Below are 144,179 nucleotides of genomic sequence, written 5' to 3'. Positions count from 1 at the left end.
CTGCACGTTCTTAGCTAAGTTTGAAAAAATGAACACCGCGGTAATATAATGATAAGTATTTTCTCGATGCTTCAGTGTCAGTGCTGTGTTGTTAGTGTGTAGGTACTTTTCCCCCCTCGTGTTTGTTTATTCTGTTCCTTCTGCTGCGAGTAAAGAACAGCCTATATTTTGAGGCTGCTCAGATGAGCCGATCTCACTGTCCCTTGTGTCCTTTATTTCACACAGCCCACTGCACATGCTCTGCAGTCTGCCGACCTCTTGACCCGCCTGTCACTGTGATGGCCTCTGTTATCTGGAAGTAGTTATTTCATATAGATGGTCTCCTGCACTGCTGGTCTTTTATTGAAAATAATCATTAGAAAAATTACCTTAGAAGGAGTTTGAGCAATAAACCTCAGAGCAATATTTTACCCAAGATCTGGTGTTTTATATTTACCATACACCCTAATTAATTATTTTATAGTCTACGAAGCAGATTGAAATCCCTAACCATTGCCAATGACTCATAAAGAAATTAGCTTTTATTTGTGTATCTATACCAGACTGAGCACTTTCCAGCTATTTCAAATTCAACTGATGTTATGAGCTCATGTACAAAATCACTACAGAAGGTTCTTACTGACTTAGTGTGCAGGGTTTTTATACCACAGCTAATACTTGAGATCTACCCTATATATTAACATGCATTTTTGCATCTACCAAAGTAATTAAAAAAGAAAGAAACAAACTAAAAATATTTGATTGTGCAACATTTTAGAATTCAGGCTTTTTGCCTGCCTCAATATCAGGATGCCAGTGCTGTTGTTTAATCAAAGCTACTTTCAGCTACTCCCTTGCCAAAAGAGGTGCTCCAACAGGTAGCGCTGCACGTTTGATATGGCAGAGGTTTATACTGAATGCCCTTCCTGGTGCAACCCCAAAGGGGATTTGTGTCTCTAGGGGCGGGGGCGGCTCATTTTGCCTTAAGAACCACCTTAATCCTTCACAGCAGGGATTCAACAAGTTGTTGGAAACATTTTGATCCATATTGACAAGACAGCCTCGCACAGTTGGTGCAGATTTATTGGCTGCACATCCATGATGCAAGTTTCTTATTCCGACACATTGGACTGAGATGCTCTGTTGGACTGAAATCCAGTGACTGTTTAAGTACAGCGAACTCGTCATGAAACTAAAAAGTTTTAGAAACCAGTTTGATATTACTTCAGGTTTGTGACATTGTGTGTTGTGACATGGTGCTGTTTGATTATCCTGTATAGCTTCAGTGTGGAGCAACATAAAATAGCAATAATACCTGTATTGTAGTCATGTTTGCAACATTTTAGGAAATACAGACATTCCTTCTAGTCGTGGGTTTTAAATTGTAGCAAATATTACTGTGAAATGTAGTACAGACATGTAAGTTTACATTTAATTGTGGTTATTGCACATAAACTACTGCACGTTTCCATGTAATCGTCGCACTTCTTGAAGTTTGATTTAAAGGGTTATTAATATGAAATTACATAGAAAACAGTAGTTTTGCATTTTGTAACCATACGCCCAGAATATTTATACTGTTACCTTCAAACAAAGACTAATGATGTGTCTAGCATTATAGTAAGGCAGTGGTTAATTATAATATGTTAAACATCAACTAGCATTACTTTATTATTATGAGGTTTCTCATAAATGCACAGATGTTAGCATTTTTATTGCTAACATGTTATCACAATGTTACCAAAATATGGCTTTACTGTTACTAATGTGTTTTGGCTCATATTTCTGTTTCCACATTGTTACTCACAATGTCTGACAGTTTACTACACAGTTACATAAACTCAAGTGTAATATTAGCTATAATAATGTTTGGATTTAACTTTGGTAATTAAGTGAAAATAACTTGTTATTGCCATGTTATTATCTTCTCTGTGCTACAAGAAGACAGAATGTTTCAGGGAGCTGCTGGTATAGCTATATTTCATTTTGACTTAGTTGCAAAAGGCTGCCATTCAAATTAGACAATTCATATATTATATTGCTATTTAACTTGGGAAGCTAGCAAACACTGAGGGTAAGCCATTTTCATCAGTAAAAAATGCTGTGATATTTTTTTCCCAGTTTTTATTTGGTAATAAAATAACTAACCGCACGGGTACTTGTACTAACAGCCCATGCAAGGAATCTGTCATCCAGTTTTGGTGAGTGAAATGCTAATATTCTAGTACGTTTTCTTACCACAAATTAGTAGATATCAGTATTTGTGTTGTATGGTGGGCCTGACTGTGAAACTACTTGCTTATTGGCTAATGACTAGTTAATCATAGGTCATTAGCCAATTGGCGCATCACAAATAATCCTACATTTTGAAACATAGTATGACCGAGATTAATGAAACAGACTTTGTCTTTATGACCAAAAATGACTGATTGAAACCCTAACTCAGTAGGAAAGTGCTTACAGGGGTCAAATCAGAGTTTTCCCACTGACTTCTAGAGAAGTGGAACCAAAGGTATCTCCATCTAGTGGTCTCCAGTTACACTGCAGGTACTTCTGCACTGGCTTCATTTTTCTGACCCAGAAGCTACATCTACATTTTATACTCTCTATAGATTGTCTATGGATTCAACTTCAAGCAAGAACTAATACTTCTCATCCCCAAAAAGTTTGGACTGACCAAAATGGTAAGATCACACTGGCTATATGGATTTTATATACAATCTAATCAATATTTTCATTATCAAAAATATATCCATCCAACCATCCGTCCATTCATTTTCTTCCACTTAGAAAATTAAGCACAAATTAAACTGCTACAGTCCTAAAATGAGAAATAAATGAAACATATTGAAATCCCCAGAGGATAAGGGAAAATTTGATCACTGTCAAAATGATCAGGTTACAACTACATGCATGGAAAATGTACTGTTGATACTTGACGTCTTTCCCGGATTGAATTTTTACGTTACTGTAAAATGGTAAAATGTCATGTAAAGCAAATATACTGTAATTGTGTGCATGTGTGTTTGCATGCTGGTTATTAAAATCTTCTGTGGGGAGGGGGAGGGTGGGGTGGGGGCACTAATACTAAGTAAATCAATCAACTTCCAAAGTCTTCCAAGGCTTTTTAATGGCTGTCCCTCTTTGCCTGTCTCCTTCAGTGTGTCTATCGCAGATGCATTCAGCAGAGATTTTCAATTTATTTCTAATCAAGCTTTATCTAATATTCTCCCGACAGGCAATTAAAAATTCAAACTACCCTGAAAAGCCATTGCTCACTTTTCATTCTCTCCCTCTGTTCATTTAAGGATGTTATTTCATTAAAAGCTCTTGTTGATGAGTTTGAGGTAATTTGCAAGCACATTTGATTACCATGCTCTGCATTGCCATTGCCTTGTTCTATATGTAATGGTGATTTTTGTGTATGTCTGGACGTGCATGGATGTAATAAAACATTTTATATCATCTTACTAAACACTTGCAGCGCATAGGAGCTTAAATAATCTGTGCATCACTTCGAAATATGTACAATGTGAAAACATTACCGACTTCCTGCATAAGACCTTTTATTTGTCAGCAGTATTGCTCTGAGAAGGTATATCACTACCCTGCCTTGTGCACTACTTCACCAGGTTTATGGCCAACCATGCACAAACCGAATCCTCTTCCCACAAGATAGAGCTTTGAAATGGCAGCAAATAATTGCAAAGGGTGAATTTGTCATTACGAATCATAATGAGATTCTCCTGGTGAGAGGCTTTGTTTGGTCGGGTGAAAAGCCGCTCTGTTTTAAAGCCTCATAAACAAAATGCCACATTGTGCTTTTCTCCTCCTAAAGGATCAGCTGCACACTCTTTTATTCTATACATCATTCCCAGTTGTTTATTTAGAAAAATAATTGTCCTTGTTTATTGTCTAAAATTATGTGACTGCAATTAAATTAGCAATCATTCCGGTTTGGTTGGTTTGGATTTGTCTGAAGTAATAATTTGATGGTAGACTCAGTTAAACCTCTGGATTTACCCAAGATGGCACTCTTAATCTCTGCTTTGTTTTGTTTTTTTGTCCCTTGATTTAATTGGTTATGTGATGGATGGATAGATAGATAGATAGATAGATAGATAGATAGATAGATAGATAGATAGATAGATAGATAGATAGATAGATAGATAGATAGATAGATAGATATCTGTTTCAATACGACTGAGAATAACTGAGAGATGACTCTTGGAACAAGTAGTGTGATGTCTGTGATAAATTCTCCGTGGGTGACAGTGAGGGGAGGAGGACATTGAATATTTGGGTGATGTTCCCATCAATTCAGGGTGTATCGGTTCATATAAGAATAATGTATTAATATTTGTTTATAAAAGATAGATGACTTTGATTTTCATGCAGTGCTCCATTCAGCTGTGATGTTGATGGGTACCAGGGACATGAAGTGCCTACAGCTAATGTGAGATAAATGCCTAGAAGGGCCTTGATCAGTATGTGCTGGAGGTGCTTGAAAGAAGAAGGGGGGAAAAAAGAACACATGGAAAACAAACCACCCTTGAGTGTTGCACGCTCTTCGCCTATTTAGGGCAGCCATGTCCAGCAGTAGATTTGAATATGCATGACTATCCCAGCTACCCTTGCAGCACAAGTCCGTGTCTAGGCACCAGCCTCTTTTCAGAGACAGAATACGCATGCATCTCATTTAAATGTGTTACAGGCCCTGTCATACACAATAAATACAATATTTATTGGGTAAACAATGGTGAAATAACCCAAAAGTACAACAAATGACAAGATGCTACTCTAAGCACAGTTGAGGATGACTGCCATTAATGATAATGTGATATTCTAAGAGATGTTAGCCACATAACGATTAAATAAATACTCTGACATTTCAGTGGAAAGTTTATATGTAAGAATAATAGTGGTCTTATATTGGAATAGTATTTATGAAGCTACAAAACTCAACAGGTTATCTCATGTGAAGCTATAGCTTGCCATTCTTTCAACATACAATAAAAAACATCACAATAACTTTAATATAAAATGACTTTGCTCAGACGTGTCATAGCAATAAAGGTTTTGCCAGCCCTGCCAGTTTTGCACTGTGATCATTTCTGGTTTATTAAGGTCATGCCTTGATGAGTATGTCAGCATAGCAATTGACCCAACTCCCACTTGAGCGCTAAGCGATGATGCCTCTGCATGCAAGCGATGAGCTGATTTGAACGAAGCCAAGCCTGCACCTCGGAGCTACAGTGCTTCTGCAGAGAGTCTGACTCCATTCCAAGCAACAAGTACTCGTGTAATATACTTCTTGTAAGCTGGGGAGCAGGAGACCTCCAGTTTACATCTTGGAGACTTGGTGCCACCATAGTGGATGTGAAGCTATCTCGCTTGCTCCCTGTGCTAGACTGGCTAATTAAATACTAAGGAAGGAATAAAATCTTAATGAGAAACACAAGCTTGCTGTGGTGTTTGGCACTGACCAGCTCCCTCTTATTAGGTGTACTTGCCCATATGTGCTTGGGTGAAGTGCCCATTAGAGCCTTCCCTAATGGATCTTCATCCGTGGCACTGAGATGCTAGTGGAATGTACATTTCGGCAATTTCCAAACTTGGCATACGAGCAGGTCTCGTTATGAAATTTCTTAGCCACAATAAATATTTTATGCAAATTAAAATTAAATTCTTTGCTTAGTTTAGGCAATTTCTCTTGTAAGTAGTGTATCTGTGAAGGAGATTACAACATTTGCTGGTTTGTTTATAATTTAATTTTTTATGTTGTGGCTGGCGGTGGGGAAAGACAGAACACCTGTGAGTGTTTATAATGTCCCATCTCCCTCACAGCTGCTCCTTTTCAAAACACCTCACTGGTGCAATAATTTCATAAAATTTCATGATTTACCATCTGGTAGACTGAGCTATAAGCACATGCAATAAGCATTTGTATGGCGCCGGTCCCAGAAAGGTACAATAACTGTATATTTTAACTTAATGGCTTTTCGGGGCATGCAAATTTCCACAGAGCAGATTGCAGAGATGCTACAATGTAAGTCTGGTCCCGTCTGTCTGCTTCTGTCTCTCCCTCCCGCTCTCCTCCACAATCCCTCCTATACAGTAGGCTACACGATCCCCCTATCAAGTGCTATAAAACATCCACACGCAGCAGCCCTCTATTGCCTCTGCCTTTGACTGTGAAGCAGCCCATGTCAAAATCTAGATATCAAACTCGGGAGAATGAGAGACACAGTAGGAGGTACAAGCAGATTATTTTCCTTTTAGCATCTAATGTCTGTGCATTTGGGTAATTAAAATGATTACTACAACAATTACACCAAGTAATTAGAAACTAATTACACTGGCATTTTTTGTGATTACAGGAGCAGATGAAAATAGTGTTCAAAATTAAATTCATTGCATATTCATGGAAATGAAATTAAATAGTGTTGGGTGGATGAGATAATAGAAGCTCGGAGAATGGTTTTCTAAGGGCTTTGGAGAACTCTCTGTGCCTAATGCTCTGAACAGGCAGTTTAAATCAGTGATAATCTTTTAATGGCCTTAAAAGAAGTTCATATTTAGAGTACTGTCAAACGCACCGAGGGCTGTGATGTTTTTACTTCTTTACTTTTTTCCCTCCCCCTCTTCCTCTTTGGCTCTGGGAATGATTAAACCTTTCAGATGTACAGCACAATAGAAAACATTTAATCATGATCTTCTCAAATGAAGGAAGAAGCAAGACCCTTTATGGCTCCTTTATGTTGCTTCATGCACAATGATTAAATTAAATATCCACTCCTGAATTCATTTTTTTTCTCTCTTTGCACCATCTTCTTTCGCTGCGAGCTTCTTTTCTTTCTCTCTCTCTCCCCCTCCTACCTCCCATCTATCGACAATAGTCAGGGCTTTAGCTGCTGCCATGATCATGTAATGAGATTCTTCAGATTAAATAGATTTCCTGTTAAACTTGGGGCTTGGTAGATAGGGTGTCAGGAATGAATGGTTATTAACATTTAAATATATCACAGAATAAGAGAGAGCAGGATAGGAGTGAGTGAGAGGAGGGTGGAGGGAGAGAAAGAGAGACAGAGAGGGATGTGGGGGGAAAAAAACAACAATATGAATTTTTCATTGTTATCGAGTATGGATTTTCCTCCGCACCAGATTTCTGTAGGACCTGATGAAACCAAAGTAATTAGAGAGACACAAGCAGGGCACCTAACAGCCATTACAGCAACGAGACCTCATTGTTTATGGAGTAAAGCCAATACAGCTTCACTGGTTAGAAAAGTGGAAAAAAAAAGCCCATTCTTGTTTTTCCTGATCTCCTGTGTCAGCGCTGTAGAGTATTGCACAATATTACCAAGTGAAATGTCTCTGACTGGCCTTCCCGTGAAGGGACCTGTGATGAAATTGATGGTCTTGTGATTTATCTTGTCGTGCCGCTTTTTTTTTTTTTCCTATTTCAATATTCCTCAAAGACGGGATGAACCTGTAAAAGTTAGCCATTGCACTTGAGTTTCAAAGGGCGACAATGATGGACAATGACAGCATTTGTCTTTTTTAATACCTTAGCGGATCGCTAGTAGATGTTATTACAGCTATACGGAGCATGGGTAAAATTGAGCGGCGCCACAGAGGTCGCAGGTCATTATGCGTTAATCACAAGTGGTACTGTGGTGGCTGACTAAGTGAGAGAATGCTGAAGATTGAGTAGTGCTGGCAATATGTTCCTTGACAACAGTTAAAAAAAAGAAAAAAAAGAAAAGCATACTCCTTTATATTCACTCGACTTACCAAGAGATGAAAAATTATGAGCAGCGGATGTGAGGATCAGAATGTATTTTTTTGAGTTTGGATGGTTGTTTATTATCCTTTTCCCAGTGTAGCTGTGTCTTTTTGATTAGTTGTAAGTATTTAGTGCTTAGATTAATTATCGCCACAGCGTTTTAACACTCATGCCTCCCATTTCGGTGAAATGAAAGCACTTTTATTCAAAAATTGTGGCAACAATTAATAGAAATCTTTAATTCTGCCCATTGATAAGGTTTAAAGGACCACACTGATGCTATCTACAGTACTGTGTCTTTGTATTTTTGTTTTTCAAATGAAATATCGGCTTTAGCCCATTTCCCAATCTGTCATCTTCACACAGCCCCTTGTGAAATATTCTCACAGATGGTACAAAATGCTATGCTTATACAATATTTCTATCCTAAAGGACAGATTTTTCCATAAGCCGGGCACATCAACGACAGGACAGGTGTGCTATTTACATAACACTGTGACTTGTCACCAAGCAGCCTCTGTAAGTAAATGTCACATATCCACTTTCACTTGAAGTCAAGTCCCAACTGACATCCATCAAAATTTAGTTTGGTCCAGGGTGTGCCTGCTACCACTGACACTTCATGCTTAGTAATTAGCAGGTTCGGTCTTTGATCCAGGGTGGTCGAAATTAAATGTTTTCTCTCATCTGTCATCGCCTGGATCTCTTGAATCCATTTTAGCTATGCGGCGAGAGAGGGAGACAGAATACAGTGCAGAGCCGAAGCCCTGCTGAATGTGTGAAAGTAACACTAACAGTTGGAAAATCAGGCTTTTCGTCTGACCCAGTGTGTTGTAAAAACGCAGAGCTGGTAACCCTTCCCTGGTAACATCCAGATAAGACAATACATAATTGTTCTTCCTAGCAAACAAAGACATATGGTGAGGGTTGTATAAAATAAGAAATATATATATGTTATGTCAGTGACAGTATGTAAATATTACCTGCTTTGTTTTGGGACTTAACTTACTGGTAGGTGAATACTAACTGGGGATGTGTGGGTATCATCAACATCATTTCTTTGTTGGAAAGCATAGAAATCCTAGTTACAGTAGGGTGTCTCTTAAAGGTAATGCATTGTTTTCTGTAACAGATATTTGATTTTCTGGGGTGTATTCATGGTTCCTGTGTGTTTTGTAAGATTTCTGTGTTAGGTTTTTGCCAGTGTCCACTTTGCTTTTTCAATGTTTCTCGATTGTTTTGTGTTTTATATCCGCAATTCCTCTTTTTGGTTACTTGCTGTTTTAGTCTAAACTTACTAATCTTGTGTGTCTTTGTGTCGTCCCTTTTTGCTTGTCCGTCGCTGGTTTCCCACCGATGTCCTGTTTTCCAGCTAGTTTTCTGTGTATTTATAGTTTTGTCTCTCCTGCTTTATTTATTGGTTTATCTTTGTTCCCAGCCTCTAGTCACCCAACTGTAGTTTCTCCTCTTACCCTGCTTATCTCCTTTCATTTCTATGCAGTTCTCTAACTTTTGGTTATGCTCTTTTTTTTTTAATTCACTTATTGTATTTTCCTTAATTGGATTATTTTCTGGTGGGTTTCATTGAAACTCACTTTTACTTCTTACCAGCATGTGGGTTTAAATCTTTTAATAAATACACATAACAGAGATCACTTTAAAATTAATGTTTTGTTATTTTTATTATTATTTTTAGATCTTTTTATAGTATAATATTGTATATGGATGGAGGATTATTCCCCTTTGAAATATTTGTACTGAATCCTGAGGTAAGAAAATCTGATATTTAGACAAAACTAACATGAGCAATGGCACTAAACCTAAACCACATATTAATTATTTTGTAGGCATCAATATTTCTTGTTTAAGTTTTCTGATGGGAGTCATAGCGACAAAGCTGCAGAATTAAGCCATTTTTGTTGTTCTGAGCTATGTACTGTTGTCAGAAACTCTTGAATTATCAAACAAACAAGACAAGAGGGCTGGCTTGCTTTCCCTGGAGTTCACCGGACTACAAGTCATCCTTCATGCTGGACCAGCCTGACTCTGTGAATGTGGAAGCAGGTGTGGTGGCAGGACAGTGGAAATCCCCTCTCCGGCTTTGCCTTCACCGTTGCCCACTTGTTAATGACTGGGCTGTGGGAAGCTAGTCCTTTGTGTATGCTGTTATAAAGCACTCAAAGCCTCCAGGATGGCAGCAAGCTCACTCCTTGGCCCCGAGGCACTCTGTGGAGAATAAGACACACCTCATGCTTTGTTTTCCTGCTCCATGGGATCCCACACCAGAGGAAAGCCAGACTATAAAAGGAGCAGTGTCTCAGTTCCTTTCCACAAATGTGTACCTCTGTTTACATCTTAAAGGTAAAGAAACTTATTTCTCTATGCACTAACACGAAATGAATAAAGGACAAAAAAGTTACTTAAAACTTTAAAATTAATTCTTTGTTCCTTCTTTCTGTATCTTTAGATTGGTCCTAACAAGAAACAATATTACAATAGATCTGTAGCTTGTTAAGGTTTTTCACAGAAATCCAAGAAAGGCAGGGACTATGGACTGCAGTCTCATCATGCACACAATAAACATTCTTTTTAACATCTGTCCATCAATCTATATATCTGTTTGTGCTGCTTATCCAGGTCTGGGTCGCAGGCTAAGCATACCAGACCTCCCTCTCCCAGCAACCTCCTAGCTATTCTGGTGCGACAGGCAGTCCCAACCAGCCGAAAAACATAATCTCTCCAGCGTATTCTGGGTCTCTCCCAGGGTCTCCACCCAGCAGTAGTAACCCAAAACATCTTACTTACAAATGCCACGATACCAACACGTTAACAGTCAGCATCAATACCAACAGGATTACATGATTCTGGATACCCAATAAAGAAAAAAAAAGATGAACCCATGTACTTTAAACATAAATTATTTATTAAAAAGGTCTTTTAAATTACTGTCTTGTGACCATTTATATAAAATATTAGCATTATATTCTGTTGACAGGATGTTAGAAGGGTTGCTGATTATCTTACAGCTTTACTATGAGGTATAACATTGTCATAGCACATTAGCTTAAGCATTTGTTTATTATTAGCCATTGCAAATATTTTAGCCTATGAAACATACCTGATTTCACAACAATGCCAGCTAACGTTACGTGTTTCAGGATAGCAATCCAAAGTAATCTCTTACTGCCTTTTTGGTAGTAATAAAAATAAAATTTAAAAAATAAGTAAGTTTTCTGAATTTTGGTTTTAAAAAAAACATCGTAAGTATTGGTTTGGTTGGAATTCATACCTACAGTAGGATCACTGGGAGGCATTTTTTAAGCTGGTGGAACTCCTCATCCTACTCCAAGGTAAGATGTTTCCAGCTCCTATGGCGTCAAATTGCTTATCCAGCATCGTGTAACTCTACTGTTATTGGTACAGACTACTAAATTCCTGGTATGTTGAGATTCCCACTCCTTGGTAAGATGGGTACTCTTGGCATCCGTACTTAGGAGAGGCGCAGGAGGCATCTTAAATGCTCAAGCTACCTCAACCATTGAACTCCCCACCCATATCTCAGGGAGAACCCAGACGCCCTCTGGAGGAAGCACATTTATGCTACTTGATGGCTGATGGCCATAGGACGACAGAGCGATCACTAAATCAACAGCTAAGTTCTATCTAAGTTCTATCTTAACATTAAGCAAATATTTTTATCTTTGGGAAATATCTGCATCAAATAATGATGTAAAAACTTAATATGAAGCTACTACTAGCAACCATCTATGCTAGCATAGCACGGAAACGACAAACAGTTAGCTTGTCTCAAATCCAACTATCAGCACTGTTAAAGAAAATAAAGTTCTATTTTGTCTGATTACACACAAAAAAAATGGGCAAAACAATCTGTTTAAGGCGCACTATGCTGCTGTATGCATCACTACATTAAACTGTAGTTTATACATTAAACTACATTATTGTAATTGTAGGTGACTACTGGACAGAAACCAGATGCTGAAGACATAAAGCAACTTAGTTTTGCATACAAACTGAAAATAAGAAACGCCAGCTAAGTTTTTGCCTGTCTAAAGGGAAGCTTGTTACTTGCTTATTAGCACTGTTTGCTCACTGGGGGGGATGTGAACAAGTTATTATATTTGGAAAACTTGTCTTTAGATATCATCGCTCGCCAATACAAAAGAAGTCAAATTAGAGCTAGGCTTGGAACCCAATAACAAAAATGTACAATATAATGCTCACTGATGTTTACATTGTTTGGCACAGATTCATATAAAGTGTGATATCATAGGATTTTCAATCAGTATGTCCCTTTCGAGCGTTCTCATTTTTTGCAGATCAATAGCAGCTTCTGTTCAACTTCAGCTCTGCCTTGCTTTGAAACCCTCCTGTTTTTCCATCATATGCAATCATTCCAGAGTTTATTCAATTTATATTTAGGCTCTCAGAATTACAGCCATACATTCATTTGACATTGTTATCAATATTTATCACATTTAGTGTGCAAACGTACAGGATTTCACTGGTCAGTTACAGAGACAATAAGACTGCAGACCTAGAACTCATAATATTTTGGTTCCAATTACTATTGATTTTACAATTGGTTTGCAGCAGGATGTTGTTTTATTACTAATATATTTAATGTGCAAATCAATATGAACACTTGCTCGGCTCATTCTTAGGAAGGATATACAATCAAAGATACGGACTTCAAACAGCTGCGGACACTTTCTGATCCTTCCAGCAAACGACTGCAGCAGACAGTTAGATGCTGTTGCATTGAGTAAAAATACAAGCGTTTAACCGTTGGCTTATATATTAAAGGAAAAAAAACCACTTCAGCAAACCATTAACCTCACACTATACACAAAGAAGGTAAAAGGTTGGTAGGTTGTCACATTTTTAAAAGCATTGTGACTCTATTGGCTCGGAGCAGGGGCTAACAGAGAGCCAGCGGTGGGGTTTATCTCAACAAAAGACCGTCAAATGTAAGTGCAATTACTGCCAGAAGCAATAAAACAGGCTCTGCATTCCAGAACCACAGCGAGAGGGCACCTAGGATCCTGAGAGCTCCCCCCGGCCTTCCCGTGTGGGCCTCAGATTGAGTGATGATAGCACACCATGATGGAGTAAGGCATAGAGAACCAGACCGTGTGGAGTACATTTATAATTTGTAATTGATAATGTAATAAAGGCTGCAAATAGGCTCAGAGTGTAGTTTCGCCGTTTGCAGCGACTGGCAACATGGGTTCATTCTGCCAAAATTACTAGCATTTCTCTCTCTATTTCACTGCTTTCTGTCAGTTCGCTCTTTATCACAGACCACGTCTACCTCTTTTTTCGCTCCGCGGACTGTGTGACATGGAATTGACATGTAGGTTCGCAGGCAACATGATGCTATTGAGCTGTGATGTAAAGGTAGCTACCAGGCTTCCTAAATACATCCATGCTAGAGTGGGCATGGAGCAGGGGGAGCAGGCAGGCAGGCCTCACCGCTGGGTTTAGCTCAGCTGTAGGCCTGTTAGATCAAATGAACCGCTCCATGCTTCTACACCAGCAAGGTCAGGCTGGGGATCTGTAGTGGATGAGGTCATGTGACCGTGTGGGATTTGAGGCTGCTGAGATGGAAGTCAACATTTATGAAAGCTGACAATGATTAACCACGTAGGGATGTTTTCACATAAAACTGAAAATATGGACTTTCAAAGGGTCCACGGGAGTGACACAACGCAGGGCGCTGTTATGTAATTGGAGGCGTTGGGATAAGATGCCTGGGACATATAAATGATCGTCAGAAAAAGAGCAGCTGGGTGAGTGAGTGGCATACATGCCTGTGGACTCTTCAGAGGCTGCTTGCTACTTGACAGTGTGTCTCACTAAACTGTTGAGGGTGGGGGTGCTGTTTGCAGGGCTCTAAAGTGAGACGGAGGTGCACACTGGTCAAAATGAAGGTAAAGTGGTAGCTTTGGCTGCACTCCTTCCCTAATGCCCTACGGCACCTCCACCATTAGCATTCCCCACTGCGACTTGAGTTCATAAGACTAATGGAGTTGCTACCTGGGGACATTAATTGTGCGTGACACCACTTGGGGGCTTTTGTGCACTCACACTAATATCACTGCGCCTGCCTGACAAAGCGCCCGAAAAGATTACAAACAAACCCCAAATAACTGCCAGTGTTTTGTTGCCGTTTGACAGGAGAGTATGTGTGAGTTTGGTACGTGTGTGTACGTGCGGCGGGTCTGGGGGGTCGAGGAGGCTCGGGTTCAGCTGCAGGATTGCCGTACGACCTGAGGAGTCAAGCGATACGCGTCTCACCCCGGTGTATGGATGACTTCATCACTGCAGGACGACTCCCAGCGACAGTGTTTCGCCTCACGTCAAATTTTTGACACGTGCATGACATCATCCAATAAAAATGCAGTCCCGGTCCCCAAGAGTATCCTCAATCCACAGGGCACAACAGGCTGGGCTGTAATGGAGGAGATGTGAGAGGATGTTCTTCTCCGCCTGTAAAAGTTAAAGCATATAAATGTACACCGAGCTATCACTTCATTAATGCGATCCATTATAGCAGTGCTGTAATAAATCCTACTGCACCGCTGCAAAGCGACAAAGGTAAAGGTAATAGCCATGCTCAATTTTGGTTGACGCGGCGTAAAGACATGTTTTGCTTTTGGCATTTGTTTGGTGTTTTTTCTGTAGTTTTAGAGGCATTGAAAGGTCACAACTTTGTCCATCTCTGTTTACACCGAGAACAAAGCATTTAAAAACCCAACTGCTACAATGATCACATTAGATCACACAATTCTATTGTCATTGAGTGTCTACATGTAAAACTGAAATGTTGCAGATTTGCAGTGTTCAGGACAGATTTTTTGGATTTTCTTTAAAACACAGGGAACAACAGGCCATGTGTTAACCCTGCGACAGACTGGAGACATGTCCAGGGTGTACCTGGCCTCTTGCCCTAAGACAGCTGGGATAGGCTGTATGACCGTGAAAAAGGATGAGTGGAAGAGAATGGATGGATGGATGGCTTTAAAAACACTGGATATGAACAAGATGTAATTTCTATATATGCAGAAAGACTGACAGGTCTTATGACTGCATTGCAAACACTCAGATGGTTAAAAGTCGGCTACATTAGCTCTTTTTCCTCCAAGAATGCAGTTCTGCTGCGTCTTTATTTAATATTGTAATTTATGTATTTTTTCAAATCTAAAACTATTGAACTCTCAGTGTTGGATACAGTTGTTGAGTTTATGACACTTTGTTGTACTGTAAATCTAACTTCTGATAAATCCAGTGTTGCCACGTCGCAGTTTGGTGTTTTTCTGTAGTTGGTTTGGGACTAAAAGGCAAACTAAAGGCAGCTGAAACTGAACAAACTCATGGCACATAAAAACAGAGTAGCAGGAAGTATTTACATGTAAGGCAGTATTGGAAATGACTGTAATGCTGTTTATTAATTCATCTTTACATATAGAAAAGCATGAATACAGCTGTCTGTAATCATCGGTTATCAAAGCTAAAGCATAGAGGAGTTTAAAACACGATAATCTTTACCTGACTTGCAGTGATTTTTGAAACAAACATGAAGCAAGAGATCTGAAGACTCCAAGTTATTAAGATATTCTTTCTCAGAAGTGTGACACATTCGTCGAATTGATTGTGAAGAAAGGGGTAAAGGGTGGTGGCCTCTCTCCAGAGAGTCAAACCAATTTACACTTCTATAATTACATTTGTATTTACACTAAGACAGTGAAAGTTTGATTTGTCGTTTCAGATCTATTTTCCTCACTGTCCGTTGTCTTCATAGAAAGCTGGAAAATCATTATCCGCTTTTGTCATAGCATGTACTAGCCAGCTACGATAAAGCAAGAGTCATGTAATGAATGTCAAAGCTATTTCCATCAGATATTGTGAAATATGGGTTCAGAAGACCCATTCAAAGAGATAATATGATAATTTGATTTCTCAGATAGGCTGAACGGAAATGCCGTGTCTGGACATTTTGAAAAGCAGAATCCATTACTTGTTCTTAATTCACCCTGGCATAAATTAAAGGATTTCTGCAGGCCATTAACTCATCCATTAATACCCGGGGTCAAGATTATTGAAGCCCAGGTTAAGGCAATATGAAGGGCTATTTCTTGGAGATGTGTCACACAATGATTACAGTAGGGTTTTGAATTCTCTGCCATTAATTGTAAAATTATCCCCTCCTTTTGCTCCAGATAAACAGCAGGGAAAAAGATAATAGTCACACGGGTAGATAATCCTGTTGCAAAAAATTAATTTCCATTTCATTTGTTTTGTTATGTTTCAGGCAATTTCAGGGCAGCGGTTGATTGTTTCGGAGGATATGAAGTGTAAGAACAGGGGAAACTACTGAAAGGAGGTGTAAAATGAGGTTTGTGTCAGCACAAAATTGAAACCCGCTGAGCTATTTTTAATTTGGAGTGTTGGAGTGTATGATGAAGGTGGCCACAAACGCAGGGGAGTATGAACAGACAAAACCGGGGTGCGTGTGCGCAAATTGCCGTCCCGCATGTCACCACAGACATAATATATACTCGTCCTAATTTGTTTCACGTGTCCCTGCAGTGAAATGCAATAGTGACACAGTGTGCCTCTTACTCCAGTTTACCAAGAGTGGGTTTTTTTTTTTACTTCTTCTGTTCATTCCAGTCCGTATAGCGAGCAGAGCTCTGTAGGAATAAGCTCTGTGCTCAGGTGTTCTGCAGCTCTCTACCAGTTTGGGACCTGTGTAAAAGAAGATGAAATTAAGGCAAATAAAAATCATATTAAAGAATATTACAGCCTAACAGCCATTAGTCTACAGCTTCCTGTCAGCTTTTGATGGATTCCTCACTTAGTTCAATGAGTGGTCTAATGACATTGATAAAATCACTTGCAAACAAAAAGAAAGCCAGAGCGTTCATCTAATGCACATATGACGCCACGAACAAATTCACTTAAGACGTTTGCAGTTGTTTATGCTTTTTGAGTTTTTTTAATGCATTATTTACATGTGAAGAGATTATATTGCAAACAACCCCCACAGAAGTAGAAATCTTGCGCATTAAAGCAGCTTATATTTCCCCACTAACTCCCAGGGTCTTGAGCCACACTCTGACATACTAAGGGGAATTAATTTTACAAGCAGGGGAGTTCCTCCTTATTGCTTCCTGCTAGTGCTAAGGCGTCTGGCTTCAAAAGTGATCCTGACATACACATGCACAATAGATGAGCTGTACGGATGCTCACAGCCCAGGAATACAAAGGCGGACCGGCAGCCAGTAGAGTCGAGTGGACTGGAAATACTTCAGTATTCACTGACCTCTTTGCTATTTCATCCTCTCTAAACTATTTTTCTAGTTTGGGGAAAACACTTTCTATCACTGTCAGGTTGGGCGAGGATAAAAACTCTCTACTAGCGGATTAGCTGTCTGCTTGCTCTTGCCGCCGTACCGCAGCAATAAAACACAGGCTTGCACAGCTCCCTTACCTTTAGTTTGAAAGCTGAAATGGGAATTGGATTTATTTTGTTTCATAATTTTAGCAGACAGTGACTCCCACTGTGATAGAATATCAAATTGTGACCAAGCGCGCCGTACGGATTTACAGTGGTAGTTTAACAAAAAAATGATTGTCCAAAAGTAGGGAAAAGCTCGTAACCTCGCCTCCCTTTTCCAGTAGACACATTATCCATGTGACGTGAACCTTGTTTGTCTTAAATAGTTGAAACGCGCAAACACGATGGCACATTTCACCGCACCCTGCACTGTGACAGTGTAAAAAGATATGAAACCATTCAATCTATTTAATTAAGACAGCTTAGTAGTGGCACCCAGTTGCAGGGTGTTTAAGCTAATTACAGTATTAATTACAACATTAATTAAATGACATAATTGCCTTTCAAAACAATGACTCCTGTATCCCCGGTAAGGTAAAGGGTTAATTTACTGTAGAAGCAGGCATGCATTATTTACATGCTTGGTTGAATAATACATTTAAGAAGTGGGCTTATAAATTTACTGGCACAAAGAAAAGCAAAGCTTAGCAGCTAAGCAAGGCTGATTTAAATATCTGTCTTAAATGAATATTTCTTTGAGTTATGGTCACACCACAGAGGGGTAAATCTCTTCAGCTGGTATCTGTGGAGACTCACGGGAATAAACTTCACTGTGTAAAGAAATCAAATGTGTAATTTCATTATTCGCAGCACTGTATGCAGATGTTGTATGATAAATTTAAATATTTGCAAATGTAAACACAGATATAACTTCTGTCAGTTTTCTCAATGCGTTCAGATCCATATCTGGATTCTCTGTCAAGAATTTCCGCCCAGCAAATCGCAGCAATGGTGTGTAATAGACTTTAACATGAAAGCTATTTATGCATTTTATATTTGGGATTTTACGTATAATAGAGAGTGGGTGTTTTTTACATATATGTCATTGAAAAAAAAGCAGGAGCAAGCTTTACAAAGAAGAAATAAACACATAGACACAACAGAATAAGGAGTAAAAGGTAGAGCTGTGAAGGTACCATGCTGAGCCAAAAACACTTTCAATTTCCATGAAGCAGACATATGAAGAAAAAAAATTACATCTCAGTCTGACGAGTGACTAATCAAGGCAAGCGAAATGGTGCTGCAATAAATTACTCCACTGTGAAATAAACCACACAAACAGACTGATGATAATAAATGTAAATTATTTCTGGGGAGAAATTTTCCTGGTACATGAGTAATATGAACCATCAGGAAGGAGTCTTCCTTAACATTAATTACAGAAAATGACAAGTGAGCTGACAAGTAGGAAGGCTCATTATCTGAAAACATATTCACAACTTCGCAATTTGCACAAGATGGACTCCAGCTAAATTAATCTCCTTTCTTTGCATGAGCCCCTTCTAATTTTCATGTTATTAACAGGTTTGCAGTATCACTCAGTGCTTGTCACCCTAATCAGGTTTTTCGGCGTGTTCGGGAAACCGTGGTGTCATTTGAAAAGGATCAGGCCTCATAATGTGCTCTCCATCACGAGTCTGAATCTACAAGGTTGCTTTTAATAAGGTTCCTTAATCATTTCTCCTTTTTTGCTCAACTTTTGGCCTGGTTGGCTTCTATTATCACTCTTTTCGTGGAGAGGCGCCATTAAAAGAAGAGCTGGCTTATCTGAGAACAAGAAGCACGGAAAAGAAATTCGTCGGGTCATTACGTGATAGACATTTCAGGTGACCTTTCAAAACCAACACGTACATGTGATCGCACAATGTTTTCTTTTCTTTTTTTTTATTGTAATGACGCTAAGCTAATTTAAATGTTTAGTAAAAGTGCAATTTTAAAAGATGCAACAGCGACTGGGATAATTATTTAAAATGAGAAGCTGGAAACCAAAAACATGTTTTTAGATTTGCAAAAAAAAAAAATAGACCAAAATCATGAGCAGTTTGTTTTTACTGAATATTCCTTTGCAGTACTTATCAGCTGTTTAAAAAAAGATCTTAGGGCGAAACAAAGTACTTTAATAATTGAAAGCAAAAATATTATCAAGGAAAACAACATATACAGCTGTCATTGGGAAATCCTGATTAGAAATGATGTTTGTACATTACTGATTTCCTAAAACAACTGTATGTGTTTGTTTTTCTATCTCCTTACTTAACGCGTATGACTATATGATGTGTAGCTTGATTACATACTAGCTCACTCTCAAGTGCCAAAACCTAACCATAAAATCACTGAAGTTTGTTCAAACTATCACTGCCAGTAACTACATTTTCCAGGAATCAGTGTTTCCATCACGCAAGAGAGCTAAAATTGTCACTCAGTTTCTAGTCTGCTAGTCTTGTATACATAGTTACTGATGAGTGGTAGATAAAAAGGGAAAAAGACTTTGAATATCAAAAACATGGAACAGTTGCTTAAACCTGTCCATACATACATACATGTACGGATGTACTGTCAGTGATTATCTTTTAAAGATGAAACATAGCTAGAAAAACTAATTAATAGGCTGTTAAAAATAACACTAACAAGCATAGGAAGTCAGTCTATAGATATTCTGCTAATTGGCATGTGACCTCATGTGACCCGGCGTTTAGTGTGTGCAGCCCTTCTTCGTCAACTGGTATTTTCTCTCTTCCTATATTGAAGTTGTCTGGATGTTGAAAATCTGTGTAGAGAGAAGTGATTTATGTATTTATGCAAAGCTGTTACAATAAGTGAAATCCACCAGTAATACAGCTGCTGTTCACCACAAAGTAGAAACATGCAAATAGCATTAATGATGATGCTGCAGGTGAGCTTTACTAAATATATTGCATAGTGATTGTGCTGCCTCCTCAAACAAGATGCAGTGTCAGTGAATTCGCTGTTAGCATTTGTATTATGAAGCGAAATCTACGTTAAAATTGTTTCTGCTATTGATATGTTCCAATCATCCATTGTTTCAAAATCAATCCTATTAATAAATCAATCAATCCGATTCTAACACTGCTTATCCATCTAATGTCATTACACACGGCACACCAGCAACTGTAACGGTAAGTCATTTAAGTAATGGTGCGACTCTTGTCTTGTTTGAATGAATAAATCAAAGCAAATGTAAGGCGTTTGCATGATCTGAAAATTCGCTGTGTTACACACCCGGTTTAATTCACAGGTAACCTCATGATAGCTGAAGCAGAAATGCAACATGTCATGCAAAATTAGTTCAGAGAGAATAAGTTTCAGAGGGAAGCAAAATGTTATGAGGGAGTCCATAATGGCAGAGGCAGCTTTATCTGTGCTGCTCTCTCTCACACACACACTCTAATTACATTTCACAGATTGTACAACAATAGCTGCTGGTAACCTTTAGTGGATGGGCTTTTCAATAATGCAAAGTACACATTTTCATATCTATTTTTCCCACTGTGCTTCCCATTTATTAATTTGCTGAACACAATAAAACAAAGACTCAACGTAATGTGCTCCTTTGCTCGAAAGGCACCCAACAAGATAAAAACACAAAGCCATCTCTCCATAATGAAGAATGGGCTTGCATGCAAACCAGCAGGATAATGTCTTATGTTTCCAATTTAGAAGGCCATTTGGCTAGTAACCACAAAATAGGACCTTTTGTTTCTCAAACTTTTTTTTTTGTGCGCGTTTAACCATTCAAAATAATTTATAGCCATGCCACAATTTAAATTGTAACCCCAAAATAAAACACTGCATTATTCGCAGATAACACTGGAGCAGAAATCTGAAAACAAATAGCAGCTCTTGCAAATGTACAGTAACATGCATTGCTAATTATTTGCTGACATGTTCCTGGAGAGTTAAAGAGATGACTGTGTTTAACCAAACATTTACCGAAGGCAGAGTTGCCCTGGATACAAAGTTTTATGTTATGAATGAATAGAAAATAAATTATTTCCATGAAGGTACAAGTGAAAATGTTACATGCCGGTAGACACAACTTTTATTGTTGTTCTAGAAAGCTAACAGTCAGGTTGGAATAGGCAAATATATAAGGCAAAGCCCCAACAATATTCGGAGGAAACCCCAACAATCAGACGATCCTATATGAGGAAGTACTGGGCAAGAGTGGGAAGGAAAAACTCCCTTTTAACAGGAAAAAAACCTCTAAAAGAAAGAGGCTCCTGGAAGGAACTACTCTAACTGAGCACTCAAAAGGCTTCATCCACCCCAAACACATTCACACAAGCCCTTTGTTGAACATTTACACACTCACTCACTCACACGTCACCAACGGATGCATCAGGGGCCGAATCACTGAAGAAGCATCCTTCTCCCAGCCTTGGAAAACCAACCAGCTCTACCTCCTGAGCCGCAGTCAGGTCATTTGCTACAAGCAACTATGAAAGAAGGGGGGGAAAAGAAAAAGGCAAGGATAAGGATAGAGGACAGAACACACACTATGGGAGAAAAGTGTGTGTGTTGACTCCAGTCAAAAAGCTAATACATTCAGATGAAAGGTGTGGTAATAAAAACATTAAAAAAAATCCAAAAAAATGTTTTCTATAATTGAAAGATCTTCTGCCTCCAGACCCACTCTTCTTCTCCTCCATCTAGATATTTTATTTCAGAAACTGTCATTTACTTGCGTCAGATATAAGACGATCAGTTATCATAGTTCACGTAGGAAAAAAATAAATAAATAGCTGTACCTAAGGATTAATGCAAACAATCATTCAGCTGGCGTGCGGTTACATTTATAAATCTCTCTGAAGAAAAACTGTTTTGTGGCCCTTGATCTACCAGTTTGCCTCATAACACAAATAACATGTTCCTTTGATCCAAATCAACTATGGCAGCTGCTACAAGGGATTTTTAATTGAATGATTATTGTATTAAATAGTTGCTTTTAATGGAGCGTGCACCTCTGCAATTATTTCCGCTTTAAGAAGCTGAACCCTGGGCAGGTTTTTACTGCCACGGGCGCTTGGTTTGCTTCCAAATGAGTGGTCACTGTTGGTGTGGAGTCAGCCTTTCACCTGCAAAAGAAACATACAGAAGACCAGACTAATAAGCCTGAGAAATGTAACCCTCTATGGCAAACCATATTTTTGGTGATTACACTGTACCTTAATTAGATTTTTTCCTTTATTTACTTATTTTGTAACCCAAAACACCTCAGTGTTCAGTAAAATAATGAGCAGCAGAGGGTTTGACCTTTGACCTGGGGGTGGAGCAATCCTATCTGGTGCCAAATCTGCATAAGACGCAGTGGTAGCTACAGCTAATACTAATATTATATTTGTGCCCATTTAAATTGAAAAAAGCATATTTTAAAAAAATATGTGCATGTTCAAGAAAAAAAAAGTATTTTTAGTTGTTTAAAGAAAAATTCAGATTGAATTTGTTTACTAAAACAGCCTTTCTTGGTTTGTTGCCTCAGGGCAACATTGTGCAGTTAGATCGTGGTGCTACGTGGTAAGCAGTGGTTCTAAATTCTGGTCCTTGGGACTGCATGTTTTAAGATTTTAGATGTTTTCCCACTCCAAAACACCTGATTCAAATGATCAATCTGTTATCAGCCAGTTGCAGCACATAATACCGAGTTGGTCTTTTGAGTCAGGTGTGCTGGAGCAGGGATTGGGATCACTTTTTGAGAGCATTTAGTGATGGAATAGTAAGCAATCAAATCATTCACTAAAATGAGCATTTTATGGGAGGAAAGGATTTGATTGGCCAGTTAGAGTCATAAGGTAACTCCCTTAGTAAAGGCAGTGAACTGGATGAGAGTGACAGGAAGTAAGAGAGGATCCCAGAATCTGGTCTGAGGAACAGTTAGAAGATCAGGGCTCAGTTAAGGGCTGTAGATATGTGATGTGTGTGGATAAGCAATAGTGTGTGCATTGAAATGAGGATGATGATGTGTGTGTGTGTGTGTGTGTGTGTGTGTGTGTGTGGGTGAGTGGGGGGGGTTGGGGTTTTCGGGAGCTTGGAGAGGACTTTATGAAGAGAGATGTAAGGTACCAGGATGTAATGGTATTCGAAAAGTCATAAAGTGTCTGAAAGTATTTAGACACTTTCAGACACATACAAACAAACCCATGCAACATGCATGGTATTGCACATAACCTGTGCATCAGCACAGGCACAGACACACAAAAAACACCCAGTTATTTGTGATTTGTCACAAATAATAGCAGGTAATTAATACATTTGATATAAATCATCTATTGATTGAAAGGTTGGTGGTTTGATCCCTAGCTGCTCCTGTCTGTATCCCAAAGTATCCTTGGGCAAGATACTGAACCCTAGTTGCTCCCAATGCATTCATCAGAGTGTGAATGCCTGTGTGAATGTTAGAAAGGAAGCACTTACATGTAGAAAAGGTGCTTGTATGAATGTGTGTGTGTGGGTGAGGCATGGATGAGACATGTTGTAGAAACACTTTGAGTGCTCAAGTAGAAAAGCGCTACAGAAAAGGCTGTTCATTTACCAGTTATGTAGTTGCTTGAAACACTTACATGAAAATCACTTTGATGTTTGTTAAAATAAAAATGAACATTTTTGAATGAATTAGTTGTTTTTCTCATAAATTTACAAAATGAGTATATACAAAAAACTGTGACACTGTAGTACACTTATTGCTCATTGTTCCATTGAGGTAAGGAGGGGGGGCACTAATTTATTGATTCATATATAAAGAAGAAGCCCCCACCCCCCATAAAGTAGGGTGAAACATTTCTTTCTCTGAAAAGCAAAAATTCATGCCATAGAGGGTTAACTAAATATTTAAAAATACACGTCTTGTGTAAACACAGCACAAATCCTTGGCTGTGACTTGAACCTGGCAGCAAGAGATTCACAGCACAGAAGGCCCTTTGAAGTTATGTGACTGCTTTGCAAGTATAAAAAAAGAAGTCTAATAACTACTAATAGAACAAATCTGAATAACTTCCTTAATCCTGTGATATTTTTCTCTGATAGGATCAATATTTGCCAGAACAATTCCCTTATCTACACAGTGTGATGAAATATTGAATGTAAGAAAGAGGTGATAATGTTAGTCATAGTCTTCTTCTAAAGCCAAGCACGATCCCAGATTATGGGATCATTTATGAAAGATTCTGCTGTTGTCTGCGAAGATATTTTCCCTGACATCAGAAAGATGGAAAGCCCACATGATCAAACATAGGAAAAATACACTACTGCAAATGCATTAAAGGAGGGTTCGGTGCTAAATTCTCTTCATTTTGACTGCTAGACTGAGAAATATAAAAACCCGTTTCAAATGTTTCAATTCCTCAATATGAGAAAAACAACAATTGCTGCAACATCTCAATCAAAGAAAGGCGCCGTTGAATGAAATTATAAAGTAAGAAAGCTTTTGTATATTATATGCACAATAAATCAGATTGTATAAAAGTCATTCATGTTATGTTGTCACGTTTTTCGGGATAAAATGCTTTAACTTGAGCTCTAATCCAACAGCTGATACATTTCTCTGTGAAAATGTCCTGGCAATTTTCTTGGCATTTCGCTGCTGCCAAATCATGTGAGTGCTAAAGACATGTAAGTAACACATTGTAGAGAAGTAACAACTACCGTGGACAATGCATTCATGACTAGATGTGCATCTAGTGCTTGAAAAGATAATGTCATAAGAACATAACGCATACCCCACTCATGATAGGTGGTTTTTGTATTTGTTTGCAGTTTGCATTCAGTAACTAATGTTTTTCCACTTAGTTTTCACAACTGCTTAAAAAGGAAAATATCTGAGCGTACATCAAATATTCCAACACATAGTTTGCCAATTTTAAAATACAGTTTTATTAAATAAATGAATGCAAAAATGTTGTTGTTTTGGAAAGTCTCCTTTTTGTTGTTTTTACTTCCGCCACACTGAAGTCATTAAAACCACAGCCGCAAGTTAAACACAAGGGACTTGTGCAAATCGATGAGTTTTGGGTTGACTCCATTACCCAGTCTTTATACTGAGTTAAGCTAGAATTAACTGTCTGACAAGGATTTTTCTAAAAACTACCTACCCTGCTGTATTGGTATGCCACTGAAGCCCTTTTCCGCCACTGAAAAAAAAGCATCCATAACTCGAAATTTTGAGTTATTTTCTCAAAATCTCGACTTATTAACTCAAAATTTTGAGAAAAGTAACTCGAAATTTTGACTTATTAACTTAAAATTTTGAGAAAAGTAACTGTATTCAGTAATCTAGGTGAATGACGTCATTTCCTTGTTACCCGGAAGCTGAAGCCCTTAGCTACAAATGCTACAGCTAAGCTACCAGTATTACAGCCAGTCATGAATGCACAAATTGCTGAGTATTTTCAGCGTGGCTTCACAAATGATGAAATCTCTGCGTTATTAGTTGAATCACATGACGTTACTATCAGCAAACATACTCTCGAAAGCCCCAATTTGTTGCGATCCGGTTTTGAGTGCACATTCCTCTGCGCCATATCCTTCCGGGTAACAAGAAAATGACGTCATTCACGTAGATTACTGATTGGCAGAGCTTACTCGAAATTTCAACTTATTAACAAGAAATTTTGAGAAAAATAACTGGAAACTTCGAAAAAGATAACTCGAATTTTCGAGTTATGGATACTTTTTTTTTTGTGTGGCGGAAACGGGCTTCCATGGTATGTAGCTCCATCACAGCCATCATACCCTCCAAATGCAGCGATGTAAACTCTTTCATAGTAGGCTAATTTTTTCTATATGATTTGTTAGCTTAGCAGAGACAGACTTATATATGAAGACATACATGGAAATCTGACAGTGGTGGAGAGAGGCTCATCTGTGAGAGGAAATCATTTGGAAACTACATGGATTCATTTGATCACAAAAGCATACAAACCACATAAATGCTAAAAAAATAGTCTGTTTACATTTTCATAATTATGGTCCTAGTATTTAAATCTCGTGTTCAAAGTGGCTGCTGGCTGTGTCTGTGGCCAGTGAAGTAGGAGCAACATTAAGTACAGACAATATTATTTCCTACCAAGTATCTTTAGGTCACACAGGACCCATTTCACATTTCACTGTCTTTGATTTAATAATGCACCCATACTCTGGAAAATGAGGAACACGAGTGATCGCTTTCTTACTTTTCTCTGAAGTTAGCTTGTCATCGCTCTCTCCTCTCTTTAACAGCCATACCCAAACTTAAGTCCACCCTATTCCCACAGTCACTCTAAAATCCATCACCACACATCTCTGTCAACTCCGGAGAGACACGGAGTCGGGTGCACTGAGTTGTCCGTGCTCACCCAAGCACCAGTGGACCTCCGATGGGGAAATGCTTGGCTGCAGAGGAACCTGCACGAAATTAAATTCTTCACTTGGCTGACTGGGGTGACTCGTCCTGGTCTGCCGGCCTGTTCCTTCATTATTCCTGGGCTGATAACTGACTGAACGGGATGTCTTGTCTGTTTAATGCCAGCTCAGCTGCTTCATGGGAGGAACGGGCTTGTCACTCTCCGCTATAACACACTGTATTACCATCTCCACTTCATTTATTTGGCTCAGATTTTGTACACCCGTCAAGCCACCCAAGCACCCACCCCCGCCCCCCTCTACCCCAAAAGACACTTGCAATTCTCCACTGCTCAACCTTCTGCATCTTTTAGGAAACTATTCAAAATAACCTGTCTAAAATTTTCATTAAAATGTCATTTAGATGTCAGCCCGATGACTTGGATTTGAAACAATAAAGGTGACTTTAATTGTAGTTCGTCATACCCCCATCTACTTCTCAATGAGCAGCGCTGGTCGGCAGATTCTTCTTACTATGTGCCTTTTATTAGTGGTTAAAAACACTATCTTTTAAGGATTAAAGCACAAAAACAAAGTAATAAAATTTACCCACTGACCGCAGCAAATACCCTATAAGCACACAGTTTGCTGACGCAGGGCCAGACAGGAAGCTTTGCTCCCCTGCATTTATGAGCATTGAGTTAAAGGTTTCTGCATGAGGGTACCGCATGATTGAATGTTGCGATATGGAAACACGGGCAGGCAGCCGCTGTCAAAGACACGGCTCGCACTTGACCCACCAACACTCAGCGCCTGGCCCCCACCACTTTAAGTCTGTAGAAATGGCTTTTCTCGGGTAGCTTTGTGGCATTTGCAGAATTAAAATGAATATATCCTTTCCTAATGCACTGGTATGCAGTATACTAATCATAATTCATAGCCTTAATGTAGGCTTTTAAGTGCACATGCTAGTGTTGAGCCTTTAGTGCTCATAAAGGCAAATCAATGGCAAATGCTATTGTCTTATTGGCACACAGTTGCTCAACATAGAGAATCAAACATAAGCTTGCTTTGGAGCAAAAGCATCTCAGAGAAGAGAGTAATGAGAGTTGGGAAAAAAAGGAGAAACCACTATTTGGAAGTCATTAAACATCCACCGCCCACTCTTTTTGTGTAACCTCAAAGCCAATACCATTGTGGGACAAAATGCTTTCAAATGTGACAATTGATTGCTTTTTGGGTTAGTTGTTGGTTGATTTCATAATTGGTATAATTTTTCACAAGTACATGAGTGTCATGTCATGATAGGCTTTACAATCCTGGTAATGCAATGGCCCGTAGTTCAACCTTAAGATCAATAATGTATTAAAAACCTAGAGCTTATTGAAATAATAGAAGGGTTTTCGCCAGGGAAGAAAGGCAAGGAAAGAAAAATGCACCAAAGAGAAGTGTTTGATTCCGAGCCAGGCCTTCATTGTGAAGTGCATTGTTTTTATGCCAGTGATTTTACTCCAAGAAATAAAGGGACAGAGAAAGTCTTAGTGATGTGAAAACTCTGGGCTCGGTGGTATTGATGCAGAGGACAATGTGCATAAAGCAGCACTTGATATTTCAGAGCCCAGAAGAACTGTAAAACCAAAACTGTGAACACAAACTGTTCATTTTTTCTTATTTGGATAGCAGTCGGTGTGTTGATGAAGTAAACGATCCCAGACCATTTTGCCTACACAGGTCATTATTTGCAGTACCTCATCAGTGTATAACATTTGGCAATCTGTGGTTCCCTGCTGCTATCTCTCTCTGTTGGATCTCCCTGTTTTGACAGTGTTTGAGAGAAGAACACTCTGTGAGGTGTCAGGTGAAGACTATATGTGACAGATTTGGAGGGGAAATCAAGAGAAGACAAACAGGCAGCTAAATGCCTGGGAAATATCTCAGCGCTCAGACAGAAGGCGATAAGTGCTGTTGACGTGGACATGACAAGCTAGCAACAGTAAACCTCAGGACACGCAGTCCCACCGGAGCCCTGGGAGTGGACACAGATCTCCATGACTGAATGCTGAATGTGCTTAACGGAAGAAAATTAACAAGAAGTGGGAAGCCCCCATAACCACACACACACACACACACACACACACACACACACACACACATGCATCCAACTTCAAGCGCCTCTACCTTTCTACTGTAAGCTCTTTGATATTTCCCTGTTTCTCACTGACAGTCAGCTTTGGTTTTGATCAAAGTTTGATTTCTTGGGACATATTTGATACATACTATGAAAGCAACACAAGCCCACATAGAGGTACAATGTATCTAAACTTTAACTGTTGCACAGCGGTATGCCGAACAGGGCAATGACAGGAATACATCGCTTTCCCACACTTGCAGCAAATAAAAAGGTAAAACCATGCATTAGAAATCATACAATGTGTAAAGTTTCTTCATACTGGTGTTGATTTCTTTTCAAACTGGTTGTGGCGGCTCGGTGTCAGTGTGTGAGACTGACAGAGGAAAGGGAATACTGCGCTTTCATTTCGACTGCATCAGAAAACCTCGCTTTTCTGTCCTAAACACTGAGCAGCTCAGTACAGAATCTGTATCATGTAAAGGAAATTAAAATAAATCTATTTAGCAGATCAAATTAATATAAAAGAGACAATTTTTTTTCTTCTAATTTTGAAAAGCAACCAATTTACTTAAATTGTGTACAGTCAGGCGTTATTAGTTGTAAGTATTTATATATATTTTGTCTTTTCATTGGATTTTATTTTGTACTTCTACTTATTATACTAACTTTTGCTACATGGAGCTGAAATACAAAATTCTAATGCTCTGCACATTTAAAAATGTAAGTGTGTTTCCTGTCAACATGGCTAAATTAGAATAGAATAGAATAGAATAGAATAGAATAGCTCTTTATTGTCATTGTCACAAAAACAATGAAGGGCAGTTTGGCATCTCTCCGTGTGTGAAGTACACAATAGCATAAGTAGTTACACAATAACACAGACAAATTTACATTTACATTACAAGAAATTGCATGTCTTTTTGTGTGTTTTGTTTTTCAAATTACTTTAATCCTAAATTGAAGAAACCTCTGCATTGAGGTTTTACACCCCTGAAAGCACAAATGGTTCAGCAGTACTTTGTGTCAACTTAAAGGACTGGTGTTGTTATAAAAACTCTGAAAATAGTCTGAGAACTCAAAGTGAAGCAACCATAATGCTTACGTCATCGTATCAACAGCCCAGAGCACTTATCTGGGCTTACTTATTATCAAAGTAAAAGAGCAGATTCCTTTCTGTGAGTTTAACCTATCACAAAGTACTAAAAAATACTCAATGCATGTACTTATTGTATGGCAGGTGATATCTTGTGCAATTGTTGTTGAACTTCAAGGATAGATATTCTAAATCATTTTAGGATATATATTTGTGTAGCATTGAATTGCTTCATATTCAATACTTGTTTTATAAAAACAAGGTAACAGTACAAATAATTAAAAGTAACTAGTGAATCTAACTTGGGCAAATGTGGTGCATTATCTTCTCCTTCAATGCAATGTGATAAAAAATAAAAATTGTAAACTGCCACATATGGTCGTGAAAGCAATATCTGTATATGACATGTTGCTATTAATAAGTATGGTAAGATTTGACACAATAAACCAAAGACAGTAAACAATAGACACAACCTGTCTAAAACAAGCTAACATGTTACACAGGTAGGGGAAATGAAACGTGTTCTTTATCAATGTCCTCATAATTACAATTATAATTTAATGCTAAAGCCACATGAAGGTCACAGGGTTTTATGGCAATAACTGTGCATTATTTTTACACCAAATAAATAGAAATCTATGAAGTTGAAAGCATGATCATAAAGTTCATCACTAAAGTACAGGAAACATGCAACAGTTCCAAAGTAGATGCAATTAAAATCAAGAACAGCAGCAGAGAAATCTGTAAAGAAAAGAGACAAGATGACACTTTCTGACAGTTGGAGCAGAGGCCTGGTATCCAAATGAATTTAAAAAAAATACCGACAAACACCAACACTAATGTGACTACTTTAATTAGTGCTGTTATTTAAGATGCAGTTAATTAATATGGCTTATTTTTTAGCATAGCTCGAAAGTGAGCTAGCGAGCTAGCCAGCGAGATAGATGGAATCAAAACACTTAGCTAAACATGCTAAGCCTCTGTGCTAGGAGAAGGCTGCTCCTTTAACAATAGTAAAAAGGAAACATTCCTTATAATGATTAAAGTCAGGGGTACCTGGGATATTTTTCTCCCCTTTTTTCCCAACTTCAGTCCTCCCACTGGAATGCTTGTGCCACTGTCTGAGATAAAGGAACTGCTGTATGGGTAAGGTTAGACCTAACCTGCTTATTTTGTCAGCATTCTAGTGCCTTTTCAATAACACCAACATCACACAGCATCCACCTGAGATGACACTAGTCCAACCAAATGTATAATGCCTAAAAACTGATGCATGTCCTGGTTTGAAACGTCTGGCCAGAATTGCATCGTGAATCAAAATTGGGGTAAAACACTTGAATTACAGAGCACAACTGTGATGTTTTCCCTCCTGGACTGCCAGATCATGAATATATATTGCATTATGAAGATGTGATGACATTTAGAGCAATCACATTTAACCCTCTTCTCTTGTGCCTCTGTTTCTCCTCTCTCCACTAATGCATTTTGCAGCAAGGAATGCATCTTAAAAGATTCAGGGAGAAATGTCAGCCAAAGCAGACACTGCTTGAGAGCTGGGGTCATTTCAGACTGGTTTTCTGAATTCTGGAGAGCACACACACACGCACACACACAGATACACACACAAGGGTGCTCTATCCTTCACTATCTCACCATCCTCACCCACCCTTTCGGGGTTTTTTTTCCTATTTCACTCTGCCTCAGCCCCCTTCTCCTCTAAATATTTCTGTTGGTTTACCCTTGCCCGTGTGGCTGTGTTGGACGTAGCAGAAACGCACTACCACGAGAGAGAGGCTTGACCAGTTGGGCGCTGTCTCCCACCTCATTACCAGATGCAAATGAAACGGGTACACATGTTTAATATTTAGTGGCAGCAGAAATGTCAGGCTGGCACAAGATGGAATTAAACAGCACTGTCAGCGCAAGTGAACTCAAGGCTTTCTCAGCTATTTCACTTCATATTGAGTTACTGTCACAATTTATTTCACAGCGGTGGGACGACTAGTGTGAAAATGTTCTGTGATGCCTTTAAGGATGGAAGGGGAATCAAGGAAGAAGTGTGAAGGGTATTGTTCTGATGAGGCTTTGTATTTATTTCTAAGCTCTGTGACAAAGCTTTTTTGTCTTAACAAAGCACTACTATTCTTCAAGATTTTATTTCTCCCCCTTCCTTTCTTTTAGATTATCATGATGGCGTTTCCGTTTCATTGGATAATATTTAGATTCAACACAAAAGTAAGAGCCGGCAAACTCACAGTGTTGTTAAGTAAAGTATGCACACTGGACTGCTGAGCCGCAGACCTCCCAAGAGGGGAGAGTGCGGTTTAACAAATCCTGATGATCTATAATCATATCAAATATGTCATCCGGGCTACGCCATTAATTTGTGGAGGACTTAAAGCAATCTGGCTTTGACTTCTAACACAGAAGTCACATATAGAGAAAACTATCATATGTTCAAGAACAGCGGTCGAATGTGATGTCTACAAAATGACGTCCGATTGGATTTTGCGCTGCTGTCACCACACGCAGTTGCATATTATCAGACTCGGGGCTAAAGCAAGTTAATGTTCATTCTAATCAGCATGGCAGATAACACAGGGACCCATAGGGACCTAATTAAAGATACTGTACATGAGACGTTTATCTTTGCAGCACTGGCAAAAGTCCACGCATCAATTTATTCTGCAAAAAAGAGGCACAAGCCAGATTGCAGTATATGTTTAATTGTTATTGAATGTATAGCAAGAAATTTGGAATCTGAATTTTGTCTCATTAACAGGGCTTTGCGGGAGATGAGCAGGATGATGGCACGTTTAGATTAAAGAGAAAGAGGGACCTTGGAAAAAGAGCAAAAAGTTGTATTTTTAATTAATTAAAGCATTACCGAGCTATATTGTATGACTGAATGGGAAATGAGAAAGTTTTGCTGTGGACAGGCAGTCAATGAACTCCCACTGCCTTCTAAAAAAAAAGAAAAAAAGAGAAAAAATAGAAGCGTTTCATTATTCCAAGGTGAAGGCTTTAAAACAGCATTTTAAATGTTACCCCGCTGTTCAAGATCATGAAAACCTTTAATTTCATGCAAATGAACAGCAAGGAGCATGGAGCTTAATGTAAACGAATGCTTCTTTTGTACTGTTGTAGAAGTGAGCTGGAGAGAGAGAGAGGCCAGGAAGAAAATTCCCAAGGATTCTTTAATTGCTATCTGAAATTATGTAAATCCCTCTGCTAGGCTGAGTGCAATTATCCAGCGCCTCTCGCTGCCAGCTTTACTAATGTCTAACAAAATATCGGTGGCTGACATTTAGACGTGGTAATGCAAATGAGATTTAATTTTTCTTCCAAGACAAAGGGCAGTGGAAAGATCACACCATTTTATACAATAAAGGCTGGAAAAAAAAGTAGGGTTTGCAAGATGACAAAAAATGTTGATCAAGAAATGAGCCAAGCATTGAAGACCATTTTATATTTCGTAGCGCCAAATAAGATTATTCTTTATATTCTGGACTATTAATCTATTTCTGTTGCCACGGCGAGGTATGCTGCGAGCAGCAGACATTTATTTAGGCGCGGAATTAATTGCAGCTTGTGCCTCATTTTTAGTAATGATATGGGAAACCCTCCCAACTCCCAATTGTTAGAACACGTTCCTGCCATGGCTGTGATGTTGGACTGTTTGGGTCACGTTTTTCCATTTATCTCCCCAGGTACAAAGATGGATGTAGGCCAGGCACTGCAGCCTGGTGAGACTCCCCTGTGTGTAGCTCAGAACACCTGTCCCGCTGTGTCTTGGCACCTCCAGTCTTTACCAGGCCAAGGAGAAGCACCATGTCTTCCCCCAAGCCACCGTCTCCCGGGACCCAAAAGGAGCAAGTCGAGGTGGAACTTAGGGACCAGTGTTTACTGGGAGATCTGCCACCCAAACCTGCATTTCTTAACCAGAAATCAAATTACAAGCTGCTGACATGGAAGAAAACTGGCTATTAATATTTTAGTATGGATACTGTGTGCAAGATACCCCCAGCTGTGAGCACTCTCAGATGAAGGTGGGGAAAAAATACAACATTGTGATACACCAACAAGTACCTGTCTAGTGTGCTTCTACTGCACCAGCATATGATAACAAAGCTACTACTGAATGTTGTGGCAAAAAAATAAGCAGATTAATGATGCACACTTGTAGTTTTTGCAGGTAGTGTCTTGTGATGCTGCTATGGGAGAAGCCTCAGTTGTAATAAAACATGATAATATGAAGGTTTGCTCCTTTATGGGTTAAAAAACACTCATTCCTCAAGCCAAATAGGGGGGCTACAGTAAAGATTAGCTGTTTTTCTTAGCTTGTGAAAAGTTTTAGAGGCACATGGATCTCGCAGGATAGCAATTTAAGCTGCTAACTAACATGGTAAAAGCATTTTTTTCTCAAAATCATTTCAATTTAATACAAAATTTTTGTTTTTGCATCTTTTAATGCTAAGAATCTACTTTATAGAGTACTGAAAAATGTGTCAAACTTTGACATACAGATATTCTGATTTGCTAAATTGCTTTTAAATGGGCTGTTATCATCGGTCTGCGCCATATAGGGAACAAATCATCGCAGGTCACAAGAAATAGGCTTTGAAAATTCACCACACGGGACCTTTATTTTGTTTTGGAGATGGCCTGTCCCACAGAAAGCTTCATCGCGCATGCTAATGTCCTCTCTGGATCTGCAACTACTGCTAATGTGCTGCATTTGTAGGTATTTACTATTGTATCTAACCCCCACTGCACCTCTATCACCCTCCTTCTCCTGCTCATCTCTAGGTTTCTAACCTCCATCTTCCCTGCCCCTCCACCACCCGTACATCCATCAGAGCGCTGTCATGGTAGAGGGGCTTCGATGCTCCTTCCTGATGCGGCCATCAAGGCCCTCCATCTAACACAAGCCGACACATCATAATAACAGTAAGAGGCCTTTCCTGTCCAGTGTCATGCTTGGAGAGATTAGTTCCCCTCCACAAAACCCAGGTAATTTGCTTTTGCTGAAACACATTTGTAGATCGTATTCTTTCAGGTTAACTAGTTCATGAGAAGAGATGAGACACTTGCTGCACAGTATTTGCTCCTTTATGCCATTACTCCTCTCTCACAGTCGCTTTAAGTACAAACCAAACAGCTTTGTGCTTTATAGTTTGAGTAGTTGAGTGCATGGATTCAGTCCTTCAGCAGTTAAAGGATTGTTTCTCTTTATTTTGGATACACACATATTGCACTCGAATGTTTAACTACATAGAAATGCAATCAATTTTATTAGAGAAGATTTCAATTTTAGTGTAGAGAAGGAGACCACACAGGCACAAATTTACAACGTTTTTTTGTTTTTGTTCCTTTTTACAAATGTCTTTATTTTCTTCTGACACAGATAAGTTAGAATATGTCACCGGCTTCATATAAATCCTTCTGAGGCTCTGATGTAAAGGCTGTCAGATAACAATTTTAGTCTGAGCTTTTAAAGAAATATATATATACTTTCAACAGAAGTTTACTTTGAATATATTCCGTGACTAGGTCTTTTGAGCAAGACTTAATTTCCTCGGTTCTAATGTCTCTTTCATTCTTTATTAATCACTTGCACTAAATCCTCGCTGTGTATGAATGGGCTGTGCTCTGTGTCTTCTCACATTTGCTGCATGATCATATTTCATAAACACTGCATTTGAATTTTTATGTACAGAGTATGCAATATCCATGATAAACTGAATATGTAAATAGGTAACCTTTATTTATGAGTCCCTGCCAGAGTCGTACTCTTAAGTATTACTTTGGATGATAAGATGGATAGACAAAAATGTTAGTTAGGGGAATTCTTGTGTGGCCGTGGAATGATTGATAATTAACAGGTTAATCTATACAGGCTGGAGGTTATATTTCAACCTGCTTTCAGATATATATATTTAAATGTAGAATAAAATAAATCATGTGGGGTTTTTAAAAAAATTCAAATCACTGGCAAAAATACAACTTTTAATTATTCCTTTAAAAAGAGACAAAAAAGATGTGTTTTTATGCTGCTTACTTACTTCTATTAGGATGTATAACACTGCTGTACTGAGCCGAGAATATCTACTAATTTATTTGAATGAATTACCCGGGGAAGTACCTAAAACTAGTCTGGTCTGTATCTTTTAGTCACACATTTAATCCCAATGCTACATTCCATTACATTTCCAGGCTGTAAGTGCCTTGGAATTACCCATCACATCCTGAAGGATTCCTTTTTGTTATTGTTTAGAGAGTGGTTAGCATGCCGAGGATGCTCCAAATGCGATTTTACATCCACTTATGGAAATCCATTGTTCCTTGAACATTTCCACATACAAACCAATATATGCTTTTCTGAGAGGTCTAAGACCTCAATTACATCAAAGGCAGTTTGTCCTGCTGCTGGGCTGCCTGTTAAAGGGCTTAAACAACTGTGTCAATGCTACCCCCTTGTGACCGCACTGCAGCAGAAGAATTTCTTCGCAGCAGCCTTTCAGTGCAAGAAATATGGTTGAATTCAACAAAACAGGAATGCAATGAAAAAGCAATATTTTTACTCTGTATCAAATATCTTGAAGGACTTTGGCTCTAAAATGCAAATAGTTTCTGCAACAATGCAACATTTTTGCCCATTGTCGTGCACGGGTAATTCTATCTAACACACTTATGTTACAATAGAGCCTGTGCGTGTGCCTTGTTTTGAAGGGCAATTGTCTGACATCTTCATCGCTGTTTGAACTGTGAAGCAGTGAATAATAAAGATTAAAAGAAAGTGTGAGAGGTGTTATTTGCACAATAGGAATTGAAATGTGTCATCGCATCACCCGTTGCATTTGTAGCTCCTAGATCTCTTTCATTAAAACCAAAGACGTCTAGAAAGTTGCTATGATGACGTGCAGACAGATGTGCATGTCAGAGCCATGAGAGGGAATATTTTGGAGGGCACTCCTCCCGCTATCCTAGCCCCGAGAAGAGAAAAGCATGCAGTCTTTTATTGTATGGACTTGAAAAGAAATAATTAGACACAGAGATATATAATTCTGCAAAGCTGCATGGCTCACTTGTCACATGTGGCAGAGAGAAAAAGGGGCTGAATTCTCTGAAGTGCAGTTTGCCATAGGCCGCCACTTTTATTTTCTCAAGTTTGCGCTACCTTCAAAGACACTGCGTGGGATGAGGAAGTTAGAGCGCCCGGGCTTTTTTATTCTTTGTTATCGTAAGAGAGTATTGAGAAATAGGAAAGAGGAAGGATTTTTACAAATATTAGTATTTCATCTAAAAAATGAAGCACATTACAAAGCAGCATTTAATTAAAACATATTGTTCAACAAATATATTACAGAACTATGTGCTATAACAGATGTATAGTGTTTAATAGTTTGAATAATCACTAAGCAATGCCACACCAGCATGTTTTAAATTTGTATTATTCTCTCTCTGTATAATTATGGTGTATGGTTTAAATTACCAAACAAGATTCTGATTGAAACACTGTAAAGGAAACAGAGATGACATTTTTCATCAACTTCACAGAAAAGTCAGAGGAAGTAGATCATCAATCAGAGTGGATGTGCCAATACTAATAAGCATAGCCTACTGAGAGAGCAGTGATTTCAACACAGGCCAGGGAACAAGACGAATAAGACATACAATTGGATTTTTTATGTTATATTTTCACACTTTCATATTATTAAGTAAAGCAAGGTTCACATTTTTTTTAATCTACTAAATTTAAATGAAAGCTTATAATGTTGCTACGAAACTACAAAGCAAAAGAGATGCTTTGCCTATAATTCACTGTGAAACATGAGGCCATATTAGAGGGGGCTGCACTGTGCTGACATCCCACACAGCCCCGAGGTTAGGCCGTGTCAATCACAGGACATGTGATTGCAGGAGTCCCCGCCTGCCCTCTCATCGACACCTCCCATCGACTTTCCTTCATGCAGATCAGTGAGCCTAAACCATTTCATTCAGGGTGACCCACCGTCTCCCTCCACGCTGGACAGGTTGATTTGTGCCTTGCTGGCAGGCTTCAGCAGAGCTATGACTTTTATCCACTTAAGTATGTATATTTTACCTGACTGTATGGTTCCATCTCTCATTAATAGTCAGTGCACACCAGGAAGCGTGGCTCCTAGCAACGTGTACAGTATGCATGCAACCAAACAATGTTCACTTTCAAAGAAGAGAAATAGTGTTTGATTTTTTTCCTTCCCCCTGACCTTAGGTCTGTGTGTGTAAACATGTGACCTAATATCATGCTACCGCGCTGTTATTTATGTCATATAATCATTTCAACTCCCTCAGGATGCAGTCGGCACACAAACATGACCAAAATACATATTTAGATTTATTTGTCTGCAACTGTCCAATAAAACATATCCTTTGCATTTCCATCTCTGGGCTTTAGTCCCAGTGGGAGTTGCTGGCTGAGAAATGTTGTGCTTTCAAGCTTCAGGGAACAGCAATGTGAGCAATGTTCAGGGCGGGGGAATAAAAAAAAAAAAAAAAAGTGGTACGCTGCCTAAGTGTTGTACTATAAAGAGAGAAGAAGTAGGTTTTCACATTCCAAAAGCCTCCAAGGGTTTTAGCTCTGCAGTGGAATGTGGGTGCAATCATCATACTCATCTCAGGAGAGACCAGACTATAGCAGGCTCCCAACCACTCACTCAGTCTCTTTGTCTCATTTTCCTTTTATTTCCAAGTCTCCGTCCTTTTACTTTGACCGTCTCTTAATGCTCACTAAAACCGTCCATGTTTTCTGTCAAGGCGAAGTATTTTGAAATACCCAAACGAGCCTCGGTTATGTCGCTGTCGTTCACGGAAATAAAATGTACAACTGCGTAATGAAACAAGTCGATTATAAAAGCGGAATGAAATATTTTATGATGTGCTTATGAAGAAGAAAGGAATGTCTTGATGAAAGCTGTGCCCTTCGGTGCGCTGCGGATTTCATCCTCATGCCATCCACACATGTTTTAGGGTGTTTGTGGGAGGAGAGGCATCCCCTCTGTGACCAGAGTCATAAATGAATTACTATAAAAAGGGTTACTCAAGGGCTAGATGGCTTTTGCGTAATTGTGCTGTGGTGAAACGGGGTAAGGGTCTTTCCATAAAATTTCAATAAATTGTACATTTTCTCAATGACTTGTTGCCCCAGCGAGCGGCGCATTGAGAACACTAGACTTGAAGAAGTGGACTGCAAATGCCGGCATAGGCAGTGTTATATTGAAATGTGAACTGTTAAAAGGGTAGCAATATGCTTTTTTTCCCCCCTGTAACGAACGTATTTAGGCTTATTTAAATTGTCATTGGAGGTCATGTGTGACATCTGTGTAAAAATTGACTGCTAAGTGCACCTCATATTCACAGAACATTATAGGGCTAAATGAAATTCATGACCAAGGCTGCCGTTCTCCCTTGAGTAAATCTAAACCCCTTCTCATTGGATATGCCTTTAAATGCAATGCCAAGTTAACTATGTTACAATATAATACACTTGTAGCTTACATGCTCTCATTTACCTCAGGAAACTAAACCAAAGCAGTTGGCTTTAATCATTCTGGTGCTAACACGTGTAACACCCCTGTTCTTGTATATAACAGTACATGTTTTGGGACTAAAGCAACAACCAAAGATAAAATAGAAAAACAGTAAATTAACAGGCTGGATTCTGTGGGTGTGGCTTAATCGGATGTGCCTGACATCATCCTTAGCAGTTCATGGGACCCCAGAAATATTAAGGATGCTGGTTAAGGAAATAGGTTTGCAGGCACTTTGAAGTTGTACGTGTGTCACGTTAAATCACAATTGCGGTCATTTTCAAACTAACTGTTATTAAAACGTTCAGTCCTACCTCTTGGCTGACAGCCGCTCACTGAGTATCTGGAATATTGGTTTCTCACACTTTCCGTAATTAGCAATGATCAAGAGGAATTATAAACAGCAGTTAACATCATTGTACTCCTCAATGACCTTGATAGATGGTCAATTATAGTGATCAGGTCACGGCGTTTATTGGATTTAAAGTGGCAGTGATGGGCCCTTTTGGCCTAGCATGGGTAATTATCACATTTATGCATGATTTAAGACGACAGTGTATAACAAGAAAGGCTTGACTTAAATTTAATCATTTTCTTATTTATGCATTTATGCAAAAGTTGACAATGGGCGGCCGTGAGTGGGAAGACCCCGGACTTAGATTAGTGGGAGACCCACACAAAATATAGACACCGAGCTGGGTGTGACATATTTGATGTGTAATGTATTGCTTCCACATGGGCGCGTTAGTTTCTTCCTTGTATTTTCTTGAACATTATACATATATATATATATGTATATATATATATATATATTTATGAATGTGTTGTAATTCACTTTAATACATCAAAACTTTATTTTTAAATTGCACCTAAACTTGCTTGCTTTGCATTTTATTGGTACTTCCACAGGCAGCTGTGTTTCTGAAAAAACAAACCCAAAATAAAACAAACTGCTCAGAGTAAAACATCTCATGGTCAATAGTCTTTAGCTGTGCTAGCAGTGGGAATCTGCCAATAGAGGGAGGATGCTATATACCGATCACAGCTGTCAATAAATTTTTTCTTCTTCCCCATCATCCATTATTCTGTTCCTGTTGCACTCAAAAACAGGCATCTCGCCTAGCAAGACAGCTTTTTGTATCTAGACACCTGAATATGATCAACGGAAAATCTGCTGCTCAGCTCCTCTGGTAACGCAGGGAATACATCAGTGCCTTGTTTATTTACTTTTCCACATGCCAGAAAAGGTCAGAGTCAGAGTATTATACTGCACGGCCAAAGCAGAACTCAACAAAAGCCCGGCAATGAAAACAATATCATCCATATTTTAAACAGCTGGCACCAAACAGAGGGAGTCTTACACTAGGGTGCCAATTATTCTAGTTCTCAGGGTTTTGCAGCAAACCACAGTAGCCCAGGTGTACTTCTCAAATAAAACCATCATTCTTTTATACTTTTTGAAAAATTGCCGATATGTAACCGAACGTGAGCGCTCGGTATCATTTACATTTTAATCATATGGCGCTAACTAATACTTTACACTAAGGAGGGAATTTTCTGGAGTTTAAATGCAGATGCTTTTCAGACAGCAAGCGCGGTTGTTTTTCGTAGTCTGGGTTTGTTTTCTCTCCGTGGACTTATTAAAGTCAGTGCAGCACAGTCTGTGTTCTATAATCCTGATGTATTATTAATCATTTCTTCCCGTGCAACTCCAAAAACTTCCCTTTTTGATTTTTCCACGTGAAAGTGCACTGAATTTGAAACAGAGCCAAGTCCAGGGTGACAGGATGCTTTATTTTCTTTCTGTTACAGAATGTATAAGTAAGTAAATACAATGGCAGCATTGTTCTGGAAATAGTTTTTTGGCACAGGATGGCTTGTCCATGTACAGAACGTGCATGGAGCACGATGCTTTGAGCAGCTGCTATTCAAAGTTCACCACTATTGTCATGCAAAAGAGCAGTGTGTGACGGCCGAGAAAGGATTCCAGAGCTTATCCCACTCATATCAGGATTTCCCAGCATTATATTAGACTGCCATGTAAACAGCAATTTGCATCCTGTTTTTACTTTTTTATCATTGATTCAGTGCATGAATGAAGCAAAAAGTCATTATTTTTACAGCACTCTCAAGAAAAAATTTAGGAATTTAGTTTATTCAGTTTCCTCAAAACAAATAAAAAACTGAAATTTTACTTGATATTAATGATGTTCTTGATCTTCTTCTATCATATCTGGTGATCAGTAGTCCCAACATACGTAAGTCTCCAACAACAATGTGAAAGTCACATATACCCCCTTGCCATCATCGCAGGTGCTCGTGGCATTTTTTTCTACCTTTTTTGCCTCGCTTGGGTAAGATGATAATCCAAGCCTAGTCCACTGACAGACTGCAACATGATTCACTTGGACAGTGACTGACTGCACATCCAATTTGTTTCAACTCCAGAGCAGCAGCTTATTATCTGAAATGCATGAGATGTCTGTGCATGAGAGGCGTGATCAGCTGGGGCATGCGCCGGGGCTGCTGGGAAAGTAATCAATAAGGGATTGTCTCTTGTAGTTTAGGCCGACACATTATGACAGAGCTGAAAATTAAACAGGCAGATATTAATAATAATGGAAATCAGAAGCTCATGGGTGAGAATGGGGGGAGGGGTGAAACTCAAAATACTGTATGGATCGTGTTTGGTAGAGGGTGCTTGGGCTTAGAGCTCTGAGTTGCTGTTTTTTTTTCTGAAAATATGTGAAATGTAAGAGAGAAGGCAACAGTAATGGCATGGTGCATGCATCTCGAAAGTCATCTTACATAAGCAGTGCTACTGACACTTTCAATCTTAACGCTTCTTTTTTAACCTATTAGAAACATTTCAATTACCACAGTTATCTTAACAGTTTACATCTGTGCTTATTTTATGGTGTTTCAAGTGAACCTGAGGGAAATGTTTAAAGCTTATGTAAGTTTGGCATATACAGTACTGTGCAAAAGTCTTGAGCCACTTTATATTTTACTCAGAAAATGGGAAACAGGTGCAACATGTACAAACATACATTTAAATACAGAATACAAGACAAAAAATGTTTTTTTTGAACAATTCTAATGAACTTTAACATCAATATTTGATATGCCCATCTTTGTTTTTCATCACAGCCCGAAGTCTCTGACGCAAGCTTTCTTGTAAATTCTTTTCGTAGTCTTCAGGATTGTGTTCCATTGTGCTTTTTTCTATCCAGGTCTGGTTTGTGTGTGCGTGTTTAAGATCATTGTCATGCTAAAAACAGAAGCCATTGCCAGTCAGATCTGACCTGGTCAGATGACCTGGTATAAGCTAGTACTAGAGGCTGAGAGTACTATCTACATTCATAATTCCATGAATGTTGACAAGATCCACAACACCATTGCTTAAAGTGAGCCGCCCCTACTGTTTAACAGGTGGCAGTGTTTAACACTCACTGTTAAACATCTTTCCTGAACTCCATACTTATGATGATTTAGCAAAAGTTTACAATTTGACCTGTTGCCACTGATTTTGAGTCCAGTTCTTGTGTAATTTGGGATACCAAAGCCTCCCCCTGTCACTCTTCCTTCAGAATGGCTTCATCACAGCCACACATCCATTGACAGCATTTCTGATGAACAGTAGATGACTCAGCTAAAGGGCCTTTGCTGGATTTTTCTCAGGGACATGATCTTCCCACATTGTTCATCTGCAGTAGATATATTTTTTCCCACCACTTCTTCTTTTGTCATCCACTTGTCCAGATTCCTCCAACTTTTTAAGGACACACTGTACACCATTCTGAGACATGCCAAGTTTTCAACTAATAGATCTTTGGGATTCACCTTGTTGGTGCAAAAACACTATTTTACGCCTGTCAAACTGTGTTATCTTTGGCATTTTTCATAAATCCACTTAACGAAATGGGAGCAAATTATGTGTTTTGTGACAGGCTGCTACTAACAAAGTGCCTAAAGATACAATTTAAACATTTCTTCTTTGTTAAGTTGTATATTATCTGTAGACACAACACCGGCTCGTCTTGAGTTGGATTTTTAAAAGTGTTTTATGGCCAAACAAACAAAACAAAAACATTTCTCTGAAAATTGCACGGTACTATAATTGATCCATAGAACTAAGTTGAGATTGATGCTCACAGCAAGCAACAGCTAACATTACTCAAGAGAATACATTGAATGACAGAGTCTGAATCCCCTTCATGCACAAGGTCTTATTTCATATAAATCTTGTCTACTCCATGTACAGTTTTACTGAAGAAAAAATGGATATGACACAGATAATGAGCATGCAGATGTGATTAAAAACTTTGATTATTGAAACGACAAAACAAAAAAGTACCTCACTGCATGATGTAAAAGGGGTCATGGGCAATAAACACACAAATAAACTGAGGCATATAAAGAGAGATTCCCCTGCCTTGTCAATTAGGCATGGCAATCTATTTCTATTGTTTAAGCAACAAACGTGCCATCCTGGATGGGGGAGGGGTTGGGGGGGCGGGGGGTTAACAAACAGCATTACAGGCCATTACAGATGCAGTGTCATTGATTATTTATACCCTTATAAAATGCCTGGCTCCCTAGTGGACCAGACTTGCTTGGCTAGCTTTGATAAAATGTTCCCTCTAAATCACCAGACCAGGGCAAACAACACATTCAAATACATAAGAGAGTTGAGCGACAAAGTCCTGCGTGTGTAATAGATATGAAGATCACTGTATAGAGAACAGGAAATATTGTGAGAGCTAAAGCCTACTACATCTTATTAAACTAATAACTCTTTGTGGGTTTTGTTCTCCAGCTCTTGTCTGTTATATGTGTGATTTGTTTAATTTTAGATCGCATAACCTCTCTCTTGTTGAAAAAAATACACAAAGGACAGTAGATCACATTCCTTCTGGAGATTTGGTGACACTGGATGTTTTGCATTAGTTAGCAGTGGAACAGATGGCTGCTGCTGGCTGAGCTCACGAGGAAGTCAGCACTTTTTTGAACTTTCATGTTGTAGGTGTCTGCATTGGAGCAGGACCTTCTTCAACCAGTCACCTCACCATGGGAATAGTCCCTCTAAGATATTAATGGTCGCCCTTGCAGAGACGACCACCTCAGCACAAAGCCCACCGGGATGCAGCATCGCAAATGGCACACCTTGCAAAGCCACGCTCCTTAATGACACCAGTCTGACATTGTGGAGCCTTCAGAAAGTAACTGGATAACATATATCAACCTCCTACACGACTAAATCACCTATGTAGCAATTTGACACAATGTCCTCTAAGTAGTTGCTGTTAGTGGCCGTATTCAGACACTCATGAATATCCTTTAATCGCAAAGGTTAAAGGTCAAAATGCCAGATGTCCTACAGCACGGCGCACAGGAAAACATGCAAGAAATACACAACAGGCTCATAGTGACAAACATGTGCCAAATGAATTGCAAACAGGTAAAGTAAGTCCATATTGGACACACTTCCCAGAGCATGGAAAGTATGAAAGAGAGGACAACATCTTGTATCATCTATCTTCCTTAAATGCTGAAGCCGTGACAAAGTGGATAGAGAAATTATGATAAATGATAAGACACATTTAGTCAATATCTGTAATTCTCTTTCTTCACTCTGCTTTGTTTTTATCCTCACATAGTGTCGTTAGAAAGACACCTCTTCATTCAAATTGCACTTTGAAGGCCAGATTGTGATCAAATTGAAATGGACACACGTGTTAATATCAATATCGCCATCTAGGAGATAGATTGTTGAGGGCTCTTTTTGTGAATTTATATCTTATTTACACTGCGAGGGAGATGCAAACTGTAATGTAGGGCTTTGTCGTCAAGAGCAAAGCAGAAAATCTCTCCCTCGCCGTTCAATTCAAGTACAGGAAACTACGTCGCACCCATTAGCCATTTCTGAAACAATCACTGGAGCTCTAATCAACCATGGAAAATCTTGGTCAAATAAAATCATACCTGCTCTTCAACCAGTCATTAACTAAATCTACCATATAATGTGTGGTGCACTGTACATGAGTGCAGCATATTCATGGAAACCTAAATGGACATAGACATTTAGACATATGACAAAAGGTTTGACGCGTATTACATGATTTTATGTGGTTATGTGATGTGAGGAAATGGTAACCACAGAGCTGACCTGCATCAACCTGTTTATATTTATATGATTTCTAGAAGTAGAACTACTTTATATCACATATAACACATGGACTGATATAATGGCCAGTGAACCTCTGAGCATCCAAGTTGGTCTCAGTGTAGCTGCTACTACCAGCAAAGGCTGGAGACACTGAATCTATAAAAAAATAGTTTTGCAGTATATATGGATTCTCCTCTTGCGTTGAGAGATGTGCATCAGCAGTTTGTGTGGTGTGTGGTGGCTGTGCTGTGTTTGTACTGGGTCAGTGCAGCTGCAGCGTCATGTGTGATGCTAGGCTCCACTTTGGCTTGCATGATGCAGATTGCACATAACGCACATATACGGTCATAACTTGACACAGGTTGTAAGGCACTGGCCTTTTGGCTTGCACATTTCTGCTGCACATCCTCAACCCTCCTCTTTTCAAATATCTAGTTTCTTTTGTGACAACAGAGGTTTTTGTCACCAACTAGGTCAGTTTTGAGTTGGTGTGTGTCAGGCGGCGGTTTCTATCTTGCATAATTTTATCAGGGGTGGGCATCCAGAACACTTTGTAACACAACTGAGCTGGCCTAAGAACAACGTCTTTGGTATCTGGGTGTCATCCGTTCTAATCACATGTCCATCTCAGCAAAACTGGGCTTTCATAGTCATCCCCTCAGCGCCGGTGATCCCACATCTTGCAAGCACTTCAATGTTTGGAATCTTATCCTGCCATTTGATCTTACACAATGATCTCAGGGAGCATAGATGAAAGGCTTCTGGCTGTTTTATGTGTCTTTGATAAAGGGTCCAAGTCTCACAGACATAAAGGAGAGATGGCAGAACTACTGCTTCATATATATTGCAATATGCCAATTCTGATGTATTGAGAATCAAAGCCAAAGTGTTGAATCCAAAAACGATTGGAGCCTCCAGTGCATATAGTAAAAAATCAGTCATTGTGCAGTTATTTACAGAGGCCTACAGATTCTTAAACAGTCATGTTGCCAAGATCAACATTTTTTCATGGTTATAAACAAAAAGGTTAGATGTACTGATAAGTCCCTAGAAGAGTTCCTCTCTCATGGAGGGGACTGGTAGCCAGAGAAGTTTATGAAGGATGGGAGTATTATCGTGATGGTGCCACATTGTCATTATCCTAATGACAGTGTGGCACTGCTCTGAATACACCGGAATTTCTAAACTCTTGGCAGGAGTCGCAAAACCAAGTATTGCAGCAGTAAAGCCATGCCCATTTACCTCAGAAAAACTTCAACCGTTATATTTGCATTTTTTAAACAGAATTTGGATCAGAAGACTAAATACGTATGTGGTTTTAAATTTTGTGCTGGAGACACAGATACAGCGAAAGCTTTAACATGTCATACTAGAAAAAAACACAGATCTATCAATAACAACACTAGTAATTTTTTAATGAAATGTTACTTTGCACATATTAGCTTGCCAGTAAAAACGGTTTTCAGTACCTGTAATTTCACAGCTTAGTGACCACTCTGCTGGTTGTCCTGTGTAGCCTATGGCCAAGAGTGCTTAATGCTGGCAATAAACTGAGTGGGATATGCATCAGTATGAACAGCCGAGGGAACTGAGAGCATGACAGGAAGATGAGTGAAAAGTACCATGCAACACAACGTGACATTCCCTCTGAGGTGAAAGACGTGACAGTAGCTCATAATGTATGATGTCTTGTTAAGCTACACACAACCTACGCGCACATCCACCTAACGCAACTATTCAAAAATTCATAAATAATTTCAATTTCTACAGAAGATACCTGAGGAACATCTAATTATGTAGCTGAGAAATGAATGAAGGGTGTAGTAATGGGGTGGACTGCGATGCACTGAAACACCTTGTTACAAACTGGATGGTTTCCTGCATTATATCAGTCAAACTGCTGCAGGGATGCGCGACAGCACCGGGTACCTGACTGTCCAAGGTGCCTAGCCTCGCTGCGTGCTTACACAAAGTGAGAGAATCAGAAGGAAAAGGACAACGGCGGGGCTGAGAGCAAAGGACGAGGGGATCGTACTGCCCAAAAAATATTTGCAGACTGGATACTGAACACCGTTGTTGAGGTTACTATTTATCTCATGCCAGCCAAGTTGGCACGCACATCTGGCGCTGGGTACTTAGTGCAATTATTTATGATTTCCTCCAAGATTTAAAAGCTCTTCGCCCGGCCTTGTAATGCAGTAACTGATTGCACTGCTAATGTAATTAAGGGGAGATTATGATGTCCACGTGGCACACCAGATGGTGGCATTCACAGCGATGGGGGAAGGCACAACTGGCACACCACTGCACAAGGGCAGTGAGGCGCAGTCAGTCGGAGCAGTCCAGACTCCCCACCAGACGGAGGAAAGTGTATGTGTGTGCGTGCGTGTGTGTGTGCGTTTGTGTGTATGTATGCGTGCATGCATTAGTGGTCTGCATGCACAGATGCATGTGCGTGTATGGGTGCATTTAATGATAAGTTGAGCAATAAAGTGTAAGCTGATAGAGATAAGCAAATGTAATATACTACAGAAGCAATTACTTACAGTAGGACGGTCACATAAGATACATGCACAGGTATAAATACACAAATGAAACGTAGAGGCCATATATGAAACAACCACTGGTTGATTTTGGAAGTTGTGTACAACCCCATCTCCAAAAAAGTTGGAAAATGTGTAAGATGTAAATTACAGAATCTAACGATGTGTGAATTATTTAAACTCTTAAGCACGTGTAATTGAAAAAAAAGTGTTTCCGTCTTGAAATATATATACTGCACGCTCATTTAAAACCTGATCCCAGCACCACGATTTAAAAAAGGAAACGTGGTATGTTAAGCTATTCTACCTTTCTATGATCGTAGTTTGCCAAATGCTGCAGGTTGGCCCGTTTGACTCTTTTATCGATGTATTTGGTTGTAACACCTGCAGAATATAGTTTGGTATTATCTTTGCTGAAAAACATTCCTGAAGAAGACGTTATCTAAATCATAACATATGTATATATTGTTCAGCATTAATGATGCCTACACAGCTGTGTGCACTAATGCACAGCTATGCTGTCATAAATGCTGGCTTTTTAACGGTATAACAATCATTTCCTGAAATAATTTCAGCCAGACAGGACAGCGCGCTACTGTATTTTGCCTAATTCCATCTTAAATGAGCTCATGATGCAGACTTAACTTGCATTTATGGGTTAAGTGTTAAACTCTGCTTGCTCTGGTCTGTCGAGCTGGTGCACTGATTTCCACAACAGAACCGTATCAGGTGGAGCTGGAGGTGGCAGAGTTGAAGATGTTGAAATTTTCATTGGACGTAACCAGGAGGGACAGGATTAGAAATTATTACAGTGAGACAGTTCAGGTTGAGCGGTTTGGAGACAAAGTTAGAGGGGCAAAGCTGAGATGGTTTGGACATTTAAGACAAGCAGTGCAACTCTTAGACAAAGGACATTAGAGATGGAGCTCCCAGGCAGGAGGAAAAGAGAAGGTCTATGGATTTAGTGAGAGAAGACATGCAGAAGGCGTGTCTGACATGAGGAGGATACAAGAAGATAGGGTGAGATGAAGACAGCAGATCCCTAAAGAGGAAGATGAAGGAGACTGAATAAGAGCCTGAGGATCATTGCAATTTAACATTGGTTTTTAGCTTTGCCCCTGAAGTACAAGGATATCTCTGGATTCTCTGATTCTTATAATGATATTAGATTCTTAATATCATTAACATTACGATAATGTTAGATTTAATCTTTTTCAATTTTCCTTGGACTAATGCTATTCCTAAATTGTTGGAATACTTGAAACAGTTGTTAAGAGTGGCGAACCCCTCCCTGTCTTTACTTGTGGAAGACTCAGCCTCTCTGTTTATACCCAGTCACGTTACAGTTAATTAACCTAATTTGCAGTGAAAGGTTCACCAGATGTTTGTTCTAGGATTAGATAACTTTTATGTGCTGTTAAAAAACAAAACATGTGGCAGATATTGATTTCAAACTAAAAGAGTTTCGATATTAAACTTATTAAATATGCTTTCTTTGTATTATTTGAGTTAAGATTTGAAAGGATTTCCAAATGAATGCCTTCTGTTTTTACTGAGATACAGCAAACTTTGTCGGAAATAGCGTCGCGTTATCAAGCAGCATTTTAAGAAGTCTCCTCTTTTTATGGATGATTTGTTTTAAACTGCAAACATGAAGAATTAGTGAGTGAATCTGACAGTTCATACATTTTCAACTTGTGCAATTCAGTGCTTTGGCCAAGAAAACAGATGGCATAAATGGAAAATTAAATCACATTTGGAGAAGCCATCATGTTTCGGGAGGTTTTTTTCCAGCCAGGGCAGCAATGAGACTCGACCAAACTGACCTTTAATTAGAGAGAAGCATGATATCATGGAGCCATGCGAGGCTGTATTCTATGGGGACGCTCAGGGTAGGCTTCCTAAAGCTTGTTATTATAAGCTATTCAGGATGTGTAGAAAATCAAGGAGGAGGGGGTTGTTATGAGACCTGCAGATTTCTACATAGCCCATAATGGGCTCATGCGGGTGACGGGGACGTTGGGGCGCAGTAGATTTCCCAAGTTGAGATAGGATATTATTACTCTCGGGGTGGCAACACAGAAATCTCCATCTCTGGTCCCTAGTCTAGTGTCAGCAAATTACTGAACACAGTGAATGACCTTTACACGTGGAAAAGAAAACCTTTGCTGGTTTTTTTTTTTCCTTTAATCATTCAGGTGCAAAGTTATTCACCAAGGTATAATTTTAGTTCAGGGGCTCTTCTTTCATCCACTGATTACCACTCACGACTACAAGATTGTTACTAGAATGTGTGTGTGTGTGCGTGTGTGTGATATTTTGCTCATGATAAGATGATCCAGTATTTATGGGGTCAACTTTAAAGTGAGATGTGTCATAAAGTATACATGAAACAAAGCGTGAACAGAGAAATCACAGTTTTAATGAACCTTTTCAAAATGCCAGCTGTAATGCTATGCGTCCTACACTGGCTGCTCCCCCACAGAAATCTGCCACAGCCATCATTCATCTTACCCCACTACCCTCAGCATGCAATGTGCCACACATTAAAACACTGTAAAAGCTGATGGTTTTCACAGTTAGCATGTGTTGCTGCTATCTCCAGACTCTCAATGAGTGTTTCATCACCTATTCCATAATTAGACCATTACTTTAGCAGGTGCACCTCTTCGCAGCTGGAGCATGTGTTGTTGTTTTGGTTTTTTTCCCCCTCTCCATCTACTCTTTTCTCCCCACCAACACCTGAGATTTTATTTTATCAACTTCAGCACCACCGCAAATCTCTGCCCAAAATGAGCGCGTTTCAGTAGGTTGTCAACACCTTGATGTGATAGCATGTGCTGGTGCGTGTGAGGTGGGTGGCGGTGATGATACGGGGTGTTACAGGGGCTTACAAAGTAGGAAAATCTTCTTCCACTGTGTAAATTTCCTCACCGGAATTAATTGCAGCTCCAATTGACATACAATGAGCCACAGTGATCAGTGCTGTGCTGTATGACGTGAAGAACATTGTTTGCAGCATGTTAGGATCTTTACACTTATTTTATTCTGTCAGCCACAGGCTATGCAAGACAAACTATTCTCTCCCATCATTACAAACTCAAATGATGACTTAAAGGAGTAAAATCAGATAATCAGATATATTTGGAGGATCATGAAAGATGTTTTGCGAATTATTACAGTTGTCATCGCACTGAAACAAAATGTAAAAGGCAGACATTTTATTTTCTGTAGGTCTTTTATGTTCATTAAATGTTAATATACTGGATAGTGAGACGATCGACATCAGAAAAGATTTTAAAAAAGGGCTATAAAGGCAAGCGGTAATATTCTTATCTTAAACCCAGGCATGGTTTCTGCATCCTTGGTTAAAATCAACCACAAGAATGGAGGTGTTAAAATGTTTTTTTGTTACATGGGGTGTCACTTTCCTCTGAAAGTCACCCCCTCTTCATAAATTTCAGAAGGAAAACCGATCGCCAATAAATACATCTCACTGCGTGTGACATTCGGCCAGCATATGGCACCATGTCACAGAGCAGGGCAACAAGTCTTTGATTTGAATACAGTACATTAGGATAATAGTCGCAGAATGAAATAATTTATTTGATTGGTATGGTGGGGGCAGAAATAATAAACTCGATGATGGGAAAGCATCTGTCGCCTGCTGGTGTTTTGGACAGTCTACAAAGAGGCTTTCAAGTTTTGCACTCAGAGACATGCACATCCTAATGCTACAGCTAAGTCAATACACTGGGCTTGGTCTTACTTTCATCTGATTACAGAAACGACATGTGACGATTAGAGAGACAACCAACTGCCAGGAGGCGTGACCTGTAGATATATCCATGTAATGATAGCCATGTAGGGAAGCACAACCTTAATTTAGTTACAACAGCTAAATTGGATCACGTAGGTTATTGCTAAAAAATACACCCTGGCATTGCAGGCCTTGAAATTCTTTGCATACTTTGTTCTTAATGTAAGTTTTGTTTTTTTTAAACAACTGATATCTAAGCCGTTTGTTGAATAAAATGTCGCATTTTGTTATTTTTTTTTTATCGTTTAATTTATTTATCTATAAATAAAACAATAAATCACAGAAAAAAAATATTCTTGGAAGACATCACCCAAATATTGGACTGTAGTTAATAATTTCTTCCCTTGAACACCAGGAAGTATTTCCTTCCTACATGTTGGTGTGTAAAGTCCAAAGTTCACAAAGTGGTTTTAGCAGGTAAAAAAAGGACTCTGGGTTTAGCTTTTGTGTCAGCTCACCGTTGAGTTTGTGGTGGGTTTCAAGTCTCCAGGTAATTTGTAAGACTGCTATATTGCAGGCGTTAGCGTTTTATAACACAAGATGCATGTTGGACGTTAACTAGAGCTGTGTTTGCGTCACACCACTCTCGGTAAAGCAGTTGTAACTGGGCACTTGTAAATAAGCGCTTTCGAGATGGATACAGGATAAAGCTAAAACTCTTTAAACCCTAGAAAAACCAGTAAGTATGTTAGCTAAACCTGCGAACATTTTGCATATTGCTAACCTGTCAGGTCACAGGTGACAATCTTCAATAATTCTTATGTTAAGAACCATATTTAGAAACATTATGCTCGTAAAATTAAGACGCTAATGCGGTTTATGCTGTATCTGACAGTCATAATTTTACGAGCATAATGTTTCTAAATATGGTTCTTAACATAAGAATTATTGAAGATTGTCACCTGTGACCTGACAGGTTAGCAATATGCAAAATGTTCGAAGGTACACGTTTAAATAATTTGTAAGATTACAATAAAAATAATAATAATACAGTTTTATCACCTTGTCTACATTCGGGTGTGTCTCTTGAATAATAATAATTCTCCATATAACTTAAAACGACAAAGTGGCTCTTCAGTACTATTTAAGACTATATACTATCTTGGATTTCATGGTGATTTTTGTCTTTGGAAATGAAATAGCTTGCAATGGTTTCTCTTTTTTTAAATTAATCTGCCTGGATAAGTTCTCCAGGCCTTGTTTTTGTGCCGGAAAAACAAAGCTCATTTTAAACAAATGAATGTTACAAAGAGATTCTTCAATCTATTAGCTAATTTGCTATCCTGTTTCATTTGAATAAGTACAGCTATCTAGCATTTGTTAAAGAGACAGCTGTTTTCTGGAGTAAAACCCCTAATTTGATCAGCTTAATTGCAATAGATTTTCTAAATATCAAGATTGAATGCAGCAACTTTGTCAGTTAGTACAAGAATGTTTTAAACCTAATCTAATAAAATTGCGCAAGGGAACCTTTTGTAAAGCCACTTACCCTGTAAGAGGCTTGCATACCCATTAGGAAAAAATTCCCTTAGACAGGAATAGATAGCAATTGATTGGGACTTCCTTGAAAATATGTGATCACTCCCCCTAATTTGTGATTTGGTGAAGTCATTGGGTAGTCTCCAAATGCTGTTTTGTCACTGGTCTCACTTGTCATTTGATCCTGGATTAGGCGGACACTTTTTCTTCTAGATCCTAATAAGCCTCATCAAGAAGTCAATATTGTGGCCATTTTAGCCAAGAAATTCTGTGTGCATCCTCTGTGTAATGACTGCCAGAGGTGAAACACACACACACACACACACACACACACACACACACACGCATATATATATATGTGTGTGTTTGTGTTTCACCTCTGCAGAAAGAACTGTTGATACCAATTGTACCAATTGTAATGATACTCTTCTGCTTTTCTAACAGAGCTTCGACATGTCTGAAGTCAGCAGCCAGCTTCCCATAGATCCCATCACTGCAGTTGGAGTAGTGTCTTCACCCAGCAAGGCCCCTGATGGCTACTATGTTGTGAGTACAAACATCCTGAGCATAGGTTTTATATATAAAAGACTGGCGTACACCATGAAATCACCATTTGCATTCTGGAGGTTCAGTGTTAGCATTTTGCCTGCCACCATGATGTAAACAATACATGGATGAGAGGGTGGATTGTTATCAGCTTATGCCGGCAAGCCTGGTTATTAAGCTGTATCCATAGTTTTCAGGTGTCCAGATATTCGGTAATTAGTTCTAAGTAAAGAAGTCATTCACCAAAAACGGGCTACTTTTATGGCTGTTCATATAATGTGGGTGGGTGGCTGGGACACCTAAATTTGTGAACATAATAACTCGAGAGCAAGGTGACTCATATTTCACATTTCATTACATTGACCTCAAGGTCAAAATATCCCATTTGTAATTTTTTTGAACTATAGGCACCTGCATGTGCGTTTGCTAAAACAGGCTGAGAGCAAGTCTGCACTTTATTTTATTTCTTTTAAAAATCACAGGTTCAGTAAAAAAGCACTTTTTTGCCCTGATGATGCATTTAACATTTTAAAGTGTTTTTGTGATAGGACCAGAATCCAAATTGTTAATCAGTGATTGTTGTCATAATTGGAGATCTAATAAGATTTATTTTGCTTTCTGTACTGGGTTGTACATGTAACAGTTGAAAATGATTGTGTAGCATAATGCACACCCAGGCTGTTGGCACCCTTTCAAGGTGTTTTTGTAAGATCTGCTAGATGACTTATTCATAAAGTTTACTTTGATGATTAGACGGATTGCCATCGTTGGTTCCCACCAGTGTTGTAGACACACCAGAGGCAAAGGCTTAATGATGTTTGGTTGATCCCCATATAATTTAACTTTGTCCTCATGTTTTCTTTATATTCAAGTCTCACAGCGTCTTCACCATTAACAGAAATGTGAAGTAGTGCAGGGTGGGCTGCTTAATTAGATTTTTTTTGGTGTAACTTAGTTTAAAGGGTAAAAAAAGAGAAGATAGTGCACAAGTTTATCAAAGCACAAAACAAGCTCAAGGGCAGATCTCTCTTCCTCTTCCCTTGTTCCTATTCAAGCTTCTTTTGTTTTCATTAGGCCCCCAAAGCCTCCCTCTTCCCCCAGTTTTTATCTCTTCCTGCTCCACCCAACACACTCAGCTTGTTCCTATCGAGCAGATGACGGTGGGTTGGCATCAGAAAGGAGCCATCGGCACGGAAACTACGTACACACCACACAGTAACAAACACAGGGAAATCAGATTTCATTCTCTACCCGTCCACTGCACCATTACTCTGTGTGTGCAAACACTGTGTATGTTCCAGAGGGTGGAAGACGAGAAGTGCAAAATTAAAAACTAATATTTTTAAAATAAATATAAATCTGATTTCACTCTGTTTTTGCAGAAAATACTGTTACTGCATGAAAACATGCTAGTAGAACTAACTGACCAAAGTTAGTTAGCTGCCACTTTAGTTTTAAATGGTAATGTTAGCATCTGAGCTACTTTGGGCTGCTCCCTTGTGACAAAGGGTCACCATAGTGGGTAATTCTGCATGTTGGATTTGGCAGGCTTTTATACCAGATGCCTTTCCTGTCTTTAATGACCTTTTGCTTACCAAGCAAATGTGTAAATTGCTACACTTGGAGCCATAGCTTAATGCTATTGATCTGTTGCAAGGGTATCATAAAACCTAATCACGATGTGTATGCTCCAATCAGCCTCAGCTGCACTTTGTGTTGAAATGGTCAGCTACCAGAATGAACTAAGATGGTGTTTAGCAACATGGCAGTTGCTAAATATGAGACATTTGATATTGTTAACATTAAATGCACTGTTGTAAGCTTGTTAGCATGCTGTTATTAGCGTGTAGTTTATGTAAAGTATTGTGCCTATGTACAGCTTCCCAAATGTGCCAGAGGTTGGCTGTCGACTCCTAGGACCGGATTCAGTTGTGTCAAGTTATCAGTGCTTAGCTGCACGGATGTTACTAGTAGATTATTTTAACCTAACTCATAGCTGCACTTTGTGACCTGTGTTGGTTACTAAACTGGCTGTGGTCGGTTTTATGCGATAGTGTGTTGTTAGTGGATCACCCACAAACTTTGGCTGCCTAATAAATCTGATGACTTCCTCCTTTTGAGATGGTAGCTTCTGATAGAGTAAGATACTTGTTTGTAGAAAAGAAGGACGGCAGTAAAACCGTTAAGAGGGTTTTATTGCAGACATTTAATTCACTGTGTTAGTTTTTCTTTATAAAGTCAAACTGAAAAAGTTATGATTCAAGGTTAGAGCATTAAGAATAAAAAGTTAAGTGCAAGTCATCCTCCAAGATAAGATTCAAGGTCTTTCAGACTCATAAGATCTATTTCAAATGCGTTTGTCCCATCTTCAAGAATATCTTTTCGAACATCACTATGTGGTCTTTCATCTGCAGACTTGAAATACAAACAAAAATATCTGCAGTTGGTATCAGTGTACTAATGCACCACGGAAGAGGGAGGGAAAGTCTCAGGATATTAGCTGTATTGATTTTTTTTCCTTTCATATAAGAAATCTTTTCAAATACCTCCTTAATACGGACTGTTCACCATACTTTCCATATACTTTATAAAGCAGATCAAAGAGCTGATTAACTCTTTTGCTCTCTGATACCATACGCTCACATCTCTGAACTTGAGCAGGTTGTTCCAACACGAGAGAGCGCAGGCCCAGATCAAACACTGTTCCACTGGGATCAGGAGCTTTGCTAAAGCACCAGCAGCCACCTAACATCAAACGCACTGAGTAGACTCTTGCTCACTCATGCTCTGTTCATGGGTTGCAAAGGGGCTATGGCAGCTAGCTTCTTCCGCCCTGCTTTCAGCTAAACTAATTGCTCGCACGCTTTAGCACCCACTTTAACACACACTCTGAATCTCAACAAGAAATTCAAGTAGATTTCAAAGTAACTGTGACTTTAGTTCTGTCATAAACAATTTTTGTGCTTTACGCCTGCAAAGTTCAAAGGTCATCCAGAAAAGTTATTCTCTGTCCAAAATGTCTTGTTAGAAAAACAGGGTTTCTTGCATGGCTTTTCTACGTCCCTGCATATTTGCATAATGGCCACCTAGTGGCTAGTTGAACACAGCCTCAAGCAAACAATATGCAGCTGCCCCACATCATTATGATGTACTTGTTAATGCTCCTCCTCTATCTGTAAATTATTTCAGCCATGAACAAAACGTTTAGGCATTGTAAAAAAGAGTGAATACGTCTTATCCATCCTCTTATCCTTATCAAGGTGATGGGGGGCTGGAGCCCATCTCAGCTGTCATAGGGCGAATCTATTGCAGGGCTAACACTTAGAGACAACCATTCATACTCACATTCACACCTATGGGCAATTTTAGAATAATCAATTAACCTAACCCCACTAACTGCATGTCTTTGGATTGTGGGAGGAAGCCGGAGTACCCAGAGAGTACTCCACACTCCACACTGAAAGGCCACGGCCAGATAGTGGAGTCACACTCAGGACCTTGTTGCTGTGAGGCACCAGTGTTAACTGTTTTCCTATTATTCCGTGAATAATAGGAAAATCCTATGCATTAGCAAATTATTGGGTGTATGACATAGACAGTAATGATGGACATCGCTTCCAACTGAAATATTGGACTGTGTATTGGAACATGTCTATACAAAATATGTCTGTTTTGTAAATCTTGGTCAAACTGTTTCAGAGAGGATTATCTGGGGTTCACCCATTGAACCATCATTGGCTAACAACTTGTTACTGACAAGTCATTAGCCAATGGGTGGCTTCATAGTCAGACCCGCCCCCTCTCACCACTTCCTGTTTGTTGCATTGCACCTGAAAGTTGTATCTCAAGGCTTCAAAATGGGACTTAAGAAACCGATGGATGATGTCACTGTAGTTTTACTTTATGCTTTTGTGTCCCCAAAGAGGAAATTTGTTGTTGTCTCCAAGCTCAAGCTGCCAGCAGAACTGGAATACTGAAGGACAATAAGTATAAGTGTAAAATTGGAAATGCAAACCAATAAACAAGGACTGGGTGTGGGTCATTATGTTTTCATGTCACTCAGCTGGATTTTCATTAGCCTACCCTGATATATATTTAACGCACACACACACACACACACACACACACACACACACACACAAGGGGATTTAAGGGGCAGAAACTCTACCAAGGCAAATACTGTATTCAGCTGTTTTGAAGAAAGTGATTTTTCTTTAAAATGGCCTAAATTGAAAGGGCACCCATGTGTACCCATGTGCTCCACTTCTCAACTAAGTTTCATTCAGGTTTTCTTGGTAGTTTTTTTCCATGGTCCTAATGACAAACAGAACAGCAAACATAGCTTATAAAAGCCTTTATCAGAGAAATACATTGTAATGATGGAAATAATTTCGGTGTTGTATGAGAGTACTGTGCATACTCACACACATATTTTAAGTACTTGATCTACTCCTCATTTAGTCTGTCCAGCTGTCACGGATCTCTTAATAAGGTGGGCCTCAAAGCAACAGGAACTTAATGGTTATTTTTGATCATTAAAATGTGTGCGCTTTTACGCTATTTTACAGACCCCCCAAATAAAGTTAAAAACCTGTAAATAGCCACGGTGTGTGTGTGTTTTTTTTAATATATTGTCAGAAGCTGATTTATTTTTAAAATAAGATCTGAAATACTTCTCAGCTTCTGTGTTTTTCTTTGTTTCCCTGTGCCTCGCATATTTTCTCTTCACCTGGTTTTACTCTCCAGAGAGTTTTGATTTTATGCCTTTATATCTGTATTCACAGCTGTGTCTCTCAGTGCTTCATAGCATCTTGCTGCTTATGTCTGTCTCCAGAGATGCTTCATAGGAATATTCAATACCCCCTAAAGACTTGTTTCATCGGTGGGCTTTCAGATCACTGCAAGCATAAGCTTTTAAGAAGCAGTAGTTGAATCTGACATTGCATTTTAAATCAAATGACACGACCATATTTCAATATCAGAGGTGTGATATCTCTTATCAGACAGGTGACATTCTTCTCATTGAAGTCTGTGTAATGACGGAGCCATACAGTGGCACTCGTGTATGTATTAGACAAGATCCACTACAAGTTTACACATGCTTTTGCTGCCGTGGCTCAGCGGTTGGCGTTTCAAATTCAAGCTGCGTCGCGTTCTTGCTGCCGGCGGCTGTGGCAGGATGATGCCTGAGGTGCCTCCTCAGAGGACCGTGCCCTCGTTACTCCTCAACTTGACTTTGGGTTTCACAAAGCGAGCCCTTTGTTTACGCTGACAGGATGCGCTGGCTACTGACCTGGAAAAAGGTGGCCAAGACGGGTTGTCTTGTAAGGAAGTAAGGGAGGCTGGTGATGTATTGGCTCCTTCTGGGACCTTTCATGGAACTGCTGTGGAGAGGCCCTGCAATCCCTCTCTCTGCTCATCTTCTCCTCTTTCTCTCTCCTCATCCTACTATCTGTCTCTGTTCCCCACTCTAGCCTCTGCTCTCATCCCATCTAGTCAGTGGTGGTTTTGCATGAATCTCCCCATACCATGTCCCCCCCCCCCCCCCCCCCTCAACCAGTCACTGGGGTCATTCATCATTATTGTCAAGGGGGTAATGTGTGTGGGTGGGTGCAGAGATCTATGACTTCTTCATTTGAATGAACCTCATTAGATTGACTCTTCTTTGTAAAGGATCCCTTTAGAAAATAACTCTGGCAGTTATTTAGGTTATTCTCACATGATAGCCAATGGAACATGACGCTTCAGCCAAGCATGTTTGCTCGAACGATGGAAGAGTCTCCGTGATGCAGTCTGCAGGTTATATTTTGCTTTATCACTCTGCCCTGCATACCTAAATTTACATAGCAATGTAGTATAGGACCTTGAGCTTGACTTGTGGTACCCACATGCTGTCAATTTGATGCAATCTCTCTTTTTTTTACTGACTCTACTGCTCGTTTACAACTATGAATGAGCCTGTTGTACAAGGGCAAGTGGCTCGGGTCTTTGAAATCAGACTTTAAATTCTTTGTAATTTATTTTTAGAAAAAGCTGTCTCCTTAAATAAAGTAAAACTACTCGTGGTGTGTGCGCAGTGTCTCAGTCTCAGTTTACCCGCGTCTTCACTCTGGATACAGAAGGTTTATTTTTAAAAAAAAAGATATATTCCACATTTACCATAAATATATTCCCTGCTTTCCCACGTTGAAGTTTGCCTCCCTTATTAGAGCAGATCCTTGTCAGGGCATCTTTAATCAGCCCAGTCCCAAGAGATGATATTTTTAGCCACCTTTTTGGAGGCTAAGACTCCTTTACCCACGCAGAGCACTAATGAGATGGAGCAGTAGTGTAGGCAAGCGTTAATTAAGGCTAGTATGCAAAGGAAGAGGCAAAAGCAGCACGCTCATGGCATACATACATTAACTTTATCCCACCTCCTGCATGTTTTCTCTCTCCTTGTTTTTTTTTCCCTATTTTTTCCACGTAGGTTGCACAAACAACAGATGGCTCTGACGCCGACCTGAGGAAGGTCGGCTTATTCAAATCCAAGGTCACTCGCTACCTCTGTTTCACCAGGAAAACTGTAAGCGTGAATGTAAACTTCTCCCTTTTCCTATGCGCTCTGCACTAGCTCCTCATCTGCTGCACCTTCCTTTTTGATTGTTGCATGCCAATGGTTATTAGCTCACTTTTTGCTGCCAGAATATCTTAATAGGCCTTGCGTTTGTATGATTCAAAGTCCCGCTTTAAAAAAGCCAGGACTGGTAGTGCAGTTTTAAAGTTTTAGATAAAATGGATATGCATGCATATTCTGGATGGATAATACCTGGAAGAGGTATTTTTCATGTTGGTGGCCCTCGAAGATATTATTTATGTTTATTCATGAAATACCAATGAGCTGTATTTTAACTATTCCAATTTATCTGATCAGCAGCAGCCATGGTTACCAAAGCTTATGTACATATAACATTTGAATCAGAAAATGCCTCCTATTTATGGAAGAGCTATAGGATATATATATATTCACAGAGAGAGAGCTCCTGATTTGAGTAGCCAAGACTCCTCTGTGGCTGAAATGATCTTTGCATTGTATTTCTCATAATGCTGTCGGGTCATTTTTTTGACTCCTCTCCTGCCTGCAGCCTACAGCTGATGTGTTTCTGCTTGGCTGTCAGCTGCTCTGTGGCCATAAATACACCTGCTTACATTGCCAGGATAATCAACCTGTCTAACCTCAGCGCATACAGCTTACTATTGGCCGTCTATTAATTAAGTTTCCGTGGGCTGCAGGTGGACGGTGCAGGCAGTAAACAAAACCTGCATTTTTGTTATTACTTTGCATCAGCTCAATTTTAGGACTTAATCGAGTCCGATTCTTTTTCAGCATCCCCCTTAAAGTCGGGCAACCTGGCAGCGGCTGCCTCGTGCCTGAGCTCAATCTGGCCCTCGGTTTAGTATATAGCATACAAATGGCCTTCCCCTAGTTCCTGTATATTATCTTAAAATGCGTGTCCACATTGTTTTGAAGACTTTGACGCAAATAAAACATGACAGAGCCATCAACAAAGGCTATTTTGTCTGCCAGTCAGTGGAGCTCCCACTGTAATTGTCTATGACAAAAACAGATTCTGTAGAATTAGCCCCTGTATTATGTGGGGAGAAGTAAATAGTTTGTGATTTATCATACTCTAGGTTGAAGGTAGATAGCCCCCTTTGTCAGGTTGCGAAGGAAAAATTCTCCCCGGAAAAAAAAGGGGGGGAAACACTAAAAAAAAAGGTTTCATGCATAGTAATAACATTCATCCATATTCCTCCTTACGTCAGTGTAAAAACTATGAATAAAAAATGTCTCTAATGGTAATGACTGTCGGGCAACAGTGGCAGTGGAATCCAGGCTTTTCGGACGCATCAAGTCACGCCTGGCTCGCCCCACTCTCTACTGCCGCTGTGTATTATTGCAATTTATTATGGCAAAAAATGAAAATGTAATGGGAGACAGGGAAGAGTCATGCTTGAAAATGTCAGCTACACAGTCCGTGATTATTTTTAACTAGTCCCATTCTGTTGATCAGACTGCCTGCTCTGTCTCCCATCACCCCATAGCTTCTCGCCAAAAGGTTGAGAATGATTACAAGTTCACACATGCATTCTCTCACTCCAGAAAAAGCTATTAGAGAGTAATTACGTGAGCTATTTTGTCAACCATTCTCTTTAGAGACTTCTTGAGCTTTTAGTAAATCATTGAGTCTATTATCTCTGCATTTTCCTCCCTGAGCGCCCAAAAAAATGACTAACCTTTTTCTCATTCTTGCTCTCTGTCCTTTCCAAAGTTGCATTTGCATATATTATTTTTAAAAGTTGCTGCCTCCGCGCTGTCGTTCGTGCAGGGGCCCGATGTTGTCGTGGACATGAAGCTGACTGATATTAAAGACGCCCTGCCAGCGTCGTTCACACCTGTGCAAGAAACAATGGACAGAAGTAGGTAAACAGTCAATACCGACCACAGGCTCGCTCCCTTCCTCTTGCTTGTGTTTTTTTCCCCCGCCACTCTCAGACCAGCTTATGCCGAGGTCCTCAGGGGCAGCTTTGCTTGAGATAGTGAATGTTTTATGGGTGCAGGTTAGCTTAATTTATGGCAGGCTGTGGGAATAAAATAAACATTTTGCCCTGGAGGTACAAGAGAAGAGAATCATGAGTCATTGTTTATCTCAGCTGGAGCTGTGCTTTTCTTTATGAGGGCCTTATTTATGTATTTATTTGGGGAGAGGACGAGTGGATGGGGGTTATCTAATATTAATGAAATGCATTCCCCAATGCTTTAGTGCTTTTTGAGTGCTACGTATTTCCCCCTCACTATCCACGCCGTGGAAATGTAATAATATTTTGGTGTGGGGAGTGAGGACAGCTTGTTTATTATTTTTATTATCATTGCATTTACACTGCACTTTCTAGTGTTGCTGGGGAAATAAATGAGCAAGGCACAGATGCAATATAGGGAAAGCATGGCAATGTGTTTTTTTTTTCTTTTTTCTTTTTGCCAGAATGAAGAAAAGAGATTATGTTTTGTTTGGCTATGTTGTAATTTAATGTTTTATTACTTTATGTGAATCCATGTTTAATGTATACATGTGACATTATGTATGAGTTTCTATCTAGAATATTGAGTTTAAATCCCCGTTGTGCTCTAAAGCTGATGGAGGATTCACTTAGTTCTGTCATTTTACCTACTAAAGCGATAAAAATGATAATAACACATGTGAATTTTGTGGCTTTCCAGTGTCCACTCATTTCCCCTTTGAGCACAGCAAGTCACCCACAAACTGATATTAGCTCATCTTTTATTCGGAGGATGGTAATGACTAAATAGCAAAGCATAAATGGGATTTGTGAATATATATTTTTTCCTAGAGGCTCAAACTGTCGACAGATTTTTTTTTCCCTTTTCTTTAGCCCCAAACTCGGGAGAAAACAGAACTGAAAATACAACTAACAATTCCTTTCTGACATCCTCATATGTACTTGACTCATCAGAGGAAGCTGCCATGAGGAAGAGGAGGCTCTGTGTGAAAATGAGCCCTCGTGAGGATGCGAAGACAGCTGTATGTGACATCCAGATCACGGCAAAGTCCAAGACCCATCTTGTTAACTACACCTGTGTAGGGTGAGCTATTTGACAGCGGGAGTGAATGAAATCGTGAAGTTTTGTAACTTTTCTTTTCGTCGCAATCATTTTGTCATTTGCAGGTAAAACTGCTAACCAAGCTGTTGTGTGGCTTTTTCATTCGTACACAGCGAATTAAACAACATGGGAATATGGTATCGGTTGGGAGATGTTCGCCAGCATCAGTCATCGAGAGTCACGTCCGGCAGGGTCGAAAGCGACGCCCGACCCGGCACACTGAGGTAACGCCCTGCCACGATATTCAGCTGTGCGTCTCGGGTTTTAACTTTTCCTCCTTGCCTTACTTTTCATTTCCTGTGCTTGTGAGCTTTTGTTACGCTCCTGTGCCTCTTGTACGCCAACAAAGACACGAGCAATTGATCACTCCTGGGCAATCTGCTGTAAAGGTTGCTGCTGGACAACAAGGTAGCGAGGGTGAACTGGATAGACGGGGCTAACTAGACAGGAACCCCTGAACAAGAACAGAAGTTCAATGAGGGCTAAACTCCTGCTATTTGTGTAGTGTCCCAGGAGGCAGAGGGAGGTCGCTCCTCCGACTGCGGTGACAGGAGGGTTGTAGTTTGCAGACAAAAAAAGGAGGAGATGTAGCCCGGAGAGGGAGCGACAGCTGCAGAGGAAGGGAGAGCACCAAGATCTCCTCCACGCTGGAATTCGTGTGTCCCCGCCTCTGCTCATGCTGCTCCGGCTTCCTCTGCCTCGGGCCTCCGAGTGAACGGAGCAAACCTTTGTACTGTGTCCAGAGCAAACAGCTCAATTATTTATCGCAATGAAGAGCTGGGGATTTCCACAGCAAATTGTAAATAAACAATCGAGACTCCTTTGGTGTGGCGGTGCTGTGGAGGGTGACGCTTGGCACGGCGATCTGACGTCTTTGCCAGCTTGAAGTGCTACGTTCTGCCATCCTGTGCCGGGCTGAGTAAAAGCCACTTAAAAGCTCCAGCAGGCCATAGCGGTGGAAGCCACCAGCAGGAGTATTCAAAACAGAGCTTCTGTTCGCCGTGGCCGTGCAGTGGGGTGAGAACAATTAAAACTGGTCAGCTGTGGATTCAAAACCCCAGGTTCAGACTGCGTGGAGTTTTGTGAATCGTCCATATTTTGGAAGCCGATGGTCAATAATCTTTGATGTGATGAAGTTAGATGGAGTGCTCGGGCCCACGTGCACCTTCACAGCTCTCTTGCCGGTAATCCTCAGTTCTTTTGAAGCCCACTTTCAAGTTGGTGAGGCACAGAGGTTGGAATAAATTGCACCTCGAAGCGACTCACACACCCACTGGCCCCCCTTACTCTTGATGCCTGCTGAGATCACAGGCCGCTGTTTTTGTGTTAACATTAAAATTCATTCCACAGTCAGACTCTTCTTTTGAGAGTATTTCCATCCGTAATGCACCGACGCATAAGGATGAAACTGTGGGCAATTTATACAGTGGCAGTTCTTACATGTACTTCAGACAGCCATACATAGAGCCATAAATAGTTCTGTAATTTTTTTTTTTAAGTCACAGATAAGATAGTTTGACACAGTGATTTATAAACAGCTTCTCAACAAGCACCGATTCCCTGAAGAAGTACAGTAACACAGTGTAACTGTCTGTGCAATGTTACCCCACTATACTTTATTCATATTCAGCAAGAGAAAATTCTCTCCTTCACGCCTCCTTCGGGCTATCTATTACAACTTTATGGCCGTTGGAGAATAGCACCTCTTAAATTTAAGTGCTCTTTACAGTCAGTGGAAAAGATGTTTTAAATACAGTCAATAATGTGTAAATTTTTAATGACCCTTATAATTTTGAAAGCTGCAGTGATCCCTCTCAAATGTTACGTTGCCTCGGGCGGCGAGAGCTCGTTAGGGTTGTATACAAACGTAAGCCGCAAATCAGGTTTTTTCGGCGGCAACAGAGCTGCAGTAACTGCAGAGCGTTGCATCATTACGGGACACGCGCAGTTACTGCGTCGAGGCCAAGGTGTTATATTTAAATTGCTTTTGTATCGTTTTTGTCAGCTGTAAAACGCAGGGGCTGAGAAGTTTCGGTTTCGCTTTAAGAGTCCGAAATTGAATTTGCAAAAATCTTAAAACACTTTGGCTTTTCTTTCGTGGGCACTAATGCTCGTTATAAGTGGTTTCTGTGTGAAATAATGAGCCTGGTGAGGGCTTTTTTTTGGCGTGACTCAGAGGTTCAGTCAGCGCCATCAGACCTATTTTAACCACTCACAGTGTAGGCAAATTTATATTAGAATTATGGCTTCAAGTAATTATTTACCTTATTGATTATTGTAATGAGTCTCTTTAATAATTAGTTTATAAAATAAGCAGTATAAAGGAAACAGCCATGAAAACCTGCCTCACCCTGTGTGACTGGGACTGAAATTATTCATTGGACTTCTGGCTTGTTTGCTGTGTTCAGGTGGCATTAAATTCATACATTGTGATAAAAATTGTTATTGACTACTGTGAAGTGCTACAGATAACAAAAAAAGAAATGCTTTTCCATCATATTTCAGGTTTTATGTTAATCAGACAGGTGTTAAAATGTGATCTACTTTCCATTCAGCGTGAAGGAAAGTCCTAAACAAATCTTATATTAATTAATTGATTTTTTTAAATTCAAATTTCATTTAAGCATTAGGAACCTTGAGATTAAAATCTCTGTTTCTAGTGAGATCTGTCATAGAGAGGACACCATAAAATGACAACATAAACACACAAACGAACTCAACATGTAATGTAACACAAAACATGAAGTCAGGCTTACGAACAGCAGTTGGACATTTTTTATAAGAGCTCTGAATTCTCCCAGGGAGACAAAAGTATTCTGTTTTAGTGAGTTTGAAGTTTATTCTGTGACCCAGGTGCAAAATCAGAGGACGCTGCTCTACCAAGTTCAGAAAAAGTCCTTGGTGCCTTAAAGAAGCTCTTCTTCCAGAGGAATGCAAGACAGGTGCTTGTAAAACTGCAAAAAGGAATGTTGGGGATTTGTAATGCAATAATTTATTTTCCTCATGCAGTTTAATAGTTAAGATTATGGATAAACAGTAAAGATGAAATGGTTGTTTCTCACCGGCTCAGGCTGTTGTGCCATATTGAGCAACTAAAAGTTATAGGGAGGAGGCCCGCCGAGCCACCTGCTGCGCAAATACGTTTAAACACTGTGTGCTTAACGTCTCTTTATCAGGTTTGTCTGAAGCGTCTCAACCCAAGACGGTGTTCTGATTTCATTCATGGCAGCAGGTTGATGTCAACCACTTCAGCTTGTTCTCTGTCAAGACTGACCGTATCAGCAAGTCCCTGACTTTATAATGTTCGGGAAAAAAACCCGGCACCATCCGGTCAGCCTTTTAATGTGGCCAGTAAAGTATCTCCCTGCTTCCTCCTCCTGACCAACGCTGCCATTTGTTCTCCTGATAAAACTGTCATTGTTGAAGCTGGTATCTGACCTCTGCAGTGACTGCTAGCATAAATTAGCCTTATTCTAACATTGCAATTTCTTTTGCCTCACTCAGAATCAAGGTTTTTGACATTTCTCTTAAAATAATGGGCCACTGTACACACGGACACTTTTTAAATCAATCTGTGCTGTGATAAAAATGTCAAGGCAAAGTCTCTTTTTCTTCCATTTCAGAGGTTTTTTTTCCCTTTAACACCTGAAGGCTCGATAGTCATCAGTGTCAGGAATGGCACGCGTATCAATACATTTAGGATTGCACAGTCTTCTACCTGTGACACTCCACGCGTTGCTGCTGCTCCGCACGATTATTGTATCAGCTTTCATTGCACGCTGGTTAACCAAGACTTCCCACTGCACACAACTCTTGAGAGAAAGAGACACGGTGACTGTCAGCGTGTCGCATGACAGATCCCCTGTCTGAAGTGTTGAAGAACAATCCTTCCCGGCTCAATCTCACTCATTACTTTGCTACGTTTCGGAAAAAGTTGCAAAAACTAGCGGAGATCAAGCGAATGGATGCAGAGCGGTGCCAGAAATGATCGAATGATCGGCTACGATCTGATGGGCAGAGACTACTCGGTGATTTGCCACCAAAGTCTAAGAGATTCTCTTTTCAACACCTGACACTGAACTTAAAGGAGGATAATGATGGGTGAGAAAGCAGCTCCCACAAAGCAGCACTGTTGGCACATAGAGGAAGGTGTGGAGATGTTGTCACGGGAAAGGCTGGATGTGTGTCAAAACAAGAGCTTCCAGCTCTCTGTATCGCAGCTCTGGCTCTTCAGTCAGTGATATTACTCTCATTCTCATCTTACCTACCTGCCTGTCTGTCGCCACTGTCTCTTCCACTTTCTCTTCCCCTTCTTTTTTTTTTTTAAGTAGACCACTATTTTCCGCATTTGCTATTTGTAACAACAAAAAACGAACACCACCGAATCGTAATTCATGTTGTCGAATAATCCTTTGTGCTTTGGTTTGCTTTCTTATTTTAACTGATTTTAACTCGGGCAGATTTCATGGGGAACATAATACTCTTGATCCACGTTGTAATTGTGTAAATCTATCAGGCCGCGTTCCCAGTTTTACTCTAATTTGATGAGGAACTACACTATAATTGAATATTCAAATTAGGAATATGTGTCAATATGGCTCTCCTTGCCTGAAATGAGGATTAATTGTTGTCAAAACTCCTGTGGCCAACATAACACTGCTGTTGATTAGCAAATGCACTTGCCATGTTTTTTTTTTTTCCTGTTTTGTTTTAAGAATTAGTTGTCTAATTGATTTGCCATATGTTACCCTCTCCAATCCACCTAAAATTGTATTTAGAAATCACCAATTTGGACTGAGACAGTTTTGAGCTTTTCAAACAGATGGGAAAAGAAACCCTGGAGGTTGCCTGTGGAACAGTATTCCACGAGCCTAGTGGGGATTTCCACGAGTACCACATTCGCTTTTTAGGTTCACAGATAAATAGCCAGACTTAATGCCCAGCTCCCTGCTCTCTGCGTCTCCTCCGAGCGCTAATATAACACCACAAACTGCGATCCCTTAAAAGACATTTAAACCGTTTGCCTCCACTTTATCAGTCCGAGGGACGTCTCTGTGCTTTGAGAGACGCGCACCTTTCTTCCTCAGCTCCTCAGCTGTGGAATCAACCTTTGCAGGGTAAAAGAAGTCTGCCTTGAATATGGCAATCGTTCCCACAAGATTGATGCCAACCTTTTAAAAATTCACCATTGGCCTGGATTTAACATGGCCAAATGCTGATGTAAATGAGGAGGAGAAAAAGTCGACCCTTTCATTGCAAATAAATCTGAGTTGCAGGCTTCAGCTCATAAATACCACAGCCTGTCACGAGTCTTGTTTTATTGCTCTTGATGGAAATTATTGCATTTATTTATGTCGTCTGTAGATATGAGTCTTTGTAAGTCACAGCTCGCGCACGTACTAATAGAATGTGCAGATCCAGCTTTAGTCTTAAATTTTTTTTAAGTTTTACACTCTCCGTCAGTGAAAAATTGATTATGTTTTTTCCATAAACACACCAAAAACAGTACATAATATGCAGAACGCACTTTGTTATTTGCAACTTCACACCTGCTCACTCCCAGAATCTGTCCTGTCTGCGTTATAATTCAGATTCCTCATATAACCGACTTGTCTTGTTCGTGGTCTCTAACAACAAACTCGCGTGTGCTCTAATGAAAGCAATTCCCCCCTTTTTTATTGATATCGCCAACTGCTTTGCATTATCGTTATAAGAGCATTTGTTTTATAATGCCATCGTTGCTCCCTTTACCTACAAAGCATGTCATGTTATGCAGCTCTCTTGAAGCTGTGAATTCCCCCCACCAGCACCACCACCACTGCTTGCTGTGGATTTATCGATCCGTAGGGGTGAGTCACAGGGTGTAATTCATGATAGCTTGATTGATGAGGATTTCAATCTTATATGGTTTGTTAACTTCAACTCCCCACAAAGTGCATTCTGTGCTGTTTTCTGTAATACAAGGCCATGAAAGAGGGAGAGAAGAGGGAAAAAAACAGACTTGCCTTGAATAATGGAATCTCTCAGTTCCTCCAGAATTAACAAGATCCTGCTCCAAACCCCTGCTAAAGGTCTGCTCGAGCCCCTGGGCAGCTGAGGCACAGTTTAACTTCTACCATTTCTCCTCTTCAAGTTCACCCTGTTATTTCAGTGCTCTGTTTTGCCTTTGGACATTTTAGAAAGCCCTTTGTATTTTGGAGGAGTTCTAATGCTTTTAATCCGTAAATAAATTTCCTGCTTTATTATATTTGAATTCCCCAGGGATGTCTTTCGGAGCACAGGTGTTCCAAAACACAAAGTTAACAAGCATTTTTCTTGTGTGTAACGTGACTGAATATTGTTGCTTTTTTTCTCTTTCCATCTCGAGGAACTTCAGCAAGATTTACTCTGAGCGTCACGGCACTGGACTCTACACCATGACAGGTAAAAGGTGTCTCACTCACACACACACACATATGCTCGTCAGTGCTATTTATGATGCTGTCACTATAGACAATTACATGAAGTGAATATTCGAATATTTCCCAGAATGCTCTATGCTGTTAAACTGCTGTCAAAGTTGATAAAATGTTTAATGCTTTCGGTGTCGTTTTTGCCGTTTGTAAAAACAACACAAATTTCTGTCTGTACTTGGAAAAGCAGCTCCGATGGCACTTGATCTACAAATGCTCCGTCTCAGATGTTCTCACTGCTGGATGCTGGACAGAGCTTTGCTCGTCTCAGAGAACGTGGCTTCCCGGAGGAGCTCGGCATTATACTCAAGAGAACATTTAACAGCTGTCAAAGACGATCCGTCACATGCCATACTTACATGTGTACCTTTGCATGCACTGGAGGTATTCCTTTGGCTTTGTCAAGGAGAAACTCAACAACAGTTACAATGCTCCGTGACTAAAACGCACACACACACACAAAAAAGGCTAATTCATTAGGAAACAGAGCTTAGACTATGACAGCCTAAGCACCACCGAGTCAGAGCCGGCTGAGACGTTCAAGTCTAAAAGAGTGTGTGAGCCACACGAGGTGACTGAGGCAGGTTTTTATCCAGCTGGAGAGAGACACCATGTGGTGAGGAATCCTCCTGCTGCTCCAGCAGAGGCACACCCAGTCTATGGCCGTGCTACACCCATCTTATTAAATATATAAAAACATGATGTGACATGTGGATATGTGCAGTTCAGGATACTGATTTTATTTCAGTTGTTTTGGAAAATTTATTTATCTTTTAAGAACCCTGAATCTAAATCCAGTGATGTCCAAACAAGGAAAAAAAGGAAAAGAAATACAGAAGAGACAAAGAGCGTATCATTGACAAAATTACTGATTAATACATCATTGTGCGTGTATGACAGTCATTTTCTTAGTGGGTCAGGACAAGTAAGGCCCTGAAGGAGCAGACGTTACCACACAGCTGAACAGTTTGTGGCATTTGGTGTGGGATTCCTCCGCTGGGACGGGGTTTTGAGTGACAGCGAAGGAACCTGCACATACTGTACACGGCGCTGGCAGCAGTCACCATTTATCTCCAGAAAACTGTCCTTTGCAGGTGCACGCTCCCCTTCCTTCTCCTCTTTATGAGCTGGTGAGATTTTTAAGAAAAATTGATAATGGAGTTAGCCTGACACGCTTCTCGCTTTATTACTTGAGACTGCGTACCCGTCAGCCTCGGAGCGTCACACTGCGAGTGTGAGAGGACGCGCCTTCCCTTCATTAACAATATGATGGCCCGCGGACCAAGTGTGAGGTCGTAGCCGACAGCCTATTTGTGTTAATTGTTAGCATGGCGGTAGCGCCGGTGTGTGTTTGTGCGCTGGTGCATGCGCGCCTGCGTGTGTGTGGGCTGACAGCTGGCCAGGTTCGAGTTGGTCTAAAACCATGTGCGCTCTGTCAGGGTTGTACAGGCGCCTTCTTTAGGATTGATGAATTGCCTGCTTTCTTGATTAAACCCTCCGTCACTTCCCAACAAAACAAAAACCCCAACACACACACACACGCGCACACACACAAAAAAAGGCGAGTTGAGGGGAGGAGAGGTAACATGTCTGGGAAATCTGTCATCTGCAGTCACATCATGTACAGATGTGATGTGCAGAAGCTTTGACATTTATTACCAGAATATTAAAAACTAATTCACATTTATTTTGCAGCCCTCTTTCGCTTGACAGTTGGAGCTCATTTGAAAAGTTATCAAGTTTTCATTGCAGCTCGAACCGTTTGCTTTTCTTCCACCGCCGTTGCTTTGATCCATGCCAAGTCCCTTTGCCAATTAGGTCTTTTATTCATACCTTGGCAGAAAATCAGGATATTTTTAAAAGTAATTATACATGCATTCGAGGTATCTGTCTAAAAAGCATATGTCTGATAAAATAAATAAATAAATAAATGTAAAAAACAAAACAAAAAAAAGCAGCCCCAAACTCTAACATAAAACCACGCTGCATCGCAGTCTGTCTTTATTACCTGCTGGACAATATATAGCATTCAGCAGGCATCCATCTGATAAAAAGGTAAATGTAATAAAAAGTAATACATTTACATATCTATAGCATTAATCAAAAATAAATACTGACATTGGCCCTGATCTAACATAATATGGAGAGCAATTATTTCCCTATCCATTAGGGGAACTTCAATTAACATACACGAGAAGGTTCATCCTTCAGAGGAGGAGGAGGATGAGGGGGAGAAAAAAAAATAGGGAGCTGAAAATTAACTTGGGTTTGCAAAATATCTTGGCAGGATGACAGTGATTTTTGATTTTCAGGAAACAATATTAGAATTCTTATTAAACTATGTGCATCTGCTTTTAATTTGCTGCAAATAATTGGAAAATGCAATGGAGCTTTCCAATTAAAGCTCCACTTTATGCTGTTTAATAATACCCTCATAATATTATAGCTTATGAAATGACAGGTGAGTTGGTGTATGAATAAAACATAAAGCCCTGTAATAAGAGACAGAAAAAAGAGAAGAAGAAAAAAAAAACGAGACAGTTGTTGGGGGGCTTTTAAATGCTCGACATAATTTGCATATATTAATCTCCTCTTTTCAGCCTTATCAAGTATTCCACTGTATTTGAAGTTAAAATAGTCGTGACAGGCAGGGGTACGCTTCGTTTTTCCATGGATTTATTACTTGTATAATTCTGGATCTTTAATAAGCCAATATGACTGATCCTCTGAGTTCTGTGGAATTTGGTTAATTGTTCCAGATGGTGCTCACTGATTATGCAAAATTACTTTCTTTCTCCTTTTCCCCCCCTACCAACTACACTATTTCTTGATTGACTAACATGGAGAAAAAAGATTATTTTTGGCGCAGCACTTTCATTAAGAGGGTTCTCATCAGGTTTCAAACAAAAGTTCCATCTTATCTCCCTGTGTAGTTCTGGGCGAGGCTGTGCAGAGGGAGGAGATCAGCCGGCTCTTATCTCAAACCATGATGGATCTCAACTGCTTCTGCACCGCTGGGGTTATATTTTAGAATAACACAATTCTTTAGGCTGAGGGATTAAAAAACACGACCTCTGGATAGTGACACAAAAGTTATTATTAGTGTACAGCGTTCGCTTCTTTCTCCTTTCTCTCCTCTTTCTCTCTCCAAAGATTGATGAAATTGCTAAGCAGCTGGGTTTGTCCTCCACTTGCAGCTTGGGCTCCATCCACAACTCACTAACATTCTGTTTTGCATCAGCTAAACTGAGCTGAATGAATCATTTATGGAAGTGTTATGGGGGAGGTATGGGCAGATTTACTGCCGAGCTTTTACTTTAGATGGAATGGGATTTCTATGAAACCGATCTTGATGTCTGAAGTAATGCCAAAGCTTGCATCAAGACATGAAAGGAACGCTCTTAAAACCCACGTTTTGCTTCTTAATTCCCCTGGTCAGCAAAAGGCGAAACATATACAGAGAGAGAGGGAAAGTTCACAGGGAGAACTGTAGTGTTTACATCTAATGCCTGTACAGACATTCTCAAACTACTGCTAGCAAGTCTTGATACAAAGAAGCACCTGATTACCTCATAATAAATGAATGGCATATAGTTTAGTGTTTCTGTGCTCATATTAACCTATATGTACGTTTTCCATATTGACATGGCAGCATGTCTTGGGTGGATACTGCACGAGTGAAGCAAAGCACTGGCACAAAATGCTATGGTGCAAATGCTGTGCTGAAATATAATAGCAATAAATAATGTGTTTTGTGTTAAAAAGAAAATTTAATCCAAATCTCTTGAAATGCAAAAAGGTTGCTTTCTCTTCACATCTCAAGCTTTGCTTCCTATTTAGAATATAGTTTGTTATGTAGATCTTGTTGTTTTCACATTTTTCGCATTATTCCAGAATGTGTCAGTTTCTATTGTTTAAAAAACGATAGGCACAACAAGTATTTCCAGTTGTAGATATAGTCAGCCGTTGTGGAGTACGACTCAGTGTCAGAAAGCACATCTGGATTAAAGGCTTTCACGCCATTCAGTCACTTTTATTCAATTAGACGATCCAGGTTTAGTAGCCAAACATGATTGATCCTCGTGCGACGGTGCCATTAAGTATTTGAGGATCAATCCTGTATAAATCCTAATGGAATTTTTGACTCCAGCCTTGAGGCCCTCGGGCATTTTTTGGACCTTTATTACAGTCAAATAAGAGACTTTAAATGGCTTTGCATTTGCAGGCCAGACTGGACTCTGGAGTCTCATCCCTCATTGCTTTCTATCCATCCCTGAGATAGAAGCAGTGCTCCATTAGTTTCAGTGTCCAGACGTGGACAGGCTCAATGGATGGGCCTGTCACGGCTCCCTCATTTGCCCCATGTACAGCAGGGTTTGTTATCACACATCTAATTAGAACTTGATAAAAAATATTTCACAAAAATCCAGTCATTAAATATAGTTTAAGGAGATTTATGGTCAAATATGCCTTAAAGATCTTTTAATGGCGCTGCTGACTTGTTAAGTTTGTAATTAATGATCTTCTAATACATACTGTGGTGTGATTTAGAAAGCACAATGAGATTCTGGGAATGAAGTCGTTTTGGAAAAGGGCATCTGGGGTTCCCAGAAGCTATATTAAATGACTCTGCTCACACTGGTTTGCTTAAAACCATGAAAGTCTGCTGTGAAAAAGTTCAAACACATCCGTGTGCTTGCATAGATGGGGCCATTTTTTTTGTTGAGGCGCAGGGAATAATGCATTATTATGAAACGGCTGGCTTGTCGTTTTGCAATAGTCCATTAGCGTGTACAGAGAAGTTCCAGGCTCAAACGTAACAGCACTTTTATTTAGGTGCTGCAAAATATCTCCTTTCAAAGTCCACTCATCCCCACACTGTAAAAGTAATAAGCAAGTGAATATGTATCAGACTGTAAATGCATTATACTAATAACAGTCTCCTGTTTCATCAGGAGAGTAATGGTGTCCTTATTAGCATAATTAATGACAAATGGCAGTGCAGCATTGGTGGATTGGTTCTAGGGGATGATAAATTGGTGGATGCCCAGGTTAGTGGCTGCCAAGGAGGCCTCTTTGGCTGTCATCCCTCCTGCTTCCGCTCTGGCACAGTTCATTACTCACTGTGTGAGATGCCACTTTACATTGCTTGGTACTGTGAGCATGGAGAACTTAATAATGCCACCCACAACCACATAGGGCCTGCTGCTTTACCCACAGTCCAGAGGGCAAGTAGCTCAGCAAGGGCTAGGGGGTTGTGGAGGAGCAGGGCTACATGGGAATCATCTCCTGCAGCTGCACTGATCAAAACAGATCACGCGTCAGTCGATACTTCAGGGGAGCTGGGGCCATATGACCAAGTCTCCAGTGCTGGTGAGTGTTTCTTGTTAGGATTTCTGGGGCTCACCACATCCCTCGCATCATTACGGGTTAGTTTGCCCACAGAACCGCTAATTAAGAGGGGATTTGTGTAATTGTGCCTTCTGCTGTGTCCCATCCGGCACATGCAATTTACTGTCAGCCCTCTGCCAGCTTTTACACTTGTCCAGAGAGGCGTACCCCATTTATACACACATTCTGCTGCACATTTACCAGCAGCCACAGCTAGGGATCAATGCCAATGCCATGGCAGTGTCTTAAAACACACTGTGCTGCTGATTAAAATCTGATTGTCCATTTAATTTCATGAGAGTTCAGCCCAGCCAGCAAGGAGGGTTCTCTCTGTACTTCTCTAGCATTAAGTGCTTTAGAGGAATGACTAAAACAGGTTTTAAACCAAGTGACCGAACAGCCTCGGTGCTTCACGCTAAATAGCCTGTGCTACATATACAGGCTGGGTCTCGAGAAGTTATCACACATGTACGCACCCCTCAGAGCGTTCTGCGTTATGCAGCGGTGTTTGTGGCCAAAGCACCGTAAGTGTTGCTGGCTCTGCCCACTTTCTGGAAGACTGATGGACCAGCGCCCGACTGAGGCTGTCGGCTGGCTCCCTACCCACAACCAGATTTCAAGGACTGCTTGTCACAGATGGAAAAATAAGTGGGTCATTCTACATAAGCATGTCGTTTTGCACCCCTCTGGTAACAAAGAGCAAAATTTTAACACTGGTGAATTCAACAATAAAGCAGTTTATTCAGACTCCGTTTGAGTCTGTTGCTAGTTTTGGCAGTCCGTCTCGTTACTTTTTGGTACTTGTCACGAAAATCTCAGCTGCAGCTCTGCTTACAGTTTGACTATAAAGCCAATTTCATATCTCATTCTATTTATACACTGCATATGTTAGGAAAGTAAATGTTTTACTTAATTTAAGGGATTAAAGATCAAAATAAGCAGTCGAGTGGACAAAGAGTGAGTTTTTATAAAATGGCGCAGTTTCTCTCCACTCCCTCGACGCTTTCCTTCCACGACTCCTGAACTCTGTAGCAGCCCCAGCCTGTAGCATGCAACTATAAATGCATTCATCCACTGGATCTTATGCGGCGCACTCTTAGCGCTTCAGAAACCTTTTAAGCTTGTTTACGTTTTTAAGCGTTAGGACGAAATGAAATTAATATTTTAGTATAAACTAACTGACTGACTGTCGGGAGAATTGCGAGAGAAGCTCGCACACACTGCTGCCGTGAGACCGCTGCGGAAACAAACTGCACACAGCCGGCAGAAAGAAAATAAAAATAGATTATCAGAAACCCTCAACATCACTTCAGCGTGGGATCTATTTTAATATCAGCGTTTTACGCTCTTTTTTAGAATGTTAATCGACTCCCCGGTAAACATTTTAATAATTTAAAAAGTTACATTTCCGCTATTGCAAAGTTTTTTTTCACTCATCTGTCTAGAGGGTTTGAAAAAGTAGGAGGAAAAAAAAAAAGATAAAAGAAAAAGAATGGGTTTCATAGAGCCATAGTCATTAAAAGAATCTGAAAATAGCAACTCGCTATCATCTGTTCTCATAGCACGGGTCAGGAGCTCTGACACCTCCAAAATTCCTCCTGTCAGGGTAGGGGGCCATTTGTATTCTCTCTCATTAGGCAATTTGACTAATGACCTGCCGTGGCTGCAGAGCTACTGAGGGACCCAGAGCCTCGCGCCCTCTCTCTTGCAGCAGCCTGAACACACACCCTCTATTGGAATGGCACAGATGGCATGCCCGGGCGACAAAATAAACTACAATATGTCTCCGAGATGCTGTCAGGCCTGGGCACTATTTCTCATGTCAGACTCAGGCTAAGGGCTGTGAGTGGGCATAGGGGGTCCTCCTCCAGCTCTCTGTTCATCTACTCACCATTATCTGCAGAGGTGACAGAGAGCAGGGTCTGCAGCAGCTGGAATAGCATTTCCATGGTCTGCATAAAGAATCCAACTCAAATTGAGAGTCGCACCGACAGGGGAGGCAGTGCCATGTCTAGCTCTGGCTACACAGAGAAAAAAGCAGCATCCAATTGTTTGGCATATGAAATGCAGCAGCCTCCAGATGAAGCTTTAACCTTTTTTTTTAAATTATTATTTCTATGTTCAGATTATTTTGTGACACAAAACAATAGATGGCAGCTCAATCACGAGTAAAAACTTATAAAAGACGTTCATTTGCACTTTTCGCATAATCGCCCTGATTCCGACTCCCCGCCCCCGCCCCCTCTCCAATTCAGCTGCGAGACAGATTCACCCAAGTAATCATACTAGACAGAGATCAATGCAATTCTGCTGAATTAGTGAAGTGTAAAATAAAAGTTCATCAACATTCCTAAAGTGCGACTCTCGAGTTGTGGTTCAGGTAATATGGGGTATGCTCGATCACCCACGCATATTTTTCCATCAGTCAGTGTCGGAGCACAACTCGGTGTGGTTTATGTGTTCGTGTGTGTGTGTGTCTGTGGGTATGCCGCCGCTTGCGTTGCACGCGGCCATGTTTGTTAGAGCCCTGGAAATGCAATGTATGGCGCTGCTGAAATCCTGGGTGACAGTGCATCCAACAATGGAAGAGTGAGGGATTAGTGCTCAGCCCAGCGTACGAGGGAGCCCTTCCCGCCCTGAAACAGCCATTCATCTGTGCCCAGGGGCTGGAGATGACAATGCAGCCATTGCTCATCGCACCTGACGGAGCCATTAATAAGGCGATGATCCACACGGGGCCTGTGCTGACTTCGTTCTTTACACTACAATCACTCAATCCGCAGGGTCCTCCTTACTTAACACCACCTCTGTGTTCACTGCCACCATCATCATCATCATCACCATCATCATCTTAGATGCTATGCCAAAATTCCTTCCAGATGTTTTTGTGCTGAATATACTCACAGGCTCCAAATGCCAAATAACTGCCCAGTTCCCCGCACTGCAATGCACTCATGAGTTAATGGAGTGTAGCGGGGCCATTTAAGCAGCTAGAACATGCTTCATACTGGGATTCCTGCTCAGAAGATTGGATTTACATTATTTTTGCCCTTTGCACCTTCAGATTTCTCCTCAGTACAGCATCCATTCCTTACCACCAAGTCACCACCCGTGCTTTTCCATTTGTCTGGATGTAAGATAGCCTTTCTGGTATAGATGGGGGAGGAATACAAAGTGGGATCTGGTTTTAAATGTAATCCTTGAGCAATAAAGAAACTCTCTGGCCTTCAGCACTGTCCATTCATCTGTCTGTGCCACGCAGATCCATCAGCAGCTACAATCTCCGCTTCCCAATGCTGGCTATTGATTCAGATGTATTCTCCCTGCCTACTTGTGCCTGGCGTTGGTACTCCCAGCAACAGAGTGCATGTTTATTCACTTGTAGTCCCGAGCTTGAACAAGCCATCATGCCTACCCAGTTGCCCTCTCTGCTTCAAATGGCAACGCATTCAAAACCGCTGCAGGGAGATGAGATCAGGCTCAATGTGTCTTTGCTCCTAGCACCTATAAAACCTACTTGTGACATCGCTTGCTTGATAGTAATGTCTCTTGATTTTGAACCAGTCTGAACTATTCTAAATATTGGATTTGTTACCAGAAAATTGAATGGTGGCGCACAGAGGAGGAATAACTTTGGTGATCCACCGACTTTCCTGAAATGCAATCATTCTGATAATGCATGAACTCTTCATCTAGTGTCAATCAGCTCAAATTTATATCATATATGGACTCAAATGACATTTTTCAACAAAGGCCTGTGACGCCTTAAGACTGTGTTTGTGTCTCCTTCAGGAATCATGTGTTAACTGTACCACAGAAGTGCTAGCTTTGTTAAATGCTAATTAGTGTAACAATTCCAAATGAGTCTGTTATTTTTGCAATTATGTACACAGAACTCTTTTACCTTTATTTACCCGAGAGAGAGTTGGAATCAGCAGGAGCGCCCTGGGCTGGGATAGGCAGGGGAAACAGGGGCTCATGGAGAACAGCAGCACAGGGAAAAACGCCGCTGTGTTTAAGTACAAAACGGCTATCACGGTCGCAGAGTCTTGCTACTGCTGCACTTTTTACTACGGGAGATGATTGGAATCCGAGGAAGTGAGCGAGCTTTCCTGCGGTCACGCAGGGTGAGGGTCACGCTTTGATTACAAAGATCACATTGTGCTGCACTTGTGCGGAAAGTGCCAAACCGTGGATCTGTGTAATAACCGAGAAAAAGAAAAAGAAAGGGAAAGCAACTCGCATAAGTGTCAAAGTGAGGGATATTTTAGAATTTCATAATTTTCAGATATTGCTGTGTGAACAGGAAAAGGCCAAAAGGAGTTTCAGCCCCCCCATCCCTTCCACCCCCAAAACGATGACTCATGAACAGCTCTGGCTTACGTTTATGAGTTCCGTTTCCTGTGCCAGCGCCTGATGGACTGCGGGTGAAAGAACACCAGTTGGAAGCTCGGCCTCCTGATATTTGGGGCTCGCGTTGAAGTCGACTGCAGCAAGTTTTGTGCCTCCAGATTTGGGAGTTTTCTAATGAAGCCGAGCAGCTGCAGTTTTCCCTTCAGTCTGGAAACGAGAGGCTTTGTGTCTCTTGTCACCCTGTGTTAATTTGGGCCCTAATGTATTTTATAAACAAAGGGCTGCTCTCTAGCCTGACAGTCGTGACACCTTGATTCCAGTGCAGGATGCATGCAGGACGGGGTTACACCATTAATAATCAACTGGCAGCCATCACACCATTTTAACCACGATCATTATGATAAAGGGCATACACTTAATTACAGGCCTGCTTAATTATAGCTCTGTTGAAGCTCGTTTGTTTGGTCAAATGCTAATTATACCACCACGCTCTTGGCAAGTCCTCATTTCAATCCACTTTTTTTGCCAGCTGAACAGTGCGGCTTATTTTCATGCAAATTTGATATCTGGTGAATGTTTTGTCTCTCTTCTTTCCGCTTTTCTGTGCCTAGTGTGAGTGTGTCTTTGTTTCGGAGGTGAACATCTCTCAGACAAGACGGAATCGGGAATAATCAAGAGTAATTAAACTGGAAGAGGGCTGGGAAAGGGCTGGGTTGGAGGAGAGAGAGTGGAGGTGCTCAAATACAGCGGAGAATTAAAAAAAAAGCCTTTCATCTTCTCTCCGTAGACGGAAGGAAGGGAGGTGTCAGGGTGGCTGGGGATGTTGATAGCTTTGCTGTTTTTATAATCCCACGTTTAGTCTCGTGGAGATACTTGGGATCAAGAATAAGGAGTAATATGTTTATGTATAAAAGTCAGACTTCAACTTTGTTTTTTGTTTTTTTGCAGCTTTGGATGATGTGCCCTTTGTGGTCTCTGAGAAGTTTTCGCAAAAAATCCCCAAAGAGGTAAAAAAACCAAATAAATAAATCAAAAGGTTTCGTGGCTCTAGTGACAAACTGCAAAATGATTTCTTATGAAGGTGCCGATGATTTTTCCTACAAACTCTCTTCAGGTGAACACTAGTTCTGTCCTTTTCTTCCTTTCTTTGCCTTTTTTTTCTCCCTATTCTTTCCTTTTCCTTTCCTCCAGACTGAGTGATGAATGCGTGCAGTCAGGCAGAGCTGGCTCAATGCAGTCCATTTGGCTGGCTGGCGGTGGTTGTCACTATAGCCCCGTTTGTATTGACACAGAGAGGGAGAGGATTAAAGATTTTAAGCATGCTTACTTAGCCATGAGCCTAACCGCCATGTTTCTTGTGTGTGTTTTTTTTTTTTCTTCCCCCTTCTCCTTCTCCCTCCTCCTCTCCCCTGCTTTTGATTTCAGATGCAGCAAGTCAATTTAATGGGCATTACGATCAAATCCCTGGCAGACATCGAGGAGGAAGTGAGTAGAGGCTGCAATGCTCGGCTGCCGCTGACGCCGCTGGCCCAGAATGCAAAGCAAACGGTCTTGGGGTTGTAATTAAGTGTCTGAGACAGCGAGGCCCTGTTGGCTCCACTAAGCCCCAATTGAATAAAAGCACGGCCAAGCTAGGCAGCCATTCTTTCTTAAAAGCTTCGTATCCTGTTCCAAAACACTTGACTTATATTCCCCCAATTCTGCTCTCCCCTCCACCCCCCCACCTCTCACACAGCTCAATCTAGAATCTCACAAGCAGCGCCGTACATCTTAAGGAGCCTTTTTCCGGTCACATCCCGCGTGTTAAACTTTTTAAGTTTCCAATCAGCTTTGTAGTTAAAAAAAAAAAAGTTAAGAGATCACGCCGAGTGAATAGAAAGCGCCACAAAGCCCTCCGCATTTCTGATGAAACACTGTAGCCTACAGGCATTCGTATGAAGCAGATCAGCTGTGTGCAGCAGCTCCTTCTTTGGAGCTCATGTGTTTGTGATGGCAAAGAGAAAGAGAGCCGCTATGTCTTTGTGTGAGCGAGCGTGCGCGTGCGAATGTGTGTAGGTGTGTGTGCGTGTGCTTTAAAGAGAGTGACAACCCCCCTTCTCTCTCATTAGCACGGTATCTCGGTATCAGAACTGCCAGGAAGTGACAGACCACTGTAAAAGAACAGGTGCTGTTGGGTTTGAGATGTGTTACAGAGCAAACACTCCCTCATCAAACCGGGTGTCTGTTCTGCACTCTGCCTCTGTCTTCTGTCATATACTATCCAAATCACACAGAGTCGCCATCTTGTCATATGGTCATCTGAATGAAGCTCATTGTCAGCACAGGTATTAATGGCATGTACATATATGTGTATGTGAGTGTGTGTGTGTGTGTGTGTGTGTGTGTGTGCGTCCGGGTTGGAGACAGCCTGACTGCTCATCCTATATGTTCTTTTTTTCCCCCCCTTCTTCCTCTCTCCTCTTCTCATCCTTCCTCCTCTCCTCCTCCTCCTTCCTTTCTTCTCCGAGAGTGTGATTAGCAGGAGGACACATGGTGAGCTGAGCTGGGGAAGAGAAGGGAAGGGCATGAGAAATCATTAATTACAGCCGCGCTGGAGCTGATGAAGTAAATGTGAGATAGTGTAACACACAAGATTTAGTGAAGTGGACGACAGCACAAGATTAATGGTGGGGCCAGGCTGATGAGGATGAAGTCACAGCTTAGCTTGATAATTAGTTTCCAAGTGGAAACATCCCTCACCATTGTGTTATTTTTACTTCTCTCCTCTTATTATTACCCCACAATGATATCTGCGGGACAAAGGAGGGGGTGGGGGGTGGAAACGTAGTCTGTGATATTCTCGCAAACACGCTGGAAAACATCCTGTCTGTAAATTTTCTCCTTTTTTTTTCTGGGTCTGTGCTACATTATTAATTTAATATCCACCGTGTTTTCTTTTCTTTTCTTGTCTTTCTTTTCTCCAGGCTGCTAAAGAAGCAGAACTTTATTCGTGGTTGTATAAAACAAAATAAGACAAAAAAAAAAGGCAGCTGTTTTGGATCTAAATGTCCCTCAGCTGGAAGTAGATTTCTTCTTCTCTTGTCCAGAAGAGGTCACTGTCCGTGCCTCACTGTAGGGCTCCTCTTTTTTTTTTTCCTCCCTTATTCAGAAACTGGAGGCGCTTTCTGCACAGAACCTAATTGCCTCCTTTTTAAATCCCTTTAAAATTATAGATTCATGGAAGAGATGCGCTTTCCAGAATTCTACATATGCACATGTAATTGAGGAAAACTGTTGTAATCACAGCCACAGTTGTAGATAAGACCATTTCCTAACAGGCATCACTTAAGCCATGTCTCAGATGATGTTGGTTCCAGCAATTAGGCATTCTTTTCATTTCCCAAATGACTCGCAAAACTTGCGGATATTATAATTGCTTTTAGCCACGCATATCTAATTTGTGTCTTTTTAAGTGTTAATTAGTAAGCGATTTAAAGTGACGTCTTTATGTAGTTTGCTCTGCTGAAAAATGTTGTTGGCGGCTGGCTAATGATTTTCAGAGGGAGTACGTTAGGGTGGAAAAGAAGTGTGTATCCACACATGACAAGATTTTCATTAGCACCTATGTATGATTAGTTTTCAGTGCTTGTGGGGAGTTGGGTGTGTGTGTGTGTGCGTGTGTGTGCTTCTCTTCCTGCTTATGTTTGCGTGACTGTGCGTTTCCATGTGAATGTATGGCAGGACAGTAGTGTACAGGGGGTATGTGAGAGGGAGAGCTCCAAATAGAGGTGGAATTAATGAAGACAACATGTCACATATTTTTGGCAGTGGAGCAGGGACAGGAAATGAAGCCCGGCTCGTCTGGGTGACTGCCGCCCATGTTCTAGTGTGTCACTGTCCTGTCAGCCTGTGTGTAAAACTGGCAGACATTGATACATGCTCTCCCTGATAACACCCCATTCCCCCATCCATCATCCACACTCACACACGTACACGCAGGAATATTTATTTACTGTGCCAGATGTTAGAGACTGAATTTTTGTGTGGTGTTGGTGGCGGTGAAGTGGGGGGGGGGGGGGGGGGCAGAATTTCTTTTCGCAAATAACGGGCTTGTGATATGTGACAGCTTTTGGGTAAGTTGCAGATTCCCCCCTCAAGTAGATGAAAATGAGGAAAGGTGGTGCTTTGAATCCGGAGAAGCCGATTTCAGCCATTGTGGCTCAGTGGAGTCAGTTGGAGAAACTTATTTGAGTGATCATACAGCATCACCTAGTGCTGCGTTGCAGTAATAACAGCTGTCTAACTTGGTGGAGTGGGCACTGCTGTTGGTGCAAAAGTTTCCAGAAAGCACTCACAAACAAAATCATGAAAACTTCCAGTATTTCAGAGATGTCGTTTAATAATTTAGGGCCAACAGTGTTGTTGTTTTTGACTTTTTTTAGATCACACACCACAGCCACCACAAATTTAACATGTGCACATCACTTCCAGGAGCTCTGCAGTCATTTTTTTATGATGGTTAATCGAAGCCAGAGATTGAGTGGCTCCGAATACTGACTGAATGAAAACGTTTAAATTTATAAACCACACCTTCACGGAGGTATTCATTAATGTCAGTCTGTAGCGTTTCCATATCAAGGCCAAAAACAGTCTTTGACATTCAGTGCTATTTTTTTAAATATGACATCACAGGTTTGTTGCGCTAAAATTTTAATTCTACTCAGCTGGATATTGATCTTTTTGGAATACACTAATTTAAATAATAAACATGCATAAAATCTTTGAACCAAAAAAAAATGAAGCATTTCCCAGAAGTCAACAGTGTTTCAGGCTCTCACTTTATTTCTAGCCTTGTCCATGCCAAGCCACAAGGGGGCAGTGGTTCTGTTTAGTTTCTCAGTCTTTATTTTGAGAAAGTAGCAAATTATTCTTTAATGTTAAATCAGTTTGTTTTTTAGTTTATAGTTATGAAAATGTTTGACTGTAACATTTGATTTTTTTGGTGGATTTGCTGCTTGATGTAATTGTTGGTGATGTTTTTATTCTGTTTATGAACAGTGTGTGTACCTCTTTGTCTTCTTCTTCTTCTCTTTACAGTTTCAGTACAACTTCAGCACAGAGCGAAGCATTGTTCTGTAACTTGTCATCGAGCCTCGTCTCAGCTGACAGAGTCGCAGCGACCGAGAGAGTACAGACGGACAAAGGGGATTATTCAGAACAATCATGAACTATCAAATTACACCACAATTTTGCATTGTGTAATTTAAAAAAGGGAAAAAAATAGCCCTTATGGAGATACTGGGATGATGGATTGTATTTAAATAATTCAATACTTTGAATATTTTAAATAGTTGCTACAACTGTGCACAATTAAATTTGACAAAATAATTTATTTTTCATGAAGGTTACTTTTCTAAATTTGCATTTTGTCTTATTTCACCCATCACGTTCAAAGTTAATCTTTTCTAATTGGTATTCCTGAATAGATTCATTCATAAAAGTATGTTAGCTGTGACTCACATATTGCTCATCAGGGTAACGGGTACATGCTGACAGTAAGTAGCAGTCGGAGTGGAACAGAGAGGCAGCTTCATCACACACGAAAAGGCCAGTCTAACGTTCATTTCCCAGCAGAAGCATCTTTCCGTCAAGAGGTTTATCATGAGCAGCATGCTGCAAGAATGAGCAGAGCCTTGGGACACGGGAGCGCTTACCCCAGGCGCCCACCCACGTCAGCAGTGACTCCTCCACTGAGTCACCGAGAACAGTTTCAGATGCCATATATATTCACCCAGCTACAGTTTGCTACAGGAAATTGGTTAGGAAAATCAATATGAGGGTTTTATAAAGCTGATTTTCAAATATTGTAATATTTATTTGCACAATTTTTTCTTAATATTCAAAGCATTAAAAACAAACCTACATGAACTTATTTGTTTCTCTTTATTTATAAACTAAACAACACCCTGCTGCCACATAGAGGTCAAATTTAGAAGCAGAATTTACACTTGAATACTGAGACATAACTTGTCTCCTCTTTCTTCATGTGTAATTAGCAACTAATTAAATTGCAAAAGAATCCATTCTCACATGTGTGCAGGGGTAATTAGTATCAGAAAGTCGTGAATAGATACATGTCGCTGTTGGTAATTAGAGTCTTATAGTGCTAATCATACTGCATTGTGAACTTTTGCATTCAGAATTACTGAAGACTTTTGATATTTGGAGGTGTCCAGCATAGCACACGACAGATGATGTCCCCGTGTGAGCGTTCGCTTTGACCGCTCTGTTCAGAGGATTCCTCTGCACAGAGGACCGCTTTCTTCATGAAGAGGTGACACTTATGTAAGCGCAGTGACAGCCCCGTCCCCTGCTGTGTGTAAAGTGCATATATACAGTTTACCGTACGTTTTCAGATTCACACTTACACTGTACAAGCAAAGGTGATAATTAATGTATGTGAACAATGAAGTATTTGATTAATTTGATATTAATAGTGCTTATAATAATTAATCCCCTGCCAAGTTTAGAAAAAATATTATTAATATAAAGTAAATTTGGTGATAATATTATTTTTTAACTAATTTTTAACTATTAATTTAAAAAATGACACATAGCATTATTATACAAGACTTATTATGGTAAGCAAACTGATTGATTAGAATGACCGTGGGTACTGTAGTTTAAGAGTCAGTCTCATTTATACCCTTCTGCTATTCGACCAGGACATCTGTAGAGCTATTTTAACGGGTTTATAACTACCGGTCATTAAAACTGGAACCAGTTTCAGATATGTGCAAGTCTGAAAACTTTAATCTAGAAAACATCATGCTGATGGCTAATTTAGAAATGCTGTCATCACATAGTTTGTCCAGCAGAGCGCCTCAGACTGCATTGTTTACAACAGTGGCCCAGAGCTGAATACATACATATACATATATATTTACATATATATATATATATATTCACCAAAGCACCAAGTTTGACTGGAAAAAGTCCCCAGCAAATCTCCTTTTCATCATAGGATTTTCATTAGAAGTGCTGGGAATTACAGAACTTTTGAATACTGCCAGCTTTGAAACATGCAGCTCCTAATTTGCAGAAACTGCACTCTCTCTGTTTTTCTCAGTGTTACAAGGTTTTGTTTCTGGAGATGGACAGCAGGCAGAGTGAGATGTTACTCGTGGAGGCCAGATGTGCATGTTTAGATGAAGCCTATCACTAGTTTTGCTTTCACGGTAAAAGAAGTCTTGTAGCTGAAAGCTCCAGATGGGCAAAGGCAGAGCAAAGACCAGCCTCGAGAGTGCTGTCCATCAAAAAACAGCCTCACATGGTTTCACTCTTCCTTTTGCTCGGCTTCATGATATGAGAAATGATGAAACAACCTGGCTTTGGACCGCACTGGTTTTTAGATGAAGGTGCAGTAGTTAGGAGCTGCTGTCTCTAAGCTTTTCACACGTGACAAATCTGTTTCAAGGCACCTGAACTCCTTAGTTATCTCTGACCTACCAGACCTACTTAAGGCTTCTCAGTCAATAGCTTTGCACTGCCTGGAGGATTTGGCTCAGCTAAAGTTTAACTGAGCTGCAGAGCAGCACATCAAAGCCCCACCCTCTGTGAGTCGACCAGATGTCCCATGGTCATTTTTAAACTCACACCCCGGTGCATGACATGGAGCAGTGTGCAAGCATGTAGACAGAGCTGGATGGGCCGCTTGGAAATTGGAAAAGGAAGCCTGTATTTATGAGGTGGTTTGAGGTGCTGTGTTAAGACAGGCTTAGACTGCCACTCTGCCTCTGACAGCTCTGTTTCCCCCTGAGCTGTGGTGACCAGAGCCTGAGTGAGGTGAAGCAGTAAAGGCAGGAGGCCTGTCAAAGCACACTCAGAACCAAGATGGACCCAAAGTGGACTATCTTAAGCAGGTGACGCAGCGAATCACATTTCCAGAAGATGCAGAGTTCCACATTATGTTTGCTGACCTCATACTTTTATGATTAAAAACAAACAGTGAGCACAGATATTATTCAAAAGCCAAAACCTCTGCTTTTTCTTCATGGGCAGCAAAAGCATGTAGGGAAATTAATGAGTAAGTGTAATCTAAGAAATAAAGACGCTCGGGTTGTACTTTTTTACTGCTTACCTCTGTCAGCCTCTTGTTTCTTTGTTCCATGGTGACATCATCAGGTTTTAGAGTGCCCCACTGAGACTGAAAGCAAGAGGTTAGACGTGTGGTCTTCTCTGTGCCGCCACCTTAACAAGCCCCCGAGCTGCACTCAGAGGGAAGCCGCACATCAAATCTGTCTTTCCGTACCTCAGCTAGAGGCAAGGTGAGTGATCTCCCAGAGCAGCTCTCCTCGCCGCTCCCTCTGCCGTGGTCGGCCAGCCCATGTGAGTCAAATTATTGTAATTGAGCAGGGGTGTAGTCGGGTGTGAGGTGATCTCTCTCTTCACCCCCTCCCTGCCTCTTTTCTCTCTCTTTTTTTTCTCTCAGTTATTTCGGCACATGTTGTGAAATGACCAGAAAGCATCCTTTTTTTCTCTCCCCCCTCCCTTTCCTCTAACGCTGCCTGTAACACAGAAATCAATTAGCTCTTTTCAAGTCAGATCAAAGGCTCAATACACCGTCCAGAGCTTTCCAAAACCTCCCCGGGACAATTAAGTCTCCCTTTGGACAAGGACCAGACTGGACAGATGAAGGGAGGCTGCTGCCACTGTTCGTGTCAAGTAGACACAAACGGGCGGTTCTCTGGCCCTATTTCAATGAGCTTCCCTCTAATTGACCAGTTCGTTGTGCATTATTGTGGCAGTATGATGGTTTTAATTCATCGTGACAAAAGAAACACTTCATTTTAACATACTTGTGCTGTTTTTTGCCACGTGGCCAACACGGTACAGCCTCTTCATCCTGCATAGAGGCGAGGCACCCTGACTGGCTTTGACTGGGTCTCATTTGTAGTCGTTTTGAGACTGAAGACATTGCAAGGGATTCTGATCATTATCCATCTTTTTGCGTCTGTTTTCCACTTGGTTTTGTATCTGTTTGCTGCAATTTTTGGTCACTCTTTGCAGCACTTTTGAGTCGTCTTGCAGTTGCTTGCATCTCTTTGTGGTCGTCTGTTTGCCTTTCCGACAAGGAATGTTAAACCTCTGGGCCTGTGTCCCCCCCCACCCCTCTACCCTCCGGGCCCAGTACTCTCACTCAGTAAACCACCGGTGCTGTGATGGCACAACATGCGACATCTAACTGATTGGACAAGGCAAAGTGGATGGAGTTTTCATCCACAGACAGGTGCACTGACCCTGTCCACCCTCGAAGGTGCCACTTGCATTTTATTGGACATTTATGGCCAGCCAGCATTTTTTAACAGCCACCTGGATGCAATAAAAGGCCAGCTCCTGAGCTCTGTGGCTGCCCAGAGGATTTCCCAGCAGCTCCCGCGGGACCTCTGGCTAGTTAAGATGTTTATTAAGCTGAAAGTGGTCCAGTGGGAAAACACAGCACTTCTGAGAGATTCGGGCCAGCAGTTTTCTTGTTAGTCGGAGCGCTCCCTGGAGGATTGGGTTTCTTTTCCTTTCAAACCTCGCAGGGAGGACAGGGTCAGTTCACAGGGCACGAGGTTGACCAACTGGTAACTAGGCACATGAACCCAGGAATGGAAATATCTAGAGAGCATCAAGGTCAGCTTGGAGTGATTCCCACAGTTCCAAACACCAAGTATGTCAGCTAAAAGCATCCGTGTTGTGGAAATTTAATAACCTGTATTTCTAGAAAGTTCAGCGAAAATACAAAGGGCTGCGTCTATCTGTAACAGGTCTTAGCCTTATTGGCTGGATGACGTTAAACTGCAAATGGCAAAGTGTGCTGTAGTTTAAATATTAAAATGAAAAAACTTATATATGGCTTTTACAATGCACAACTGGAGTTATTGGACACAATCCTCTTTCCAGAAGAGCACGGTGAAGTTAGTTGTGCTTGCTGTTTGACAGATCTTGACCTCACTAAGCTCCGCTGGATCTCTAGTTCAAAGCCCCGGTCTTTAGCCTCAGGCACTCTGCCCTAATAACTTCATTTTGCCTCTGTTTTGCTTTTTGAAAGTTTTTCAGCCACACTCTGCATTTAGTTGAGGAGTTTATAATAACCCATACAGGAAAAGTAGTAGTTAAAATTTCTCCTTTACCACTCGCCTTGATAAATATATGTTTGGCCCTCATCTAATTTGAACTTTCTCTTCAGAGTCTCGGGTGAACACGTTGTGAACTGAGCCGCACATGCAGGCAGTGATGGGTTTTTAGTGCTCTCTGCCTAATGTTCAAGACAGATTAGAAATGTTCGCCCGTGACAGATGCTGTCTAGATCTTCACTACCAGATCCACCCAGCTGCAAAACATCTGGCGGATTTCTACCTTTTTCTCTGAAGTGCAGCCTATTAATGACACACCCGCAATCATACATGTGCACGTGCACACACACACACACACAAGCGCGCACACCGAACACATCCACCATGTTTGATTGAGACAGGGAAATAATCACACATATACAGATGTGTGATTGTAGGGAGTTTTTTATGGCTGCTGGCCTCGCCTGGAAGATTTTCTGCATATTTTGTTGCTATTGCTCTTTTTCACATTTTAGGTATCATTTCTTTGTATCTATTGTTGCTCATGCAGCAAAACATGGATGGAGTTCTCTAACTGTTGCCATTAAAAAAAGAGCCATTCATATGTAGGTCTCTATCACGAGAGAGTGTCTTAGCCTAGTTTAGCCACAAAGTCTGCTAGCACATGCAGTTTATTTAACAGACACAGACTTTTTTTAATATTCCACATGAAGGGCTATGGTTGCTGTTAATGGCACACATTCTAAAATCATGCCCAAACATTTTTACAGAGACAATTCCACTGAATAACACGATGAAAGGAGCTGCAGTTCTTGCTCGGGCTGAGACGCTTCTGCAATAAAGATGAAAACAACCACGTGACAACAAATGCCATGCATCCTGCTCCACCACGACAATATAACATCTGTTGCTTATGTTTTAAAGCCAGACTTTTAAAGTGTTTTTTTTAAAGTGTTCTCATTGTTTTGTTCTGGTACTGCACACACTCTGCACCTCTGCATGGGAAATTTAATGGCCCTCGTTGGACGAAGGCTTAAGATTCTTTAGGCACTCATCAACAGAGAAAGTCACAAATACATGTGTGTGTGTCAGATGGAGACATTTGGAGACCATGGTTTAATTTAGTTTGAAATTGCCATGCAGTAAGTTGTTCCTCATGTGTCTCAACAGCTTAGGCTCACATGAAGACTTTTTGGCCATCGCCTGTGTGTGAAGTTAAACAGAAAGGGAAGAGGGAGATCCCCACATCACAGAATAGAAAGATGTTGTTATTGCTGGGCTTCATAATGTTCATCTGTTGCCATCTGTGGTCCAACTTTGACCAGCCTTTTAAAATGTTTTGGAGGTAATCCGTTCGAAAATGAAAAGTAATCATTAGGCTTTCATGAAACATTTTGATATTTGTTTTTTATTATTTTGCATAACCCAGTGCAGAAGAGGCCTTATTCAATTTACATTTTTGTAAAAGAAAAGAAGAAAAACTATGAATCTATGATGTGCAAGTGATAGTAATTATATTGATGTTGAAAGGAAACGTTTATTTTCTTCTTTACTTTGGCATCAATACAGCCAAATTACAATAAGTTAAAAAAAATAGTAATTATATTTTAAAAAGGAAAAAAATGATCACAGAAATTTTAGAGGAAATAATTCAATAACTTCATGTAAATTAATCAATTAATTACATATAGTTATATGCTCCTATTATACTCTTAACCTACTAATAATTTATTTCTGCTTTATTTTTAAGTAAATTATTCTCTAAAGATTGCCATTTATACTTTGGTAATTAAATGTTCGGGGCAACATTAACTCGCAAGTGAGAGGTCCTTGACTTCTGTAAAAGTACACAGAAGGTGTGCATGCTTTTTGTTGTGTCTTGTGAATTGTGATTGAATAATACAAACAAAAGCTCTATCAAAACAATGTATAAGATGAGGCAAAATTTGAAAAGTAATGCATAAAACACAAATAATACAATATTATGTAATAATACAATGAGAAACATGCTTTCAGTACTTATTTATAATATATAAGTAGTAAAATAGTTAAAGAATTTCTATTTATTGTTAAAACAAAAAAACCCCAGCTTGCTTTCTTTGCTGTTATAGTTATATAGTAATGTGTTATAAGTTATAAGTTATATGTTTTTATTCAGGCTGAACTGAATAATATATTTTAGATTTTTTTTAAAAAATTGATGATATTATATAATATATATACGTATATATATAAATTGATAGAAATAAAAGAAATGCAGAAATAATAATATCAGACATTGTAATTATATTATTAGAAGTAGAGACATTGAACTGTTTGCATTTAAATTTCTTTGTAAGAATTAAAGCAAGGACTTTTTAAACATTTTGGAAGCACATAATAAATAAGTAAATAAATAAATAATAAATAAATAAATAAATAAAAAAGTATACCGGTATTTATGGTGGGAGTACGTGTAGGACAAAGATAAAGTTAAAAACAAAACAAAAAACCCCCCCCAAAAAACCTATATGTATTACTGACATATACTTCACTGAAAGCCAGACACGGTGATAACAAAATTAGCAACACTGTAACAAGTAATATTAAAACACTGTGCTCACTTGGTTTTACAGAAAACATTACATCACATTATCTTTTATTACTGTAGTGTATTTACAGTACATAAATAAATAATGTGTATTAACCTGTTTTTTTGCGTTCTCGTGTTAATGTACCTTTAAGAGACGATAAAACGTTGCCGTGGATGAGCAGCCACTGTTGTACTTGCTAGTTTCGCCCAGCAGGGGGTGCTGTTGTCATTGGGATAGTGTGTATTGTGGCTCTCTCTCCAGCGTCGCCTTATAGCTGTGAATTAATATGTGTCCGGACTGCGTCAGGAGACCAGGTGCATAAATCTGACTTGATCGTGGATCACTGTCATCAGATGAGCCGGTCCGTCACGAAAACCGACAGCGCTGCGTGTAAGTGCGCCTTAAAAATGACGGCGACTTATTAAAACGTTCTTAAACGATGCTTTTTGGCTAGCAGCGTACTTTTCACAAGATTTGCTTCCTATTTTAGGAAATGTAGACAAATACAGATAGTAATAACCTCAACTTTGAATTACTGTTCATAAAAATACATCCAGTATATCATTAGAAGTGCTACAGGTATAAGCGTGTGACTAGAAAGTGGGACTATATTTTTTACATATTAGCTTAATTCGATTACAGCTTTAATTTGCTCGCTGCGTCATAGCAAATGTAGCCTAAAAGCAGGTAAACAGATTTCTACCGTAGATTTTTTTTAAAAAAGGGAAAAAAAGTTGTATGTCAGCTTGCTGCCACACGGGCCTGTCAGGCCATTTGTCAGGAACTCAATAAATTTGTCAGTGGAGGAGGAAGAGAAGAAAAAGCAGAATTCAATAAATCATAACATAAACAAATCTAGCCATGAGTTGACAGTGCTGTATTATACTTTGGCTTAATCCTCGGGGAGCTGGGATTATCCTGCAGTGGGCTATCATTTTTTTGGGGTGGTGGTGATGGCGGGGGCTGCCTCAATAAAATAAGAAAGGCCGTGTGGTTCAATGTGGAGTAAAAAGCGGGAATATGTGACACAGAGTGGGTAGAAAGACAGTTCAAATGACTCCTTTGTTATCCTGCATGGTAACATTTATGTAACTACACCAAAGATTTTAAGGATAGTATTTAAAAAACGGCATGTAAAATAAAAATAAATAAATAAATAAATATTTAAAAGCGAGGTAAATTTAGTAGTCCTATATCCCGGGTCTCACAGGCCGATGGGGCCCTGGGCTGTCTCACTGTTTGTTGTTACAGTGGTTCACTGACTGTTCACTGTCTGAAATCACATTATAGCTGCATGATTTTTTTTTTAGCCCATGAAACCAACGACGAAGTGCAGAAAACATTCAGTACCCCAAATTAATTTACTGCTGATTGATCGGAAATTGACGCTCAAACCTTTATAATAATCCTCCCTGTTGATCCACGAGGGTCAGCCTGTCCGTTGACTTGATGGGGAGAAAAAAACAAATACATTTTTTTAAAAAGTGATCTCCCTCTGAAACTCTGTCGCAGCCACAGTAATGGTCCACGGAAGACAAAAGAAGAATATGACACATTTCTTCCCCCAGTTCTCTGAATCTCTCTAGGCTCAGAAACCGCGCGCTGCTGCACAATGTGAAGGTTTTGTAGGTGTTCAAGTGCAGATCGGCAGCAACAACAAAAAAATAAAGGAAGTGTGTGTGTGAGCGGGTTTTTTTTCATTCGAGCTTAAAAAAGGGGGCATCGTGGAGAGCTTAGACTCATTAAAAGATCAAAGTGAGTTAACTATCAAAGTCTTCAAGCCCTGCAATTTAGGGAGCCATTATGTCTTTGGTTTGCTACCTCTGAGGATGTGAAATGCTCGTCCCATTTTCGCTGAGGTATTTTATTTAATTTTCTAGAGAAAAAAAAGCTTATCGGCGAGCTTTGTTTTAGGAATAATTAATAATATGAGCGTTTTAGTACAAATGAGCCTATAATGGTAAAGAAAAGGGGGTATTAGATGAGGTGCAGCGCAGTATTACCGGCCCACACATGCGGGGTGATATGGATTATAGTTTTACGTTTTAAAGGTGATTTTCTGAGACTTTGCGTCGCTGCATTGATTGTAGCCTCCGGGTTTAAGCAGAGCAGGCCGGACACTGCTGGAGTTATCCTCTGAGCTGGAAACTGAATGAATTGTGAGTGCCTCCCAAAAACACACCGCAGTGTAAATGTAATTAAAGCAGAACGATTGTCCGTATTTTTTGTGCCCATGTTTCAGTTTTATTAAATTTAAAACGATGTTTTAATTTGATGAAATTATCGTAATTATTTCATTCCCCTTTCTGCAGTAGGCTTCCTCTTCTGTTTTTTGAATCGGCCTACACTGATTAATTATGATACATTAATTTTACTCCAGCGAGTGGGCTGTATTTATTTCCTTGCTTCCTTATGCACTTCCCTTACATTTGTTTTTTTTAAATTCTGCCTTAATGAAATAGAAATGTTTGACTTTATGGAAGGCAAAAGTTTGCGCAAAAACCGCAGTTTTGTTTTGCTTCAAAGAAGAAAAAAAAACTTTCCTTCCGCGATAATTCCAGTGTGGAATCACGTTTTTGCTACTTCCCTAATTGAAATGAAAATTATTATTAAAATTATTATTTTTATTATTTTTATGTTTTTACTTTCAGAATTATTAAGTGAAGCCTGAAACCAGAATTACAGCGAACTCCTGCAGGAACGTTAGCCTCTCTGAGGGCGCATTATAATGATCTCTTACCTTTCCGATGGACGCAACAGTTCTGCTTAGCTTAAAGTAAATTGCCTAACTTTAGAGACCATTGCTTTCTGTTCTGCACACCTGCTGCAACGTTTTTTTTTCCGCCCTGGAAGGCGAGGGAGGGCTTGTCATGTAGTGCCTCATTAAAACACCGCAGGCTGAAAGTCGGCGGATTGATTTATTGAATGAATGTTTGATGTCCTCATTCACGCGAGTGACCTGGCCGATAACTGCTAAATGAATGGAGGGAGGAGAGGTACCACATGCTTTTCTTCCTTTCCTTTTCTTTAAATGTATTGATTATATTGTATTGGTAGTCCTCAGCTCCTAATGCTGCTTAGTGGTAAGATAATCCAATATAGTGGGCGGAGGTAATTGACCCCATGCTGATAGAAGCGCTGGAAGGAAACCAAGCAAACTGGGGGTGGATGACTTCATGAGTGGCAGGTATGTCCTCATTTTAGCAAGAACACGAGTCCTCCGATGGGAAATGCAACGAATTTAAATATTTATATTAGATTTCGGTGTGCTGTAAACATTTCTGCGATGGTTAAATTCATCTAAAACTGCCACTGTGGGTGAAATCTCCTCTCTGTGCCTGTTTTAGTGATCGGCAGCTGTTCTCCTGTTGAACAGCAGAGGGCAACGCCAACAATCTCTTCTCTGTTTCCCCAAACTGGGCTACAGGTCATCGCCTTGATGCTTCACAAAGGCTGTAAGAAACAACACACAGCAGGCCTTTGGACTGAAGGTAAACACTGGCTGTGGAGATGTGATATACTGACATATGATTGGTTTTTTTTTTAAGGGTCCAGTTTTTTTCCTGAGAGAAAATATTACATTAAATTATGTAAAAATACCTGTTTATTTGCACAGTTTACTTAAAAATCTATTCTTCTTATTATTATTACGTGGAACCGTTATGACACTTTAAATAAAGTCCACAAAAAGCTATAGCTCACCCCAGTATAATATAAATATAATATTTACTATAATATAATATTTACTGTCCCCCGGCCTTCTCCATGTGTCCACTCTTATTTTTGCCTACCCCGGGTGTGCAGCTATAGAAGTATATTACACTGTGCCACTCAGCGTGTCACGGGACACAGTGGGCATCTCATTAGCAGCCCTGTAATTTCAGGCCGGCCTCAGTGCATTAGGGTACCCCTCCGCAGATTTTTAAACATCTTGATCGAACCTTGACGAATGACTTTTTTTTTTTCTGATAATGTCTGATTTTTTTTTCTATTTGTAAAATCTGAATTCGTCGGTTTTTATTAATGTTCCTTAAAAAGCACGTGGATTTTTTTAACTGATAATTTCAAGTATTTATAATATGGGGGTTCGTTTTATTTTGCTGTGGGATCCTCACATTAAATAATAATATTAATAATAATAAAATTAAAATAAAGATCAGTTCTTAAACAAGAAGGTTGTATTTGTTGTCAGGAAGATCGTGTCAATTATTATTTATTTATTTATTATTTTTCCTCTCTGACCTTCCTTAAGATGAATACTGTGGTTGGCAGAGGCCACCTCCGTGCTGGACAGCCCGCTGTTATCGCCACTGATCGCCAGGTGCATCAGCTGAAAGGCAACAGCAGCTTCCACTGGAGACAATACACAAAAGAGCGTGGAAACACAAACACACACATACACACACTGCCTAAATTTATATGCATGTTTTTCACAGTATATAACAAATGTCCACTGAGTCCACGGAGGGCATTTTATGGCATCAAAAAGCCGCATTATTTAATCCACCACACAATGTAATAATACTTCAATTGTGTTATTATCTGTATTATTATTGTTGTTGTTGTTATTATTATTGCTATGATGGCAGGTCAGGCCTCAGTAAAATATCACTTTGGGCTGTCTGCTTTAGGTTGCCTGTCTGTGTGTTGTTATTGGACTGCGTGGAGCTCACTGTACTCTGCTCCAATAGCATCCCAATAGCAGTGAATGGAGGACTGAAAAAAAAAGTGTAGCCATGCATGCAGGAGTGGGAGGATCTACTCGCTTCAATCTCGATCTCAGACTTTTGCAGCGACAGGGGCACAACCAACCAACCGTCTCTGTTACTTCCAAAGAGTTACTGCCGGGACATCCTACACACACACACTCATACACACACGCACACACACACACACACACTACTATCTTTGGATTTGTTCTCAACTTTTACTTCTGCGCTTTTTTCCTTGGCGAGACTGTAATCCCGTGAAGACATTTTTCCAGACTTCTCCCGTCGGCTTAGGGACGAGAAGATAAAGCTTCCTCGGTCCTCTTATCATAACAGGTGACTGTTCAGAGAGTTTCCACAGTTTCTTATTAGCTTTGTCTTCCTGCACGCTTCTCTGACACATCAGGGATTTACATAGCCAGCTTTTAACTGCCTTTACCTTTTAGCCATTGCGAGCACAAAGTCGAGTTTTTCCTCCTCACAGTTTAGTTTATTTTCCCCTTTCCTCCTCCTCCGAGCTGCAGGCTGTATCCCACACGGATCTCAGACGGCTTCCTACACAGCATTTCCCCCCATCCGAACAGCTCTGTGTGCCCGGGATTTTCTTGTCACGTCTGACCGTATTCTTATGGATATTGCAACAGGTCTGGTGTCACTGGAGCGCCTCTCCGCGGGTGAACAGTCCGAGACGTGCATCATGCTAGACGGCATTAAAATAGAAGATCATCCCCTGCGATCGGGACAAGCCACGCTCGGAGTTATGCTCGGTGAGTCTTTTTCTTTTTCTGTTGTGTAAATTACTCTCATCTGCGTGATCAAACGCTCGCTTGTTGTGTTTGGATGTCATTATTATTTTCTTTTCTATGCATGCGCCCACACTGCTGTTTATTTCCTGATATCAGTTCAAAAGTATGCAAAACCGACGAAAGGTCGCACTTATGCGTGCAAATTGATATAATAACAGATCCAGATAAAGAGAAATAGCACCTTTAAAAAAAATATCTCTCTCTATATATATTACTATTATTGTTGCAGTCTGGATGGTGGCGTAATTCGGGCCTTATATGAAGAGTAAATAAAATCAATTGCAACCCTGTTTCCTTTATAATAATATCTTAAACCTCAGCGGATTGCTTCAAACAGACTGGCAAAATCTGAAATGATTTGGGGGCTTTTATCAGTTATCACTTATTGCAGTCCTCGATTCAGGCCTATTTCTTTCTTTCTGACGGGAAACTCTTCTGCCTTTTCCCAGGGACTGAATGTCATCACAGATCCGTGTGTGAAGGATGCCAGCGTCCCATCTCCGACCGCTTCTTGATGAGAGTCAACGATTCCTCGTGGCACGAAGAGTGTTTGCAGTGCACCGTGTGTCAACAGCCCCTCACCAACAGCTGTTACTTCAGAGAAAGGAAACTTTACTGCAAACACGACTACCAACAGTAAGCACAGTTTCCGGGAAGGACTTTTCGCTTTCCCTCCCTCTCTGTCTCACTTTCTCTCTCTTTTTTTATGTGTGTGCATTTCATCGCATTGTTTTGGTGATTCAGTGATTTTTTTAAATCATTTTTTTCAAAAATGGGTACATTGGATGGTTTCTGTTGACCTGACCCGGAGGCCTCCTGTGCGCAAAAGTTCACCTGAAACGTCATTCAGCTGTAGTATAAAATGCTATTTGAATTTTAAAAAAAAGATGTAACCGTGAAAATAAGGAGACTTAAATGAACCTGTTGCCATCGCTCCTTCCTCCGTTGGTTTATATTTACTTCATGTAAAATGCATATTTAAAAAAAGAGAAAGCGGAATTAAACCAAATGTCTTTTCGTTGTTAAGAAAAAATATATATATTTAATATTATAAGAGTGCTCAGACTCGCACTCGGGCTGCTCGCATTAGCGGTCATATATTATTGTCGTGTACTTGGCTTTATTATTGTCACACTGGCCCACGATATTTCCACGTTTGTCTCTTCGCAGCGGATGCATTTATAGGAAAAAGATGCGATTCCACTCAGGCCCGAGAATATGCAGGCGTGGTGCAGTCTTGATTTTTATTTTTTCCGCTTATTGTCATACATTTTCACTTTACCAGCAGCCGCTTCAGAGTTTTTCAAATATGGAAAACGTAGTCTGAGAGACTACGGCGCTCTTACGATTTATTTTCCGATCAACTCATATTCCTTCATTCTTAATATCACGTTTTTTTTTCATTGATGTAATCAGATTTGACTAGTTATTTTCTATATGATTATTACCGTTTTAAGTTATTCCGACTCTTCTTATTCTTATTTGGTTTATTAGAAATGCGTGGCAGGCGTCACCATATATGTCAACAATTTAACCGTTTATTGAAAAGCAATACGCGCAAAATTTTGCACAGAATTACACCAACCTGCAAAGCTGAGGTAATAATTAAAAGTTCGGCCATGTGCACAAGCGCGATTCGACGTGCAAAGATAAAATTATATATACATGCATGTATAAATCTGGTGTAATCATTCAATTTTCAGCTTTTCCAAATATCTAAATAGTAATAATAATAATAATGATGATGATGATTACAATAAAAAAAATGGCTGTAAGTTAAATTGCTATACTGCTGCATTACATCAGCAGACTGAGTGCAGATTGTTCATCTGGACATTTGCTTTACTCAATACACAACAACACATTAAGCTAAGCGTGAGAAAATAAAACACCATAATTATTATTACAGCTAATGCTAATATATATTTTTTTAAATAAAGGAGAATTGTATTTATTTTTTGCGCAATTAGACTAGTACAGTCTTAAAACTACAAGGAATTGTCCCATTGTATTTCTTTTTTTTTTTTTTAAATTAAAAGCTACAATAGCTTTATGTTTTAATTCAGGCATACAACAGAAATCATTTAAAAAAATGTAAGTTAAATTGCAGGTGTTAAATTTTTCCCATGCAAACACTTAAAGCAGGACGAGCATTCACTGTGAAGCAGAATAAATTAGTGAATGGAATCAGTAAATTATAACAAACCAGCAGAGATGGCAGATATAGGGAAGCAAATAGTGAGCTTAAATAACACAAGTATTACAATAGTGAGGGTTGCTGTTTGGCCTATGAGGACCCTGGGGTGGCCTGTGTTTCTCATCGCATGAGCGCTTTTCATGCTTGTCACTAAATTTTCAGCTTTTTGTGTCCGGCCTTTTTAACAATTCTACTTCGATTACCGGGACATTATGGCTCTCTGCTAGATACCTTGCAAGCAACAAAGAGTTACATCTATTGCCATGCGTGCCATTCATCCAGCTCTGTGACAGGAGTGTAGTCGGCTGATAACAATGGAAAATTCATAGCAGTAACTAGGGGATACCAGAGTCACGGCGTCACAGCTCAGAGGTGCCTGGAAGTTTAGACAGTCCGGCAGGGAGAGAGAGGGAGAGAGAGAGGGAGAAGGGATCTCTTTCTCATGCCTGCTTCAGCGTTGTCCATTTGGAGAATTTTTGAAATGAATTCGGTGTGTGTAAAAAGAAGAGATAAAGACAGACGTGCCAAGACTGGCAGGCTCTGTCTGCCTGCCTGATAATATCTACTGGCTGGCGTTTAGTTTCTGATATGCTCTTGAGGAACCATATTTGGAATATAGCTGACCATTTCCCTCTTTTTCCCTCTCTGCCTGGTGAGCTTGTGTGGCAAAGCTGATCACTGCAGCCAAACGCAACAACCTGCTGGGCGCCGTCCTGCTCTCACACGCTATTATTCATCACGTCTTGTATTCTTCTCCCACCTTCTTTTTTGTTTGTTTGTTTGTTTGTTTTTTAAACTCCTCCCAGGTTTGGTTTTGGTATATCCCCTGTCTTTTTTTTTTCGTTTTTTTTTTAACGTTGTTTATTCCATTTGCATTGATGGGATACTTAAAGATGTAATTGGCACCTTTTTGACTTTTATGACATCCATTTAAGATGCATTTGTCAGCCCACAAACTGCTTTGGGCTGTGAAGAGAGCTCCTAGCCGTACAGAGGTCTACGTGCCTAATAACATTCCTACAGCAACTGATTCATGCCCCGTAATCAGCTCTCACTAGCTATAATAAATCAAGGAATTGGCAAGCAGTCTTTTTTCACACCTTTGGAACAGGTTTAAGTGCAGACGGGGGAAAACAATTGTGTACTGTATTATTAAAACTCCCACCAACCCAGTTCAACACAACCTGCTCCATATAGTGCAATTATATAGTAACAAGATTGGATTTTATTAGTCTTTTTCCCATATGTTTGGCTTTGAGAGTGCATGCACGTGTGTGTGTGTAACTGACCTGTGCTTGCCATTATCTGTTTTGTTATTTCTTTTGAATGAGAAGTATTTTTGATGGTTTTTAAGAGCAGCCGTCGACGTGTTAGGTAAAAAAAAAAATCAAATGTAATGTATTTATGCTAAGAATATTTTCAGGGCTAAGAGCTGTCAGTTGGACGAGAGGTGTAGTCGTGGAGGTGCAACAAGCTCAAACGAGACACACGGTATGTGAAAGATAGTGTGGAATCGGGCCAATCCGGCCGAGTTTGTTGTGCCCTGGTGTTCGGAGGTCAATTATACATCATTAGAAAGAGAGAGATCTTTTCCCCAAGGGGGGGCCTTTTCTTCTAGCCGAGCAGATGCTTTGAAAGCAGCCGTGTAATAAGGCTTATCATTTGAACCCAAGTGTTGGACAACACCCCTGTAATGGACTGTCTTGTTAGAAACTGCCATAGGCTCCATCTACAAAACATAACATTAACTAACTATATTATACACCACGCCGCCTACTTTTGGGTCCCACTGATGCATAAAAAACCTTTCATTTCATAGTGGATTTTTTTTTCCTCATGCTCTATAAACTTTTATTGTCTAGCAACATGTTATTTTAAAATGTTCCATTTGTAAGCCATCCAAATACATCAGCATGCATATTTTTTTTTCAAAATCTTTTACCTCACGTGCTGGAGGCTAAATTTAATTCAGGTCACGGTAGTATGAGCAGTAGAAAAACACAGCGGTGATGAAGCCATAAAAGAAGAGCTCCCAGAACCGGTCTCACCTCCCATGTATTCCAGGACGATCCCCCGGTGTGCTGAGAGGTGCGTTTTAGAACAGTTTGGAGCGCCCTCCTGTGAAATTGTTGTTTTTTAATTAGCCGTGCTTGGGACGCAGCAGCAGCAGCAGTGTGTGTGTGTGTGTGCCGGATAGATGCTGACGGCTGGGTTTCTGTGTTAGCTCACCCATTTTGTGTGCGTGTGTGTGTTTTACACTCACAAGGACACTCCCGTGTGGCCTGGCACTTGTGAACACTCACTATATGGATAGCAAACATTTAAAAAATAAAGAAATAAAAATATATTTTTTTAAAAGCCACCGGGATGTGTTTTGTGCTGCCAGCCCAGCTGGGTAGTTTTGCAGTTAAAGACTGTCCTCGTGTATTTTAAAGTGCTTCACAGGGAGCTCTGCAGGCAGATGCGAGTGTGTATTACTGTTTTTTTGTGTGTGGAAGGCTTCCTTAACTTTCTATTCCTTAATTCTGCCTAAAAAGGATAAAAATGTGTCTTTAGCTGCTGCTCTTGGGTAAATAAGAGAGGACCTCTACAGAGAGACAAATCTAATGTTAGAAACACAAAACTGGATAATATTGCTTCAGCTTGCTGGGATTTTTTAGTGCTCGGCAAGAAGCTAGCTGAAGCTGGCCCCGTTCCTCTGTAAGGAAGTATTGGGTTTTATGTCAACATGGCTCGGCCTGTCCCAGCAGCATACTAGGATGCATCATCTGTCATCTCATGGTTTGCTAACTGTGCACCCCACCCCGCCCCCCAAACACATTTAGACCATTAAAAAGACCTGTTAAAGTGTGTTTATTTGCATCACTACCAGCATCTGTGGGTTTTTTCTTCTTCTTTTGTTGTCCTTTCTAGTTCCCATAAAGTGTGATATTTAATTTTTCCGTGAGCTCTACATGTAAAAAAATACAAAGGTTTTGCACGCTTTTAAGTTACATCCGTAAAGAGCTCACTGGTTTTGTCTGGCAGTCAGTGGCTTTCTGACGTTATCAGTAAATATCAAGCCCAAGTATTGTGTTATCAAATCAAGTGATGTGATTGATCTTCCTGTTTCTAAAGGCATTTCCCCCCTGTGTTTTAGTCCTCCCTGGGTGCAGGGGATGAGTAGTGTGTGCGTGTGTGTGTGTAGCAACAGTTGGAGCACAAAGCACTTTGCAGGACGCTATGGGAAGCCACAGAGGCTCAGCCACGGTAATGCCCATCACCACTTTAGAGGCCAGACTGGTGGCAAGGGATGTGGAAAGAGGTCTCTGTGGCTTTGTGTGGGGGAGCTGTTGTGCAGGGGAGGAGAAGGATCTGCAGAGGGATCTGCCTGGTGTGCTCACATTTCACTGGATGATAGCAGAGGGGTGCAGAGGAACTCAAGCGTGCAATTTGTTGGTAGCCACAATTTAACCTCATCTCCTAAAGCCAGCAGTTAGGCAGCCAGTGGGACATGTCAGTCAGTCGGGAATGCTAATCAGCGACGGTCGAGAGAAAGCCCTCGACTCGGCGATGCAGGGATTTTCATTACCGGTTCCAAGTCCTCGGGCCTTCAGGTTTATTTTCACAGCGTGACAACTCTTCATAACAAAAAGTACGACAACCACAAACCATTAAATGCAATTTACAAATTAGATTTTGGCTAAATCAGTGAAATACTGTAATGGCCTCCTTAAAGTAGCCAGCCGAAAAAATACACACGCTCAGCAAATGTTTTCAATTTTGATTTCCCAGATTACATGTTTAAATCAGGACAGCAAGCATTTTCAGTAGCCGGATTTTTGCAGCTACAGTAATGACTTATTCTTAAAGGACGCATCGTTTTCCACGTGCCACTGAGAGGGTAACAGTTCTTAATTATTAGAAACACTTCTGATTACATTTCAGATCTTTTCATCTTTTGTCTGGTTTATAGCTTGGAAATAGCCCACACTTGTTCCTTCAGGCTGGCAGGTCGAACGGGCATGAGAAATTGAGACATGGCCTCTGCTGCTGGCTCGCGATATTGCCGCTGGCCCCAACTGTGTATATGTGATCCCACTCTGGAATGTTTTTCCAACACGTAGGCTTTTCACAGATACACTAGAGAGGACTGGCATCATAGTGGCAAGTGCTGCATTCAGACTGTTGTGTGCCCAAGGCTTACTCTCACACTCACGTCACACATTCTAGCTCTACATGGGAATGGGCAGAGCAGTGTGTTTGTCTACATACATCCCAGGTTTTTTTTTTTTTTGTGAGGGTGTGGGCGCATGTGCATGTGTACTTGCTTCCTCTCTCTCAGCCCCTTTCTGTCTTTTGTCTTTAATCTAAGCTCGATCCACTGCCTCTCATTCACACTGCGTTATAAAAGACACATTTCAGCACCTCGTCATGTCATGTTGGTCCTTTGAATTACAGCAGTGTAGATTTATTTATTTATTTTTACTTATTTTTTTGCACAGATGCATCATAACACATTTCCTTGTCTTCTTTTTAACCCTTTTAATCTTCATCAAATGAGATTAGCCCCCAAATACCGGTATTCCTGCCCAAAGTGACTGACAGAGATTTGCACTTTTATCATTAAGTGTGACACTAAGCTGGTCGGAGCTTTGTTTTGAATGGAGGGCCTGACGGAAACGGGGGCTCCTAATCCTTTTATTTGTGTCAGGCCTAGAAAGAGGGAAGAATGGGGCCGGGGTGGGATTGGGCTACAGAATGCCGTGGCCCTTAGTCCCCTCAAGACCCGAGCTACACAGCCAAGTGAGCATGAGAGTCATCTTATGTGGTCTGTGCACTCGAGTAGAAACACACTCACACACAGGGGCACGCATTTTTGCATCTGCAGGACAGCATGTTTCAAAGTTTGCACCAGCATCTGCGCAAAGTACAAAGTACACGCGGGATTTTCTCCTACCTATGCACACAATCAGAGATAGATACACACAGACACGTACCTGCGTGTGTACCTATCTCTGTGAATCTGAGCAGATACACACACGGAGCGTGTACCTGCTCAGATTCACAGCAAGCATGAGTCCTGCCTATAAGTGCATAAATTCCAGTAGCAGGAGGTTCAGTCTAGGATGAGATTAATAAAGTTTGCCAGTTCCCTGGTCGAGGTCCAGTGCAAGGCTTTTGTCTGCAGCTCACATCGGGTTGTGGGGCTTCGGCTCCTTTTGTGTGTGCACCCTTGTGGTAATCCATCTCCAGCGGGAGTCCCCTGGGGCACTTTATTTACTCATTCAACTGTTTGGAAGTCTGTTAGACTGCAGATCAGATGCAGTGAGACCAATGTGATTACTTTAACCAGCACTTGCAGATTCCTGCCCAGCATCTCCTCTCACCCTGAACTGGTTTTGCTCTGCAGGTGGGAGGGAAGGTCCACACTGGCTCATCCTCCCCTGTCTGTCCTGTTTACCGGCATGGTTTTAGGGCCTGTCCAATATCCTCTGTTATGAAAATCCTGCATTAGATATTGAACCTCCTGTGCCCACACACCGTACGGCTGATAAATCCTTTATTATCTTTGTGTATCTGAGTTTTCTTTTTCTTTTTTTCTCTCCCTTGCATCTCAAAAATACAACCTTTAAAAACCGATGGCTTCCTGAATTTTTTTTGCTCTCTCAGTACGTCGTAATTCAGCACCCATAGCAAGTGTGGTGTCACAGTGTAAAAACTAACATCTATGTTTTATTGCAAACAGTGAAATGGATTTGGTTATCCATCCATCAACATAAACCCAGAGCTATGTATTTGGGGCTAACCCCCATGTTAAACCACTGCAGGCTGTCAGGGCTCTCTGAATTTACTCCTCGTGTCTTCCCCTTGCCGTGGCTGGGGAATATGGTTGCGATCAGCTGCCAGCACCGGCATCTAGAGCGAGAGCTCCCTAAACTCGCTGTTTAGAACCGGCTGCTGATTGGTGATGGCTGTCTTGGCAAGAAAAATAACTCCGTATGAAAACAGTGCAGATTGGATTTCTATGCGTCTGACTCACTCCCGTCCTCTCTGACTGGCCCCCCCACGGCAAGCCAGCATGATTTGTGCATGAGGTCCCGTGACCTATAGAAGCTTCAAAAAGCAGCGAGGGGAAATATTTGGATGATCCTGATGGGGGAGTGGAGACACGGGAGGGAGGCAGAGATGATGGGGGGGCTTGGTAAGAGCAGGGTTAAGCGGTGTAAGGCAAGGCAGATGTGGAGAATCTGCAGTGCAGCCGTTATGAAAAGGGAGTGTGTGTGTGTAGGAGATGATTCTGGGCTCTTAGCACCCATCAAAATCTCCACTGTCCTTTAGGAGAGAGCCAGTATGTTCTACCTAAAAAAGGTGTCAAACAGTGAGGTAAAAGTGCACAGTAGGTTGGAAAGGGCTGAATAGACGAGGCGTTTTATGATCAGGTACCGTGCCGTGATACTGATCGTCTGTACCCCACCCCCCCGCTGTACACCCCCGATCCCTTCTCTTCTCCCTTTACCTTTCCTCTGCTGGTTAGATATTAATATTTCCCAGAAAGTTGCTACAATACATCTTCCTGGGAATTTCCACGTCTCCAAAACGCTGCAAAATGATCCGGTGTCTATGAAAGGGATGGATAAGGGGATACAACATTAAAAAAGAAAGAAAGATCGTTGTCTGTGATTTTTTGCATGTGTGATTTTCTAGTTGTGTCTGAATGGAAATTTCTATATTGCCGCCTCGATAAGAAAAATGCGTTGCTGCAGGTGAAGGCCGAGTTGTTTGCTCGATTCATCTAAATTTTCCTCCTCTGGCGCGTGGTATTGTTTGATTCCACCTCTTGGCCTCATAGCACATTATTTATGCGCAGAATTTGCCTCTGGGGGCAGCTCGCTGGAAACCCCGTTGAACAGAAATAGCTGTAGTAGGCTGAGGCTCAAACCCAAACTCAGCAGTTAAAAAAGCAAATCTGTGCTCCGAGGCCGCCCCAATCAGTCTTTGGCCTCTGTGCTTGTCGCTGCCTCCTCCTGAGAGTGGGTGGGTTGGCTGACCCCCCCCAGGGTTTCTGTCTGCCTTAACGCTGGCCCTGCAGGCCCAGCATCACAGGGGGAGCGCTGTCCCAGCCCCCAGGCCAGATTTGTGATCTGAAACCAGAGCTCCATCGTTGTGTTGTGATCTCAGCTGGAGAGACAGCGCCGGGTCTGAGCGGGAGCCCTCTCGCAGTGTGCAGCCGGGGTCACTGGTGGCCTCTCGGCCTTCAGCGCTCATCAATCCACCGCGCTTCTGCAAAGCACCGAGCAAGACTGAAATATTTATTGACCCCTCGTCTTTCAGTTATTCTAAGTTTCTGTCTCACAACAAATACTGCAGAAAATAATTATTGATGAGGTCATGTAACTAATTGCATCTAGCTTGAGACGGACTGTGAATATTTGTAGATGAATGCTGCAAACGACTTGTAGCATCACACTGTTAAAATTCCTTCCTTTATGTCCATGTAACCGTAGCTGCTTTCACTCAAAGTCTTTATTATGGGAAGAAACCAGAAAAATCACAACTTAAGAAAAATGCCACTTTGAGTGTTTGTGGTGTGAAATGTTTATCTCATTGTTTCTGATAGGTTCCAGCTCTACGGTGCATTTAGTGATGTTTTTTTGCATTCCTGTTTGAAAGTGCTTGCATGTGTGTAGCTGTACGTGCGCATCCCATGCCTGAGTCTGTGTGTCAGCCAATCGTCGGACATGCTGTTGGCAGGCGATCCACTCTTTGGATTCTCCTTTTTGGTCGTGCAGCTCTGGAAGTGCAAAAAGTGGTGCATGCCACCCAAACCACCAACTACTTACACACCCCCCCAATTCTCTATCATCAGCCGAGCAGCCCTCTCTCTGCTCTCCATGCTCTCCTTTTCCTGGGCCCCAGAATCTGGGCTGTGGCCTGTGGATGAGTGCTACATCCTGGCTGTCAGCACAGGGGTTAGCTGGGGATTGGCCTGTGGTGGAAGTGCAGTATCAGGCCCTGTCTGTCAGCTCCTCGTTCGACTTCCTCCCGCCCCTCGGCGCAGGCCGCCATCAGTGGCACAAACATACGTTGAGCTGTGACTGACTCGCATCTCAGGCTTGAAAATGAAAGCATCACCCTCAGAATAGGCATATTCATAGCCCTGCCAATGAAAAAGGGGCTGTTTAAGTGCTCAGGTGTTGTGTTTTTAAACAGACCACGAAAAGCTTTGACAGATGGTTTACCATTTCACCCAGGATTTTATTTCAGGTACTTTCAACTGTTTCTCTCCGACTTCCGAAGAATGACCGCTCACCCACGGCATGCATGCGAATACAGATGCAACTCCAATGCAACCATTTTCTTCCCAGAAAGGTCCGTTCCCTTTTGTTAGACTGATTTAAGAAAAAAATAAGTTCTCACTGGATTTTTGTGTAAGTCCTGCAGGTTCGATTTTGTGCGTGGACTCTTAACTTCACTCTGTCTTTGCATCCCATTATCTCATACGCACACAGGTACGCGCATGCTTCCGCACACATGGACACACATCTGTAGCACACATGGTCGCAGACGAGCCTACACATGTCAGAGGATTTGCGACTATAATCAGATTAATTGGTCCATCTCTCCTTGGAAACATCACATATACACTTGGAGGCCTCTGGTAGCTTTCAGCTGGATGCTGCTTACACTAACCAGAAGCCAGGCAGCAGGCACAAGGTTAGAGAGGTCACAGCACACTCTCTGGCATCAACATCGCTTTATGGCTTACATGTTAGAAAAATTATTATGGCACTTACAGCCTTGTTCTGTCTGACAGAGAAGGAATTTCTATCTAATACTCTTGAGGGTTCCAGACTTTCTTTACTCTCTTTTAGTTAAATTTGACTCGGAGAAACCTTTTTTTTTTTTAACAACATAAACATGAAGGTTTGTGTTGCTTGGCAGAACCTTCAACCTCCACAAAGACAGTGGCAAAACATGTTTGGCCATTGCAACGAATACTATAAGTGCATTAACCATAATCCTTATTAACATTCGCCAAGCTGCATGCAGTTTCACTGCCTCAGTACACTGTGTATGTTTTTCTTGTTTCCCACAAGTATGTCTATGTGAGGGTCTATCTACACACAGCCATTCATGATTTTATTATAGGTTTTAGCCTCACCACAATTTATACATTGGAATAAGTAGTTCTCACTGTGTCTCTTTCTCCATTTCAAATTTTGCCATCTCCTCGGAACTGCATAGACTTCTGCTCACGTGTATTTTAGTCGTCATTATTGTGTCTGTGGGCAACTTGGGTCATCTTTCCTGGCAAAAAAATACTGTCATGTCATTGTGCTGTAGGGTGGAGATTTCCAGCCAGTGGCTCATGATTAAGAAGATCCACATGCTGAATCATCAGTGCTTAATAGAGGTTTGATGTTAACACAAAAAACAATATATCTTTAAGTACGGTGGCCTGAATGTGCAAAACTGACCACAAGATACCATTTTAGAATAAGAATTTGTTTTCCTAGCAAAAGATATTCACAAAACTACATAATGTTTGCATTGCAAAGCTATTTCACACAACAAAAACAAAAAAACACAACAAAATTTCGGCATACCAAAAGGCTTCAAGTTCATCTTTTTTATTTTCTTCTTCCTTGTGTTTCCCGAAATGTCAACATTTCTAGATTAACATGTGAGAAAGCTCATTTCATTTCATTTCTGTCGTTTTTTAGCTTAAAAATGTCAAAATATGTCATTTGTTTGAATCATTGTAGTTTGATGATAATGCAAATGGATACAAATTCACTTGTAGCACTTTTGTAACTGATTAACTTTCACCTGCATCATTGGAAAAGGGCGGAGCAAATTTCCCTGCCCGGATTGGCTGGGTTGAACCACCCCCTGGCATGTATCCTTGTTAGACAGGGCTGTGGGGCACAGTATATGCATCAGAAACTGTTTGTTAAACTACATATTATCAGGTATATAATTTCGTCAGATATTCCAGACAGCAAAGTTAAGACAACAAACACTGGGAATACTGGAAAGTCCAGCTGTTCTTGATTGCGTCATTGCTCAGCTGTTTTTGTGCTCAGCTGGGATTCTCAGTCTGTCTTTGGCAGATTTTTCCTGTGCCGAGTCACATATTTTTAAATAAAACATTGATTTTTAGTTTGATGATATTTATTTTTCTTTTTATTTATTTATTTTTATCTTGTGTTTTTGTTGTGTTTTTCATCTAAGGGCTGCTGTAGGACTAATGACTAGAATCAGTGATGATGACTGGCACAAAGGTATGAATAAATCATTTTAAAGTTAGCTAAAGGTAACCATAAAATTGGTTGGAAAGCTAATGCTAATGGATGCAAAGTCATAATAGGGAGCTAAAATGGAAAAACGGTTAAAATACTTGGTAAAAGCAGTAATTAAATTGCTGAAATGACCACATATCCAGTTTAAAGGTAATTCAAACGAACATATTTAGAATGGGGCAGGTTCATCTTGAAGTTCATCTAACAGGCTGTGTGAGTAGAACAGAAAACCAGTCATAACCACTGCTTTTGTAGTAGAAACAGTGTTTATGCACATGCACTCTGACTTCCAGCCAAAAGTCAGAATCGTGCATGAATTTTCTTTCGTGTTATTTATATTATCCACCCTTAAATATCAGCGGGACGAGGTTAACCAAATCACAAACACAAAGACGGTGTTAGGTAAGCCGTCAGTCATGAACAGAGCAAATTAACCTTCACATACTACCCCGCAATTGTCCAAATTCTGCCCGTCTGCTCTGCTTTATGTGGTAAACCTAGCTCTGCTGGCACTTAAAATGAGCGAAGCAACCCATAAAAAAAGTATTTTGCAAATAGTGTTTCGCCCGGCTCTGTTTTTTTCACACATTCTGGCATTAATAAGCTCTGACACACCCTAAACAATCACCCTCTCAAAGAGTACATCTAGCAGGGAGCGGTGGTTTGGTGTCCAGGGGAAGCCTGTGGTTCTGGAGCCAGAGAAGGAGTCGTGCCCTGCCGTCCCACAGAGATGACAGGAAGATAAGAAAGAGAGGTGGCCTCTCCACACAAAAACATCCCACCAGGAACTAACCTAACCTGGGGCAGAGATGGAGGGCTTCAGGACTCGTGTCAAAATCTATCCATACTGCAAGAAAATTCACAGGAAAAAAAACAAACAAAAACATTCACTTCTTTGGCAAAATCAGGATTCCTTGAAGAATGTTGACTCAGACTGTTAGTCATCCAGAAGAATCTGAATCTCCTCTAAGAGCTTCTTGCGGTATCAAAATATCTATTCTACAACAGCATGCCTCTGTATGTCACAACTTTGGCTTTGCGGTATGACTTCCCTTAACCAACAGCCGCAGAACTAAAGAGGGGAGAAAAAACTAAGCACAAGCGACAGACTCTTGGCAGACACGGCCCCTGCAGTTATAACTTAGAAAACTGCTTATAGTTTGCAATATTTGAGAAGGTGAAGTGAAGAGGTAGCCGTTTCTCCTAGACGATGCGTAATGAGGGAACCGTAGGGAAGGAGAAGCAGTGAGCGGTTTCTGGAAGCGGCACTAACACAGGGATCAGGAGCATTAAAAGAGATTTACACTCTCAGCTCTTAAACAGTTTTCTTTTGCTCAATGGTTTCTCTTTCACAGATATTTCAAGGAAGTAATAAACTGCACTGACAAGCATTCGAGTGCCTTTGAAACATCCCTCATGGGCAACAGAGCTCTATCACTTCCATCACAGTGACTTGGCTCTGCGTTGTTATTTCTGTAGCAGTCAGCTTGTTTCTGTCTGTTAACAGCATTTGGCCTCTCTCGAATATTATGATCAGCTTGTTGTTGTTTATATCGAAGAAATGTTGCGACAACCAAGTATGATACGTCAAGCGCCGTGCTTTCCCCCCTGAGGGTAACCCGGTTCAACATTTATCTCGTTGTGAGTGGTGCTTTTTTGCCGTGTGGTTTCAGCCTACAGACTGTTTGTCTTGACAGTTAAATTCTTTTGAAGCTGACTGCATGGTCCAGAATGAGGCCCTGCACAGTGTAAGATGTCATACTCCCACTGTGCTGACCAACATGCTCTGTGGGCCTTGATGTGCCCATAACATTTAATGGTACTTTGGCAAATGCTAATGGAAACTCTTACGTTGCCGAGTAATCACATTTCCCTTCTCTCTGGTTGTGCTTTTTTTTTTTTACTATAATTATTTGTTTGCATCTTCGATATAGTATGAGAGAGAAAAGCGGGGAAAAATATGAATTATCTGCTAATTATTAAGAATAAAGGTGGGGATGAATAAACGCGTAGCAGGTACGTAGAGCTGCTGTCTTAATGTCGCTCCGGCTTTGATGCTGGGTTCCAGCGAGGCACTGTAAAGGAGGAAGAGCGGGGAAGGTCATGCCGTGGCACGTACATGTCTCAGTGTGGGATGAGGAAACATCTCGACCTCGCACAGGTTCAAGAAGAAAGAGCCTGCTTTTGATTAGTTACTCTGATCTACAGCGATAAACAATTCCTGTGGTCTCCTGCGCACAGAGACATCACTGGCAACAATTGCGTATTCACGGCTGGTTTGTGTTTTTGCATGTATGCTCAGACATGCAGGGTTCAAATGTGCGGCTGTGTGCTTTTGTGTTTACAATGACCCCCCACCCCCACCCCTGCTTCAACAACAAAAAAATCTGTATCTTACCAAAAATAGCATATAATTTGGTTTTCCTAGTCAGATATGGACATGGAGTAATGGGATGTTCTGATGGTCTAGAACAGGGATGTTAAAGTCATTGTACAACCCACTGTGATCTTAAGTGGGCAGGGCGTGTGAAATTCCCTTCACTATCAGTGTAAAGTTTGACTACACATTTAATTCCCGGGCTAACACAACATAACACAAAAAGATTGTTAATTTTTTTAAATACATAATTAAGAAATGCTGCTTTGGGTTTAAAATGTAAGAAAAAAGTAAGAAATGTGTAAAATTACAGAAAAGTTTTGTTAGCTTAGCGTGCAAACTGTCCCGCAATTATAAAATGGAATTTTTTTGTCAGTATTTTTTTTACTGTGAACCCACAGTACAAGTCATAAAGTTCTATAGTATATAGTAAAAAAACTAGAAGCCTTCTGTTATTTAATTATCTATTACTCATTGATATTGCTGTAGTATGAATGGGAGCTCTTTAACAGTAGGAAAAGCTGTAAAATGTATAAAAATACAGTTAAAATTTAAAAGTCTTCAGATATTCCAAAGCCGTCCAGTGGGCCAGATTGGAGTATTTGATGGGCAAATTTTGGTCCCCGGGCCATATGTTTGACACCCCTGATCTAGAAGGGCATGGGAGTTGTGATTTGCAATCCAAACAAGAGGTTTTGTGGTTATTTTGCTAAGTGTATAGATAGTCACATGTTTACGTAGTGGGGTAGATTAAAAAAACAAAACAAAAACATGCAAGATGTCTTTTAACGCCAGATCTACAGCCCACAAGAATCCAAAGCTATCAGCAGAAACCAGAAGGTTTCAAACATTTCACTAAGAGAGTCTGTTGTCCTCTTTGCCCTTGCTGGTAACTGTCAAGTTTATCTGTTGCTGTACTTCCGCGCAGAGGCCTGGCATCGAGCCTCAGCGTGATAAAAACGTCTTCAGGAGGTAAGTGTTTATGGTGAGGATCCATAAGGTTAGCAGGATCAAAGCTTTGCTAAGAACATTAAGCGAAGAAACAAGAATAATAAACAAAACAGTCGGTTAGTCATCCAATCAGATTTATGATATGTAGAAACCATGTCAGTGAGAGGCAGATTTCTATTAGTCTCTTCTTTATTGCTGTGAGAAAAAAACACACAACAAAAACAGGCCGATCGAGTAAATTGTAGAACAATTGTACCGTGGAGGAGAGGAAAGCATTCGAGATTTCACACCACAAATATACATAAGATCCTTTTTTGGCCATTTATATTGCTCTTGGGTTATTTTCTTTCTCTTTGCCCAGGATTGAAATGAGACACTGATTGGATGAAAACTGTGTTTGACTTTTTCAATCTCTGTGAATTTCTGAGTATGCTGGGAGGGAAATGCTCACCAGCCCTCTGCCTGTCTACGAGGAAGAGTATTTTAGCGTCAGACAAGAACCTTGTGTGTGACTCAGCGCGGGCCCCGGCTCTTTCTTTCATCGACGGGGAATGGCTGATTGGGTTGACTGTTTTAGCTGGATTTCTTCCCCTTGAATCCCCCACCTCAGTGCACGCTTTAGTGCCAGATTATACTTAGGGTAAAGTAAAAGTAAATAAATATCACTTTTTTTTAGACCTATAGGGAGTTAAATGACAGGGTGTTTTTCTTTTTATGTTTCTATTTTTTTTACACGCTCACATTCAAACTGGGTTTTGGAGTTTAGCTGTGTTGCGAGGACTTGCTGCAGTAGCCACGGACACGTCTTTATTTGTGTTCCCTTTGGTAGCTTCTGCCTCACTGAAACCTGTCAGACTCTTGAAGGAATGGGAGTGGTGTACCACCCGGGCCTGCCATTCCCGTCCTGCCGAGTCATTTGCTCGCGGCTAAAGCTTTAAGTGGGAATTATTACGGAGAAGATAAGTATGGAGATAAGCCGGTCCTTGCCTGCAAGATCTATGAGGTGTCTGGACATGGCGAGAGGTGCACCTGACCTGGAAATGAATGGTGCGAAGGTGCAAGTGCAGCACATGAACCTCTTTTTTCACTCAGTCCCTGTTTTGTATGCACATACCCCCAGAATATGACACAGGCACTAGGAGGTGCAGGCAGTTATATTTTGAGGGGATTATAAGACTTTATGTGGTGTTTAGGTTAAAATAATAAAGCTATAGGGACTGTAGGGAATGTATAATTATTATTAATGTGGAAAAGAAGGAGAAGGGGGTTTAAGCTTCAGAGTCATCATTTTTTTTATTGTTAATATTTTATTAGGATCCTCCCTTTGACTGAGAGTAAAACTGCAGTCCTCTCCCTGCAATATCTCCTGTTAATATCAGTACAGCTTGATTAATATTAACTTCAGGAAACAAAGCATAGTAAGTTTGATATGATAGCATTTACCTGGTAACTATAAATAGACTAATGTTTTGGTCAGTACTGAGTTTAATTTAGGGGACACTGGAATAAGATGTGCAGCAAGTAAAAAAATAAATAAATACATTTCCAGTCCTGAAATTCAATTTCAGGAACCAAAAATGCAGGTGGAATTCAGTCTCACGTCTAAAAATGTATTTTCGCTAAACTCTGAACAAATCACACTCTCACAATTGTAGGTTTCACTCCTCTGCTCGCTCTCTTTTTTCAGAAAAAAAGTGATTAGGTTGCAGCTTCACAGAGGTGTGTGTGTGTGTGTGTGTGTGTGTGTGTGTGTGTGTGTGTGTGTGTGTGGGAGAAACATTCCTCCTGCTTGGTATGATAATTCACAGCTCCGGGGTCTCTACCAGCCTTTGTGTTTTCTTTTTTTTTTTCCCCCCCAAGTTTCTATCTAGCCTTCGCTCCGTCAGGTGAACCCGCGGCCTCTCACGATTTTTATTTATTAGACGATCCCTCACATGTAAAAAATGACAACGCTGACATGTTACAGTCGGCCGGCGCTTTCACGCATCGAGGAGAGGGCTTTGTTAAACACCCCAGCAAATTTGAGCTTTAAATTCGATGACACTTTACATGCCAGAGGAGCTCGCTCATTGGACAGCTGCCAAGGCACTAAAGAGAATCCAGGCCAGATGATTATGATCTTACAGGCACTGTCAGTGAAGCAAAGTACTCAGAGGATGATTTTATATTTACCTATCTCTATCACTTTTTTTTCTTTACAAATCCCTTCAATCCGTGGTGAAACTTGTTGTGTGCAGCACTTCACTACTTGGATCATTTTCTCTTACTCATCTGCCAATATTGCCTTTTTTCTTCTTCTTCTTCTTCTCTAAATCTCTTTGCTAAGAATCATTGTCAGGTAGCCCACTGATGTCCAAAAATGATCACCTGCTGTTATGATTGAAGCGAGTAGTAATGGTTGGACTCGCCACACAAAGAGTTATAGGTGGTCGGTCAGCTTGTCAGTCAGGCTGGGTGGTTTTTTAATCATTTCATCTTTGCCGGGGGGCTCTCCCGAGACCCCTGCAACGTTTAGCACACTGCGGCTCAGGACCCGAGGGCTTGTCTAAGCCCTGCCTGTATCCGAGCTGCCATTATTAGCTCTGCTCTCCAGAGCACAGCGCTCATCTCTCCCCTGAGAGGGCGGCTGAGAAATGAAGCGCGCTGGCTAGGCGCGGCAGCGGAGGGCCAATAGCCCGACATGGAACAGTAATTACTCCATTGATATTCCGCACACAATAACACTGTCATCTCTCATTTGCATAACCCCGCTCAGCTCGCCACAGCAGATGAATGCATATGATCTTGTCAGGAGGCTGCAAGAGTTTAGACGCTGTGCGATTGGAGGGGTTTCTTCACATCCTTTTAGGTGCCAGTTTTGTTTCAAACACACGGGATAAACTGTTTGATTATGATTAAGTTTGCAGATTGAAAGAGGAAACCACCTTTCTATCGCTCTGTGTAAACAGAGCTTTGTGGCTCAGCTGTCTTTGTGTTACCAGAACATAAACAACAAAACGGGGAGAAGAGGCAGCGGTGTATCACGTTTGTAACAGTGTGTGCGCGGATGTGAGTCTGCCGGGGGAGAATGAGAGCGTGTCGAGGGGGTGGGGTGTCAGTGGATGTCATAGGGCCCTGTCTCAGTTCTTGGTTAATGGCCATTGGTCATAGGCTGTCTCCCCTTTATTTCTTTTGCTCTCCTGCTCTATCCTCCCAGGTCTCCCACTGGAGCAGTGCCCTCAGGCACCGCATCATTTATTGCTGTCAGGAGTCACAGTGGAGAGGAGGTGGGGGAGAGAAGCGGGGCGAGAGGAAGGGGGGTGGCGGTGGGTTGCAGGAGGAGAGGGAGACAGGGAGAAGATGTGCTGCAGAGAGAAGCCAGTGGAGGCAACGGGTAGAGGCAGGCACGCTAGACTGTCAAATCTCAGCCTTTGAATATTTAATGGAGCCTGGAGTGTTTATTTAGTTAGCCTGTCGATTTTTACCGCTCTGTCAATAGCGGCTCCCGTGTAGCCTGCTGATGATCTTTAGTGTCTCTTCCCCCAGGAGAGGCCAGGCACTAAATGCAATTATGGATTTTCCTGCACCGCAATGTGTTTGATATTTTTACTGATCTAATTTGCAATCTGGTAGTTTATTGTTTGGCATTTTAGTGGCGCTCAAGTGGCGAGGCAAATTTGATTTCCCCTCATAATTCTTTATAACTTCATTAATGCTGTTAGCACATTGGCACAGATCTTAAATAAAGCTAGAGAATCATCCCATGGATGAATGCATTCCTCATTTTATTGTCTCCGTGCCCCATTCTTTTTACAGATTCGGGTCCTAATTAAAAATCATCCTAGTGGTGTACTGTCTGTGTGAAATATGAAATCATAATCGGATTTGAATGGCTCCCTTCACAGAGCCCTGCGCGTTCAACCGTGTGCCTAGATCTGTTGTGGGCAGAAGGAAACAGAATCAAAACAACTTACTTTTGGTGGCGTTCAGCATCTTCAGAGACAAATGAGGGTATTAGCCACAGAGCAACAAAACTAACCGAGGCAAAATAATGTGGGTGATTGTCTCCGAGAGACAGTGCGGCTCCGCGGCTTTTCTGTAGAGCCGTAGGATTTCTAGGCCTATGACGGATGTGTTAGTTAGAGGGGGCAGCATTAGCTGTAATGCTGTTAGCATGTAGCCGTGTGAGTGATGTGCTAGTTAGATGCCCAGCAGTAGAGCTAATGGTGTTACCGTGTTGAGCCTTCAGAGGGATGCAATCGGTTAGGCTGTGATGGATGAGTGTCGTGCTGCAGAGGCCTGCAAGCCTCCTCATTCGCCAGCCTGTCAGCTTCTTAAGTGGACGTGCACAATTAGCGCTGAAATCAGAGACTACTTAATCTGATAGCAGGCTTAACGTTCAGTAGGAGAAATTGCTCATCTAGCTCGTGAGTGAATGGTGAGTGAATGATGGGCTCTAAAGGAAAAAAAAAAAGAAGAAGACTCAAAGCAGTGTAAGAGAGAAGGGGGCCGATATGCATCTCTCTCATTCAGATTTCCTGCAAATGTACAGTAAGCTGTGCATTGCACTGAAACCCGGTCTCACCAGGGAAAACATTGATACGGGAGAGCTTTGAAGCGCTTCAATTCCTCTGCTTTTCGCATTTAAAAACGTCCCAGAAAAGAATTTAGCAATCTATCATCGCTGCTCTTCGTCCCTGTTGATTGACTGACAAACAGACGCCGTTAGGTGTCGTCGAAAGCACAAGACACATTCCACTTCAGAGGTAATGAACAGGGCACATATTGTAGTCAAATACACTTAAGCGTGGGACACGGTCACACATCAGTGAGTTTCCAAAACAAACATGGGGAATTATCAAAGGTAGCTCTCCCTCTATCAATCATTTTATATCAACAGAACTTGTTCTCACTTGGCCCCGTGCTGTGCACAGACACATATAGCTGTCATTACCAGCCAGATTATTAGCTAGACTCAGCTGTTCCTGTGATTAAAGCAACCGCATATTAGATTATTATATATTTGTTATCCAGTATTCGATTTCATTTCAAACAATGACGTCTCAAAAAGAAACGTGTTTGAAAATTTCTTTATTGGATTAGAAAACTGTTGTTTTTGGCCAAGCGCGACTCTTACCCTCTCGTCAATCTGCCCGATTTTTTTTTCAGTTATTTACAAATGTCACATTTATATATATTTAAGTGATTTTTTTTCCAGATAACATGAATGTACTCTCCCTGCTAGCTATAAATTGCTGCCAGCGTTTCCTATGACTGATAAAATCATTTGGGTGAAACTCTTAACATGTGTAACCTTTATACACCGACTTAAACACAGTGCTTTTATTTGTGGAATCGCTCCAATTGCACAGACTTTTATTTTGAAAAAGAATTTACCAACAGCCCCCCCCCCCGGTCTCTCGGTCTCTAACTGAGAATTGTCATCAAATCTATTGTGACTTTTGCACTTTCTCGCTTGCATCACCTGTAGTTTCAGAGGAACACAGACCCCCTCGGCCAGATCTTAATGACACAAGCACACATGAGAGATGTTTGTACTCCAGCCGTGTATAGAATTCATTGTCCTTATCAGCTCAGATGAGACAGGGAGCGAGACTAAGGAGGATTTCTCTCAGAGCAGAAAATGTCATTTCTCTGTAATAGTTTATGATTCATCCTCCACCTTTGACTAAATAATGAGGGATGACAATTAGAGCAGGCCATGGGAGTAGAAATCAAAGGGCTTAGATTCCCCTTGGCAGAGTCAGGCCTGTCTGAGTGTGCTCCGAGCAAACAGGATCCAGATGTCGGCGTCTGTGCTGCCATAGGCTGCCGCTGCTGCTGCCATAGCCACACAACGGGGTCTTTCTGCCAGCTAGCTAGTCGGCCAATCTCTCAACCTCCATGCTTGCAAACATGACAGGAGACTCTCCTGGTGAGAGCCTGGGACAGAGGCCCCCACTCCAAATAAAAGAATTCCAGCTCGCAGAGCCAAGGGCTGCAAAGTATCATTTCTTCACGCTGTGATTTATCTAACCTTCAGTTTGTGTCTCTATCCCCTCTTTGTCTTCCCTTGTTCTTCAGTTTGTGTCTCTCCCTGCCTACTGTGCATCAGGGTGGAGGCAAAATTAAAAAAAAAGGTCATGGACGTAAACAGGCGCACTTTAGTAGGTGCACTTTAGCTGTTGTGAATCTGCTGAAAGAGTGCCAATTTTGTGCTTTAATCCTCAGACTTTTATTTTCCCCCGTTCCCTTAAAAAATAATAAAATAAAAACAAAACAAAACAAACAGCCAAGAGATAGTAAGGTGATTTAATGTGTCTGTTTGTGGACAGGAGGGAGTGAAATCAAGGGGCAGGGTGTTGTCACTCAGCGCGGACGCTGAATCAATGGTTCGATGCGGCAGAGAAAAGGCCGGCGGAGCGCTATTGATATGTTTAACAAATTAGCCCTGATGACGGCAGGTGTGATTGTGAGCGCGGTCCTGGGGTCAGCTCGTCATATGGTGGCTAACAGACACGATATTGCCGCGTGTCCTGATCTCTCCATTCCCTCACAATGGCATTAGGGGCACCCCAGGGAAATAAAGAGTCCCACTCCCCTATCCCCAGTGCTCTTCAAATTAACTCCCCAGAAGGTTAAGCTCCCTGATTCATAATTATTCAAGCCCACCACCGCCACCAACAGCCCTCTCCACAGCCACTTCACAACCCTTCTCTTTATTTCTCTCTCTCTTTCTCTCCCTGACACTTCTCCTGAGTGGCACTTGGGTTTTTTTCTTTCTTTTTTTTGTGGGAAAGCCCAGGAATTAGATTAACTAAGCCTGACCTGTGAAACGCACAGCCAGATGACGGGAGCAGGATTGGACTTGATCTCTGCCTGTCTAGCTGTCTCTCTATTCAATCTAGCTGTCTGTCTCTCATATAGTGTGTTATTGCTTGTGAGCGTCCCTATGGATGAGACATTTTCAGCCGCAGCTTTTCTGCAATTGCATATATGGCTCTCGGAGGAGCGGCCAGTGTCAAGAGTACATCTCACTTGCATGGGCTTGATTTGAATGATGTGAAGTGCGATTGGCTTTCAGCTCTCCCTTTGTGGGCTTGTGACAGTCTCGGCGCTGGTCTGCTCATTAAATAAGTGCCAGCGTAGAGAACAAAACACAGCACAGAAAGGAGGGTGTTTCCACCAACTGGAAATAGAATGGCGAAACCGCCCACTCTATTATTGCAGTTGAAGGTTCTCTGCTCTGAGAGTATTATTTTATTAATATCGGCGATCATGAGAGGAATGTTGGCGGTCAAAAGCGATACACTTCCCCACACACACTGATATATATTAATATACACACAATGAAATTGCTCTATGGTTTTTGATGTATTTGCTTCTTCTGAGTTCACTTAGGCTCAAAAATCCTCAATGTTGAATAGCTAGCAAATTTTGTTCCAATGATTCACCTCATCTCTGCGATTTGATTGGCTCGACACAGCTTCTGAGGCCATGCAGATATCAACTGTTGATAGCTGCCACAGTTCTCAATCAGTGTAGATCCTCTGTGGAGGAGCTGCCTGCCTCTAAAGTCAATTGGGTTCCTCTGGAGGACGAGGTAACGTAATGAGGGACCTCTCTGATTGAGGGCTGGCCTTCTTTTTTCTACAATCACGTAATTAATCTCCTGATTCTACTACTCATCATGTCACGACAGATAGGTTTGTGGCCGGTGTATAATGGTGAAGTGCTTCCTGCGTGCCTTTTGTTTTGGACAGCGGTTATAAAAACCCATTCTTTTACAGCCTGCAGAGGGTTATGTGCAAAACAACACTCCCTTTGGGCTCTATTAGGAGACAAAAAGGAAACACACACACTTCTTCTCAAGCAGGTACCCTAATAATATGTTGGCAATTTAGATAATGACTGGGAGTGAGATAAACTGAAGTGTGTGTTACAGGTAATTGGATCTGTGGTGGTGGCTACCTAAATATCTATGGTGTTCTATACTGTGAGCTCGTTCTTCAGCCTGCAAGTGAGCACTAGGTGATAGATTGCCAGTGATAAGTACTATAAGGTTTTCCAGCATACTGTAGGCGCTAATAATGGCTGATTTAGGATATTTTAGCTGCTCACACCTATCGTCATCACGAGAGCCTCAAGAAAATCAGAGCTGACTCTGGAAATCCAGCTCTGGGTGAGGCAGGCTCTACATCATTTCTCCTCAGATCCCCGGCTCTTGCGAGCACTTCCAGTTAGTCGGAGGATGACAAATACAACAACCGGGGCTGTCAGAATGATCAAGTTGAGAGAGTTTGTTTCTCCGAGGTGAAGCCTAGAAAAGTTGGAGCCATAATGAGAGTTGTCAAGCTTGTGAGGTGAAGCGTGAGAGTATAGAAGGCGGTGGGAGCGTCACAAGGGTGCCTTTGGGGGAATGGTGGGCTGGATCTCCTTGGCCTTTAAAGAGATTACCTTGGCAGTGTAAGGAGCAAGTCTACCCAAAGGGTTTAGGGAGCGATAGGCCAACCAGCCCATTACCAATACTGCAGAGGACCCTCACAAGCTTCATTAATAATCTGATGATGAATCACTACTTTAATTGGGCATTTATAGCTGTTGCCTGATCCCCAGTCCTATCTTCTCATCTCAGTTCTTAATGGGCTGGTAGTTTGTTTTTATTTCATGCGATATTTTTTTTTTCAATTCATTCATTAAGTTTTCTTATTTCATGCAAAGCGGGATGGATAAATAGGAGTCATGACTAATGTGATGCCTCTTTATAGAATCATTCTTTTAGCTCAGAATTGTTCAGTTGCACCCTTTGTTTGGATACGTCCATATGGTTCAAAGTAGTGTCTGTTTTTAAGACTACACGCAGGGTCAGATTTCTCCCACTCTTAATTAGATGAGGGGATGGTGTAATTAAATCAAATTCATTATCCTCAGCTCTAGAAATCAAGAGGCTCTATTGGAAATAAGGTTAGGCTCCCCCTCATCCATCATGCCCTAACTAACCAATTTACAGGCCAGCCTTTTGCATGAGGCATTATTACCTTGTCATAAACACTTACCTTTAAAATCCTCGAATCAAGCCGTGATATGCTAAGCTTTTATCGCATTAGTTTGTGCTACTGTGTCAGCCTCTTTCTGCCTAAGATAAAGTAGGCTCCCAATAATTGTATTAGCCACATAAGGCGAAGACAGTGCAAACGACTGCTATTTAAAGCTGGCTGATAATTCCGTATAATTAAGACATAGTACAGTTCCTCACTCAGAAGAGGGACTGAGGGCTTTTCTGTGGTGAAACAATGAAAAACAGAACAGGGCTCTTTGCAAGGTGTGTTTTTTTTAGGTTAAAGCAAAAGAGGCTCCACCACCAGAAAAAAAATCACCCCACTCACATTTATCTGTGAAGAATTTTACCTTTAGTCGAGTCTGCTGCTTGGGCTGCATGCGGAGTCTAATATTGTTAACTTGGCCACAGCGCCTCATTCCTGCAGCTGCGAGTCGCTCCGCATCCATTGTCTAGGAAACACAAAAAGCCACCATCGCGATTATTCCGATGAGCCATACATCATACGGGCCGTCTTTCATAACGCCGATGTGGAAAAATGATTAAAACGCTCTCTTTTAATAAACTGTCGCGGCGCTGTTTCCCGGCTGATGTCTTTGCATATTCACACCAGATTAGCTCAGGTTTAGCATGTGAATGGTATCTTAAGGATGTGAGAATGCTGTTACTTAAAATTTATAACAGTCCACCATAGGGCCACAAGTCCTTTTAAATGCCACTCAGTGGTGGAGCCATATTCTGAAACACATGAGGCCTGTCCTCTGATCTGTGTTGGAAAGTGAATTAGTAAGCTCCATTCTAAAGCCGGTGATAGCAACGGGCTGAGAGCAGTGATTTGTTGGCAGCGTATATTACAGCCCACGGTCAGGGAGGGAGGGATCAGAAAAAGTGTGTGTGTGTGTGTGTGTGAAGGATAGGACAGGGGGCCTTATCACTCAGTGTTTACTCACAGTAAATTGAGTTGAAATAATAGTCTTTCTCTGAGGCCAAACAATGGTGCAGGCTGCAGGCCGAGGACCCAGGCTGGTGCAGAGCTGGCCCGCGCCACTTCAAAATGAAAGGCTGAGCCTGGGGCCATGGGGAGAAGAAGGGGTAGGGTGGGTGGTGGGGGGAAGCAGGGGTGGATCTCCTTTATGTGGACAGCTACACCAGTCGCAGAGCAGGCACCCTCTGACAGGCACCTGGGTAGGACAACAGGGAGACTGAGAGAAGCGTGGAGCTGGGAGGAGATGTGGAGGGAGGGATGCAGGAGGAAGGGGAGGGTGAAGGTGGAGTGATGAGGCCTCGGGGCTCTGTCATTAGGTCGGTGGCGGAAAGGAAGATGACTGCCCCGAGGACAGAGGAGCGACAGGTCCCGGTGGGACAGCGACCGCGACCTCCCGCTCCCCTGGGTCTGCACGGGGACTGGTGGGACGTGTCAGCTCTGTTAGCCCACCCCCTCAGCCTCCCCCCTTGCTTCAACACGCTCTCATAACCTCTGGCTATGGCTGAGCTCGAGGAGTCTAACCTACACAGAGAGAGAGAGAGTGAATGCGTGTGTGTGTGTGTGTGTGGGTAAGCAAGAGTGAAGTTGAGGCTGAAAGAGAAAGGCGCACAGAGCATATCCATGTAGCGCACGGGTCTTCCTCCGCCATTGTTTCTGCATGCTTCAGCTGCACCTCAGCTCTGCCTCGTCCCCTTCATTTATCATTCTGCAACATAAAGTGCTGCCACAGCGTTATAGAAACAGCTGCTTTTTTCAGACAGCCACGGAGAATGGGCTGCTCCCCAGCACACAAAGACACTCCTGGACCCAAAGAGAGTGTAAAATTGGTTGGTGAATGCAAACCTTTTTCCATGCTGAGAGGGCTGACCACGGGTGTCACTGTCGCGGGAGACATTGTCATCGCTTCTGAAGACAAATAAGGATCCATATCAGCCGAATTGGGTGTACAATGAGTGGCTGGGGCACCGGTGAGATTGGCCTTGTTCGCAGCCAAATATGCATAACTACAGCTGCTGCGCATCATACTCTCTTGAGAATTCATATCAAGCTGTTTAAGCGGGCCTTATATGTATGAATCATCCGAGTCGAGGCATCTGTAGCTCTGTGCGCTACGGCACAATGCAATGTCAATTTACTGAGTCCAGAGCCAAAGCAAAGGGAAAATAAACCATGTCAGTGCTCTATTAGGGGTCATAATGCAGTCACTAAGAGGCTGTGGTAAGGCCACCGAGTTGACTCGAGGTAAGCGCCGCGGGGCCATGCAGATACACTGCCGGTCGGTTCGGGGAGAGGACCAGATGTGCCGTGCCATGCTTTGCCATTCCGTTCGATGCCTTAGAGGCTCCACGTGAAGAAAAGGGAATTTTGTAGAACCGGTTCTCTTCCAGCTGGAGAGATGAGATTTTACACTCCACCAACCACATGACAGAGAAATGTTTGTTGTGCGTGTGTGGGTGGGTGGGTGGGTGTGTGAGAAAAAAACCAGTGGAAAGTAGAGAGAAAGAAGCAGCGAGGGCATCAGACAACTCCTCTGCCAGACCTCCCGGGGCAAAATGCATGCTTGAGTACTTTAAGTCATGAACAAAATAGTTTCACAGTAACATTAGCTGCTACAATGGAAAGAGAATTTCCCTTTCAAGATTAAATACACAAACACCCACGTACACAACGCATGTTGCAGCCTGTACAGACAATTCCTATATTGTTCTTTTAGAGTTATTTGTATCTTGTGTGGAAGGTAGAGCTAAAAAAGAAAGAAAAGAAAATAGCACAGGGACTAATACTGTAGGATTGCACACAGGTATACATATAAAAGCCAGGTTTTTTTTAAGGACTGAATCTCAAAGTAGCTGCTTCAATATGTTTGCTGTAAACTGGCTAATTTTATGGCTGGTGGTGGTGGAGGAACTTGGACCCTTAGAATGAGTAAAATTAATAAAATCTCTCCTATCAGCATGGACAGTTACCTATGATAGTACACTGAAAACGTTCTGAGACTGCGGTTACATATTCTACTCGTTTGTTATTGTTATTTTACTGTAGTCGGTAAAATAAAGGCTTTGTGATGTACGGTGTCCTGATATGTTTTTGTATTCATAAAACATGTCTTTAAAGTTTTATTCTTAACATTAGCTCAAATGAATTTAGTTACATTTTGTCCTTTGACACTTTTCTGGATACATTATTTTAGTTTTACGTGCACATTTCGCATGTAATGTCAAAAAACATCACACATTTGCATCTTGCATACAGTGAGGAATATGGTTTCATTTATCTATTTTTTTTTACATATTTTAACACATATCTCACCTACTTGACTGAGGAACATGAGGGGAAATATGTCACGTGGGTTATGTGGATATGTGTAGCCTTACGCAGAGCAAATAAAGTCCTTTCGCGGGAGTCGTTCAGTGGGCGTTTCAGTCTACTTTCAGCCTATACAAATGTAAAACATCTTTTTCATGTGAGAATAACATCAAGTCCACAGAGATTTAGAAAATATTATTAACTGCATTGCTCCTGATAGTGTAGCTCTTGAAATATAACATAAACTGTGGTAACATTGCACTGCTTTATATACTGTGATATAAAGTGACACGTGTTAGGGAAAAAGGCTAGCATATTTTGTTTTAATTCATCTTTCTGTGGAAACCAGACAAGCATGAATTCATCATTTTTTATATCTGACTCCCTTGGCTGGACCAGGCATCCTTAAATCAAACCAATTGGAAAAGAATATATATATTTTTTTTTTAAAAATATATATATGATGATGCAAAATGACCTTTCTTTCCCTCTTGACCTGAATCTCCTGGGAATTTGTAGGTGGTCTCAATAATGTAGCCGATGGTCTTTAGTGAAACAGCAGGTTTTTGGTTTGCTCTGCGGTGTGTGTGCGCCCCTCTGTCTGTTTGACACATTCCAACACTGCAGCCTTCTCCAGGGCTCCTAACTACCAGTCAGTCGCCATGGTTACAACCATATCCATGCCAGCTCTTCACACTCAAAGACATATTTGTTTGGCTAGTGTAGCTACGTTCCCGACCAAAAAAAAAGGAAAAAAAAAACCACAGCTTTTTAGCATAACACCTGCTAATCTTGGGATTTAGCTCTTTGAAGAGGATTGCTGATCAGAAATTCAAACATATTATTTGAATGCTAATCTGAATGCTAATCCGCAGCCCCCGGGTCTTAGAGCATCCTGTCTTTCAATAACAATGTTTATTTTTCATTTCCTTTTTTATTTCTTTTCTTTTTTATCTCCTCTCACCCCTGCGCCACCTCAATCCCACCGCACGTTTAGCTCTGCAGTCCATTCCCTCAAGGAATACCGCGCTCATCTTTTAAAGTATGTGACAATTTGAGAGTATCAATGATTCGGACTCCCCTGGAGAGGAGGATTATTATCATTCGTTCTGATGAGAATTTGAGTTGACCGGTAAAGTGCTTGCTATCGATCCTGCTCCACTGATCTATCCTGCTGTGGTTGTTCAGCCGCCACGGTCTTCTGATATCAGTGAACAATGTTATACAGTAATTAAAATCCCCAACCAGCTCTTTAAAAACAGTCTTATGAAATTATGTGAGCCATATTTTCATCCATCTTCCTTTCATTGTGTGTTTTTTGCCCCCCCCCCATTCTTGGCTTTTTTCCTAGATCTTATCTGCATGTCTGTGTATCTGTGTGGCCTCATGATAGCACGTAAAGCAGATGAGTGGGTGTTCTTTAAATTATCTTTAAGTTCAGATAAATAAATGCAAAGGAGGAGGAAAAAAACAGAAAAGATAATGAAAGATAGACAAGCCTAAAATGTATACATCCTTATAAAAACTCTCACTGCTTATTGACCCTTCTAAGTAGTTAACATCTTTGCTATCACTGTATACGCTTGTGCAGTCAGCAGACTCATTCATGTCTGGTGTTCTTTAGACATCTGTTTCTATGGTGCTGACTTTTGTCTCGGTTGAGACGCGGACACAGAGAATCAAGGGCAGCGGGATCACAAACACATGGATCCGGATCTTGTGAACGACGTCTAATTCCCGGTTGCCTCACATTCACTCGCTCCAAAGTAATTTTGGGCTTAGGCCGAATCTCTGATAAGTAAACAGAGACCCCCTTATGCAACCATCCTCAGTCACAATGATCTCCAGATCATCTCTGCCCATTAAAACCTGGGCAAACACTTTACTCCACACCAAGACTGGAGGAAGAAAAGGATGGGAAGCACACAAGGGCTTTTTTTTTCCAGACTTTCCCAGATTGTCTCTCTTTCTCCTTTTTCTACCTTTTAATCCAGTATCTTTGAGCCCTAGTAAACTCCTCAAGATGGACATTGCTTGGTTTAGGGTGGAAAGGGGTCAAGCTCCACTGGCCTCCGCACAGAGCTGTGGAATTTTTCATTAGTGCACAGCTGGGTCACAAGTGGCTCCAAAGCCGTCTTAATATTGTGTAGGCCCACAGATTAGGAGCCGGAGAAAAGAAGCCGAAGCGCGATGCTCTCCACCAGACCCTGTCTTTGCATATTTGCAGACTTGTGCTTTTGAACACCTCATATTACTGTTTGTTTTATTTCTTAGACCCAGAACCTCTGGGTCAATAGTAATTATAAAGCCCTCCAATCCAAATGTTGTTTTTTAACCATTCCAGCGCTGAATCTGAAAGCCGAGTCCGTTTATTTTCTTATAATGAAGAAAGTAAAGTTTCTTAGACGGTGTTTCAAACCTCTTGTACTTATGCACATCATGATTTAATCTAATCTGTGTTGTTTTACTGGACATGAGATCAAAATTGTTTTCGCTGCTGCAACTTTTTCAAATTGACTGTTGCTTACAAAGAAAAAAAGCTAAACTGTAGTCGTATAACATCTGATAGCCATTACACTCACTAGCCATCGCTTTCGCCGTTCTGCCCGCTCCCTCAGAAGGAGCAGTCGATGGCAGTCCTTCATAAGCGCTATAGTCCCCTTCACCTCACGCAGATCAGCCTGGAAGGAGGACGGACGAACAGCGCTATTAAAACATATGCAAAAAGGGTGCGAGTGATTTTTACGGGTGTCTCAGCAGGAGCAGTCCAGACTTGCTTCTCGTGTCTGTGTCGTTAAGCTGTCAAATCTACCAGTGATGGCTTCTTACAGGAGGCGGAACAAACCGTCGCATAAAAGCCTTTCAATTTACTGTCTTTTAAAAAAAAATTGTTTATAAAGAATAGGTAAAAGAATAAATCTCCAAATCTCCAGTGTCATAATTTCTTCACTGACGCTGTCACTCGGGGGCGTGTGACCATATTGTTTGTTCTCAGCTCTAAAAACCAAACTTAAATGCGATGTTGCACTCATTTTACATACTCAGGAAGACCAGCTGTCCAAACAGCATCGTGTGTGCTCGCCTGCTTACTCTTGTATTTAGATGTGTACTTAGCCTCCTCTGCTGCCCAATACACTGTCCTTTTCACTCCATGAGCTTTGTTCTACCTGTGTGGCAGCGGAGGATTATTTCCACGCTGTTTTCCTAGTGACTCATTAGCAGATCGGTGTAAAGGAGAGAGGCACTGGGTAAACTGATGCTGCAAGACAGAGCTTGAACACGGCATGGCACTGACTCTGTCGTATGCCATATAGCTTGATACCACACAGCAGAAACGCTTGTTTTCAACTAGAGCATAGTCGAGGACAACTGAGACGTGGTCTGCATGTTTAGAGGCAGTCTGTTACAACAACACGTTCTCTCTTAACTGTATTTCGGGATTTGCGTAATCTGTGAAGAGCACGGCGCATGGAATGAGATCATTTGAATAACGACTTAAGGGTTAGGATTTCTTTTTGCAGCTGTGCAGTATAGCCTCACGCACAGATATGCCTGGGATGTCCGTCTAGCGTTGGGGGGGGGGACTCGTCTGAGGAGCTGCACATTCCAGCACATAGGAGCTCATGCTGCCATAGAAATAAAGTGGCCGTATTTATTTTCACAATAGTGGACATGTGGGATAGATGATCCTGGAAACATTTGACTCCACATTCACTGTAAGATCCGCCTTTTTTTTTTTTACAGATTTAGTGTAGCTCTGTTCAGCAGCTATTATCGCGCACGCTCCCTCTGAGATGCAGGGCAGGTGCATATATGCATACTCGAACACATCGAACACCTCTCCCTGCTATTATCTTTGCTATGCCAAGTGCAATCAGCTTGTCTCATTCCTCCCCTGTGAGCTCGCAGGCTGCCGGTGCTGCGCTTCAGAGCAGGAAACAAGCAGAACCCTGTGGCCAGAGCTACGTGATGAAGAAGGCACCTTTGGGCCATTAGTGGTGTACACATTTCCCGTTAATGTGTTTTACTTTTACCTGCTGGGAGTTTAATTAAAAAACAAAGAGCCTCAATTTAAAGGCCATTATTATGCTAATGTAGTAAGCACGGGATGGTGATTAAGCAGCTTTTAGAGCTGACTGGAGCTGGCCTTTGGGAGCAGAAGGATGGCACTTTTTATTTGGCTTCATTACTCTCCATGAATCTATGCTCCAAAGAGAAATGCTGATACTATGAAACAAGGTCAGCCACAGAGGTTGTTTATGCAGACGGCATCATCGCTACTACTTTTTAACACTTTACTGCTCACGCAGGCCGAAAGTTTGTTTCAGGCTCCTTTTCACGGTGAAAGAATCAATGATACTTTATCTGCTTTACACACAAAAATATGGTGCGTTAGGCTCCCCCTTATTCGAATCTGCTTTTATCATTAGGCCCCTCTGCAAGCAATCAAACACTCGTATCAGCCAAATTCATATTAGTTTTAGGCTTGTGTGTCTGCCACGTGCAGAGGTCAGCGTAAATGTACATAGCAAAGTAATTTTCACGATGCTGAGACGAAGTTGAAAAGGTTTGCCGTCCTCCCCTTCACATGTAGCTAAACATCTGGGGATCAAATGTTTTCTTCTATGGCCAAAGCTCTTGATACAGTTGCTACAAAACCAATTATCCCTTATTAAAGCGTGTCTTGTGAAAAAAAAGCTGAAATAGTGGCTGTTCAACAGTTTGGAAAGTCTCTGCTGTGATGGATCAGTTTGGTGCTTTTCAGACAGCAAACAGGACAGGATTTAATCTGAAAACGTGAAGGAGAAACAAGCTTTTCGTTAGATATGCTAGCTGTTTGCCAAGGTAATTCTTCGAGATCCGTGAGAAAATAAATACCAGATAAAAAACAGGGTCACAGCATGTTACTGTAGCTTTGCATTAGCACATCAAAACAGATAAGCTTTGTCCTTTTGACTCATGATTTCTAATGGTGGGTGGATTTTTAATTTGGTTGAGCCAGGCTAACCGTTTCCACAGGTAACTGACTTCCCCTGTATTTAAACAGAACACAAAGTCTGACCTACAAACCTTGGTCAGTGTAAAATGTTATTGCGAGTAGCTTTTCCCATGTCCATTTCACTCACTGTGATAGAACAGTCCAGCTAGTGGAGCGGCAACTTGCAAACTTGCATTCTTTCTTATTGCCAGCAGGGGGCAACTCCACTGTTTTCAAAGAGAAATCTGATTCTGTGGAAGTGAGTGAGAAAAGGACTCTACTTGTCACTTGATTTATGACCTAGGGAAAGACTTCCTCAATGGTTTTATCATCTCAATCGCTAGTTGCAGCTGTGTTTGAATACATCATGATGTTTGTTTTTTATATTATGAGCCCCATTAGAGTAAAAGGCAACAAATATCATGTTTTGCTGGGAGAGGTCACAAAGGCTACTGCTATCTTTTATATATTCTCTGGTTTCATCCTGGTTTGTGCTGTAGTCTTTCTGCTAATGTAGTCTACCTGGACACTGGTTTTAGTCATATATTTCGCTTTAAAGTAAAAAAAAAAAAAAGACTTATTAGCAAGAATGTGAACAAGCATAACCACCAAAACACTAAAGTGAGCTAGTCTGCTTTGAAAGTAAAAAGTCCTGGAAATATGCTCATCAGCTGTGTCAGGCAGTCGGTGAAATGACTGACTTGAGCTGTAGCCAGTAAGTCATTCTCTCCATCCCGTCCGGAGGGCCCTCTCCTGACCTGCCTCACAGGCCTCATCTCTCACCTCTGCATGATTGGCATGGCCACAGGTTTCCTGCCCAAACACGAGAGCCCATCTTCAAAGTAATAGCTTACAGCTGCTGCCGGGATAATCCTCATCCCCTCTGTCTTTGAAGGGCTGTGGTGACATAATAGCCCTGGCTGTTCTTCCCTAAATTCTTCTGCTGTCTCTCAGAGTGTTGTTCAATAGCAAAAGGGGAGTTAGGTGAGACTGTTGCACGTGTTGCTAAATGTAGCATGATTATCAAGCAGCATAAGCAGCTCCATACTCATCCCCTCTGCCCCCCTCCAACCTTCTCTCTTATTCTTCTGGTTTCCTTTTATCCCATCCAGTCCTCCTGATGCTTATCACTGCAGCAGAAGCATTAAATGTAATGTCTGTAGAAGGGCAATCACTGGCAACATGTGGTGAGAGCTTAAGATGTTGTCACACTTTAAGTTGCCCATAATCTGCTCAAAGGGAGCGTGGATAGTTCTCCAAAGTGCTTGCAAAAACAGAAAGGATAGAAGATGAACGACACAGAGGCCGACGTTTCTCAGCTGCACTTTACTCACTTTAAGTGTTCACTTGTTTCTGGCCTTTGTCCACTTTATAATTGTCCTTTTTGTGTGTGTGTGTGTGTGTGTGTGTGTGAAGGGGTTGGGTCCTATCTACTGTTGTTGATGCTGCATTTTGTGCATTTGCTTGCAAGCCTTACAAGCCTCAGCAGTGTGATAATCTGTCACGGAGAGAGAGAGCGACAACCTTAGAAAATGTAAAAAAAAAAAAAAAAAGAACAGACAAGGGATTACAGGTATGTGGACACAGGATTAAAAAGAGGGATGTAATGATTCCTCCGGGAGTGAGGTATGTGCTGAGATGGCCTCTTCTTTTCATTTATGAGTCCTGTCCCGGGGAGGCCTGGGTAAATATTGACAGTTCTCTCGGCTTGAGATGCAGCCATTGATCCACACGGGAGGGTCTCATCACTTGATCTGTGCGCTCAGGTGTGGGAGGAGGAAAGGCGAGAGCCGGGACGCGACTGTCGCGCTGGTGGTCCCCTTTGTGGTGTCTTTTTATACTGACGCTGGTTCACCTCTGCAACACTGAGAGTCGAGTTACCAAGAGCAGCTCCACGGCCAGAAAGTGGATTTTAGGTGGATACAAGCTTTAATGTGATTGGTCACTGGGATCAGCTAGAGCGACAAAGTGGTAATTGATCAGTTAAATCAGTTCAGGTCTGATTTTCAGTCGCAGCTACATCTTCTATGATATCTTTAATATCCCTGTAGATCAGTGCAGGGAGCGGTGTCTCTTTCCTGGTGCAGTTTCCAGTTAAATACCGCCTGTTGATATGTTTTTCTCTCGCTATATAAAATAATCATTTACATCTCCCTCTCTGTCTCCTGTTGGCATGCCGGCCCAGCGGCCTGTTCCTCAAACCACTAATCAGGTAATGTTAGGGAGGTTGAATGGCGTGCCTCCCTCTGGTCAACCTTCACTGCTCACACAGTGGTGTTGTTTTAAAGAGCATTCTTTAGCAGCTGAACTTGGAAAGGTATTAAAGTGGGATTAGGCTCCTCCACAATCCACTGCTTGTGTCATTCAGGGAGTTTGTGTTCTCCGCTGCCACCTCCCCACTCCTCCTCTGTTTGATTGTGGCTAGCCGCAGGAGTGGGACTGACTGTGCCTTTCAAAGGAGAGGGGTAGGGTTAAATCCCTAGTCCACTGCTCCCTGCTAATTCTCCTTGTTCCTTAGAGAAGGATTTACTTCTGCTGCCAGCTTCTCAAAGGCCTTCTCTGCCCATCCGAAAAGTCGGCGTTGCCTTCCTGTGGAGGTGTGGTTGCCATAGAAGGGGCGTCATGCATGGCTTTTCCATCTGAACCCCACTGAGAATGGGGACCGGGGACTGAAAACAGGCAGAAAGTCCGGATTAGACCCGAGGACAAAGCAGGACAGGAAGATTCCAGAAGGGACGAATGGGAATTACAGCAGCAAAAATAATGCAAAGTGACAGAGAGGGGAAATAGAAAAATAATGGCTTACAAGATTAGACTCGGCAAAGGCGAAAGAAGAAAGGAAAGAGGGCTGAATGAGAATGTTTTCATCTAGATGAGAAGATTTTAGAGAGCGGCCGTAGGTGAATACGGAGTGTTGGACGTATCAAAACCGCGCTAATAAGTCATTTCCTCAACTTTAGCGCTCTCTCTGAGCCTAAGCCGGCAACCTTTAGCTAAACATAAGACCTGGGAACTTTGTCTTGACAAACTCATCGCCTCCTTAAGATGAGCACAGCCTATAACGATCCTTCTAAAACCTAGAAACTGGCCTCTTAATAAACCGTTTGCGGGAATAAGTCAGTGTTTTAAATGTTTTCTAATAGTTTGCATTCGCTCTTCTTTTTTTCTAATTTATTTTTTATAAGCCAAACTGGGTAGTTTGTTTAGAAAACCGATCCAGGTTGGCAGGTCAGTTAAACAAGATCCATGCTTGTTTGAGAAACATGCCGAAATTTCTTTTTCAGGGGATTATCCTAGAGGTTTTTCCATAGTTCAATAATAATCTTCTTAACTTATTGTAATAAACGAAAGATTAAAGGATTTTATGAACCCAGAGAGTGCCTGGGCTGACATCTTTGTTGTTTTATAAAGAAAAGAAGATGCTCTAACCATCCTTAGCTTACGGATCCAGGTTGTAATGCTCATTATAATGAATGGATGGATGGATATCTTGAAACTAGTAAAATAGGCTATTAATTGTTGTGAAGTGATTACGATGATATAAAACGTAGCTCTCCCGATTGTGATCTGATGAGCAGCAGTGAAGCAATTATTTTAGAAAGCTGCAGAGGCAACAACAAAAACCATACTTGCTACCAGCATGCACACAGCTGTTCATACAAATGCATTTACATGTGTGAACACACACACACACGCACACACCATATCACTACTCAATCAGTACCTATAACACCATTACCATAACAAAACCACCCTTTGGTTTCCCCTCTTCTCATATTTACACATTATATTCATCACTATCGCTCATCCCCGTCCCGAACCAGCAGATGATGTCAATTGCTCCTCTCACTACCTCCCTGCCTTGCACAATGAAATAGATGTTCACCACAAATAGATAGGCGGTTGCCAGCTGTCTTCCAGACCAGGGCAAACAAAGGGGCCACTAATAAATCCAGCTTTACGGCTGGACAAGATCAACCACACTCCCTGCCTCCTTGCTCCATTTAATGTGGCTTCTTCTAAACAACGGAGGGCAAATTAAATGCCACTCAGTCACCAATAAAACAATGCAAACATCTTCCTGAAAGCACATAAAAGAAGATGGAAGTGTTGTCTAGGAAATGGTGATAGAGGCAGTGTTGCGCCACAGAGGCACGATATTAGACGGTAAGATGAGATACAGACAGACCAGACCCACTAACCAGCAATGAATCATGATATGATATCTGATGCATATAGAGCATTGTGTGGATATGAAAGAAATGGCAACAAAGGCTTGATTAAGATTATCAGGGTTTACTAGTTGCTGCACTAGAGCATGATCTAGCCTGTTTTGGGGTTTTTTTGGTCAGGCTTGTGAGGGGGCTGGGGTCAGTCCCCATGACTGAGCTCACTTGGAATGATGCAAGGCTGGGCCCAGCCTAAAATTTTAACAGATGACTAGCTGCCAAAGGAGGCACCTCTTTCGCTGCACAGCAAACACTGTAACTCCAGACAATTAGCAGATAGGCAGAGATGTAAGTTGGTAAGACCCGTTGAACACTCAGGTCCCCGGGGAAGATTAGCTTCAACTCCCATCGTGCACGTAATTACTGTTGGGTGAGAGAGGTCCCTGCAATATTTTCAGTTTCCAAATTTAAATTATGTTTGCTGAGATAACTTGAAGTGGCATATAAATACTTTCAAATAAATCTTAAGATATAAGGAACAGTGGGGGGAGGACTTTGTAAGAAACCAACGCTTAGAAATTACATTCAAATTAAAGATGATTACAATGCAGAAGATCTAATTAACACTGAATGTTAGTTAAAGTAGAGAAGTTAAGAAGTAGAACTTTACAATTGGCAATTAAGGTAGGCAGATATATAAAGCAGTGTCTATTTCTTTTTTATGTTGGTGTTGCCGAGGATGGATTACATTTTGTGTTTCATTGTCCTTTTGCAGAGTGATTAGACAAACTATTTGTTTGATAAGATCCAATTGAAGAAGCCTGATTTGTTATGCTTGGTTTCGAGTCTTTGTTTTGGTGAGATTTGTAGAAGTTCCCTGGCAGCTGAAATAACTACATCCAAAACACCAAAACAGGCTAGATGTGGCTATGTTTGTGGAAGTGTGCATTATAATTTGTCATAAAGCCTTCCAGGCTATTGTTAAATATTTTGTAAGGCCAAATGAGCTGAACACCACACAGGTCCAGGATACTGAAACAGTCATCAATCAAGCCAGATATACAGTGGTGTGAAAAGTGTTTGACCCCTTACTGATTTCCTAGTCTTATGCATATTTGTCAAACTTAGATGTTTCCGATTATCCAACAAATTTTAATATTAGACAAAGATAACCAAAACACACCAGCAAGTTCACCTCTGAACAGAAAAAACTTTCAGTGACCTAGTCAAAGTCCTAACCTGAATCCGATTGAGAAGCTGTGGCATGACCTTAAAAAGCTGGTTAACGCTCAGAAACCCTTCAATGTGGCTGAATTACAACAATTCTGCAAAGAAGAGTGGGCCAAAATTCCTGCACAACGCTGTAAAAGATGCTTGACTGCTGTTGTTGCTGCTGGCCCAACCGGTTATTAGGCTTATGAGGCAATCGCTTTTTTACACAGGGCCGCGTAGGTTTGGATTTTTTTTCCCCTTAACCATAAATACCTCCATTTAGAAACTGCATGTTTTTTTTTTACTTGTGTTGTTTTTATCCTTTTCAGAAGTGCTGCTTTGAACAGCAAAATTTGGTTTCGGTGTTCTGTTTAAATCACCACACTTCCTACCATATTCTCTTTTATTTCTTTATAGGTTGTTTGCAACCAAGTGCAGCGGCTGCATGGAGAAAATCGCCCCCACAGAGTTTGTGATGCGTGCTCTGGAGTGTGTCTACCACCTGAACTGCTTTTGCTGCTGCGTGTGCGACCGCCAGCTGAGGAAGGGCGACGAGTTTGTTCTGAAGGAGGGTCAGCTGCTTTGCAAGATTGACTACGAGAGGGAGAAAGACTTACTCAGCTCGGTCAGCCCGGATGACTCAGACTCAGGTGAGCCTTCTGCACCCTCTCACACAAGAGTGAGAACAACACAGTGGTGCGATCGTCAAATGGCACCAGGGTGTTGTATTCTGTATGCTCTGTCCCATCACAGCTGTGGCCACCTTAGACCTCCTCCACAAGGAACCTGGTTTTGAATCTTACTGGATTTGGTTTTAGTTTTGTTAATAGCAAAGGAATAAAGCAGTTCTGGATACTAGATGTATTGCCATTTGACATCTGAGGTCTTGCTTACAACCCAGGCCGTAAAAAGTCTAGCGTGGCTCCATCTGCAGCTTTTCAGTGGCTGATTTTGTAGCATTCATTCGAGCAGGGAGGGTAAGTTTATGATACAGTAGGAAGTGGAAACAGGACAAAGCCAAGCCACCCTGTATTAATGGTGCTCCATGAGTGGGCAGGATCTGGTGCTGGAAAGAATTAAATCACTGTATCACGGTGAGTGACAGAGGGATTTGGGGCCTTTCCGCAGAAAGCCTGCACCTCCACTCTTATCAGCTCTAGTGTTCTTCTCCTATAGCCTCCATACACATTGAGGCATCTCGCCAAGCCTCGCTGTTCACTACCATCTGGCTCGCATTTAAACATGCACAAAAGCAGGGAATTTGTCAAATACATCTGTGCCTGTGTCAACTTTTGTCAACTTGTGGGAATATTTGCTCCACGTCTTCCTCGTTTGCTTGTATCCCAGTGTATCGCACAGGCATGTCTTTTGTGCATGTCTCAGAATTTAAAGATGGAGAAAATGTTGACATGAATAGAGGTTAACCTCGGCATGTGGCAGATGAAATGTAGGTTTTCAGTGGTTACATATCAGAACCAGATGACAGGAGACAATAAGCCATCAAGCATGCGCCTGCGCCCCAAAGCCGCTAGACCCCAGAATCATTGGGGTTTGTTAACAGGAATTGTAGTTTTGATTTGTAAACACTTGCTTTTAGCCTCATATGAAAAAACATATATTAAATGTAATAATTCAATAATAAGTCTATTGTCATTTGTTTTTTGTTTTTTTTTCATCATCTACTAGCAATCAGCTAAAGGATGTGACCAGCCCAAACCAGTTTATGTATAAAGCATTATGTGGTGTTACATTATATAATATTGCATCGCATGCAGATATTTAGCCTATTACAACTTGCAATTCAGTAAATTAGCTTAGATTCTCAAACCACTGTCTTATTTGAGTGGGTCTGATACTCTGTTCAAACCATGCAAGCTGGCTCCACAGTTTAGCTTAGCTTGATGGAAATGCTATCTTTGCTCAGTGGGCCTGCCTCTATTTAAATAGTATTTAGTATAATTAACTCATAGGTTGTGTGAGCAGATTAGCAGGTCAGTTATTTTCAGTTATTAAACAAAATCAGGTCTCAGGAAACGGAAAACTCTATGAAACATTAATTATTTATATTTTGCTCAATTTTAATGACTCTAAATCCAAATAGAGCTAACGGTGTAAATAAATTAGTGATGAAATTGTTGCTATTCTTTAAAGAATTCCAAAAATACAAATACAAGTTCTATGAAATATAGTCCTTCTTTTTGTTCCATTATGTTTACAGTTGTTCATGTTTCCTTTTATTTATAGTCTGTGACACCATGAGTGCAGTGGGTTGCTGCATCAGAAAGATAGGTGACTTCACTGGAACAAGTAAAAACTGTGAAGCAAAATGCACGTTATCTTGCTTAAGCAATATCAGTGGGTGCTTGTCATAATATTCCCTGATAACAGTGAAAAGTGAATATGGTGGGGCTTCCCAACAGACAGCTCTGTCCCAATTTAACGTCTGAACACATATATATATAAATGACAGCAATTTTACTGACCCAGATTTTAATATCCTGCCCTTGACAGTTAAAGTTTAGCAAAGTGTATAAATTCCGTCATTATTTTAAGGTTAAGTTTGAATCGAGACTATCTTACATATTGTGTTGCAGGAGATGCATTTCCCATATGTACTCATTGCCTGTTTCATGTTCCACTTGATGTAGTACTCTTATCAGAGATTGATTTTGTGTAAATCAGAGAAAGCTGAGAGTAATAATTTACTAGTGACATTGTGTCCAGTTCAGTGACAAATGTGCATATTTCACTGTGCTTTCCATAGATGTCTGTAGGTCTAATCATACATGAGGCCTTTTCCTTTTGTAATAAATTGATAATGTATCAAAAACACATGTGTCTCCTTTGATTAGGCACTTGTGGTGTGTGAATCTCTTGAAACAGGGAAGAATGAAAATATATTTATCAGCAGACTGTCATAGACACAAAAACATAAGGGTGTAGCCAGTTCAAGCTTGTGCTCATGATACAGAGAACTGATTGTCTTTACAGAGAAAAGTGACGATGAGGAGTTGGACATCAAGCCAGAGAAAGGCATAGGAAGCCAGGGGAAGGGGGATGACGGCAAGGATCCAAGGAGGCCCAAAAGACCACGAACCATTCTGACCACTCAACAGAGACGGGCCTTTAAGGCTTCTTTTGAGGTCTCTTCAAAGCCCTGCAGAAAGGTAAGACAAAGCTTTAATAACCAGCTGCAACTGAGTAAAGAAAATCTGAGATTTATGTTTTTTTAATTCCCTGGTAAGGGTTTAGATAGAAGTTGAGATGCGGACCACGAGCCCTACAGTAGTTTGACAAATAAAATTCTCAAATTAAAAAAATCTCCCCCACCTCAAAGCTGAGCTTTGAAGTGGCAAGCAGCATTCTGTTCTGTGTTAACTGAGGCAGGCTGGTGTAACGCACTCCGTCTGCACCAAATGTCACACTGAGATAGGAGAACTCCCTCCACAGCCCGGGCCCTAAAACAGGCGCTGCACTCGGTCCAAACTTTGAAGCGGCAATAACCAGTAGGTCCAAAAAGACCACTGCATTCAGTCAGCGTTGACTTAAAAGCAAATCAAAGAGGCAGTGCGGCTGTTAGGATCTGTGGCAGTTATGTTAAGGCGGAACGGGATTTCAGAGGGCTGTGAAGCATTTCGGTTTTTTGTGTGATGCTCACAGTATTTTGTTTGGATCTTCAGGTGAGGGAGACTCTGGCTGCAGAGACAGGACTCAGTGTTCGGGTGGTCCAGGTGTGGTTTCAGAACCAGAGAGCTAAGGTGAGAGCAAATACCACAAAACAAATTGCATTCTGTGTCCTTACCCTACCCACTCCCAAAAAAAGCAGCTTCGGTCCATTTTAGAGTTCAGCTAGTAAATCACCACAACTATGTGTGTTAAACTTATCACTGCATTCCTTTTGCAAATGCAAAAGAGCAAGGAGCTGCAAATCTAGCTCACTCTTGCATTAAATGTCTACGCCCTCCTCTTTTCTGATGATTATCTTGTGAAAACCTTTGATATTTGACAATGAAGTGCGCTCAGATACAGATTTTATGCAGTTCATTCAAGGGTGAAGAGCGAGGAGCATCCTTTTTAAATTAAAGAGAGCATGTTAGTTTTGGGAGTTCCTCACAACTTTGACTCCTTCGTTTCAGATGAAGAAGTTGGCAAGAAGACAGCAGCAACAACAAGAACAACAGAATTCTCAAAGACTTGGCCAAGGTACGATGCTCCACATACCCTGCAAACACAATGGAGGCCCATTGTCTCCGGCAGCCCCAAGCTTAAAGTGATATTTGTACATATCTCCAAGTACGTCAAGAGTGTTTGCATCGCGGCAATAGTTTGTTGTTGATGTTGACATCGGAATAGGGAGAAGGTGTACCAGTTGCTTAATCTCAAAACAGGAACTTTTCTTCTCTCGCTTACGCTGCGCTTTAATCAAAGCTGTATTTGCTACTGATGCTGAATTACAAATTACAAATATGTCACTGTGTAAACAAGGGCACTTCACATGAAGGGCAAAATGGAAATTCAGTTTGGAAGCCAAATGAAATGAATCATCATCATTTCACCTAACCACTATAAAGGAAAGCGAATGGGGATGGGCTCCAGTGATGAAGCCACAAGAACTTTGTGTCCCACATTCAGTTAGCCAAGAGCATTGTTTGTAGAGGGAATTGGGAGAGAAGCCACAGCGAGGACTACCGTATGTTTCCATAAAAACAACAAGGGCGAGCAATCCACATATTTGGGGTACAAATAGGAATCTATCAGGAAGTACCTACTCTGTGGTTTTCTCTTGGTCAGCGTCACCGGCTCTCTGTGGACCCGGTTTGCGTGGTGGCATTTAATATTTCGCAGACTCATCTGAAGCCTTCTTGTTGGCTGTATTAACTTTCCCCCTTTGCTTTCGTTGCCTTGCAGAGGTGATGTCTAATCGAATGGAAGGGATGATGAACTCCTTCACACCGCTGGCTCCGCCGCAGCAGCAGCTGGTCGCCATGGATCAGAATGGTTACAGCACAGACCCGTTCCAACAGGGGCTCACCCCCCCACAGATGCCCGGGGACCATATGAACCCATATGGTGAGCATCTACCCCACCCCCACCCCTCCCTTACACACACACACACTACTATACCCCCCCAAAACCCCACTGCTGCTTACAAAGCGCACACATGCCTGTCCCTTGATCAACCTCAAAGCTCCCCAGTGTGGGACATGTGCTCAGGCCACAGCCCCCTGATTTAAGTTGCTCACAGAGAAGAACGAGCAGCTTCTCCTCCCACATGAGATAACACAAGTGTTCTCATAAGCCGTTGGGTTTTGAAGTGTAATTTCAAATCTGTTTAATATGGTTTTAACTCCTTGCCCCCAGCCCCGTTACTGATGATGTTTCCGAATGTTGGTAAAAACATGTGGTCTATGTGGGCAGCTTAAGATAAAATGCACTGCAAATAATGACTGAAGACCGTGTGAGCTAATGAATCAGAATTGGAAAACAACAAGTCTCTGATTTCTGTTTGATAAAGGAAGGAATTAGAGCGCAAACAAAGGCGGGAGGGGGGAAAGGAAAAAAGAAAAAATCAGTCAATCAAGTGTTAGTCCACAGGATGTAACTGGAATAACACATTTTCGAGCGATGTCCTCAACATGTCCCAGAGGGACCATTTCCTGAAGTTCATAACTTCCTTATAATTTGCCTCCATTTAGTTCTCTTCGGTAGTAAGAACCAAATCCCCAGTCTCATCACTCTCCTTTGGTTTGGGGAAAAGAACAATATTGGCAAGGCATTAAAAGATATGTCTCAAAACACTGTCCCCATTTTGTGCAACACTATCATTAAGATCCAGAGTGTAATAAAGTTAACTATTCCCTCCAGAGAAATAACATGTTGAGGTTTTATGAAAGGCGTAAACAGTTGCTATTAACCAGATCTTTTAGGAGGATGCCCCTTGTTTACATGCTCCCTCACAGACCACAATTGTCCCAGTGAGCGCAGCAAAAAGTGAGCTTTGATGATATCTAACAAAACAGTTCTCACATTTGTGATGACACACAACAGCAGTTTCTCAAAGGGACTATTAGTAATTATAATTTCCCAACGCTACTATAAATCTCAAATACAAGATTGCACCGATTTCGCAGCCGGAGTAGGATGTTGTGCTCTTTGAATGACGCCTCTGCCTCTGAATCCTGACGGCTTTTTCCGTATCCACTCTCTGCAGGTAATGATTCTGCATTCCATGACATAGACAGTGACACGTCTTTAACCAGCCTCAGTGACTGCTTCATGGCATCGTCAGAAGTCAACTCCTTGCAGGCCCGCGTGGGGAACCCCATCGACCGCCTCTACTCCATGCAGAACTCTTATTTTGCGTCATGAAAACAGAAGAGGAAACTAACATTAGCGCAGAATAAACTGCCCATCTCAACCTGAAGCGCGATCGATGGCCAGGACCTACGCTAACATGGACATGACAGAAGAAACACCTCCTTGCAGTAGCTCCTGGTTATGTGTGGAAGCTTACTGAAAAGATAGTAAAACCACTTATTGTAGGACAGTGACGATTCCTGGGGGAAAGACTTAAATATTGTTAGAGATTATTTGGTAGGATTGCTTATTTGTCACAGGAGATATTACTCTTTTCTTTGTTCACTTAAAGGAAATAAGTAGATATTGAAGCCACTGATTACACACTCTCAAACCAAATAACACAAAGAATTTATACAGTGCATGATCAATTGTAAACAAAAAGTTTTTGTAAGCTCCCCCCTCCCTCCCTTCCTCCCCCAGTTAAGATGTGGTGTTTGGACTGTTTCTTCTTTCACACTACATGGGATTCCATGTTCACCGTTAGCATTTTGATCACTTTCCATAGGTTTAGATATTGTGTTAATAGTAAATAGGTGCAGCATGTCTGCAAGAGTGACTGTACATTTGTGTATGTATGAGAGAAAGAACTGTTTAGCTGAGACAAAAGTGGAGAATTTGGTGGACAAGTAGGATCAGTGAAGTGTAAATACTTTCCCCAGGCAAATTGGATGTGCATGTTAAAAATGGAAAGCATTCTATTTATTTAACTATAACAGGCTCTTGAAGGTACATATTAAAACTGAAAAGCTTTATTTAAAAAGGAGAGCATTTTTGTTGAGGAATTAGTGAGTTCATGAGTATCACAGCTCATCTGTATACCTTTTTAATATGAAGATTAACCCTCTTGTTTTTGTTTTATTCAGCCAAGCTGTAAATGGGCAAAGTTGCTATTTATTTCATACAGACCATAAACCTTTTGTTGTCATTGTCCTATGTGCATTATCAAAATGTTAAAGTTGCTAATTGACCAAAGTCGACTGGTTTGATGAATAAACAATGTCTTTCTCCTGATAACGTTAAATAAATACCATCAGTGACAAGTCATCAAGTATTACCAACTTTTGGGGCTCAAAAATTAAGCCAATATGGGAGTGCCAAAAACTGCAGTTGCTCAAATAACAACTTCAGGCTGATTCCAAAGCAAGTCAGTCCTTTTGATGTTTTGCAAACATGTGATTAACCCTCTGATGTTAACTTGTCCATCATTTTGGACTTGTGACAGTCATGGTATGAATAAGGCCCCAATCACACCGGCCTAGAGAACTGTCCATGACCATCTAGTAATCTTTAGTCATGAGGAGAAAATTAGTATTGCCTGACTGGTTATGGATAGTTGCTGGAGGTTGATGGCAGTCGCTGGCAAAATTATTGTTAAAGCCCCAGTCACTCAGGCCAACAGA

At 41.1% G+C, this 144,179-nt stretch overlaps 2 protein-coding genes across 15 annotated transcripts; both read left to right on the top strand.

Annotated features, from left to right (window-relative positions):
- Window positions 1-52,211: 52,211 nt before the first annotated feature.
- Window positions 52,212-85,596, top strand: mvb12bb (multivesicular body subunit 12Bb). 8 transcript variants are annotated; one of them, XM_025896858.1, is made up of 10 exons: window positions 52,212-52,340; window positions 53,774-53,875; window positions 60,345-60,440; window positions 62,245-62,335; window positions 63,389-63,518; window positions 63,650-63,760; window positions 69,913-69,959; window positions 80,681-80,739; window positions 81,158-81,217; window positions 84,809-85,596. In XM_025896858.1, the coding sequence occupies exons 2-10, from the start codon at window positions 53,783-53,785 to the stop codon at window positions 84,848-84,850; spliced, it is 729 nt and encodes a 242-aa protein (XP_025752643.1). In that variant the 5' UTR covers window positions 52,212-52,340; window positions 53,774-53,782; the 3' UTR covers window positions 84,851-85,596. The 8 variants fall into 8 exon arrangements, with proteins under 8 accessions (XP_025752643.1, XP_005473163.1, XP_013127080.1 ...); XM_005473106.4 differs by having other exon boundaries at window positions 69,904-69,959; XM_019365817.2 differs by having other exon boundaries at window positions 52,234-52,321; window positions 69,904-69,959.
- Window positions 85,597-92,636: 7,040 nt separating this feature from the next.
- Window positions 92,637-143,823, top strand: lmx1bb (LIM homeobox transcription factor 1, beta b). Of its 7 annotated transcripts, XM_025896854.1 has the most exons (11): window positions 92,728-92,795; window positions 95,833-95,896; window positions 96,658-96,742; window positions 97,759-97,881; window positions 98,370-98,556; window positions 136,837-137,069; window positions 139,411-139,586; window positions 140,100-140,177; window positions 140,556-140,622; window positions 141,328-141,489; window positions 142,631-143,823. In XM_025896854.1, the coding sequence occupies exons 3-11, from the start codon at window positions 96,658-96,660 to the stop codon at window positions 142,786-142,788; spliced, it is 1,269 nt and encodes a 422-aa protein (XP_025752639.1). In that variant the 5' UTR covers window positions 92,728-92,795; window positions 95,833-95,896; the 3' UTR covers window positions 142,789-143,823. The 7 variants fall into 7 exon arrangements, with proteins under 7 accessions (XP_019221358.1, XP_019221360.1, XP_025752639.1 ...); XM_019365813.2 differs by lacking the exon at window positions 96,658-96,742 and having other exon boundaries at window positions 92,637-92,795; window positions 95,753-95,896; XM_019365815.2 differs by lacking the exon at window positions 96,658-96,742 and having other exon boundaries at window positions 92,657-92,795.
- Window positions 143,824-144,179: the final 356 nt, after the last annotated feature.

This window comes from Oreochromis niloticus, linkage group LG12 (genome assembly GCF_001858045.2).
Source record: "Oreochromis niloticus isolate F11D_XX linkage group LG12, O_niloticus_UMD_NMBU, whole genome shotgun sequence".
Taxonomy (NCBI): Eukaryota; Metazoa; Chordata; class Actinopteri; order Cichliformes; family Cichlidae; genus Oreochromis; species Oreochromis niloticus.
This window is presented reverse-complemented; position numbering and strand designations above follow the sequence as displayed.

Coding starts and splice junctions, on each gene's coding strand:
- mvb12bb (XM_005473106.4), top strand. CDS start 53,783: ATGTCTGAAGTCAGCAGCCAGCTTCCCATAGATCCCATCACTGCAGTT. Junction 60,441..62,244: donor TCTGTTTCACCAGGAAAACT/GTAAGCGTGAAT, acceptor TCGTTCGTGCAG/GGGCCCGATGTTGTCGTGGA. Junction 81,218..84,808: donor TGGCAGACATCGAGGAGGAA/GTGAGTAGAGGC, acceptor TTCTCTTTACAG/TTTCAGTACAACTTCAGCAC.
- lmx1bb (XM_019365813.2), top strand. CDS start 92,759: ATGAGCCGGTCCGTCACGAAAACCGACAGCGCTGCGT. Junction 92,796..95,752: donor GAAAACCGACAGCGCTGCGT/GTAAGTGCGCCT, acceptor TGCCTGTTTTAG/TGATCGGCAGCTGTTCTCCT. Junction 139,587..140,099: donor CTTCAAAGCCCTGCAGAAAG/GTAAGACAAAGC, acceptor TTGGATCTTCAG/GTGAGGGAGACTCTGGCTGC.